Source organism: Heloderma suspectum, chromosome 2, assembly GCF_057233095.1.
Source record: "Heloderma suspectum isolate Gila_16-S chromosome 2, 16-S_ref, whole genome shotgun sequence".
Lineage (NCBI taxonomy): Eukaryota > Metazoa > Chordata > Lepidosauria > Squamata > Helodermatidae > Heloderma > Heloderma suspectum.
Window position 1 is genome coordinate 322386976 of NC_139459.1, and position 101647 is coordinate 322488622.

General features: G+C 45.5%; 1 long non-coding RNA gene across 1 annotated transcript; it reads left to right on the forward strand.

Moving 5' to 3' along the window:
- Positions 1 to 770: 770 nt before the first annotated feature.
- LOC146355010 (uncharacterized) lies at positions 771 to 79859 on the forward strand. Its single transcript, XR_014788563.1, has 5 exons — positions 771 to 872; positions 72191 to 72317; positions 76450 to 76570; positions 77741 to 77827; positions 79029 to 79859. It is a non-coding gene; the product is annotated as an uncharacterized LOC146355010 (long non-coding RNA).
- The last annotated feature ends 21788 nt before the right edge of the window (positions 79860 to 101647 follow it).

Genomic DNA, 101647 nt, shown 5'->3' on the forward strand with positions numbered 1-101647 from the left:
CCATGCTTCTGCACTTAATCAGAAATTAAGGAGTGCAGGGAATGTTATTATTCCCCCACCCCACCCCCCAGCATGGTAAAGCAATGTGTAACTTCATTTGTCTTGCAGTCCGAACTTGCCCCTATGTGGTAACAAATGCAGAAAAGCAGGTTACCAAGTAATTATACATACAATATGCCAAGTTTCCATTTGATAAATAGCCATCTGTACTCCTCCACTGTGACTCCTCCAAGTATCAAGGTGTAAGTTGGCATCACTCCTACGAGTGACCATCATAGTAGTTAAGGGAGATGTACCTCAAAAGGGGAGGGAAATAAGATGAGACTCTTGTACAGTCAGCTTCGCTCATCATTTAAATTAATGATAACCTTGCATTGGCTTGACATGTGATGCTGCCATTCCTAATGTCAGCATCAAGAGATTGGCGCAAAATTGCATGTCACGGGAGAAAGGAGCATCTCTTCCCTTTGCCATGTATCTCAGCTACAGCATAATTTGTATGCAAGTATGGGTGTGCTCTTACTATCATATCTTGACCCACCAAGGTCAACCCCTGGATCTGCTAGGCTCTCTGCCCCAAAGGCCCCATCCAGGAACTTGATGTTTACATTTTTCTTTAATGAGTTGGCAACAGGATGGTCAGGTGTCCTACTTTACAGAGGACAGTATTTGGAGAGCTGGCAGAGGACAGTCCTCTATTAGAAGGTGTCCTTGATTTGAAGGATTGTCCAGTCCAAGTCAGGTTTAGAGAGAAACAACCATATGGAACTATCACAAGGAAGAGCTGGGCCTTGAAGTGTCCATCAGCAGAACCTGGGCAGCAGACTGAACAGGCAGGCACGCAGGTGACCTGATCACAGTCGCATCATATGGTGAGATATATTTTATTTCTATTTAAATTATAGTAATTATTTCTACATTTTCATTTATGCATATGAATTAGCATATCCTTTTGGGGTGGGCCCCCCCTCTTTCTTGGCAATGTGTAACTGGCCACCCAAGCTGGCAACTCCGTATACGTGTTATCTCAGAAATAATGCATAGACATTCCTTCTTTATGAATTAGTCTCTGAAGCTTGGGATAATGATAGATTATGACCAGTGCTCTGGGCCTTGAAAAAGCCTTGCTTGGCACCTGTGCAACGTGAACCCCACACTCTCCCATCCCCCAAAGAGGCCATTCTCATATTACTTTCTCACCCCTCTTGTCCGTGAGTGTGAGCGTGCAGGTGTGGCACCTAGAGGCTTTATAGAATGGGGTGGGAATGGGGCTACCTTGCTGGGCAAAAGCCGAAGCAGCTGCTCTTTCTTTCCTTTTTTGCTTGCAGTAACAGATCAAGAAACTCGAGAAAGACGCAGATGCTTTGCTCATTTGTTTTAGCTCTGAGAGTGAAATTGTCTAACAATTGGAAAGGGCCAAGCAGAGGTTAGGAGAAATGGCACAGAGGGGACAGGATGATTTATCCACCAAGTCAGCGCCGGGCAAAGGGATAGCTTTATCTCTGCAAGGCCCCACAGCTGGCTTGATCCAGAGTTGCTCTTGTTCTCCTGATAAGCATGCACAGTGCCTGCATAATTCTTTTTGGAGGGTTCCTTTGTGGCTGAGCAGCCTGATTTCTGCAAACTTTCTGCAGTGGTAAGATAAAAGATAATGAGACCCCATACATTTCCTGGCAGGGTTTCTTTCCCAAATGGCCCCCTGTAACCTCCACATTGGAAACAGATTAGAGGTCTTAATTTCCCCTTATCACAAGCAGCACTCTGGGGAAAAGAGCCATGTCTTTCTCCTCCCACTACCATCCTTAGAGATTTGCTTCTAAGTGTGCTGAGCTGCTTTAGAGAGATGCAAACTTTTATGGCTTATATCTAGAGGGCCATGCAGAAAAGTAAACATTTTCCCTGTCAATATTAAGGATGCTGGTCGTGCCATCAGAGAACTGAAAGAACTTGAAGATCTATTTGCAACACAGGGACTTATCTCACAATAAGGAATTTTTCAAGGAAGATGACATCAGCTAAGAATCTGGACTTCACACGTCAGCATCACGCAGATATCAACCAGCACAGACATTAATTTCAAATCTGTTTTTGAAGGATTCAGGGGGCATTAGCTGCAAGGACTGCCCAACCTGGGACCAACCAAGACAAATGCGACACACCCAATTACATTTTGCCCTTGCAGTTGATTGACAAATCTCCTAGTTTAGGCAGTTCTGGGAAAGTTACGAAAATATGAAATTTATGAAGCTGATATCTTATATGCTGGATTTGGCGTGAGTAGGTCACAAATGTTGTGGGTTTACATTAGCCCAACATATTGCAGGAACCCAAGCCAACCTAATTTCTCAGCTTGCCCAAGATGTGACTGTGCAGGCCAAAACAGACATGACCTTAAATCTGTGTCTAGCAGTTAAGTCCTCTGTTCATTTTTACTCAAGAGTAGGTGCACGGGCCTGATTCCAATTCATAAAAGCCCCCTATCCCTCCCCACACTAGGGCCCCAATCCGAATGGGGGGCCCTTGCCTACTCTAGAGTAAAAATGAACAAAAGACTTAGCTGCTAGACACAGATTTAAAGCAGTATCTGTTTTGGCCTGTGGGGGTAGCAACTTCAAGTTTTGAGGGACCTTTGGCTGTCTTACAAGGACCAAGAAGAGGAAGACGAAAATAGATAATTGGACCAGAATTGGACCATTTCTTGAAGACTCCCCATGACTGGAAATGCAGGCTTGGACATGTAGGCTTGGATCCAGATTTATTAGTCATACTTAGAATAGACCCATTCACATCCATGGGACCTAAGTTTTTCTTTTAAATAATTGTTTAAAATGCATTTATAACAGAAATAAAAAAAAAGAAAGGGGGGAAACAAGCAAACTGACATAAGTCCCATTGATTTCAGTGGGTCTGCTCTAAATATGATTAAATCTGGATCCAACCCTAAAGTTGCTGTTGTTTTTTTTAAATAAAATGTGTTTGTTTGATCTTTTGATTTGGAACTAAAAGCTGCTTTTTTAGAGACGTCGCAATATGGCTGGTTCGCTGCCAGGATACTGCCAAACGACTATTGATTTTCTAGCAGGGACTCTGAGTTGCAGACAAGGAGAATTGCTCTTTAGTCCAACTGCCTGCAGTGAGTAAGAGAAAGTCAGCGCTGTGTAATTTAAGGACACCAACTTGCCTTGCCAAATGAGTATATGCTACACGCTTGGAGGATGCTTTCAGTCCCAAGCATGCAGGTAGGAGGACTGAATTGTTTCCCTGTAGTGATGATTCACTACTTTTGGGCATGAATGCGCTTGGGAGACAGACAGGGAAGTTTGTCTTCAGAGAGAAAGAAGCCAGAATCTTGAAACAAATGAATAAAGAAAGAAGGAAGCCGGGAAAATGATTGCCGGGACCAATTCAAGCAGAGGCAGGCAGTCTCAACAGGACTCTTTCGCTGCCGGCAGCAATCTTTCCCTTGCCCATGGTCAGCATATTTCATCATCTTTTCTGACCACAGCCTTTCTTCAGCACATTCCCCCTTTTCTTCATGCAGCACTGGCTGTTGTATAACTACCTCATGGAGCTCTCTTGCATAAACTAAAGTGCCTGTTGCTATAACTACAATGCTTGAAAATGCAGCCTCGGCCTCATGCAATTCTTTTTTTAGGGAGCTCTCACAAGGAGAAGATGCAGACAGCTTTATTTTGCTCTGTATTAATACAGAGGGGATGCAGAGTTCTAATTTAGCTGTGCACGTTGGATGCTGATGCTTAATTTGCATTCCTCTCTGCCTCTCTGTTCTTCCTTTATTCTTTTTAAACCCTGAAGGCGCAAAAGGTGGGCAGGCGCTTGTCCTGTGCTATCACACAAGGTCGAATGTAGACAACCCACTATGTAGTGAGTTAAACAATTGCTCTACAACGAGACCAACAGAGAACTGATGGTCTGAAAAGATCCATGATGCCCTGCACAACCACAAATGTTCAGCAAGCCACAGGAGACAAGAGCATCTTCAGGAATGTCAGACATGTTACTGCTACAGACATGCTGTGTGAGAGCCAGAACTTGAGTGGCTAGAGTGCTGTAGATATGAGAAACCCAGATTCAGGGGGCTCACGTGAGCCACAAAGTTCACTGAGTAGCCTTGGACAAGTTACTTTCCTTCAAACTGTGAAGATACAATAGGGTTATTCCATGGGTACAAAATCTGACAGATAAATGTTAGGACCTTCAGATGATCCAGCACATGGAATGCGTTTTCTGAGCCCATTCAGCCATCACATGTTATTGAATGTGTGAGCCAAGTCGTCACAGTTACTGACTTGCAGCAATATTTATGGTTGGTGTGTGTGTCTGGTGTGTCTGTGCGTGAGAGGACATCTTTCAAGACATTAAGATCTTGGAGGCTGCTTGTGCTCCAGTAAGTATAATGTATGGCTCACCTATTAGTTCAGTGAACAAAAAACCTGCCAGTTTAAGACCGAAGTTAAGGCTATCTCATGTTTGCTCAAGCTCTATAAAGCCAGGAATTTGGAAGCTAAGGCTGCTGCTGTAACAGACATGCCCCTTGGTCAGTGATGTTGTGCAGTGCCACAAATTGTGCTTGCTTACGACTTACCTTCCATTCACCTGCACTTACACACCCAGGCAACCTTTAAGATCATCAGAGGAGGATTTGCTGGTTATTCCGAAACTAATGGAATGTTGCCATGCAATACCCCAATGGTGGGCCTTCTCAATAGTGGCACCCACCTGTTGGGAAACTCTCCCTTGTGCAGTTCAGGAAGCAGAAAATGTGGCACCTTTTAAACGCCTCCTGAAAACACACTTGTTCACCCAGGCTTTCCTTGGGCTGAAATTAAATTAATCATGCCACTCCATCTTAAAGGTAAAGGTGTCCCCAACCAGTCATGTCCGACTCTAGGGTGCGGTGCTCATCCCCGTTTCTAAGCCGAAGAGCCAGCGCTGTCCGAAGACGCTTCCGTGGTCATGTGGCTGGCATGACTGAACACCGAGGTGCACGGAACGCTGTTACCTTTCCCGCCGAGGCGGTACCTATATATCTACTTGCAATTTCTTGCTTTCGAATTGCTAGGTTGGCAGGAGCTGGGACTGAAGACGGGAGCTCACTCCGTCACGCAGCACTCGGGCCTCGAACTGCTGTCCTGCCGACCTTCCGGACTGCAGTTCAGCGTCTTAACCACTAAGCCACCGCGGCCCACTAGTGGGCCCACCGTGGCCCACTCCATCTTACTGCTCCATATATTGCTTTTATTGTATTTGGAATAGTTTTTAATGTTGTTTTTAATATTGTATTTTAAATGTGATTTTAATATTTATATGTGAACCACTGAGGAATTTTATTATATTTAGCAGCATATAAATATCACAAACAAACAAATTTTCCTGGGTCTTTCAGGCCCAAATCCAAGTGAGAAGGATGGAGTGCCTGGAACCAGCAAAGTGCCCCACATTGTCCTGGTCCTGAATTGCCTTATGAAGCATCTGAGCCTGTGTTGCTCAAAGAATCCTCCTGAGAGTTGAGCCATGTCTCCATCAACTCCCTCCACATGTCTTGCCATATCCTGTCTGAGTTGGCATATTTGCTCCAATACAGTCAAAGAAAAGTGTGGATGCTGACATCCTACATGTATTGGAGGAAAGCTGCTGTTTGGGAGTGGAAAGAGCTGTACAGGCGAACGACTGTAGAGACATGTTAACACTGAAGTTTGTGAAGTTGTTCTGTGGAACTCTGTAGGATCTCGTAGAGCAGAGGTGGGCAGAAAAGTTTGGGCAGATGTTTTAGACTTCAGCTCTCAGTATTCCTGTCCACCGACATTTTTCCTGCTTTCCTCTTTGAATTTCTTCAGAGCTTGCTTTCCATTTCGCCAGATTACAGCTTTTCAGCATAGATGTAGAGGGCAAAGAGCTTAGGTGCAGGTTGTTGCTGCATCATTTCCCTGATACTTAGGGTGTTTCCAATGAGGCTTTTATTGCACCATTGCCTTGCCTCATTCATAGGATTTTATGGGGGTCCAGACATCATCTTCCGCTAATAGCTCTCTTGTGTCCCCCCTCCCTACTTTTTTCATCTTGTTTCTTAACAGAGAAAATCAGTTAAGGAGAAAAAGATAGAATTGCCACACAAGGCCTTCTAATTCATAGCACTAGGAGCTCTCCCTATCTGAAAGCACCCTTATACTCTGTTCTTATTTTAAGTTTCCTCGTGTGTGCATATGTGATGGAGAAATCCTCCATTTATTACATTTTGTGATACAGCTATCTGTATATTAACAACTGGCCCCTACTTTGGTGGAAAAATAGCCATCTGTGGGTCTGGTGACAGCAAATACATTCTGGGGTAAATCCCAGAGGAGGAACTTTTAGTCAGAACCCATAAGAGAGCCAGTGTGGTGTAGTGGCTAGAGCATCGGACTGGGAGCCGGGAGATCCAGGTTCTAGTCCCCACTCGGCCATGGAAGCTAACTGGGTGACTTCGGGCCAGTCACAGAATCTCAGCCCAACCCACCTCACAGGGTTGTTGTTGTGAGGATAAAATACAGAGGAGGAGGATAATGTACGCGGCCTTGGGTTCCTTGCAAGAGGAAAAAAGGCGGGATATAAATGCAGTAAATAAGTAAATAAATAAGACCGTCTGTGGGAAGTAGGTAATCAAACCTTCTCAGATGAGTATGTTTATGACTTTGGTGGGAACGGAGGGAACTGAAAATGGAACTTTGCAGAATCCATTTGGAGTTGGTTGTATCAGAGAGAAACAGCATCAACACAGCACAAAAGGTTTTTCATTTTGTTCTGTTAGATAGAACAGAGTTGCATTTTGCAGTCTAAAGATATACCGTGCGTGACTTTGATTTCTAAAAGAATAAAGAAAATGGCATCCAGCATATTGGAAAAGTATGCTGCTGAATTTATAAGATCATTCAGAAGGCACTTGAGAGCAAGTGAAGAGAGAAAGATTCAGGTCTTCAAATCTTTTGGAATGGAACTCAGCTGAATTACTTGGTGTAGCCTGAGGAGATGATGGTCCTGCAGAGAGGACAACAAGGAACCCAGCAGAAGACCACTAAATAACAGGGAACAGCAATGCTCCTTTGCCAGGTGGAAGAGAGCCAGAATGGTGGGCACATGAGAATGCAGAAGGCGGCTTACTGCAACCCACAGCTTCTACACACTGCAGATCACTGAAATGATCCTTGTGCCCACTGTTAAGACAGAGAAAACATGGGGAGAGTGTGTGAGAGAAACAGCAGCAAAGAACATACGAACTGGAGCTCCACCAACTGAAAGTGGAGGAGCTAACAGTGGCACAGCATCCGGATCCACATTGCATGCCTGCTGAGAGCACTCAGGTTCCCTGCGATGAGGAGATATCTAGCGAACCAAGAGCACTAAGGAGCCCCGCTTCATAGGCGGAATAGACACCGGAGTGGCAACTAACTCTCTGGTACATCTCAGAACAGGGGGTTAGAGTCAGCAACTGCAAGGCACTGTGTAAAGGGGAGGGGATCAGCACACATCTCCTCAGGATCAGGTTCTTGAGAGCATGTACGTACATAGAAATGGCGACAGCAACCGTGGCCACAGGAGGTGGCGATGGACAGCAGACAGGTCCAGGCCTCCTTTCTACCTTCACAGCTCTAACTGTACTGGTTCACATGTGCCATTATCTCAGTGCTTTCTACCCCCATAGTCCTGACAGGGGGGACATGGGTGGGCAATCTGCAGTCCTGCAGATGTTGCTGGACTCCAAGTCCTATCTGTCCCAGCTAGCATGGTCAGGGATAATGGGGGTTATAGTCCAACAGCTGGTCTACAAGGGGCCTACAGTGGGACTACCACAGACTGTGCAGTCAACATTACTGGGTTTCTATGGTGAGAGCAGTGGGATGGTCCCGGAACAACAGGGGTTGCCTTCACCCCAGGAGGCTTCCTGCGCTTCTGGTTGCTCCCACATTACCCTTTGATGTGTCCTGGGTGTGGCTCTGAAATAGTATTTGTCCAAAGGCGCAAGCACAGCCTAGGGCAGGGGTTGGCAAACTTTTGGGGCCCATGAGCACATTTGGCAATTTGAGGACCTGTCCTAGACACCACCATAAAATGGCTGCCATGGTCAACCACCATCTTCATGTCTCTGAGCTCCACCATGTAGCCCAGGGGCATTCAAAGGAATGGAAGATGGCAGCGGCTGGAGGCCCTCACTTTGCTTTCAAATAATCCCAGGTGCCAGTAAGAAAATGTGTTAGGTTAAGGGTGCAATCCTAGGCAATAAATGTTAGGTTTTATTTTTATTTCTCTAGCCCCTTAGTAAACCTCTACAGTAGATGTCCCTTGATCAAGGGCACCTCTCTGATTTAGGACAGTAAGTGCAACAAAAGGCCTCTTTTGGAACAGTAAGTACAGGGCTAATTGCAGCCTGTTTACTCAGCAAGGATAAACTGGCATAACTTTGCTGAAATCACTGCTATCAATTTACACTACAAAAAGGATCCATGTCTTTTATTGATTCTCAGACTGTTCTGTTGCACCAAAATCCATTTAGTTCAATGGGCCTTGCACTGAGGCATTTTGGGGTGGTGGCAGCGTATTCTTTCAAAGTGGAACTAAAAGTCCTTGCACCCTTAATTTGGCTATATAGACTAACTATACATAATCACCCCCACCCCACCCCCAAAGCCTTGCTCCTACTTAGCATGCAATCCCATGCATGTTTAGACAGAGAAAAGGCCTACAACTCCCTGCATTCCCCAGCCAGCCTTGTTGTAGGCCTTTTCTCTGTCTAAAGATGCATAGGATTGCACACATAATCTTTTAGTGATTCCCTTGGAGGAGGCTATACTCATTTTAAATGCTAAGCTTGTAAACCTCTAAGGGGATCTCTACACCTCAAGTTTATTGCAAATTCTTGGTTGCTCACTCACTGAATTGTGTGGGTCCATTACACATCGTTGTCGTTGTTGTCCAGTCATTATTCCAGTATTTCCTCCCACTATTTTCCCTCAAACGGAAAAAATGTGGTATTTTTTCCAGCCCACGGAGCAGGAGCGGCATGACTTCCACGTGGAATTCTCCCATAGCAGAAGAAACCGCTCTGTCTGCCTGCTGTGGGCATTTCTTTTCGGTTGTTGGGGGCGCGGTCAGGATGAGGAGGGCATTGAGGATGGGAGCAGGGTTGCACGGAAGTAGACCGAGAAGATGTGACAGGCGCGAGGGCAAGAATCGCCTGCAGATTGCATCCCCTGCCTCTGCATTTCTCAGTCAGAGGGAGAAGAGGGTAAAATGCCTCCCTGCAGCAAAGGGAGACACATCTGATCCCCCATCCCATCAAGCTCAGAAGCAACGTCCTCTGTTGTTTCAGAGCACCCTATTAAGTTCAGTGGGGCTTACTCGAGGGTTGCAGACTTATGTCTACTCAAAAGTAAGTCCCATTGAGTTCAATGTGGCGTACTCCCAAGTGAGTGCCCAGGATTGAGGCCGTGAGAAAACAGTACAGCAGAAGTTCAGCTACAGAGAGAAGGAGGGGGGAAGGGAGCGCATGTAAAGGCAGTCAGTGGTGATCCTGCATTTAAAACGGAAGCAGAAAGCCCTGTTTTAAATGCAGGATTTTAGGCTCATGTAGAAATACCCTAAGAGTCATTTAACGGCCGCCTGTCCAGTGTGGGGTGCCAATAAATAACACTGTGACAAATGTGTTTACAGTCCCTCTTCCCTGTAACCAGAGGGCAAACGTTTGGGGTATTGAATGATGTGCTTTCGATGATTTGCTTCACTTTGGTTGGCATCTGTTTTGTGACATGGAGGAGGAAAGAGCTGAACACACACTGAACTAAGCAATACAATTGCACTGTGTATGTGTGTGGGGAGGGGGAGGGGGTTAATCAGTTTTGCATTAGAGCAGTGGTGATGAATATGTATATGTTAATGCAAATGATTATTAGAGTTATTATGTGACCTGGAACAAAACTTTGCTTTGCGAAGTGCTCTTCTCCAATACTTCATTCCTTTCCTCCCTCCCACCTGGTCTTCAGCCTGTCCCTGCCCACAACAGTCCGCTAACGTTCTTTGGCCACTGAGCACACTCAGTCCTCATTGGGGTGTTTTGATTCCCCCCCCCAAGATTCTTTGAACTTCTACAAACCTTGGGGATCCCCCAAGCCTGCGGATTCCTCCGTCTTGTGCACAGATTGTGCCATTTTGGCTGCATGAGAGCTGGCATTCATGTCCAAACTTCAGAATTAGAGGGGACCATCATCATCTTCATTGCTGTTACCAATTATTTCTAAAATGCCAGGTTTAGGTAGCACATCTGTGTTCTCTCTCTCTCTCTTTCTCACACACACACACACACACACACTAAAATGGGAAATTAAAGTTCTGCTCAGGCCATTCTACCATGTAAAAGAGACTGACAAGCTTTGCGCTCCTCAGGATCTCGCTGCTGACCGACGTGTTCCTGTGGGTTCTTGGAACCTGTCCTAGCCTGTAGCCACTTCGCCTCTCCATAAGTATTGAACCCGATTCATTGGGATGAGGGGTTCATATTCTATTATAAACACATGGAGCTGCCTTATACTGAGTTAGGGATGGTGGAGAATTCCACCATGGACTCTAATGAGGCCGAATTCTTTAGAATCTGCCCCCCCCGGAGTCCATGGCGGAATGGAACACTTACCTCCGCCTCTCCGCGGAATCCTCTTTGGCTGGATCCTCCAGCTCCAGCTGCATTTACCCTAAACTAAGGTGTTTACGGCCGCAAATGGCGCCGTGGATGCCATTTGCGTCCGCAGTCAAGTCAAGTCCCCTTCAGCCAGCGATACAGCATGGTGGCCGTATCACTGGCGCTTCGGAGCTGGCCGGCAGCTCTACGGAATCGCTGCAGAGCGGAGCTGGCTGAAGAGGATTCCGGGGGGAGGAATGGATTGCCTCCCCTCTGTGGGCGGATTCCCCACGGACCGGAAGGTAGGGAATCTGCCCATCTCTATTAACTGAGTCGGAGTGCTGGTCCATCTTGCCCAGTATTGTAACACCGACTGGTGACGGCTCTCCAGGGCTTTCAGGCAGATTCTCTTCAGCTCTACCTGGAGATGCTGGGGATCAAACCTGGGACCTTTTGCATGCAAAGTAGCAGCTCTGCCAGTGAACGTACAGCCCTTCCTCAATGTCCATTCTCGATTCCCTCCATTCCCTATTTCCTCTTAAGATGAAGCATCTATATGGTAGCACTGCTGCACAGGTGATGGGTCTTTCCTAGCCCTGCTACCTCAGATTGCTTAACTAAAGATGACAGAGGTTGAAACTGGTACCCTGTGCATGCAGGAATAAGGATGTCTGTGGCCTCTTCCATGTAGTGTGTGTGTGTGTGTGTGTGTGAGTGAGAGAGAGAGAGAGAGAGAGAGAGAGAGAGAGAGCTTCCAGACAGACAGTGCCACTGTTTGACAGAGGTGCCACCAATCAAGAGGCATCATGCAGCTATTCCATCTTTCCCTCCTTAACATATTTTTTGTGGTAAGAGAAAAGATGGAGGAAGCAGTGAGAAAACACAGGAGGGTTACAAAAGGAAGAGGACGACTTTCATAGCAAATTCTGTGTTTAAGGAGGGCAATTACACAATAAAGGCCTCATCTGGAAGCAGAGAGAGCAAGAGACAGCAGTATGTGACTAGTCCAACACTTATGGGAAATGGAGTTCTATGAAGACTGCTGAATGGCTTCACCAATACCCTCTGTAAACCTGGCATTGCAGGTGCCAGCTTGGTCAAGGCAATGCAAAATAAATTGTAGCTAATAAAGCAGCCGTGCCTATGAATGGATTCTTACAGTAACCATTATGGGTTGAACTGTTAGTTGTCTGCTGACATGCTTATCACTGGGTAAGCTTTGATTGCGTTCATGTGACCTGAAACCAGCATCAGTCAAGATGTGCAGATAAGGGCAACTAAAATGATCAAGGAGCTGGAGCAATTCCCCTATTAGAGAAGGTTACAACATTTGGGACTGTTTAGCTTAGAAAAAAGGGTGACTAAGGGGAGACATGATAGAGGTGTACACAATTATGCATGGTGTGGAAAATGTGGATAGGGAGAGGTGGGATATAAATGTAATAAATAAATAAATAAATAATCCTAGAACCCAGGGTCATCCCATGAAGCTGATTGGTGGGAGATTCAGGACATATCAAAGGAAGTACTTCTTCCCATGGCACATAGCTAAGCTATTTGCTACCACATGATGTAGTGATGTCCACCAATTTGAATGGCTTTAAATGGGATTTGACAAATTCATGGAGAATAAGGCTATCAATGGCTACCAGTCCCAATGGCTATATGCTACCTCCAGTATCAGAGGAGTATGCCTATGTACATCACTTGCTGGGCTTGTGGCCAAGGGGATGCAATTGCACTCAGGTCCTTCTTGTGGGATTCCCACAGGCAGCTGGTTGGCCACTGTGTGAACTGAATGCTGGACAAAATGGACCCTTGGTCTGATCCAGCATGGCTCTTCTTATGTTCTTATGTTCCACAACCTGGACTGGGAGGATGCACCATCACTGCCTCTCCCTCTCCCCATTCCTACACTTTTATCACATCACATCTGTGGTGGCAGCACAGCAAATCTCACCCATCTCCGCCTCACACTGAGGGGTCCTTCTTCAGAGGAAAGCGCTGTGGGTGAGGTGGCTGTGGACAATGCCTGTGCTGCCACCCCAGTGCCTTGCTCTGAAGGGTCCTTCACACCTCAGAGTGATGCGTTGAGCCTGGCTGGTGGTGGCTGCTTTCTGCAATGGGCAGGTGGCAGCAGCAGCCAGCCAGAAAAAAGCAGCTCGTGTGACAGGCGGCCCTCCTGGCTGTGGGGGGGGGCATTGTCCATTACTCCCCCTGATCCACAGCTTGAGTCAAGGCCTCACCCTGCCTCATGGGAGGGCTGGCACTGCTTGAAACCTTGTAATGTAATATTTTCTAGCTTCCATCAAAGGACAGACACTGCCTTCTTAAGAAGGAGAACAAAACTGCATATTTTTTGGATGTAACACACAACTGAAGTTCAGAGCCTCTAACTGCATAGCAGCCATCTTAACAGACATTAAGGGCTTCTTCTACTCACAATGCCCTTGAGAGGCAGAGGGCTCCTCCTCCAAGCATTAACTCTCAATTCACTGACAGTCTGTTTGCATATTTTTTTACTGAACTTCCATCTGACATGGCTGATCTGTGACAACCCTTTTGGCATTATTGTGCTGCTATCATGTGGTGGCTACCGCCTGTCATTAACATCAGTCAAGATGCTTCACGTTAAGGATGCTTCACAGTTTAAGCCTTCTCTCTCTCTCTCTCTCTCTCTCTAGTTTTGGATGTGATCTTGGGCATGTTGCTTTTACCCTCTTTCTCTGTACCTTCATGGACTCTCACAACTCAAGACAGGATGTGGGATGGAGTGAAGAAGTTACACACTAGTAAAATTTCCTTTGTGAGAATGTGGCGACTAGATTCTCTTAACTTGCAGCAGGATGTGGAATTTTGAATCTTCCAGCCCTTTGTTCTCGCCACCCAGGCAGCCTGTTAAAATATATTTATTTATAGTTCCGGCTCGAGGCATTTTGCTGCCTGAAGTGGAACCCAAACAGTTGTCCCCCCTGGTATGGCCAACACTTTACAAAGTCTTGCTGTATCATTCAGATGCCAACTCTTGCCTTCATCTCTCCTGCCTCCCCCTGCCCCCCACCTCACCATGGTGCTGTCTGAAGCAGATTGCTTCACAATGCTGTATGGCAGGGCCAGCCCTGTTTATTTATTATATTGTCCAGCCTTAGCATTAGAGAATGAGCATTTTTAACATTGGCAAGAATTTTAATAATTTGTGGAAATGAGCAAGGCCAAGAGAGGTTGCCCTCTGAAGGCAGGGGAAACCCCAGCTGGGATGCGCTTCTGCTGGGTCTGACACATCTTGCCTGATGCTTAATTAAATTAATGTCCCTAATGTTTAATTAATATGCTTTGACTAATGTCCTTGGTGTTAACTAACATAATTGATTGTACTGGGATTGCTTGGGATGTTACTTTGTTCTTTTTAAACTCAAACATTGAAAAATTATGCTTAAAAGCTTAGGCTGCTTTTCTCCATAGGGTTTGAGTTCTGCTTTGGACTCGGTCCAGTCCAGGGTGCAGAACCTCACTTCTAGGGACCCAAATCCAGCCCTCAGGGGTTTCCCAGAAGGCCACGCCCTTCCCTTGGCCCATCCCCTTTCCCTGACCACCAGTCATTTGGTGGTTTCCTGGCTTTTGTGCAGTTTTTTTCCCCATTCTAAAAGGTTGAAATGTTTCTCCTAAGGCTTAGTTCCTAAGAGCTTTAAGATAAAATATACCGGTATTCTGGGATGGTTTTTTTGCCCCACCCCTTTTGCCTTTGGCCCCACCCACCACTGGAATGTGGGCCCCAAGAGCTTCTCCCAAATGGAATTTGGCCCTCGGGCTGCAACATGTTTAGCAGCCCTGGTTTAATACCTTAAAATGTATTTCAGGCTTCAGGGCGGACCTAATTTGGGATGAGCTTGTAAATACATGCCATTGCAGTGTTTTTGAAATTAGGAAGGTCAGAGCATCATGAGCTACTACTTAGGGTGGGGATGGGGAGACTTCAGGCTTTCCGAATCGACTTTGTTTTCACTAGAACCCCAAGATCAGACAGCGTGGGCTGGCTGGGCAACTGCTGGGGTCCATGCTGTTAGTGATATGTGTGGGAGGCCAACTGCTGCCTGAGACCCTTGCCCCATTCCAGTGCTTGTTGGTGGCAGCAGACATGTTTTTTTGGTTGGTTTGTTTTTTACCCACAATGCACCTGAACAGGAACTTCCAGTGCATTGCATTTTGGGGAAATAAAGGTGGCAGCCATAACAGCGGATGCTGAAGGGACCTGCACCTAACCAGATCTCCAGGTAAGAAGTGTCCCAGGACAGCCCCCTGCCAAGAGCCTCCATAACTCTGGAGCTGGCTCTGCCTAAGGTCTATCAACCAGGCACAAAATAATGGCTGTAAGGGCAGAAATACACTTAAAATTAATGAGCAAGTTACTTCTGAACATATATGCTTAGTCCAGGGATTTGTTTTCAGCTCAAGAGCGGAGCTCACAGACTGTTTTCCTTTTCCCACCCCATCACTTTTTCTGTGTGTGTCATGTCCTTTTTAGACAGTAAACTTGCAGGCTGGGACTATCTTGTTTTACTGATTGTGCATAAGCCACACTGGGAAACGTTTTGACTGAGCAGCAGGATAAAAATACAATCAATCAATCAATCGTGGGTGATGTGTTATGTTTTACATGCAGAAGTTAGAAGGCAAAGCTTGCCGTGAGATGGGGCTAAATGGTAACCTTATTCAGGCTTCCTCCAGGCATCCAAACTTCTTGTGGAGAAGGGGGTCAGTGGGGTTGTAGCGCTGCCCTCTCCCCCTAAACTTCCACATATTGGCAAGGTCGTCTAGCATAGGGAAAGCCTAAATGTGACCAGCTACTCACACATAGGCTTCCACGCAGTTAGAGCCTTGGGGCTTCAATCGCATGGAAGTCCATGCATGTGAGCAACTGCTCACTCATAGAATTTCCCTATGCAGATGTCCACACTAAAGTGTGGATGTGCAGGGAACATGGCCACTGCCATGCAGGATGCCAGGAATGAGGCCAGCATCACGGTGCTGCTGCCTAACCACCCCCCTTTTGACATGTAGATTCAGCCCATGGAAAATGCCTGAATAGGGCTAATGTTTTGCTCCAGCCATGACAAGTTTTGCCTGCTGATTTCTGCATGTCAGATGTCAGTTAAGTGGATAGGAACATGCTGGGTTTCCCCCCCTTTTTCTGGCCAGTTGGCATGCCTACACCTCAAGGGTTTGCTGTAGTTTGGGTGTTGCCCACACCGTGCACATTTTAAAATGTGACACATGAAACATCCCTCTGAAATGATGAATGCAAAGCAGTCATTCCAACAAACATGTGTGAACCGGAGGCAAGTTGCTGTTAAATATAGCAGCTGTTCGTTTTATTCCTTTATGTCTGCTTGCACTTTAGAGATCATCTCCTCAATCAGAGGCACTTAAAGTAATCTTTGACAATTCATTCATATTCTGCCCTTAGCTTGAGGGAAAATAGAATTACTAATAAAAAGCCTTTGCATGATTGCATTTGTAATAGGATACATTTGGATCCCACTTTCTTAAAAGAGAGAGAGAGAGAGAGACTGAGAGACTAAGAAAAGTACATAGGATATAAAGTTGTGTTTTATGCAGAGAAATGCATATCAGCAATGTGTCCATAAAGTTTTTGGTTTTGTGATTCGTTAAATCTTTATTCCTTGTCTCTAAAAACACTCTTTGAATCCATAATTGCAGAAAGCCTTGAAGTGGTAATTGGGGTCCCTTTCTTTTGCTGTGCCAGGGATCAGAGCCCACTCTAGCAAAGACGCTGACTGGCTCTGGGAAGCAGATCTCTGTGCCAGTAGTGCGTATGCACATAAATGGATGGCAGTGGCAAGGATGCCTTAGTTTGTGTGTTTTCCCTAACATCTGTAAGAGAGGTTGCCTTATTTGAAGGACACACAAAACCAATTGTAGAGAGGGAAACCCCACAATTTACTTAGAGAGCATGATCAAATACTCATCAGGAGGGGAGGGATTTCCAACTTCATATTTGCCTGGCAGAGCGAACCTATGGGAGAGGGAGAAACCAAGGTGGAGGAACTGCCTTTTCCTATGTTCCGCTGGCAGGGCAGAAGGTGGGATGAGGATTTTCCTCTTTTTTATTTGGCCTTCTACCGCTGTTTGTTTCTTTAAAAACTTTCCCCTTCCATTGCTCCCAGAAGGAAGGGAATAAACTACACCAGGTCTGGGACTGGCATGGTTTCCCCCATTCCATTCTAGAGGAGTGTTGGGGAAATGGGAGGGTTGGGATCATGTGAATCCACAGCTTCTCCCAGGACTCAGCCCCATGCCTCCCCTTTGTCCTCTCTGGCATCGGAGAAGCACCAGCTTCAGAACTTCCTGCAGCCACAATTAGAAGGCTGGTGAAATCACTTGCCTCTCTTGGAGGGAAGGCCTCTCAGCCCTAGGAAAGAGAGATCCAAAAAGCTCTGTGGCTCTGGAGACGCCCTCCCAGTACCCATAGAATTACACCCTCGATTTACCACGCCGCAATTTAGGACTCTCTCATGAATTATATTTGGTCTTCATGGTGAAACTTGTGAGAAATTTGTATTCATTCACAAAGGAATTTCTTACAAGATTTCTCTCCTGAGGGTTTGTTTTCCTAAAAAGACATCAAAGGGAGATAACACAAATTAAATTTGAAACAAATATGCAATATTCAAAATATTCAAAATTAAAATTGCCTATGTCTGCCCCATTCTCACAATGGGAACCCATTAGGGACTCATACTTTAAGTTTACTAAATCCTAATTTTCAGATGAGATGTGTCTCAGTGGCAAGGGCTGGTCTCCATGGGTCTATGCAGCTAATAAGAACATAGAAAGCTGTCTTATATCAGGTCAGGCCATTTGTTCACTTAACCTAGTATTGCTTACTCTGGCTGTCAGCAGCTTCTCTGCAAAGGCCTTTGACATTGCTAGTTATCTGACCCTTTCAATTGGGGATGCTAGGAACTGAACCTGCGGCTTCCTACATGCAAAGCATTCCTCCACCACTTAAGCTTCCCCCTAGTAAGGGTTGGCCTGGTCTTGGCTGGCTTTCTGCACTGAGCATAGAGGGTCCCACACGGCCAGGTTTGTTCTACACTTTACAACCAGGGACGGGGAATGTACTGTAAGATGTGCTATGAGATCTATGGACCATTACCCAGTGAGCCACAGTGGCAGAAATGTACACTCATGGGCATGCCATACAAGTTCTCACAGGAAACTGCCTTACCCTGAGTCAGACCACTTGTTCAGCTAGCCCGGTATCGTCAACACCACCTGGCAGCAGCTCTCCAGGGTTTCAGGCAGGATTTTTTCCAGCTCCACCTGGAGATGCTGGGGGTTGAACCTGGGACCTTCTGCATGCAAAACCGGTGCTCCGCCACTGAGCCATGGCCCTCCCCTTGCATCCTCTCCAGTCTTCAGTAAACTAGATGTAAAAACGTCAGATCAAACCTTGAACATCTGCTGTTTCTCTACTCTCTACCAGGACAAGTGTAGAAAGCCAGATAATTGGATTTTAAAAAACTTCACATTTATGTAGCAATTTATTAAGTGAAAAATTATAGATGAGAGCAAGGAAGTTCGTAGCGAAGAACTCAGTTTGCTCAGATGTTTTCCCAAGGTAAATTGGATACATGAATATGCCCTGTGCCACTGCACTAGATGCATTTGTGAGGTTGCTTCCACTTCTCCCAAATGGTGAAAGCCGTCTCCTCTAGCCAAATCAGCCTAGGCACCCTGCTAGATGAAAGCATATGGATTGTCATGCAGGCAGTGAAAAGATTTTTTTTTTTTTAAAATGCAACTCCAGTTGCTTACCAAGGCTTTGCCATGTGTTTGCACCCTTTGTACGCCTTCCTTGGTGCCTGACAAAACACCGCTGGCAATAGCTTTGCTCTGGAGCACTTTCTACCAGCTGGCCTGTGTACAAGGCCTGATCCTGTTCCCACTGAACTCAGTGAGTGGCCTCTTCCAGGATTCAGTGGTGCCAGAGTTAGGCTCTTTGTTCACCACTTGGATTTATGAGGGCGCAGGTCAAGTGAAAAGGCTGCAGTTCAAAGATCAAGAGGACGACTAAGAGCTACATTGTGTACTCATTTCACAAACAGAATGGGCCCTTTCAACGATCAGCGGTGAAATGACTCCCGCCAATGTGCCTTGTTCCTAAGTAAATGCAGCAAAGTAATGGTTCCCCTCATCCCTGCTCCAACATTTCTGTGAGTAAGAGTTGCCACTTAGGGATTTATTGTTGTTGCTAATATTTAGATTAAAATATGCAAAAGAACAATAGCATTGTGTCCTCTCCTCCCAAGAGAAAAGTGGCAACCTTAATATTCAGACTAGTTTATATCACGTTTGTTTGTTTGTTTGTTTATCTATCCCCTTTGCAAATGTGTGTGCTGCTCTTCGGTAAAAGCTCTCAGAGCAGTGTTTCATTACATGATAAAACACTACAAAAATAAGAGGGCAGAAGCTGCAAGTAGAACTTGCTTGTGATGCATTTCTTGAAATTGCAACCTGTATCAGCTCCAGGGTCAGCAGTGGCCTTTTGCCCACATATTGGGTAAAGCTTTTCATACATCATCCTTGCCATAGTCTGAGAGCACATGATGCAGCCGCCTTCTCAAAGCTAAGAAGGTCAGTGCCTCTATGGGAGGCTGCCTTTGAGCTCCATATATGGATGATTCATGATGGAAGAAAGGCTACATTTGGGGTTATTTTTCACTGACATAGAGCATGGCTGCCCTGAGATCTTAATGATATAGGGCGGGATACAAATGTTTTAAAGGAATAAATAAAATAAATATATCTGAGATTTTGGAGAAGAGCTTCCAAGTTGAGAACTGTGACAGCCATGCTTGAATCAGGAACATGTAGGAACTTGTTGGCAAACCATCCCTGAAACAGGCCCGCTGGGCGGCCATGCAGTTGTGCAAAGCAAGCTGTAATCAGTGCCCCCACTTGAGTAATGTTGCTAAGATTTCAGGTATAGGGTGGCCAGTTGTGAATAGTCAAAAAAAGAGGACAAGAGAGGATGCCTATTTGCATAAAATGTGCACATTTAGAAATTATTATAATTTAAATAGAAACGCAGTACATCTCACCATAGTGTGGAAGACTGTGACCAGGGGACCTGTGTGCCTTGCCCAGTCTGTTGTCCAGGTGCTCCTGATGGGCATTGTCAAGGCCCAGCTGTCCTTTCTGATGGTCCTTTATCTTTTATACCAGACTTTGACAGAACAGCCCCTCAAGTAGAGCACATCTTAAAGAAGAGGATGGTCCTCAGGCAGCCCTTCAAATAAAAGACTGCCCTGTCCTCTGTAAGAGGACATATGGCCATGCTAGGTACACATGGCTGCTTCGTGATAGGCAGGCCAGGAACCACGGTGTGCAGCAATGTCATACTACAGCATTGCAACCACAAATCTGAATGGTCATATGAACTAGGTCTTACACCACGATCCTATGCTTTTCAACTTTTTCATAAATTACCTGGAATTAGGAGTGAGCAGTGATGTGAACAAGTTTGCCAATGACACCAAATTATTTTAGGGTGGTTTAAACAAAAAGGGATTGCAAAGAGCTCCAAAAGGATCTCTCCAAACTGGGGGAACGGGCATCTAAATGGCAAATGAAGTTCAATGTCAGCAAGTGCAAAGTGATGCACGTTGGGGCAAAAAATCCCAGCTTCACGTATACACTGATGGGATCTGAGCTAGTGGTGACTGACCAAGAAAGAGATCCTGGGGTTGTGGTGGAGAGCTCAATGAAAATGTCAACCCAGTGTGTGGCTGCTGTGAAAAAGGCAAATTCCATGTCAGGCATAACTAGGAAAGGAATAAAAAATAAAACTGCCAATGTATGGTTCTGGTCATCGCACCTTTAAAAGGATATCGCAGTTGCAAAAAGTGTAGAAAAGGGCAACTTAGGGTGCAATCCTAACTAGATAGGTGGCCACCCCTGAACTCGGAGGGGACCATCTATCCAAAGCAGGGCAGGAGAAGCACGGAGGGGATCATTCCCTCTGCGCTTCTCCTGCCCTGCTTTTTGGGCTAGACAGCTGATTGTGGCTGTCTAGCCGTGGGAGCACGGAGCGGGGAAGGAGGCTGCTGTACGACACATTGGATGTGTCGTACAGGCAGCTATGCTACTGAGACAGTGTGATTTTATTTTTCCTATTTTTCTTCAAGTTGTCTTTTAATGTCTCCTCATATCCACTTATATTTCCCTTAAATATTTACTATTAATTCCTCTCATTTCTTAAATCTACCCTTACTTGATTTTTGTCAATGAAGATTGCTTCCTTCTATAACTCCCCCCCCCGCCTGCTCATACTGGATAATCTTGTAGACTCCTGGCGCCTGATGTACTCTTATTTTCCTCTGCAATGTAACAAATGTGATGTGAAAAGAAACAGAATGCAGAGTTTGACTCTGATTACAAGCTTTGGCTATTGGGTGGTATAGAAATGAAATAAATAAATAAATTAAATAAAGCTTGAATTGTAAACATCCTGAGATGTAATTTATATCTGAGTGTGAATTAGAACACTATGAAATGTGAAAAGGTTAACATTTCCAAACCAGTCCATGTCATGTGAATAGCCCAGACCAGGAAGGGGAGGTGTGAATGGAGAATGAATGGTTTTATTGCAAGAAGACCAAAACGGAGGTGCTCTAGTATGTGCTGAAGATTGCCAAAGTATCAGTTACAGAAGATGGACATGGGCCAATAAAGAGGGGTATCTGCAGATGTTCTGATAACAAGGATGGCACTTTATGACCATAGAGATGTCGGGGACTCAGAAGGAGATGCCTGGCTGTCTACAGCAAATGTCAATCTTATCAGCAAGGAACATACAGGGAACATACTGAACCCCTTTTTGATCTCATGAGCCCCAAACAGGCTCATGACAAACAGGGGCTAACTGTATATTTAGTCATTTAATGCGCCACATTTGGGTAACTAAGTTTCTACCTTAAGAGGCGTGTAACCTCTTAACCCCAGAAAAAGCGTGCGACTTCTAGAGGATTGTTGGTTTTGAGCTCTAATCTAAGAGGTGTGTAACCTCGAGATTCAGGGGGCTTGAAGCTCTTTGAGATTTCTTTGTAATTAAGTTTGTACCTAAGAGGCGTGTAACCTCTTCAGTCCTGAGCTTCAGAGAGCCTGAAACTCTCTGAGATTTGTTTGTAATCAAGTTTGTGCTTGAGAGGTGTGTGACTTCTTCAGCCTCAGAGAGCATGCAACTCTCTGGGGAGGTTCTACTTTTTCCTTATTTCTTGTATTTCAATAAAATAAATCTCCTTTTCTTTCATCTACATTGGTTGTGTGCATGTTCTTCTCTTCCTCATAAGATCCCAAACCTCTCAGCCTGATCAACTGAGTGGTCCTGGGAAATTAAATCCATGTTTCACAGTTGGTGGAGAATGCGGGCAGGCATGGCTCAAATAAAATATTGAGGCACTAAACCCGAGTAGCTCTGGTAAAATCAATACCTCAAGTTCTTCCTCTGTTCTTTGCATGTTACATGTTTGTATGTTCTGTGTTGCTCGTCGTCTCATGTCTCTATGTGCATTAGAAATAGTTCTGGTCGGGAGCTGTTGAAATGTTGGGAAACTGTTTAAAATGTTGCTCAAAATTGTTGCTAATGCTTGGTTAGCTTTGGTTATCAAGCTGAAAGTCCCCCCCCCCACTTTCTCTGCCTTTCTCCATGATCAGACACACACAGAGAATTTCCCATGCATCCCAGGGTATCTTGCTTCCCTAGCGAGTTTAAATGCTTACCTTTAATGTTCTGCATGTTAATATATGATTCCAATTCCCCAAATGTATGTATAGTTCTGATTCCCCCAATGAGTGATTTTAATTCATTTTAAATTCTTCTTTAATAAATCAAAGAACTGCTTTCAAAGACCTTGTTGTGGTCTCTGACTCTCTCAACTTTAGGGGATATCAGGTTTTCCTAATGTCAGGAGCGCCCTAGCGGCCTCTTTCAGTCTACTCCAATAGCTAACTCAAGACACAGACAAAAGGATTCTGTGAGAGAGGAGCGTGCTCCTCTCCCACGGATTGCTGTTCCTCCTCAGAATCAAAACTGCTCTGGGGTTCTATCGGCTCAGTTTCCACCCTGACACCTAAGTGCCCAGAGTTCAACGCCAAAAGATCCCTCAGGTATGTGTTTGGTTTACATGTATGTGATATGCATGTCCATGTAAATTAAAGCATACTTTGTAACAAATTGGTGGAGAATGTTGCAGGCAGCCAGGAACTCTCCCAGTGCCAGAATGCCCCCAGCCACACCCCTTTCTGGTTGCTCCACGCTCCTCTTGCAAGGCAGTGTGGAAATGGGGGGAGGTCAGTTCTCCAGGAACTGACCTCGGAGCACACCATATCCTATGGCTGTCTAGCTGCTGTCTAGCAGCCATAGGATTGCTCCCTAAAATTATCAAGGGGCTGGAGCCACTCCCTTAAGAGGAAATGTTAAAACATCTGGGATTTGGCTTGGAGAAAAGGTGAGTATGGGGAGACAAAATAGAGGTGTACAAAACTATGCATGGTTTAGAGAAAGTGGTTAGGGAGACATTTTACTCCCTCTCTCATAATGCTAGAACCCAGGGTCATCTCATGAAGCTGATTGGTGGGAAAGTCAGGACAGATAAAATGAAGTACGTCTTCACACAGCGCATAGTTATGCTATGGAATTCACTTCCACATGATGTAGTGATGGCCACCAATTTGAATTGCTTTAAAGGGTGATTAGACAAATTCATGTAGGACAAGGCTGTCTATGACTACTAGTCTTGATGGCTCTATGCTACCTCCAGTATCAGACGCAGTATGCCTATGTTCACCAGTTCCCGGGGAATACAACTGAGAGGGTGTTATTGCATTCATGTCTTACTTGGAGGTGTCTCACAGGTAGCTGGTTGGCCACTGTGTGAACAGAATGCTGGACTAGATGGACCTTGGTCTGATCCAGCATGGCTCTTCTTATGTTCTATACATACTTACCTGGGAGTAAACTCCACTGAACACACAGTGGAACTGTTGTCTGAGTAAACATGTATAAAATTGCATTGTTAGAATGCTGTGTTTCTGATATTAGTCAAAAAGAAACTGATAGTGGTTTAGTGCATCTTTACTCACATTCCTGGTATGATGCAATATGGAATGAAAGTTGATGTTGTTGAGGTGCTAGCAGTATTTTCCTGGTATCTGGGATTAAGGGAGAATTAAACACTCCATTAGGACCAAAATGAACTTTCGTTCAGTTGTATTTTGAGCCAGTTATGGGGCTTCAGAGTAAAATATAGTTTTAGCAGAATACTTTGGGCTCCGTCAAGTCCACCATTAAGTACAAGCAAAACTTTAAACGTTTTAACATTTTCCTTTTTTGGTACTGTAGGTTTCTACTGATAGTTTTTAGACCTACATTGTATGGTTGTCCTATTGTCTTAGTTGTTTTGTAATATGTATATTTAAAAAAAAAATTTTGTAAGCTGCTCTGGGAATGCCAACTGGCTACTCAGTATAAATTTCATAAACAAATGAATAAATAAATAGCGCAGCCCTGCTGCCCTTTAGCACGCAGGCACAATTTTACTCATCATTGCTGTCACCACCAGTGCCCTTGGCCCACAGCATGCGCTACACCTGCAGTGGCTGTTGGCACCATTGCTGGTGCTCCCCCTCCATGCCTGCCCCTTCTGCAGAAGGCACTAGCCCCATTGCTCATCAGTCCATCATGCTTTCTCTACATATCACTGCATTCCCTTATCAACCAATCACATCCTTTGGAATGTGGTCATCTCTCTTAAGCATCATGTGGAACATGTAGTGGGGACCTCATAGTTCAAGCAGTGCATGACCTATTTTAAGAAGCCTTCCCTTTCCTGTAAAAGAAAGACCTGCATATATTCCACAGCGCTTTTCATTTTCAAGTGTTTTTTCACCCTTCCGCACAAGAAACTTAAGAATGTGGGAGGAAGTGAGGAGAATTCCTGAAGCCTACCTAGCCATGGTTTCAGGCTGTGGGAAGAGGTAGAGGGATACACATGACTATTTCTAGGCCTGTGTGGACTACACACCCCATGATACAGACATAAACCTCTGATAAAAATGAAGAACACATTTCCTGTAATGTCGAGAACCCACACAATATTATTGGTTTGAATGTGAACATCTGAAACATCATAGCAACTTCACATGGAAGCATGCTGGATTCATTGTGGGACACAGAGCTACTGTGCTATTAATAGAAGGAAGAACTTGCACAAGCACAGCATCTTCTGCCATGGCAAGGAGCATCAACAGACTCCTGTTGTTGCACAAAGTCTTAACGAGACAATTCCAGTTCCCACTTGATTTTGTGCAACTTGCCCTCTTTGCATAGCCAAATATGTAAAAGAAGAAACATACGTTTATAGAGTTCATTTTGTCCAGTGGTTTCCATTAGCTATTTTCCCGTTAGAAGTGAAATTCAGTGATTTTCTCAAACACATACTAATATTGTTTCAGGAGATTACCCAAAGGATGTTTGTTGCTTCTTGCCACATTAGCTTCTTCGGCTGTTTGTCTTTTGTTGCTGCAGGTATGTGAACAACTGCACGTGCATAGAGCATATATGATGTCTGACTGTGCATGTGCCTGACCTTTATCTTCGAGAGAGTAAGGAGATCATGATTCACTACCAACATAGTCATAAATGACTTACTGGGTCTCTCCTCCTGAGTAAACGAAAGGTCAATTCACAGCTCAGATCAGCCACAAATAGGTTGGATCATAATGAACACAGCCTTGTGAAAATCCCTCCTGTGCACTGGCACATTGAAAGGAATCGGGAATTGCAGATGTTCTGGTCTTGCACAACTCCCATTCATTTCAAGGAGTTCAGCACAGAAGGAATTCCCAAAGACTGAGCTGAATCAGTCTGATGTCACATTAGAGTCCTGGTTTAATTCAGCATTGTAAATGCAACATGGTATGTACACTGGGATAGATTAATTACCTGCAAGGTGCAGCTTTGCACCTATACTTACTTAGGGTGGTATATTCAGTGATTCCGCTAGCACAGGGGTGCAGAACCTCTTTCATCCTGAGGGCAGAATTCCGTTTTGGAGACGCTTTCAGAGGCCACAGTTCAGTGGTGGGCAGGGCCAAAGGCAACAGGGACAGGCCTGAAAATACCAAAAGTCCCAGCATGTTTTAGCTTAAAGCTTTTGCTGCAAGTAACTGAACCTTAGAAGAGGTATTTCAACCTTTTAGAATAGGGGAAAACTGCACAAAAGCCAGGAAACTACCAAATGATTGGTAGTCAGGAGAAAGGGGGTGGGACCATCTGGGGAACCCCAAAGGTCTGGACTGGGACCCCAGGAGGGCCAGATTTGACTACACTCCTGTGCTAGCGCTTGTGATGTTGTGCTAGCAGAAACAGACCCTAGCCAAGTGGAAGGTAGTGCTTGCTAGGGAAGCATGGACATTCAGTAGGGTGGAGAAAGCAGTGGTGCCACCAAGGACCTAGCCAGCAAGAGCTTCTTTCTCCGAGTCCCAGCTAAACAGAGAGCAGCACAGAACACAGCACCAAAAAGCATTGTCTGAGGCCAGAAAATCAGTGCTTCTCACCAGGAGTAGGACTCGCCTGCTCTGTCTCCCTCTGAGAGTGGGGAAGGCTCCGCCACCCACCCCACACTCAGGGGCTGTGGCTCTTGCTGGCAAGAGCCTGTGGTGCACCACTGCATCCACCCCACTCCTCTGTGTGTGTTCCCCTAGCAAGCTCTAGTTTCCACTTGACTAGCGCAACATCACTAGCGCTAGTGGAATGACATGACTGGATACCATCCTTTGACAGATACATTTTCTGCCTGGGCTCCTATGCTCTTTGCAGCTGCACGACCAGCATAAATGAAGCACGTGAAGCTTTTCGTGTCACTGTATCTACATGCCAGCACAGGTCCTGCTGCTTGTATGCCTGTGATGGCGTTGCTAAAGGCAGCGGGGGGCGGCGGGAGGTGGCAGATAAAAAGATGGTGGCTCCACTCAGAAGTAGTGCCATAGCAGCATCTACCAATATCTGAATGTTGCATTGCCCGGCTGGTTTGGGTTTCTTTTTACTCCACCGTTTCTGTTACTGGAAATTAGTAGTCTTGCAGGATTGATTTCTAAGGTAGGGAAAGAGTGAGCTTGGCATGGGGTGGACAGGGGCACAGACTGCCAGAATCTGGGAAGGAGAAGGCCAAAGCTATCGTTAAGTGAGTGAGTGTCAGTAAATGTTGGTAAAATGCAGAATGTGTGAGAAATAGCCAGAAGTCACTTACTGCAGCTGCATACAACTCCGTATTGGCATAGCCTCTGCTGGACTATATGTATAATAATTTCAGAGTAAATATTGCCTTTCAGCACATCAAACAGTGCTATCAGCAGGGCTTGATTTGGAGTTGGGGCCTGTCGGGGTTGAGTCCTGGAAGCTGCTTGGGATTCTAGGGTCCAGTCCACAGAACATGCGGCTTAATAACAACAAACAAAATGCTAATGGGCATGTTGAAAGCTCCTTTCTTTCCCCACTACATATCCTGCTGAGTGTAAGACCGGTCACTGTGTGGAGCGTTCACAGCAGGGATGGGCAACGTGCTGCCAATGACCTGCATTCGGCTCCTCCCGCCCCCAGTGTGGCCCCCACCGCCCCATTGCCAAAATCACCCCATTTTGTTTTTAAAGGAGAAAAGGTTGTGGTTTGCTGCTGAAGTTTGATAGGAAACTGCTACGGAGGCTTAGAAAGGGCAAATTTAGTCTGTTCCCCCCCCCCCTTCCTTGCAGCGGTAGGCAGCGTGCGGCCCACAATGGGTCAGGCAGCGTGCGGCCCACAATGGGTCAGGCTGGGGGTAGAATTGGCCCCCAGACTGCCTGAAGTTGCCCACCCTGTCTTAGGGCTCCTTTACACCAGGCTTTTATCTTGCAATTGAGATTGCTCCTTCACAGAAGATTGCGGGCCTTTTAGATGACACCATGACCCTCCAAGGCGTCTCCTGCACTAAATGCCCTTTGTTCCATTTTTAAATAGTTCGCAGATAATGAGCTATGAAATTACACCGTTGAGTTCCGCTTCAGTTTCCTCTGTGAAAAGACTTAAAGCGGCAAGAAGAGGCGTGAGATCAATGAAAGATAATGGAAGACTCAGACACAGGCAGGCGGGCAGGGGAGGAAGCACAGGTAAAGGGAGTCAGTGGTGATCCTGCATTTAAAAAGGAAGCAGAAAGCCCCGTTTTAAATGCAGGATTTGGGGCTGGTGTAGAGATGCCCTTAGAGCAACAGATTAGAGCACCAGCATACTGCTCAAGTGTAGCCCTGTGCAGGCATTTGCAAAGCGTGTCAGCTCTACATGCAAGGAGGGGGAGCGGGCAGGAGTGTGCTATCTTTGCTCCTCCACAGCTGCAACATTAAGAGTCACCCTAGGATAATGTGCTATGATGCCCAGAAGAACTGAACGGTCAATTAGAACTCAGAAGGTGGCCTCAGATGAATAATTCCAAGGGCAAATTCATGTGGTGATTTTTTTTTTTATTTTATTTTGCTAGTGTGTCGTGGGCTAAAAGGATACGTTCTAATATTTTCTGTCTTGCCCTGGGTGCCTAGTTAAATATTCAAGGTTTTACCTGAGCACACTTCCAGATCCTGCTGTTTGTTTGTTTTTTAAACAAGCCCACATTTTGAACAAGCCCATCCTTCAATTCAGTTTTGAAGGGTTTGTGGTAAGCATGTAAAACTAGGATCTGGGCATGTTGTGACTGCTTTGCTTTAATTGACTATGCAGTCAGTGTTATACACTCAGCCCCGATCTTGCCAGCTAAAAACAGACAAGTGAATCAGTTCTAGGTTTATCAGGGTTCCAAGAGTAGGCACTACTGAAGTGTGCTCCATGTGGAAAGAGGCCATTTCCTATCACAAGGCCTCCAAAGGAAGCACTCATTATATTTAGGGCTGCAACATTTTAACTGATTAATCAGTTTAAGGCGCAATCCTATGCATGTTAAGACAGAAAAAAGGCCTACAATTCCCAGCATGCCCCAGCCAACATGACTGGAACAGGCATTCTGGGAGTTGTAGACCTTTTTCTGTTTCAATATGCAAAGGATTGCACCCTTAATTAATCAGTTAAAACATCTGGACTGTCTAACAGAGCAATCCTAACTCCCAAATCCACTGGCTGGAAGGGGTTAGGATGGAACAGAAGTGTCCCTCCGCCATAAGTGTAGAGCTCTTCAAGTGTGGGGGTGGGGGAGCAGACATATCTCCTTGGCAGCCCCCCATGATAAGTTCCACAGGCATAGGTTTATCTGATTTCTTTTAATTTTATTTTATTTAGATCCTACCTTTTTGCCAAAAAATGGCACTTAAGGTGACTAACAATAAAATACAGATTAAAAAACAAAAGTTTCAGAGAATCATTCCATTCTCTGTAAGGGAGAGTGGAGAATGATTGCCTCTTTTAAGGTGGATCATGCAGATACATATTTATTATTCTATTTGTTTTTAAGATTTATCCTCCACCTTTCAACTGAAATATTCTCAAGGTGGCTTTCAACAACACCCCCCTTACACACACATGCACACACAGACACAACCTTCAGAACCCTACACCCAGTAAAACAGGCATTATTTTAAGTTTGTGTCTAGCAGCTATGAGTTTTTTCAGTTTTTACTCTAGAGTAGGTGCAGGGTCCCCAATCTGGATTGGGACTCTAGCATGGAGATTAAGGTGGGTTTAAGATCCAGATCCTACTGTAGAGTAAAAATGAACGAAAGACATAGCTGCTAGATATGGATTTAAAGTCTGTTTTGGCCCTTTGTTGTTGTTTATTCATTCAGTTGCTTCCGACTCTTCGTGACTTCATGGACCAGCCCATGCCAGAGCTTCCTGTCGGCCGTCGCCACCCCCAGCTCCCCCAAGGTCGAGTCCGTCACCTCCAGAATATCATCCATCCATCTTGCCCTTGGTCGGCCCCTCTTCCTTTTGCCTTCCAGTTTCCTAGCATCAAAAAGTATGCTTTTTCATATGCAAGTGTCTGCAGATTTAATCCATTAATTAACTATGCTTTAGGTGTCAGCCATAATGTGTGTTTTGTTTTTTATAAAGAACTGCTAGGAGTCTCCCAGTTGGATACTAATCGGGTCCACACCTGCTTAGTGTCAACACTGCTACAGCACCAGCTCGTCCAACTGGGCTACTTGGTCCTTCCATCTCCTCTCCTACCCAGTGGAGCAAGTAGAGTTACAATTTCTACTGAGTGAAATGTGTGAGCACCTAATCCACACTCCACTGAAAAGGGTTTACAGTGCAACCCTATGCATGTTTCCTCAGAAGTAAGCCCCATTGAGTTTAATAGGGCTTACTCCCAGGTAAGTGGGTATAGGATTGCAGCCTTGGAGAGGTAATGGAAAGGCAAAGAAAAGGGCAAGCCAAGAAAGCAAGACTCTGTTTCTCCCTTAGCCAAAGGAATTGTCCAGTGAAGTCAAAGAAGATGTACGCAAGCAGAGAGAAACACTGCTGTGAATGTCTCTTATGCTAGAGTCGTTACCATGGTAAAATTTGCTTGTTGACTGAACACCAAATGGTGAAAGAAATCATATGAAGCCTGCATTCGCAGAGCAACCATCGCAGCATTTAAGAGGTAGCTCACAGTCCTTCCCCACGCCTGAGACTAACGGCAACTTTGTCAATAAGTGAAGTTAAATTCAATAAACGAACAAATAAATGAATAAAGTGGCTAATACTGCCTTTTTAGCTCTGGTTGGATTGTTCATCTAGGAACATTATGACCAATTTGGTAGCAGTTGTTTGAATAAGGAAAAAATAATAATTTTGTGAATAAGCTCAAAATTGGTTTCCTTATCAACACAACCACCATCATATTTTTAGCATTTACCCAGTCAAATTCTATGATTTCACCTCAAGGTAAATTAGGCAAGTGCTGAACCCTAGATGTACGATGGTGTGATAACATAGCAGTTGCTGCAGTCGAAGACCCACAGAATCCAAGCCAAGGTCCCCAACAGAAGAATAGAGGGTGCTTTCCCCTCATTAGTACTTAAACACTTAAGACCTAACTGTGAACCTACAACAATTACAGGATACTCTAACAATTACTTTGAAATGGGGAAACTGTGTAAGTGTACCAGGTTAGCAGCCAGACAGTAACTCCTAGTGGTGACTCATCCCATATGCCAAGGTACTAAATGCAAGAATGTGGGGTTATGAGGGTTGTAATTATTTTTTTTTAAATACCTATATCCTACCTTTCCATTTATGAGACATCCTCACAGCACCTTACAATACAAATGATACAATACTACCATAAAACAAGACTAAAATAGCAGCCTAGAGTAAACTCAGCAAAGCCCATAGTGCAACATAAAAGTTTTGATTTATTTGATTTATTAAATTTATATCACTGCCCATCAATAAATATTTCCTGGGTGACTTATAGGATAAGAGACTGAAAGAACTGGGCATGTTTAGCCTTGAGAAGACTGAGGGGAGATATGATAGCACTCTTCAAGTACTTGAAAGGTTGTCACAGAGAGTTAGGCCAGGATCTCTTCTCGATCATACCAGAGTGGAGGACACGGAATAATGGGCTCAAGTTACAGGAAACCAGATTCCGGATGAACATCAGGAAAAACTTCCTGACTGTTAGAGCAATACGACAATGGAACCAATGAGTGGGCTCTCCCACACTGGAGGAGTTCAAGACGAGGCTGGACAGCCATCTGTCAGGGATGCTCTGACTTGGATTCCTGCATTGAGCAGGGGGTTGGACTCGATGGCCTTGTAGGCCCCTTCCAACCCTACTATTCTATAATTCTATGATTCTATAAACAATAAAGAACATTGTTCTTAAATAAAAGCTAGGGAAATAGGATGGTACCTCAGGGCCAAACTACATGTGACCTTAAATACATGGTTCTGCCCTGGAAGGCAGGTTTCCCCCCACTCAACAAATTGTAGCGTGGGGCCCAGAACTGGACTGGGACTCAAGTATGAGGCATGGGGTGGGGGCTGTCTTTAACTATTTGCCTCCCACTGGAGTCTCAGTCTAGGTTAGGAGCCCTGTGCTCTCAATCAGCACTGGAAAAAAAATCTCATTGAAATGAATAGGAGATAGATAGATGATAGATAAAAATTGCAGGCACTGGGGCCAGTGAGAGGCAACGGTTTAAAGTTTTCCTACATCCCATCCTAGGGTCCTGATCCAGATTGCCCCCCTTGCGCTGGCAATGTGTGAAAATAAACTCTGCATTAAAGGTCAGAACTATGCAGTTAAGGTCATGTGAAGTTTAGCCCTAAATGATAATGATGGTACCAGATGAACTTCCATTGGAAGGGCATTCCAAAGCCAGGGTGCCACCACAGAAAAGGCCCTATCTCCACGAATAAGGGACTTTTTTGGTGGTGGTAAAGCCCCTGCCTTGTAGCAATTGGCGTATCAGCAATTCCTTGTCAGCAATTGGCTGAACTTTGAGGGTGTTACAACACACCATATCTCCAAAGGAATTTGATACAGTAGGGCTCTTCTTACATTCCCTCTTTTTATACAAGGTATTTTTATACTTCACCAATTTTTCATGATTACTATTTTATGATTACCATTTTAGTAGCGGTCAACAAAGCAGGAATTGTTAATAGGTGGTGCCCGTGTATTGATTTTTGGATGTATAATTGTAACAAGCAGGCCAAGGGGAGCAGCCATGGAAGAAAGAGGGGTCCAGTATTGAGAGGAAAACCAGTAGGAGGCATTTTAGAGAGGGTTCTTATGACTGGATCACAAATTCATGCTTCTTAACACTGAATTGTGGCAACTTGCCTAGCTGTTCCCCAGAATGTCATTCCTCTATAAGGCTATAATCCTATGCATGTTTAGACAGAAAAAAGTCCTACAACTCCCAGCAGTCCCCAGCCAGCATGTAGGACTTTTTTCTATCTAGACATGCATAGGATTGTGTCTTAAGGCTATAGTCCTATGCATGCTTATCTGGGAGTAAGCCTCCTTGAATAAAGTGGGACTTGATTCTAAGTTAAGGATTGCACTGTTAGTTCAGCACCTCACGTTTCAGAATAGACATGTTTAATTTAACTTTGTGCTGGTAAGCATCATGCTGTCCAGCATATACAGCTTTAACTCATCAGCTTAGCCTGTGCAAGAGAAAGCCTCACTTAACAGGAGGCATCCACTCAAAGTTCAGCTTCAAAGCAAAATGCTGCTGCTGAGTAGTTCTTTGAGTACATCAAATACCTAAACCTATCACAAGCAACTCTGGGACTTCCAATCTGAGTGCTCGTTCATTTTACCTTTGTAGGGCCAGGATGGCTCCTTGAAATGGCTACACATCTTGGCCCAGTGCCTGTGCCCATGGCCAGCTGGATGTGCTCAGCCAAAAGATATAAATCATGCAGGGTTTATACCTTTTTCCATGCTTCCACAAATCTTCATGGTGGCCAGTGCACATAATCACCTGGCCATGGGTCGGCAGCCAATGTTTGGAGGAATTTTGAATGGTTCACACAAGCCCCCAAATGATCAGACTTGACCCTCACAGCCCTCAGTCAGCCCTGTAGGACCTTAGCCTATGTCTCTAGTCCTGAAATGATATTTTGAGGAGGTGCTTATAGAAACATGTAGAAATTTTACTGTATGAAAATATGTGGGTTTCCCAAGGCCATGGCCATTCGGGGGTGGGCAGTGCCAGCTCCAGGCTTTTGAAGGCCCTCAGGCAAGGCACCCTCAATGGGCCCCCTTCCTCAGTGAGTCGACCTTCTCACTGCCTTGTCACCAGCTGCGATTGCTCCTCATCTTATTTCTCATCATTGCTACCTCTTCCTTGCTTAACAGGCAGTCAATGAGCAAACAGGCAGTGGCCTCTATTGCTCTTCCTGCTCCTCCTCCTCCTCGCCACCACCGCTGCTGCTTGGGGTGAGAGGCAGGTGAACAAGCAGGCTGTAATGGTGAAGAGGAGGAGAAGGTCCAGGGAGCTCTTGTCAGTCGGCATCTGTTGGGGTGTGGGCCCTCGGCAAGGGCCCAAGCACACCTACCTTTGACGGCGGCCCAGGGAGGGCAAGGGCTGTGAGGATCTAGCCCCATGAGGGATATACCAGGACAACTTTCTGAATTAAATATAAAAAGGACTTTAACCATATCAGGCTAATAGATTTTTGCAATTTCACACTGATTTATATGATACAGCACCATCACCCCGGTGTATATTTAGCCCTCCTCACTATTACTGGTTTTAAAATTTTGCCCCTTTTATACAGCTCATTCAGTTTATAATACGTATATACACTACAGATCTCTGATTTTATTATTTATTTATTATTAAATTTATTAATCGCCCATCTGGCTGGTCACCCAGCCACTCTGGGCGATGTACAACATACAATAAAAACAGTTTAAAACAATAAAATTCTACAATAAAAACTTTTTCTAAAATACCCTAACCCACCCCAAATGCCTGCCTGAACACCGTTTTTAATGCATGACGGAAGCTCATTAAAGAGGGGGCATGACGGAGTTCCCTAGGGAGGGAGTTCCACAGAGCGGGGGCCACCACAGAAAAGGCCCTCTCCCTCGTCTCCACCAGTCTAGCTGTCCTGGCTGATGGGACAGAGAGAAGGCCATCCGAGGCTGATCTTGTTAAGCGGCCTGTCTGGTGCTGCTGGAGGCGCTCCTTAAGATAGGCAGGGCCGGAACCATATAGGGTTTTAAAGGTCAAAACCAACACCTTGAATTTGGCCCAGAAAACAACTGGTAACCAGTGCAACTCCTTCAGCACTGGAGTGATGTCATCTCGCCGGCGGCTGCCTTTAATCAGGTGAGCTGCTGTGTTCTGTACCAGCTGCAGTTTCCAAAACGTCTTCAAGGGTAACCCCACGTACAGCGCATTACAGTAGTCTAAACGAGAGGAGACCAGGGCATGTACTACCTATGGGGAGCAGATGGTCGGGAAGGAAGGGGCGCAGCCTCCGTATCAGATGGAGTTGATACAGCGCTGTCCGGCTCACAGCTGACACCTGAGCCTCCATGGACAGCTGGGAGTCCAAAATGACCCCCAGGCTGCAGACCTGGTCTTTCAAGGGTAGCCGTACCCCATTCAACACCAGGTCAACATCCCCCAGCCTCCTCTTGTCTCCTACCAAAAGTACCTCAGTCTTGTCAGGGTTCAGCTTCAGCCTATTCCTCCCCATCCAGCCACTCACTGTCTCCAGACATTTGGACAGGGATTCTATGGCCAACCTTGGTGAAGATTTAAACGAGAGGTAGAGCTGCGTGTCATCCGCATATTGATGACACTGCACCCCAAACCTCCTGATGATAGCCCCCAGTGGCTTCACATAGATGTTAAATAGCATCGGGGAGAGGATGGAACCCTGTGGCACCCCACAAGTAAGTGGCCACGGGTCCGAAACCTCCTCTCCCAGTGCTACCCTCTGGTAACTGCCGGAGAGGAAGGACCGGAACCACCACAATATGGTGTCCCCAATGCCCAACCCCTCCAGGCGGTCCAGGAGGATACCGTGGTCAATGGTATCGAAAGCCGCTGAGAGGTCGAGGAGAACAAGGAAGGAGCATTCGCCCCTATCCAGAGCCCTCCTACTATCATCTACCAAGGCGACCAAGGCCGTTTCTGTCCCATGCCCAGGCCTGAAGCCCGACTGAAATGGGTCTAGATAATCAGTTTCTTCCAAGTGTGCCTTCAACTGCACCGCCACCACCCGCTCAATCACCTTGCCCAAAAATGGCAGATTTGAGACTGGGCGAACGTTGTTCAGAACTTGGGGATCCAAGGAGGGCTTCTTTAAGAGCGGTCTTATCACTGCCTCCTTGAGGGCTGATGGCATCACTCCCTCCTCAAGGGAGGCGTTCACCACCGCCTTGATCCCCTCACCCAGTCTCTCTCTGCAGCTCATAATGAGCCAAGATGGGCAAGGATCAAGTAAGCAGGTGGTCGGCCGTACCGATGAAAGCACCTTGTCCACTTCATCAGGAGGAAGAAGCTGGAACCGATCCCACAAAACCGGTTTGCCATAGGCCGCCTCTTGCTCACTAACTGTATCCACAGCATGCAGAGTAACACACCTAATCTGATCAATTTTATCTGCAAAGTGCCTTGCCAAGGCCTCACAGGAGGCCTTAAAATGCTCCAGTGGTTCCGGAGCCACAGGACCGACCAGGCTCCGGACCACTTGGAACAGCCTCCTGGGGCAGCACTCTGCAGACGCGATGGAGGCAGCATAATATTCCTTTTTTGCTGCCTTCACCGCCACGTGATAGGCTGAAGATATAGCTCTAGCCCGTGTCTGATCGTCCTTGGAGCGAGACTTCCGCCACCGGCGCTCTAGCCGTCTCACCTCTTTTTTCAGAGCTCGTAACCGTGGATTGAACCATGGTGCAGTCCGAGCCCTGTTCAGGGGGAGAGGGCGTTTCGGAGCCACCTGATCTAATGCCCCAGTGATTGCAGCATTCCAGCCACCCACCAGGGTCTCGACCGAGTGGCCGTTGGCATGCCCCAGAGAATCCCCAAGCGCGTTCAGGAATCCATTTGGATCCATAAGACGCCTGGGGCGGACCATTTTAATAGGTCCTCCACCCCTGCGGAGGGGTTGTGGAACCGAGAAGTCCAATGTCACCAGATAGTGATCTGACCATGACAAGGGGGTGGTGGATATACCCCCGACTTCCAGATCACTCCCCACTTCTCCAGAAACAAACACAAGGTCTAGTGCATGACCGGCTACATGGGTGGGCCCAGTTAGAATATGGTGCAGTTCCCAGGAGGCCATGGTCTCCATGAAGTCCCGAGGTGCTCCTGTGAGGATGGCCTCCGAATGTACGTTGAAGTCCCCCAACACCAGTAAGTTAGGGGACTGTACACGCACATCAGAGACCACCTCAAGCACCTCGGCCAGGGAGTCAGTCGTGCAGCGGGGTGGACGGTACACGAGCAGAATCCCCAGACTGCCCTTTGGGCCCAGCCTCCAGTACATGCACTCAGCAACCTTGGTCTCCTGAACAGGGGGTCTGGTGAAGACCAAGGACTCTTGGTAGATAACAGCCACTCCCCCTCCCCGATCCCCAGCCCTCGGCTGCTGTGCATACGAAAATCCAGCTGGACACATGGCTGCAAGGGTTGGAGCAGCAGCCTCGGCCAGCCAGGTCTCCGTAATACATGCCAGGTCTGCACCCTCATCCAGGATCATGTCATGGATGAGGGAGGTTTTCTGGGTAACAGACCTGGCATTGCAGAGCAGCAAACGAAGGCCAGAAGATGGGGTCACGCCTCCCCCAGCCATCCTTTGGCTCTGGACAGGCCCGGAGCAGGGGACAGATACTACACATCTCTCCCTTGTTCCTCTCACCTGGCATGGCCTGCCCCTAGCGCTCCGCCAGCGCCTGCCGCCCAGCCTCGGTATCTTCTGGCCCCCAACACTCCCCCCACTGCCTCCATCAGGTGGACACATGCCCCCTCGCTCCCGCCTATCAGGCAGGCTACCCACCCCTAAAACCACAACAAAATCCCCCAGGAAAAAGAAAACACACACACACACACACACACACACACACACAACAATTAAAAATCCCCTTAAAAATAATGCCAGGCCGGAGTCCACAAGGAAGGCAGGTGGTGGCGGCGGCGGAGGCCCAGCAGGAGGCACGCCTCTCCCCCAGTGGTGGCAGCTTCTCCTGCAGGCCCTGGCTCTCCCAGGCCACCTCAGCCAGCCAGCTTATGTAGCCCCTCCAGGGAGGGCAGGTGGAGCAGCACAGCTGGCTCGGTACCTGGGGGCCTGGTCCTGCAGGGACTGGCGGTCTGCCAGGCAGAAGTCCACAGGGGAGGCCTGGTGGTGGTGGCAGCGGCGGTGGCGGCAGCAGCAGGCCTGCTGCTGATCATCATTTCCCCCAGAAGGTTGGTCACTGCTATACACCTCTCATATTTTATACTTGCAAATACAGGTTTCACAAGCATACCTTAGATATGAACAATTGCTCTGCAATATTACTTTTTTAATAAAAGAAGTCCATAAAAGTCTAATTCTCCTCTGTCTGCACTTGTAAATATATGCCATGGAGCAGGGTGCATAATTTCATATTGTCCTTGGAAAATATTACATTGCGTAATATAGGTATCAAAATGTCAACACTGTGGATATTTTTTCAGTCCTCGTAGATTTTTTTCCCCCTGGACTCTTGGAGATGGAGCCTAAAGGCATGCTTTAAATATATAATATATAATCAGAATTATTGCAAAAAAATAAAATGTAACCATACAAAGATTCCAATCCAAACACAGAGAGAATATAACTATACAATACATCCTGCCACTATATATTATAAAGTTGATACTATTATAAATACATATTTAGAGCAAAAACCATTGCCTTAGGCTGCAGCCCTATGACCATTTTTTACCTGGGCTTGTAAGCCTCACTGAACATATGAGGCTTTTTTGAGTAGACATGCATAGGGCTGCACTGTCAGAAGACTAAGGGCACAATCCTAGGCAGGTTTACACAGAAAAAGACCTACAACTCCCAGCGTTCCCCAGACAGCCATGCTGCTAACATGCATAGGATTGCACCCTGAATCGATACTCACAAAAATTAAAACATATTAAACACTGATAAGACATAAATAAATACTGCATAGCAATTAACATTAAAACATTAACAGCAAAATCCTGGAAGCTCAATGGGACTTGCTGCCCCATAAGTGTGTAAAGAATGGTGCTGTTTTATGTTATTTTATGATGTTTTTATTGCACCAGCAAATGCTATTGGTGTTGCTCTACAGGTCACTTACGCTCGGGCAACCTAATTTATGTTCGTAGTAGTGTCAAATTTGATGCTGTCCAATATTTCCATAGCAGTTAATTTTGAAAAATGTTTTCTAACAACCCCATGAAGGAGCGCACTCTCATTGCCATTTTACAAATGGCATCCTGAGCCTGGGAGACAGTGACTTATCCAAAGCCACCACACAATTAGCCTATGGCAGAGGGGCCAAGCATTTTGCCCACCATTCCTTTATCACTCTTTTCTACTTTTGATTTAGCAGAACATTTTATACTAGCTGCACAATATGCTGTTTTGCTACTAAATGCCCTTCTTCATATGTTCAATACTAATAAATGCTATTTAATTACTATCATTATGTTCAATACTATCATATGTTCAATATTTATAAATGTTATTTAATTATGATCATGAATATTATATATATGAAAGACAGACTAACTACAGAGTAGTTTCAAAATATATTTAGAGATATATGTTTCAGTTTCTGTCCTCATCACTAGCTGTGATATTAAATGGATACCAATAGTGGCAGTTTGGAATGCTGGGAGATTAAAATTCCTAAGGAATATTTAGCGTTAAATGTATTTTGAAATTACTCTGTTGTTAGTCTTTCTGTCTTTCTTATATATTTTAACTTAAGACTGAGAGCCTCGTTGCTTTGCTCTTGTGCCGCTTTACACCACTCTCTCTCTCTCTCTCTCTCTCTCTCTCCCTCTCCCTCCTGTAATATATTATGTCCTAATATACGTAATAATATCTGAAGTCCTACTGTGGCTCTGGAATGTGCTCTCTACTTTCTATTGTATCCCTTTTCCTCCCCCCAAACAAAAACATTTCTGAAAGTCAGGGGATGAAAGACAGCACCATGAAGACAAAATTGTGGTAGTCCCTTGTGCATGCACATAAATCCTTAGGACATATGGATGTCCTAAGGCTTTATGCACATAAATCCTTGTGTAAATATAACACAAGAAATCTGGGGATTTCTCTCTCTCTCTGCTATTTACCTTGCTCAGTTATAAAACTGACCATCTTATATCTTTTCTGTTTCCTGGATCTTCCATGTAATCCATGAAAATACATTTGCAGTGCAATCTTATGCATATCTACTCAGAAGTACGGCCTAATGAATTCAATGGGGTTTACTCTCAGGTAGGTGGATATAGGATTTCCACGTAAAGAGCCTTTATTACTGTTTGGCTCCAGCTTACGTGAAGGAACACCTCCTCCCATATACACCTACCCAGACTTTAAAAACATCTTTTGAGGTCATTTTCTGGGTGTCCCTGCCAAATGAGGGGAGGCAGGTAGTTACTAGGAGAGGCTGGTTGCTCAATGCCCTCCCGGGCATTGAGGTGTACCTGACACCTAGGGGAGAGGTCATAACTCTGAGCACATGCTTGGCATGCAAAAGGTCCCAGGTTCGATCCCGGTATCTCCAGGTAGGGTGAAACCCTAGAGACCTGCTGCCAGTCAGTATTGACAATACTGGCCCTCGAGGGACCAAGGGCCTGACTCAGTATAAGGCAACTTCCTAGGTTGCTATCTAGCTGTGGTTTCAATGCCAGGTGAAGCCTTTTTTTTAATTTTTTAATTTTTCCAGGATTGAAAATCTTTTACTACTGTTTAGATCAGGGGTCCCCAATCCCCGGGCTGCGGACTGGTATCGGTCCGTGGCCTGTCAGCAACTGGGCTGCAGGGGTGTGCGAAACCCCCTCACCTTGGGTCTGCAGGGGTCCGTGGGGGGGGAGGCGATCTGTCCCTCCCCCCCTGGAATCCTCGCTGGCCCCGGCTGGCTCTGCTCCGCAGCAAGTCCGCAGAGCTGCTGGCCGGCTCCAGCTGCGGGCGGACTTCCAGCTATGCGGACGCCATTTGCGTTTCTGTTCTACAAGTAATAGGCTACGTAAATCTTTATGTAGCCAATTACTGCAAAGAATAGGGATGCAAATGGCGTCCGCGTAGTGGATGCCATTTGCGTCCCAGCGGCCAGAAGTCCGCCAGTGGAAAAACTCCCTTGGTCCGTGGAAAAATTGGACCGGTCCCTGGTGCCAAAAAGGTTGGGGACGGCGGGTTTAGATCTTACACAAATGCTACCTGTTGCTGTTGTTTTTATTCTGTTTTTATTCTGTTGTTTGTTTTAAGCTTTTACTTCTTTTTATGGTCTTAATTGCTACTATAAACTGTGAGACGTTTGGATTTTGGGCAGTATAGAAACAGTGAGAATGAATGAATGAATGAATGAATATTGTGACTGTTGTCCATTTATATCAAACTGGGTGGCTCCCATGCTGACTTGGTTTGAAAACAAAATAGTGGCACCCACAAAAAGTAGGGAGGCTTCTTCCTCCTCCAGATCATTCTGTCAATCACTCTAATTCATAAACAGGCAATTGCAGTGTTACTTCAATATTATTATTCAAAGTAAATATTAGCTACACAGTATGCTACGGACAGGCAACTGTGTGAAGTCTAGGGACCATTTTTGCCCCCAGGCCCCCTGCCACAGTCTGCACTGCACTGGGTGCCAAGCAAATAATTTTTAAAAATAAAAAATGGTGTCCTTAGCATTACGGAGCACCCAAAGGGTCAAAAATAGCTTGAATGCAAGCTAAATGTGATCATTTTGGTGCTCTGCAGTGCTACAGATGCCATATTTTGTCAATTTGTTCTTCAAATTTGGTAGGAAGTGCGGTAGCAGGGCTGCATGTGGCCCACCTGCAATGTTTTGCCCACCCTGCACTACACATTTAGCACAGTGTGTATTTTAGCCCTCAGCTCTCTGATAAAGAGATGCCGCATCATCAGGTTAGGCTGTGTTTTGTTTTATTTCGCTGGCCAGTTGGCTCCTCAGTGGAATGGAGTAGGGATAGCTAGTTCTAGGATACTCTTCCAGAAGCCAGATTTAGTCCCACCAGCTTGTTAGGATAGGGGAAGCTGCGACCTAATGGAAGGCGGCCCCTCTCCCTCACCTCTTGGTGTTGGGTGGGGCTGTGTGACCATGCTTACAGATTGCATTTCCAGAACTGGTCAAAGAGGGAGAAGGCAGTCCAGACCAAAGAAGTAGGCCTCTAAGCTGGCGGATGGTGTGGGGGGGAACAGCGACCTTTGCTCATTCTCTCACAGAAGCTCTCCCCCTGTGGGCTTGTGTGGACCCAATAGGCTAGCACAGCCTTCCCCAACCTGGTGCCGCCTCAGATGTTTTGGTCTACAGCTCTCAGAATCCCCGTCGATTGGCCATGCTGGCTAGGGATCAGAAGTCCAACACATCTGAAGGGCACCAGGCTGGGGAAGGCTGGGCAGCTGTGGTTCACTGGTAGTGAACCTGCTGGCATGCAGAAGGTCCCAGGTTCGGACTCTGGCAACTCCAGGTAGGCTGGAAGAATTTCTGTGTGAAACCTTAGAGAGCTGCTGCCAATCAGTGTCAACAGTGCTGGGCTAGATGGGCCAATGGTCTGACGCAGTATAAGGCAGCTTCCTATGCTCTACAACTGATGGCATGTCCCAGGGATAATACTGGATCTAGTCTTGGTCCTGTCCTGGCTGTGGCCCTCCCCCTTGTAGATTCAGCATTTTGTGTTTTTGCTAATGTCTGAGGCTGGAATGTACTCGCCATTCTCCCTGGCCCCCACCCCTGCTGCCGCCCTTCCCCCAGTTGTCACTTTGAATCTCGATGCATTTGGAATTCTTTCAGGCTGCTTTGGCACAGGCATGAGTGGCAGGTGTATTGCCACCTGGGTCACATTGGCGCTGCTGCAAACAAAGAAGACAATAGACATATATATATAAGTCAGCTGCTTAGCAACTCCTGCTTGCACATTTTTTCCCCTTCTTCGTCTTCTCCAAGCAAAGAAGCAGACAAGAGCAATGGAAGAAAGGGAATGACAGGGAAAGCAAGGGGTTGGCTCCTGCAAATAGTGCTCTCTCTCTCTTGCTCGCTCTAGCTCTCTCTGAGGGAAAGAGGGACAGGGAAGAGAAGAGACAGGAGAGGATTAAAGTTGGTGACACATTATAACAGAACTGTCCTAGGCAAAACAGTCCTTTATTGACCAGTGCCTTTGTTCATAAAGCAAGAGTATGAGAAGAGGCATTGTAAGTAAAAAGTGGGGGTGGGGGTGGGGGTGGGGAGGCAGTGCATAAGCGGCAAAGTGCATTTCTGGGGGAGTTTCTCCTTTCAGAAAAGAGAAATAACAGTATATTTCACTTTATCACTCCCATCCTAAACGTAATTTCTCTGCAGTAAGTCCTATTGCTTGTGTTCGTTAACTTTCAAATAGGCATGCTTAGGATTCCAGCCTGATGTTAATTTCCAGTTTATGATTCAGTTTTAATTTGCATTTGAAAAGTGCCTTTCCTTCAAGCAAGCTCAGGGGTCCAGAATGGGGTGTGCCCCCCTCCCCCTCTGGCGCTGCCTGTGTCGGAGGCCCCGAGAAGAGCTGGAGAGTCCATGGAGAGTCACCAGAACACCATTTTCAACCCTTTTATACCCATGCTGTTCAAGCTGCCGTGGGGAGTGGATGCATACCTGATTTTATGAAGACGAGTGAAGAGAAGCAAAATTCCTGTAAAATTTAAGCAATGTCTGGAAAAATGCTGTTTTAGGCAGGAAAGTAGTCTCTTAGTAGGAGGCACCATTACAATTACAGTAGCGTCTCACTTCATATGACCTGGTACAAAGCCCTCTCATGGAGAGCAAACTCTGGGATTGTGCCCAGGTTCTTTAATCATCCTGGCTAACTGTTGTTGATGGCTCTATTTTGAATGAGTGTGTCTAAGTGAAGAATTATTCCTGCCCAGTGACCACTAGCACAGTGCTGTGGCTAGCCATGTGCTTGGTATGGAAATCCATTTTTAGACCCCTGGTTGGCTACAGGGCGTAGTGGATGCATCGGGTTTGATACTTCGATGCTTTGTTTGAGGTTTAAACGTCACTCTGACCTAATTAAACAAACAAAAAAATATATTTACATCCCGCCTTTTTTCCTCTTGCAAGGAACCCAAAGCAGCTTACGCGGACCTCCTCTCAATATTATCCTCACAACAACCCTGAGGTTAGGCTGCGAGTCAATGACTGGCCCAAAGTCACCCAGTGAGCTTCATACCTGGATCTCCTGAGTCCCAGTCCAGTCCTCTAACCACTATACCACACTGGCTCTCTACTTGGAGAAAGGGGCGGATGCAAATGTAATTAACATCAACAGAAAAATGACAGACCTGTGACTGGAGACAAGAGATCTACCAGGCTGCCCATTATGCTCAGCACACTCCTTTGTATATCCTGGTATCGTTGCTGTGGTGTTGCGAAGCAACATGCTGGCCTCCCAGTTCATTTTTTAAATTAACAAAATCTTGAAAAGTTTTTTTTTTTAATCAAGAGGGCCAAGGAGCCTGGCAAGTGTCAGGGGAAGTGTCTGCGGGCACATTGGTGCCCATGGGCACCACATTGGGAACCCCAGTTGTATGCAGTGCCTAGCTTGCTAACACATAATGTTGTGTTCTGTCTCTTTAAGGGACAAGACAGATGGCCCAGCATGACCAGGCCATGTGAAAGATGTGGAAGAAACAGTTTCACTTTTCTAGCAGAAGCCTGAAGGAGTGGCTGGGCCTGCACAATCTCTTCAGAGGCTGAACGCTCCTGGGCCTAGATTGATGTGTAAGCAGGGATGGTTCTCAGTTAAGTTGCACTTGTTTCTTTTCCTCCAATCCCAAGTTTTCCTGCGCTGGGTTTTTTCAGTCAGTTGTAATCATACAGTTAAGTTTTTGGAAGAGGTCTGTTTCATGGGTGCTGTTTTCACATATACAAGACAAAATAAATTCCGTAATAATAACGGAGTAGGGTGGAAAACCTAGGTTTATCAAGGCTTTTTCTTCATGGTATTTATTTCTTTACAAATCCATCTCTTCCGCCAAATGTAAAAGTGTGTCACTAGCAAAGGGAACAGCTTGCAACAGGTAGCTGGGTGTTGAGCTATTAGCAGCAATTACATTCCAGCTTCCTCAAAGCCCTCAATTAAACCCCTTGGTTCTACATGAAGTATTTACCTCATTAAAATATTTGCCTCATTAAAATTAGAATACCATTTGCAATGCACATTGGAGTTCGCTGTGCATTAACCAAATCACAGTATGTCTTTCCTTCATGCAACGCAACCTTTCTACTTCTGAATGAGAGGGAGCAGCAAGGTAGCCACATGCTAGAAATTTATTTAAGAGTGGTTTTGGTTAACCTGCAGATGATTTAGAACGTAGTACAGCCTTCCCTTTGCTGGCTGGGCGATGCTGGGAAGTTTAGTCCAAAGACATCCGGAGGGCACCAGGTTGTGAAGACTTGGGGCACAATCCTATGACTGAGTTGGGGCACAATCCTATGCATGTTTAGACAGAAAAAAGGCCTACAATTCTCAGCATTTTTTCTGTCTAAACATGCGTATAATTGTGCCTTTAACGGCACAATCCTAAGTAGATAGGTGGCTGCCTCCGGACTCGGGGGCGACCACCTATCCAAAGCAAGGCAGGAGAGGCGCAGGGGGAATCGTTCCCTCTGCGCCTCTCCTACCTTGCTGTTTTTTGCTAGACAGCTGTTTTTGGCTGTCTAGCAGAGGGGCACCTGACTGGGAGAGGAAGCTGCTGTATGACACACTGGATGTGTCGTATGTGCAGCTCCGCTCTCCCCGCCCCAGAACGCTCCCCAGCCCTACCCCTTTTCAGTTGCTCTGCGCTCCTCTTGTGAGTACAGAGGATTGGGTTTCTCCTCTGACGCAGCGTGGATGAGAGGGGCAGTCGGTTTTCTGTGAACTGACCTCGGAGCGCGGGCTCCAAGGTCGGTTCCTGGAAATGAGCATATCCTATGGCCTGCTAGACAGTGTCTAGCAGGCCATAGGATTGCTCTCTAATAGAAGTATGGGCATTAAGGTACAAACCTCCATAAATATAGGATGGAGAAGACCTGGCGTGGTGGCAATACATGTGAAAAGGACCTAGGAGTCTTAGTGGATCACCAGGGCCTTGTTTCCACAACAATGGGAGGGTGAAGCAAACAAAGGAATAGTGGATTTTTCATGGAATCGTCATGACTCTGCGCAGGGCTCCATGAAGGACTGCACCGCACCATTATAAGTCGCTGACAGAAATATACTTCAGGGTGGAGTGGGGGGATTGGAAGTGAACATCATCACACTGGCAGGGGATGCTCAACCAACAAGAGAGGCTCCCACCTCCAGGCTTTACTCCCCTTTCTCCTGCTCCCACTGGTTAGGCGATGATGCAAAGGATTGAAGCTGGCATTAATTACTCTCGAAAAGCCTTGAAGCAAACAGCAGAGACATGCAGCTTGGGAAATAGTGCTTCACAGCCATTAGGGGAGTTACTATGTCTTTCACCAGATGATGAATACATGATGTACCCTGGGTGTACTTAGTGTTTTTGGCTTAATGGCAATCTCAGTAAATTTGGTAACAAGCTTCATTGACTGCAACAGGAGTTACTTCTGAGTAGACTTCCTGGACCTATGCCTGATTCCACTATCCCCCCCCCCTTTCCCTCTAAATACTGGGCTTCTGCATTAGCAGGCACCCCTGAATTTGCGATAGCACAAATGCATGTTAGTGTTATTTCATGATTGAGTGATACAGTGATAGAGTGATAGCAAGATACTGACATAGGGGGTATGTGTATTGACGGAAGAAATGCGCAATGGTGTTATAATGAAATAGTGAGAGAGCGTGTAGAGGTGCTGCTGGAGAACTGGGGCTTTTTTCGCTGTGGAGTGGTAGTGATGCCTTCTAAATGTGCAACTGAGGATTCTGCAGTAACTACCTCTAGAGCTGCGATCTGGCTGGGAACTTATATATGTACACCTCACCCCACAGCATTTTTAATAGTGTTAGCGCCCTTGATAGAGTAACGGCTTTAAATGTCCAACACTGGTATAGCTGGTGGCTGGTGAATGGGGAGTACTTACTTCTGGTTTGCAACATAGTGTGAAAGTGCTGTTTTGGTTTAATCCTTTACTTTAAAAAAAAACTCTGGTGGCCAGTGGGGAAATGGCGTAAACATCAGGGAAATGCAGGTGGAGAAAACATTGGGGAAACACCCCTTGACCGGCGTCATGGTGAAAGGCACACCTCTGGGCAGGGCTAATACAGTGGAGTAAATGTGAAGGGTTGGTGTACACCACAACAGAAGTGCAGACAAGCCGAATTAAGGAAAAGAATCAGACTATGAGCAGTTTCAGGGAATCTGTTTTTTTTGCGATAAGCTCCGTGGAGGCTGCTGGATGGCCACGACATCATGTATCCCTAACGACCTCCACACGCAGCCAATTTGGAGCAAATCACTCGTGGAAACAGGCCCCAGGTCAATATGAGCCAGCAGTGTGATGCGGCAGCTAAGAAAGCTAATACTATCTTGGGCTGCATTAACAGAAGCATAGGGTAGTATCCAATGTTAGTCCTACATAAAATAGATCCATTGAAATGAATGAGACGTAAGTTCAACGGGTCTACTGTATGTAGGACTAACATGGGATACTACCCATAACGTCCAGATCACAGGAAGTAAGAGTTCTGCTCTATTCTGCGTTAGTCAGGTCACGTTTAGACTACTGTGTCCAGTTCTGGACACCCCCTTTTAAGAAAGACATTGACAAGTTGGAACATATCCAGAAGAGCAACCAGGATGGTGTAGAGTCTGGAAAACGAGTCCTATTATTTATTTATTTATTTATTATTGCATTTATATCCCGCCTTTTTTCCTCTTGCAAGGAACCCAAGGCGGCTTACATTATCCTCCTCCTCTCCATTTTATCCTCACAACAACAACCCTGTGAGGTAGGTTGGGCTGAGAGTGTGTGACTGGCCCAAAGTCACCCAGTGAGCTTCCATGGCTGAGTGGGGACCAGAACCTGGATCTCCCAGCCCCCAGTCCAACACTCTTGCCACTACACCATACTAGCTCTATAAGGAATGCTTGAAAGAGCTGGGTACGTTTAGCCTGGAGAAAAGATTAAGGAGAGACATGATATCTGAAAGGTTGTCATGCAGAAGATGGAGCACACTTGTTCCCTGTTGGTCCAGAGAGCAGGGTTAGAACCAACAGATGGAAATTTCAGGGAAGCAGATTTTGGCTGAAGATTAGGAGAAACTTCCTAACAGTGAGAGCTGTTCAGCAGTGGAACAGATTGCCTCCGGAGGTGGTGGGTTCTCCTTCGCTGAAGGTATTTAAGCAGAGGCTGGACAGCCATCTGTCAGGGATGCTGTAGGTGCACCCTGCAGTGCAGAGCCTACATTGAGCAAGGGGTTGGACTAGATAATCTCCAAGGCCTTGTCCATCACTATGATTGTATGATATTGTAGTGGAGGAAGTGACAGGTGCATGGATTCCCTATGTTACAGGAATGTATATTTCATTGCACCTGAGTTTGCTCAGGTGCTGGGAAATTCTAATGAGCGAATAGGCTTTGAATGCAAAGTGCTCTGTCCTACAAACCTGGGTGTATGGGGACCTGAGTGAGGTGGACTTAAATCATTAGAAATCTGCAGGACTAAGAAAAGGGTGCGGTATCAATAAACAGTACAAACACAAGGAGAGCCTTGCTGGATCGAACAGAAGGTGAAGGCCTGTCTAGTCCAGTATCCTCTTTCCCACAGTGGCTAACCACATGCCTCTGGGAAGCCCACAAGCAGGGCTCTATTGCTACTAGCACTCATAGACATACTGACCTGGTTAGCACCTAACAGCTAACTTTGGATTAAACAACCCATAGTTAGCCATTACCATGCTGGCTCGCCTCTTCTGCTTACTTTCCAGATCTCTGTGATGTATGAAGTTGGCACTCAGGGTTGCTGAGGGAGAAAGAAGAACCCAGAGTTTTCACCCAACAACAAACCACGGATACAAACTCTGGGTTGTTTCTCCCTCAACAATCCAGAGTGCCGGGTTTATAGGTTTTGCGATCCAGAAAGAAAGTGGAAGTGGTGAGTGGGTGGGAGGCAGTGTGCTCACTCACTGTCGTGCGACCTGGACTAACTATAGGTTGTTTAACCCATAGCTAATCATCACATGTGAACCAGGTCAGTGTGTCTTTGAACCTGGAGGATTTCACAGAGCCTTCATGACTAGCAGCTATTGATAGAACTATCCATGGTGAATGTGTCTAGTTCCCCTTAAAACCATCTAAACTTGTAGCCACGTAAGCCCAAGTATTTATGGGATCTTGTGGCAACTAATCTCATAAATTAACTGTGTGCTATGTGAAGAAGTACTTTATTTTATTTGTCCTGCTTGAACTTCCTGCAAGCCAGTTTCATTGGATGATCCCAAGTTCTAGTAGTGTGTGTGTGTGTGTGTGTGTGTGTGTAAGGGAGAGAGGGAGGGAGCGAGGGAGAGAAAACTGTCTCTCTATCCACTTAAAATAAACACAAGACTGTGCTCAAGTTAAATCTGCTTCTTGAGTGATGTTTTTACAACTCAGTCCAGGCTTGATATGAGCAGTGAGTCTCTAGACCTGAGCCTCAGAAGCTGTCTGAATGCCAGGGGCTCAGACATAAAAGATGTGGAAGTAATGTTAATGAAACAGCCTCTGAGCATTTGCAAAGTTCCTTTCCTGTATCATGAATTAATTCTGCCCACTCCCCATCTGGGATTAGGGAGAAATACTTTCATGTCAGACTGGGCTTCAGGCAGCCTTGAACCTAGATACTTGTCTTTAAATCAGCCATTAATTCAACTGTCTTAAATTTGCAGCATGCCTCCTCTCCCCACTCCCCTCCACCCCGACCCCAGTTGAGGAAATGGTTGAGTAATTAGAACTGACTCTTGCATATCTGGAACTAGAGGGCAAAACCAGACCGGAGGTCTCAGCAGCTCTCTTTTTACAAATTAAGCTTTGTGCACCAACAACCCTGCTCTTTCCCAAGCTTACGGCTTAGTATGAAGGGTGGCCAGGGCAGATCCCTCTTGCTTGCTCTCTCCAGGCTCTGCACAGCCAATACGATGATGGAGGGGAAGAAGCGATGTACTGAATGGTCCTGCTGTATTTTCTCTCTCTCTTAGCTTAAGGATTTGTAGAAAAAAGATCGAGGGGCATATTAGTAATAATTCCATTTTTATCAGACCTGTACTCCAAGGAGGTTAAAGCAGCATATATGGTTCTCTCCCTGCCATTTTTCTCCTCCCAAGAACCCTGTGAGATGCACCCTGTGTGGCTAAGAGATGGTGAATGGTCCAAAGTCACTCAGGGGATTTGAATCTAGCCCTTCTTTGTCCTGGTCTGACACAGTCTAAGCATACCACGCTGGCTTCCCTCCCATCTCTGGATGTTTCTGTGAGAGGCCTCGATTACCCTCAGAGCTAAAGAACCATCCTTTTCATCTTCCCAAATCAATTTGATAAATATTGACAGGTTTGTAGAAGAGATGGAGGTGGGGGTGAGCAAGAGGGCAGAGGCACTGTGTCTTGTGATGCTGACCCCAACAACGGGATGAGGGTTTCCTGCCTTTTCAGGATTCTGAAATGGTAAGGAACTTCACTCCTAACACCAGACTTCCCCAACCTGGGGCCTTCCAGATGTTTTGGACTGCAACTCCATGCAGTGGAGGCTGGTGGCTCCAATGTTAGTGGGGCGGTAGATCTGCTCTGGGTTTCAGTCAGAACCAGTCAGAACTTTAAAGGAGCTATCCAAGGTGCTGAGTGAGAGGCATTCTGCATATGCTGAAAGACACTCCATGATCATGTCACACATTCTAGAGCTGAACTGTGGCAGTGCAAAAATCCAGAGCTCAGCTGTGAAGGAACAAGGCTCCCTGGTATCCAGATAAGGGGGGGGGGGGGACACCAAACCATATTCACTTAGCCAGCATTTTGCCATCTAAAAATGGGTGTGTGAGTTGTGACCCTTAGACGCATGCAAAGCACAAAATCCTGCCCATTAACCAAGAGCTGAGTCACTGACCCTTTTGGCACAGCAATATGTAGGTTAATGGTTGGGTGGTAATCACAGAATCCATGGTTAAACAATTACCTGATGGCTCTGCCATATGCCCATATGGAAATTCCCTACTTCAGTCCTAATCCCAGTTTTGGAACTTTTGCAGTCAGCAGCAATCTGGGTGCATAGTACAGAAATTAAATACCTACTTTACTGCAGATTCAGTTGGCTTGGTTTGTGTGCATTTTGTGCTTCTCCAGGCATGATAACCTGCAGTAGAGAATCCCTTATTTATTTATATGTGACATTTATATACCACTAAATATAAAATCCCTCTATGGATGTTGTTATATTGAGGTGCACAAATAAGTTTGGAAGTGCATCAAGTAAAATGGTGCCTCTTGAATTATGGGGGAATGTTAGGGCGCCCTGTGTGAAATACAAAACCCACACCCCTAGCTTCCACCAATCACAGCCAAATCATGCTCCCACCCCGCAGCCTTCTATAAACCGTAGCTAAGGGAGGATATCACAAGAGGTTGAGAGCCCCTCCCTTCCCCTATAATTTGAGTGCTGGATTAATGCTGGCTCTGGGGCTCAGCCTGATAGATGACCATAAGGTCCAGAGAAGTGCATGACCTTGCTGGGTTCTGGCATGAGCCTGGCCTGTAGGCACCCTGTGACTCAGATGTAGCCACAGTAGAAGGGAGCGTGACCAATGTGTACAAAATATGGACTGCACTGATCCAGAAACAAAACCTCTGTAATTCTCCATGGCTCCTCCCATCTGGTTTATCATTTTATTGGACAGTCTCATACTTCTTCCTCTGTTCCCTCAAGCGCCTTTCTTATCTGAACATAACATGAAGACTAACGTACACTTACATCATTCAAAAGTGTGTAATTGTAGCCTGATGGTTCTCCCTTCTTTTCCTGTTGTTTTTCTGCTCCTGATTGCCCCCCTCTGGAAGTGTTTTTTGGCTTCAGTAGGGACGATTGGGCTACAGTTAGGTGAATTTGCTTACTCTGACCTGTTTCAGACATAATGGTAACCCATCGTTTATTTATCTGATGGATTGTTGAATTCTGGGTCATTGTGATATGTTTCTTAACTATGAACAAGCCAGAAAGAGAGCCCATGGTTTGTTGATGGGTTGTAAACTCTGGGTTGTTTAAGCCATGGATTGTTGTTATCTGTGAACTACTGAGTTCACATGGGTTGTTTTGCCAGGCTACAGAGGTGGCGGGCAAGAGTGGAAATAAACCTACATGCCAGTACTACAATGATGCGATCGCATTTGGGATACAGGGAGTGAGCAGTTGAAGGAGTAGGGAAACAACCCAGGGATTGACAAAGCAACACAGTCTGTTTGCTTCTCTGCCAGACAAACCCTGGCTAGGTCAACAAACCATGAAATAACCATGGGTTAAATGAATCATGGGTTAGCGTTATAAGTGAACCAGGTCAGAGTGTAGTTTGGCCCTGAGGACAAGCCTGATGATCTGAGATTTCCATCAACGTTTAGGTTTAGTAGTTGTGATTCTGCATTGTACTGAGAGAGCTGGAATAAAGATATTAATGGCTGTTTTTATAAACTACACTACACATATCTTTATTCTTTTATTCTTCAACAAGAGACAGTGGCGCTCTGTGTGTGTGTGTGAATGTTTGCAATAAATCCACAGGCTTTGGTAAGGTTTCTATGGACACAAGGCATTTTAGAAAAATTTGTTACACTCAAGTAATTATGTTTTATATCACATTATCCATTAGCTGTAACCTGGCAGTTGCATCCATCATAATATGCTGTTTCAGAAAAATGGATGAGTGACTTTTCCGCCTTTCAGAGCCCTGGCAAAATTTCTAGCTATTCTGCTGGGGAGGAAGAAGAAGAAGAAGAAGAAGAAGAAGAAGAAGAAGAAAGCTTATACAGGACAAGTACAAAATTGTACTTTTGGTCACATTTACACTATAGATTGAAACTGATTCAAAACCAGTTTCACAGTCCTGGTTGCCTCCAAAGAACCTTGGGAGTAATTTCACAAGGGTGCTGAAGATTCTTCAGAAAATCGCAGTACCAAGTTGCTTGACAGGGAAATGTGCCGAAAACCAGTTTGAATCTGGTTTAAATTGATAGAACGGAGTAAACAGAAAGTCCAGTTGGGATAGCTGCCTTATGCCTGTTTCCCATTTTCTGGTTCAGCCCTGAAGTAAATACATCCAAGAGGCCAGGATGTCTCTTTCCTTGGAAGTGTTTTCCCTTGGAACTCTCTGCACTGAAAAAAAGAAGCACAGCTCATACTGATCTGTGTTTACTGTGCGGAGTGGATGTACTGAAATACATTTCCAGTCCACTAGATCAGAATAATCTGGTTTTCATTCTGCTGGAATGGCCTACAGTTTCCATCATGCCTCACTACTGACAATGCTGGCTAAGTCTGATGGGAGCTGTAGGCCAAGACAACTGGAGAGCCACAGGTTGACCACCCCTGGTTTACAGCGTGGGTGGACTTCAGGCTTTCCAAGATCTGCTCAGTTTTTTTACTAGAACCTTAAAGTCCATGAGTCAGGTGCAAAACAGTGACTCAGGACAGACATACGCTGAGTATAATTAAGGAAAAGGGGGCTTCTGGGCCCAGGGCTCAGACAAAACCCCCCAGCTGTTTTCAGTATCAAAACTGAGCTTGCAGTCCTTTCACACAAAAATCCACTCCTGGTTTTCCTTCCAAGGTTTCTTCATTTTAGCAGCCTGATTCAGAGGGGGAGAAAACATTTTTGTCAAAACAGCAAGAGGTAGCCATGTGGGTCTTAAGAAAAATGCCAAAATCCATATTAGGGAAATATCTTTATTAGGGCAGCCAAGATGTCCCAAAACAGTGTCCAAGCTTTCAAGTTCCAGAGCCCTTTGGGTTGGATCTATAATTGTCGTTCCACCAGCAGAAGGCTACTGCTGGCAGAATGGGACTTTTGCATCCTCTTCTCCCTCTTACAGCCAAATCTCCTCCAGAGGGTTTCCATTTTAGCCAATACTGAACTAGCCAGTGGTCCAACTCAGTTTCATATGTACCGATTGCATGGGTTGTTCTGTGGGATGTGTCTGGTGGTAGATGGGCCTGCCTGGCAGCAGAAGATTGGCTTACATGGCCTTTCCCCCCCTTCCAGCGCTGCAATTCTGTTTCTGTAGCTGGGTTATTGCCGCCAAAGGTGCCTTGGGCATGCTTGCAGATGCACCTTCAGTAACACCACTGACCCCAGTCTGTAGCCTGACATGATGAGCACTGGAAGAAAAAAAATATTTATACAGCTCCCTGAAGCTCCTTATCCTTATGGCCTCAGCTGATGTAGGTCAGAGAGGTGGGTGGAGCTGCTGCTGCTTCTTTTTTTAACAGATATGACAGTGAACCCATAAGCAAATCTGCATGGCAGCTTCCCATCAATTCAACACTATAGGACAAAATTGGAAGCACATCAAGCGCATAGGGGGAAAAGATGCTTCTTTCTATTCTTTGACAGCAAAGAGCTGGTTGTGCAGACTACATGGTCTAAGCCAGGGATGGGGAACCTGTGGCTCTCCTGATGTTGTTGGGGTGCAACTCCCTCACCATTGGCTACGCTGGCTAAGGCTGATGGGCGTTGCAGTCCAGCAACATCTGGAGGGCCACACATTCCCATCCCTTGGTCTATGCTGATATAGTGGTCTGTGGTGTGGGATAAGAGATCCATGAAGCACTACACATCTGCTTAGGTGCACAAATAAGTTTGGAGGTGCATCAGTTGCATTGTTCAGCCTTTTCAAAACCTAGACGCAGATTTGCCTTTAGAGTTACAGCAGGCAGCAATTTTATTTATTTATTGCATTCACATAGGTGGCTGCACTTAATTATTGCCTTTTTGTTAATGAAAAGAAATCACAAGGTAGCATTATTTATCCACTTTTTCTGTGACACTTTTACTGTGCAAAGTACTTCACCGCCCTTATTCGCAGAGCATTGAGCTGCAACGAGATGAATTAAAAAAGATTTATAAGCATGATGCTGCCTGGCTGTGATAATAACAATCTAAGAAGCACGAGAGATGGAATAATGAAAGGAGAAGGAAATCTGAGCAAAGAAACCATATGAAATGGGGAAACAAAGAGAATGCAAAATTCATCCTCATGTATGCCACATGTATAAATTTGAGAACCAGGAAAGACTGAGCCTGCAAAACTCTCATAGAGAGTAGAGGTGACAGAATTTGGCTCATCATCTGTCCTGTAGGGATATATCAAGTATAGCTTGCCGATCACAGCTGCGATTTCGTTTAATGAGAGCAACGCCTAGTGCAATGCACTAATGAATGGATGGGCTCTATGTGTAATCCTTTCTTAGGTGTCAATAGCGATTATCCTGGTGGTGAGGCACCACCACTCAGCTCTGGATTGTCAATCAACCCACAGCCTGAGTATTAAGCATTCACTGTTGCCAAGTCTATTATACGGGTGCAGGGTGAAGCGCTGTTAGAATAGGCAGCTGCCTGCCATGGATTCTTGGGTGAGCTTGAAAAGCAATTGAGTAAGGATCTGTTCCATATGCGGTGGCTGCGCGGGACAGGGCATCGAGCGTATCTCCCTCACCAGCTGAGCCACCTCACCATCACCTGATGTGACCCTGTCAGTTTGCTGCTCTGGAGCGACGCAACAAGGTTATTAAGCAAATATGATTAATGAAGAAAAAGAACCTCTGGCGTGCTAGAAATTAGGTTTCAAGGCCAGCAGGGAACTAGATAAATTCTCCACCATGTACTTTTGGGGGTTGTGGCAGGCTTCTGCGGTAATAGGATTTGTCTGTGCTGTCGAATGGGTCAAATTCATTCCAGACACTCTTGCTTAGAAATCAGCAGGATGAATCTGACCCATTAAAATTGATTGATTGCATTTATACCCCGCCTTTTTTCCTCTTGCAAGGAGCCCAAGGCAGCTTACGTTATCCTCCTCCTCTCCATTTTATCCTCACAACAACAACCCTGTGAGGTGGGTTGGGCTGAGAGTCTGTGACTGGCCCAAAGCCACCCAGTGAGCTTCCATGGCCGAGTGGGGACTAGAACCCAGATCTCCCAGCTCCTAGTCCAGCACATGCAATTTAAAAACAAAAACAACTACTACTGAATTTATTCCTGTTGTAAATGTTAAGTCTACACTGCTTTGCTTCTGTCTTACCTACATGTCCTGCTCCTGTTACAATCAATTTATTGTGATCTGCATGCACATGGAATTTGTGCTGAGTAAAATGTTCTAGAGGCCTCATATTCTCTTCCATTCTTTAGGTCCCTTTATTTCCTTTGAAATTAAAAACATTGTCCTAGCTTAATTTTACTAAGATTCTGAATGAGAATATGTGTCAAGGATTCTAGATTCTGAATGGGATTCTATGCCCCAAATTCCATTTCCAGCATTTAAAAGCCATATGTCAATCACACACTTTCTATCTAGAGAACCTACACATTCTACAGAAGGGATGGGTAACTTGTGCCCCTCCAGATGTTTTGGTCTACAACTCCCATCAGCCCTAGTCAGCATAACCGGTGGTGAAGGGAGTTGTAGGCCAAAATCTCTGGAGGGCCACACAATGTCCACTCCTGTTCTAGAGGCTGGTTCACATATCATGTGAACTCTGTTCAGGTGTTTTATGAATACACAGGCAAGGAAGTAGAATGAATCCTGGCAGACCTCCACATGTTCATTATAAGCTATGGATCCCTGTGCATATAACTGTACACACAGAGAGAGGCAGTGCTGGGTTCATGTTTTGAGGGGTCCTTGGACAAAGTGTCTTCGATAGGCTCCTTCCCTGCATGGGCTCACCTCTTCCTTACTGCTGTCCCACTGCCCATTTGCTTGTCCTCTCTCTTTGGGCCTCATACACCCATAGCAAGGCTGTTGCTCCTTCTCCTTGCTTCTGTCATTGCTCACAGCCTATAGAGGTGATGGGTAGATAAGCCTCTCCTGGAGAGGGATAGCTTGGCTACAGTGGTCCAGATTGGATTACTGCAATGCGCTCGATGTGGGGCTGCCCTTAAGGCTGCTCCGGAAGTTGGAGCTAGTGCAAAATGAAACAGCTCGGCTGTTGTCGGGAGCTGCCCCTTTTCTGCATGTAACTCCTTTGCTGAGGGGACCACACTGTCTGCCTATTCGCTACTGGGCCAGGTTTAAGGTTTTAGTACTAGTGTACAAAGCCCTAGACAACTTGGGACCAGGATACCTCAGAGAGCGCCTTCTCCCTTACCAACCTGCCCGGTCACTGAGGTCATTGGAGGGCATGTTTCTGGTGGTTCCACATGGACCTATGGCCCAATTGGAGTCCACCAGGAGAAAAGCCTTCAGCGTGGCGGCCCCCTTTCTTTGAAATTTCCTGACCCTGGAGGTCAGGCAGGCACCGACACTGTGCTGTTTCTGGTGCCTCCTGAAAACAGCACTCTTCCAGGCGGCATTCCTTAATTGACCAGACATGGTTTCTATTGGTATTGGGGTTTTTTTTAAGCATAATTTTAATCTGGTGTTTAATCTTGTTACCCTTTTACTGTTTTATCTCTTGTGTTTTCTGCTCCAAAACCTGTTCTAGATATGTTTTTGTGATTTTTTGGTAATTTTTGTGAACCGCCCAGATAGCTTTGGCTATGAGGCGGTATAGAAATATATTAAATGAAATGAAAATGAATGGAGCAGTATACAAATATAATAAATAAATAAATAAATAAATAAGCAGTGACAACCAGGAAGACGAGCAGCAGGGTTAGTTGGCAGTGCCCTCCCTGCTGGGTTGTGGGCTTTGGCAAGTGCCCAAAGATGCTCCTGAAACCACTCCTGCAGAGGAGAAACGATGAGGAACCCCTTGTGCTCCCCTTAGAAAGAAGCCTCCACTACATTGTTAACATGTAGGGACTCTTTCAAATGTGTAATAAATGCATGGAGGTCAGGTGCATGTCATTCCATTCTTTTCCCCCTGCTCTTCTTATAACACAGGAAAATGGCTTCATTTTCTCTGCATCACTAGATAATTATACACTTGATGAGCAGCAGCTGAATGTGTGAACTGAATTCACTAAAAGACATTAGCCCTATGCAGGTGTTTGCCTGCTCATGTGCAGGGCTGAAGTGTGGAGGCAGGGTTTGCGATCACAGGAACTCTCTAACTGCATGCAGTTGAACGTGCTTACAGACCTCTTCAGACCTGCGCACTCAGGTGCACGAAGATCTTCATGGAAGCTGGGCATGCAGGGATGCTGGAGGCAGGGCTTATGTGCATGTCAACATCCTCCGCCACACTTTAGCCCTCCATGCAAGATGGCAAATGCCTGCATAGGGCTATGACTCTAAGGCAATATGGAAATTCCATCTGTGCTGTATCTGTGATGATCCATTCACACACACAAGTCATGACTTGTAGACATCGAAAGATGATCAGGGATCTAGCTTTTAGGTCCAAATGCAATTATTTGGTTTGCAGCTATGGAATGTGTGGGTTTTCATGTGGCTTTCAGACCCCGCAAAAAGAGAAGCTGAAGGACAGGATAGAGTCTCCTACATATCCCACAGTATTATGCAGGGTTGTTAAACGTATAGTATCTTTATATCTGTTTGAAATAAGCAGTATGGTAGATTGCTGTTAAAAGCTTAATGTTCAAAGGCTTCTGAGAATACTTTACATGTATCTTCCATCTTGTAAGGGCCTGCCTGAGACAGTGAATTTAGGATATGTCATGAGCTCCCTTTGGGGCCTTAACTAGCTGCTGGCACTGCCCTGTCCTCTTAGGCAACTGTCCCATCTTGAAGATGCTTTCTTCCCTCCTGCTGCAAGAGGAGAAAGTTGTCAGCAACTGTATAGCAGGGTAGAGGAAATGGAAGAGGAGATTAACCAAGGAACAGAGGAGAAGGCAGACAATAGGAGGCCACTGACAAAACTAAGATACAATGGGTTGTATCTAATGGTGTCCTTCCACTAGTGGAATGGACACTGCTGGCTGAACAACACCCCCCCCCCACTGTGTAACCCACAGATCTGCTCCAGAGGGTTGGCCAACTGCCCAGAGCAGATTTGGGAGGCTGCAATAGGGAGGGGGGGAAGTTAAACTCCCACTGCATGAACAGAAGTCTGCTCTCGTAACTTTGGATTTAACCCAATGTTTATAAGGTCAGTCTTTCTGAAAAGAATGAAAAACATTTTAAAGTTGTTGCTAAGTATTTTGGTGAACTATTGACTGTCATTCATCTCTTCACTTCTGCCAAATGTAGAAGCTTTGGGACAAATAGCTGTGGGGAGAGAATGTTTAAGATGTAAGTGAATTTTTAAGAAGTGAATGTTTAAGGTGGAAGTTCTGTAGTGCCCTTTTCCTGTTTGTTCTGTCTCAAATAGGCAAACATTTTTACAAACCTTCAAGGACAATCTTGTATTTCATGTCTTAGTGCATGATCCAGAAATGTTGCTGCACTGCATAGATGTGTCTCCCATCCCCTCCACACAATACACCAGCACAGGCAGCCAAGCCTCAGTCACTGAGATTGCTGTGACGGGTTCAAGTGTTGCCAGGCCTTCATTCAGCTGTGAGAAGAATAGGACACCACAGGCTTCTGGCTGGAAGCTATTGCAACTGCTCCAGACAATCACTCCTGGCATCGCTGCTGGTTTACATGATAGTCCTGGATCCCTGGTAAGCTTTAGTTTTTCTGGGACCTGGCAACCTGTGTTAACTTTGGATTTGAGGATCACACAGTTGGCACCTGAGCATTCCATGTTACTGCAACTTTTCTCCTCTGAGCCTATGGGCTTTTCTACATGAGGCATTTATCATGTGCTCATTATTCCTCACTCACAATTGTTTACGGGTTCCTTAGACAACATTGTGAGCCTCCAGTTTCATTTCTATGTCCAACCAGCATATCCAGTGAGGGTTTTTTTAGAGCAGGGAAAATGCAGCACTTAACTATGAAAGTGAAAGAAAGCACAATTTCCTCTCATGTATTTGTGCTATTCCACTAAACCACAGTGCCACCTAGAGATTATGTAGCAGAACAGCAGGAAAGGAAATGCTCCTCATGTAGTGCTCGGATCTCAATTCTGCGTCAAAACCAAAAGTAGATTGTTGTGTTGTTGTGAGGATAAAATGGAGAGGAGGAGGATAATGTAAGCCGCCTTGGGTTCCTTGCAAGAGGGAAAAAGGTGGGGTATAAATGCAATAAATAAATAAATAAATAAAAGATACAGTGGATTAACAGCTGATTAATAGCCTTGTGTAAAAGCTCTATGTGATTAGTAAAATCGGTACAGTCACTCTCTTATCTGGAAAATAGCATGCTTATCAAATCACTCAACAGACACACAGGAAGCTTTCCTGGCATGCTGTCCTGTAAACTGATGGACAACCTCTGTATTACTGGGGGTCATTCTGTTCTCCACATGCTGGTCTGGGAGCCAGAAGTCTTTGTTGATGTACAGACAAACACTCTCTGGATGTTCAGTTTCCACTATAATATGTATGCTATAATTTATTTCCTTTATGACCCACCTATCTTTCATGACACAACACAAGGTGGCATACATTCCTAGGTGGCATCCCATCTGGCACTGACCAGATCCAGACCTGCTTAGCTTCAGTGTGGTTGCTGCAACAAGTGCCTTCAGACCGCTGCTGTAGGCATCATCTGGCAATAAGTGCTGGGCAGGTATGGAGCACATACACTGACTCAGGTGCTGCGAAGTTGTTGATGGAGAGGCTGAGGATGTAAGAACTCCTTCAAGGCAGACAGAAAGTGAGCCCTTCCAGACTGCACATGAAATAGCAATAGGAAATGTATGAAGTACTGTGAGTAAGGTACTTTGATCTAATTGAGCAAAGCTGTCTGGGGCCAAATAAAGATCCTCTGAGGTGGGGAGAGGGCATTGCTAGCCCATGGGCTGCCTGCTGGCTATTCCTGTTCTAAACACAAGCTGAAAGGATTGGTAGAAGATCAAGAGGTTTCAACAGAAAATATGTTGCACATGCCCATGCCCATGCCCCCCTATACAAGAGTATACATGCTGGCTATGTCTACCCAGAGACTTGGTTTGCATGTCACACTGCAGTTCCTGGGTTGTTTAAGTCAGGAATTGCCAGGGATAAACGAAGCTATGAGTGTGCTGGCTCCCATGTGCTTGTCATTTCTGGGCTGTTTCATGACTTGCGAACCCCTAAATTTTGGGTTGTTTTGGGTTGAACAACCCAGAATTAAACCAACAACAAACCATGGGCAATTTTCTCTGGGTTGTTAATTGAAAGCAGAAACAACGAGCATGTGGGATGCAGCACGCTTGTTGCTTTGCTCATCCTTGCCAATTCCTGGATTAAACAACTCAGGAATTGCCGTGTGATGTGTGAACTGGGTCAGAATGGTAAACCATGATCCCAAGGAATCTTGGCTTATGACAGATGAGCCACATGCTCTTGCTTGGCACCTGTCGTTTAGCATATCGTCCAAACCTAGGATCTTGGCTTGTTGCGCCTTTCACAAGCATTTGTTCTTGGTTACAAATCCTGACTTGCTTGGGAGCAACAAACCAGAATCCTGGGTTTGGATGATATGCTAAACCATTTGTGGCTTGTTTAGCAGTTTGTGCTATGGGAGGAGCCAAGTGGGCATGAGTTGGACTACAGCTCCCATCATCTCCACAGGTTGCCTGCTGGATATTCTAAACACAAGCTAAAGGAACTGATAGAAGATTGAGAGGTTTCATCAGGAAAATTGTAGTGCATGCCCCCACAAATATTTCAAGATGAGGCTGGACAGCCATCTGTCAGGGATGCTTCAAGATGAGGCTGCACAAGCTGTCTATCTGTCAAGCATAGAACCCTACTATTCTATGATTCTATACCCAATATTATACATGCTAGCTGGCAGTGATGGGAGTTGTAGTCCAACACATCTGAATGGCACCAGGGTGGGGACAGCTGCCTAGTAATGAGTTCAAGCACCCCCCCTCCTCTTGTGCACCCCGCTGCAGAGGAGACATCTTGACTTGTTAACCACAGATTCCCATGACATCCAGAACAGGAAACTGTGGTTGAAGTGCTCCCTACAAACCAGGATCAAACTGTGGTTTACCATCATGGTTTGTAGGGAGTGTTAAAGCAGTTTCTTGGTTTGGATGTAACAGGAAACTGTGGTGTAATAAAGCAGGAAGCCTCTTCTGAAGCTGGGCATGCTAGAGGAGAAGGTAAGAGGAGCTGGGGCGGCGGAGGGGGCACTGGTGCTTATAATTTGTTTCCAGACTGGGTAAGTTACATCTCAACCACCCTGGTGCATTGGTTATGGCAGCCTTCCCCATATTGGGGACCCCCATATGTTTTGGACAGCAACCCCATTACTCCTGACAATTGGCCATACTGGCTAGAGATGATGGGAGTTGTAATATAATACATTGAGAGGGCACTAGGTTGAGGAAGGCTGGATTATGGATAGAGGTGATGTGTCTTTAGCAGCTTCTTGACAGGTAGAAATTCAGCAGGGGCAGATTTTCCCTTCATTGTATCTCTGTGCCAGGAAAAGCTCCACTTATTGAACTGAGACATTTTTCTCCCTCCCTCATAATACTAGAGCCCGGGGTCATCCCAGGAAGCTGATTTGTGAGAGATTCAGGACTGATAAAAGGAAGTCCTTCACTCAGCGCATAGTTAAACTACAGAGTTCACTTCCACAAGACGTAGTGATGGCCACCAATTCGGATGGCTTTAAAGGAGGTTTGGACAAATTCATGGAGGAGAAGGCTCTCAATGGCTACTAGTCATGGCTATCTACTACCTCCAGTATCAGAGGCAGTATGCCTATGTTGCTGGGGAACATGGGCAGGAGGGTGTTATTGCACTCATGTTCTGCATGTGGGTCTCCCATGAGCAGCTGGTTGGCCACTGTGTGAACAGAATGCTGGACTAGATGGACCCTTGGTCGGATCCAACAGGGCTCTTATGTTCTTAAAAGCTCCACCTATTGAAATTCTGGCAGCTGTGAATCTGTTAAACGCACAGAACTTCTGTTGATTTAAAAAAATGGCAATCCAGTTTCCAGATAATTTTTCAGGGCTTTTCTGACTGCTGCTGTTGTTGTTTTTCAGTCGTTCAGTCGTGTCCGACTCTTCGTGACCCCATGGACCATAGCATGCCAGGCCTTCCTGTCCTGCGCTCTCTCCCGGAGTGTGCTCAAGTCCATATTCATTGCATCGGTGATGCTATCTAGCCATCTCATCCTCTGCCGTCCCCTTCTCCTTTTGCCTTCAATCTTTCCCAGCATCAGGGTCTTTTCCAGTGACCTTTCTCTTCGCATTAGGTGGCCAAAATATTTGAGCTTCAGCTCCAGTATCTGTCCTTCCAATGAGCAATCAGGGTTGATTTCCTTTAGAATTGACTGATTTGACCTCCTTGCAGTCCAGGGGACTCGTAAGAGTCTTCTCCAGCACCACAGTTCAAAAGCATCAATTCTTCGGCGCTCAGCCTTCCTTATAGTCCAGCACTCACAGCCATACATTTTTACTGGGAAAACCATAGCTTTGATTATATGAACCTTTGTCGGCAAGGTAATGTCTCTGTTTTTTACTATGCTGTCTAGGTTTGCCATAGCTTTCCTCCCAAGGAGCAAGCGTCTTTTAATTTCATGGCTACAGTCACCGTCTGCAGTGATCTTGGAGCCCAAGAAAGTAAAATCTCTCACTGCTTCCATTTCTTCCCCTTCTACATGCCAGGAAGTGATGGGGCCAGATGCCATGATCTGAGTTTTTTTAATGTTGAGTTTCAAACCAGCTTTTGCACTCTCACTTTCACCCTCAACAAGAGGCTCTTGAGATCCTCTTCGCTTTCTGCCATTAGGGTGGTATCGTCTGCATATCTGAGGTTGTTGATAATTCTCCCGGCAATCTTAATTCCGACCTGTGATTCATCCAACCTAGCATTTCTCATGATGTACTCTGCATATAAGTTAAACAAGCAGGGTGACAATATGCAGCCTTGTCGTACTCCTTTCCCAATTCTGAACCAATCGGTTGATCCATGTGTGGTTCTTACTGTTGCTTCTTGACCCTCGTACAGGTTTCTCAGGAGACAGGTAAGGTGGTCTGGTACTCTCATCTCTTTAAGAATTTGCCAGTCTGTTGTGATCCACGCAATCAAAGGCTTTAACGTAGTCAATGAAGCAGAAATAGACGTTTTTCTGGATTTCTCTTGCTTTCTCCATGATCCAGCGAATGTTGGCGATTTGATCTCTAGTTCCTCTGCCTTTTCGATACCCAGCTTGTACTTCCGGTAGTTCTCGGTTCACATACTGCTGAAGCCTAGCTTGTAGGATTTTGAGCATAACCTTGCTGGCATGTGAAATGAGTGCAATTGTAGTTTGAACACTCTTTGGCATTGCCCTTCTTTGGAATTGGAATGTAAATGGACCTTTTCCAATCTTGTGGCCATTGTTGATTGTTCCAAATTTGTTGGCATACTGAGTGCAGCACTTTAACAGCATAATCTTCTGACTAACTAGAAGATGCTAAAGTCCTTATTATGCTAAAAATGCTTTGAAATGGTAAAGGGCGGGAGGTACAGGAAGAGGGTCCTGAATAGTGCTTTCTTAACTTATGAAGGTCTTCAGGGCTTCTTCCAGGGGACAGCTCCTAGCACTATCAATCAAAAGGTACAGTGCAGCCATTCCACAGCTTTCCCTCCATAATTGACCTGTTTTTGTAAGAAAAAAAGATGGAAGCAGCAGTGGGAAGACATGGGAGAGTTACAAATGCAAGAGGATATCATCTGAACCCCCTCAAAAATTCTACGTTTGAGGCAGCAAATTTAGTAAAAAGTTCCTCTGAGAGCACTGCTGGTTGACTAACAGCTGCACATCTGAACAGCCTCCATAGAAAAGTACCATTTTTAAGGTGATGACAAGCACCTTTGTGCGGGTGGGGGTGAGGTTGTGCATGCATTAGAGAGAAAGAGAAAAGCTTCCACCAGAAAAAGAAAGAGTTATGCTTTCCGAGTTTGCAGTATCCATTTTTTGAGTGTGTGTGTGTGTGTGTGTGTGTGTGTGGTGGGGTGGGGGTACTAGTGGTTATTTTAAAGGGAAAATCCAGAAATGTCAGGAGAGCCAATTATATAACTCCCATAGCCTGTCTAGTTTGGCCTTTGTCATTAATGTGTCTGATACTGGGATGCACAGAGGAGACAGCTTGCAGCTTCACGGCAGACCACATGTGTGTGTACATAAGGTCCCATGTCAGTCCCTATCATCTTAATTTAAAAGGATCTCAGGCAACAGGCAGTGTGTGTGTGTGTGTGTGTGTGCGCGCGCGTGTACACACATGCACATACTATTCAAAGCAAATGCTCATTGAGGTTTGGATGGGGGCTCCACTATGCTGACATTACCATCTGCAATCCACCAAGCACTATTGGTGTGCAGACCCTGTTCATTTAAATGGGACTTGCGTGAGAGTCCTACTTAAACACAGTTCTTTTTTAAAAGGAGGGGGGAGCTGTGCATCAGCTGTGTTTGGTGCTTTGTACCCGAAAGCCTGCATTAAGCACCACTGACAATGTGCTGCACAATATTCTCCCCACACCCCACACTCTGCAATCCTGCCACCCCCCCATTCCACCCCACCAAGAAGTCAGCTCAATCTGTAGGTATGAAATTTATTGCCCTTTAACAGGCATGCATGTCCCAATCAATCTTGCCCTAGCTCTTGTAAGAGAGCTATGGAAATGAAAATGATAAAAAGCTATTTCCTTAAAGATTCTCTTAAAATGAACTATGAATAATGCTCCATATGACAAATTCATCCGCCATCCCTTTCTTGTGAGGAAGTGTGTGGTAGTAGGAGGGTGTCTCTTTCCAAGCTATGAAAATCCTTTATGCTCATTCTCAGGGCTAGGAGAGTCGGACAGCCTGACTCCTCAGCGCCTCACCCAGCCCCAAATGGGTGCAATGTGTTCTCAGATAAGTTTAATAGACACACACTCTTTTTTTCTTCCCGCTGGAGCAGTTTCAGAACTACATTTGGAGCTCTGGTCTGAAACTGGAGCTCTGATCTTAAGAAAGGCGCCCTCTGAATGTAGCCATTTTGTCCAGGACCAGCTGGAACACCTTTCTTTCTTTCTTTCTTTCTTTCTTTCTTTCTTTCTTTCTTTCTTTCTCTTTCCTTCTTTCCTTCCTTCCTTCCTTCCTTCCCTTTCTTCCTCTGTATTTATTTTGCAGCACTTGTCAGCTGTGCCCAGTCCACATTAGCTATCAACATGCACAATAGCGTGCTGGTGTTTGTATCATTATTTTGTCTATATTGGCCACAATCCAACACAGTTAGGCATGATTAAGCCCATGGGGTTTAAGGTAACTGCTGGCTTGTGGCCATTAACTTCTTTGGCATGTGGTGTGTGTGTGCTAGAGAGAGGAGAGGAAGAGGGAGGACTATCTTTGAAAAGTGCCAAATTACAGCATACAAAAGGCAGCCTCTGAATGTAGCCACTACAGCTTATGAAAATCAGTGGATTCAATGCAACTTGGAGCACTGTTGGAGAAGACGAGAAAACTAAAGTAGAAAAAATAGATTTGGGAGTCATCAGCACAAAGCTGATATTCAAGTCACAAAAACTAAAGAAGAGATCTTTGTGCCCCTACTTTTCTCCTACTGAATTCTAGACTGGAGTTCAGTAGGAGAAAAGTAAAGGCACAAAGACGGAGGGCTTCATCACATGGAGCTTTTATCCTGTGATTGAGATTGCTCCTTCACAGAAGTTTGCGGGCTCTTTACATGACGCCGTGACCCTCCAGGGCATCTCCTGCACTAAATGCCCTTTGTTCCATTTTTAAATAGATCGCAGATAATGAGCTATCAAATTACCCCGTTGTGTTCCGCTTCAGTTTCCTCTGTGAAAAGACTTAAAGCGGCAAGAAGAGGAGCCAGATCAATGAAAGATAATGGAAGACTCAGATACGGGGAGAGGAGGGGGAGGAAGCACACGTAAAGGGAGTCGGTAATCCTGCATTTAAAACGGAAGCAGAAAGCCCTGTTTTAAATGCAGGATTTTAGGCTGGTGTAGAAATGCCCAGAGAATCGAAGAGGATGAGATGACTGACAGCATCTAAGATGGCAGGCAAGTTATGGACAATGTGGATTGAGTCGAGGGCTTAGAATGGGTCAGGAAAAAAGTAATCAGAAACTTAACAGTGCGATATGGCTACTCAGAAATAGCTCCTACTGTTGTCAACAGAACTTACTCCCAGGTAAGCATGTACAGGATTGCAGCCTATGAGTAGTTTGAGTAGAGAGGAACAAGCAAATGCTTGTTTGAAAGGTATAGGAGGGAGAAGGACAAGAAGAAACAGGAAGAACACATGCAAGAATTTTGGATGTAAAGGGAAGACATGAGATAGGTGAATGATAGTAAGTGATAGGAGACAAGGGTCAAATTAAGGATGGAAATATATCAATAAATATATCAAAATATATCAGTCCTTATATCAAAATAGCACAGGTACACAATACATTGTATGGATCTGTAGTTTCTCCTAACATTCTTCAACCACCATTTTGTACTGACGGTCAGGGTTGTTACATGATGGATTGTTCTTGAAGGTGCTTGTAGGTGGATAGTTACTGACTGTGGGTACAAGCACAGAAAGCAATGAATGTCTGGTGCGAATTAAGCTGGAATTAACAGGAATAATCTTGAGGGTGTGCCCTAAGTGCCTTGCTAGGATTTATCCCTGAACACTTCACTAGTATGTGAGATTTCAAATGGTGGAACACTGTCTTCTCCCATTTCTACTTGAAGAAGGCCCCAAGACTGTATGCCAACTCCTACATTCTCTTCTCTTCCCACATCTAAGCTGTGCCATTTTGCCATTTCTCACTGACTTTCCTCTCTGCATCTGTGGCTTAAAGCAGTCTCCCCCAACCTGGTGCCCCCCAGATGTGTTCAATTACAACTCCCATCACTCCTGCTGGTTGGGATGATGGGAAGGCACCAGGTTGGGAGAGGCTGGCTTAAAGTCTTGCCAATGTTCAGGCTTGCTTTCCTCATGACATTACTATTTCCTCCCTGCTGATCTTCCTAGCTGCCTGGCAGTGGAGGCTGGTGGCTCCAATGTCAGTAGGACTGTGAATCTGCTCTGGGCTTCAGTCAGAACTCTAAAAGAACTAGCGAAGGTGCTGAACCTGTTTTGGGGGCTAGGGTTCAGGACCTTGGATAGCTCCTTTAGAGTTCTGACAGAAGCCCAGAGCAGATTCACAGCCCCTCTGACATTGGAGCCACCAGCCTCCACCGCTACTTGGGGTTGTCAGACTGCAACCCAGAGATCCTGTTTGTCCTTTTAAATGTTAGGAGGCCATGGCAGAAGATTTCTCTCCACTAGCCCCCTCACTCATTCTCCTTGACTTTCTGTAAAGTAAAAATGGAGCCCTGCACATTCCAGGATGGACGGGCCAATGGGTCAGCAGATCAGGAACTGCAGAAACTGCATCCACATCCACATTCTCAGTATCTCTCTCTCTTCTCTCTCTCTCTTTCTGCCTCAGCATATTTAAGAGAACTGACATGATCTTTGGGTTACAGTCTTATAACCTTGGTCCTGCAATTTCTACTCCCTCTTCAGTCAATCCAGTATGTGTTTGATGGAGTCATCTTTATCTCTTTCTTCTTGTTATGGCCACGTCACTCAGCTTCTGCATTGCCTGCCTGTCAGACGCACACAGCATCTGATAAGCTTCAGGTTCTAATATCTAAGTATCTTGGCTATGACTGTATATCTTTGGACTCATCTACCCTATTTACTTATTTACAAGCTCATTAACTTTACTGACACTTCTGCCAGCATAGTCAAGGCAGCTATCAATCTAAGAGACATGATACAAAAGGGGAAAGGGTCAGCAAGGAAAGAGGGAAATAATCAAATTCAGGTGCCAAGTCTTACGTAATAGATATGTAAGACAGTTACATAGACCGCAGGTGACCGTTTTGGAAGAGGACCCAATTGGGAAAGGAGTTCAGTTGGTTCCAGCTGAGCTCATGGTGGGAGGGGAGTCTTTGCTGTCCTACCTCAGTCTCACTCTGATGCAGCCAGGTGGAAAGGCCACTCTTGTCCCAGGCCTGATGTCAGCATGTAGCATCCTTGAGCAGTTGCTGCGGACCCATGAGTGCTGCCATGTGCTCTGGATTGGACCCACCTGTCTGTCCAATCTTCCCAGTTATAACCTGCCTGCCATTTTAAATTTCCCATAATGCCTCAGACCAACACTGTGTTGAGGCATTGTGGGGAATGCAAGATAGTGGGTGCCTTGCTGCTCCTTGCTACAGATCACAGCACCACTGCCTGCCACCACCACCAGCTCCAGTAAGCTCACTAGTGGGGTCCACAGACATTCAGGGGCCTCATCAAATGGCATGGGGCCCCCTCAGAGTTGGAGCCATCCATGCCTGGGCCTTACCCCCCTTCTTTATCTATTATTATTTATTATTTATTAAATGTATTAATCACCCATCTGGCTGGTCACCCAGCCACTCTGGGCGATGTACAACATACAATAAAAACAGTTTAAAACAATAACATTCTACAATAAAAACATTTTCTAAAATACCCTAACCCACCCCAAATGCCTGCCTGAACAACCATGTTTTTAATGCATGGCGGAAGCTCATTAAAGAGGGCATGGCGGAGTTCCCTAGGGAGGGAGTTCCACAGAGTGGGGCCCACCACAGAAAAGGCCCTCTCCCTCATCCCCACCAGTCTAGCAGTCCTGGCTGATGGGACAGAGAGAAGGCCACCCGAGACTGATCTTGTTAAGCGGCCTGTCTGGTGTTGCTGGATGCGCTCCTTAAGATAGGCTGGGCCGGAACCATATAAGGTTTTAAAGGTCAAAACCAACACCTTAAATTTGGCTCGGAAAACAACTGGTAACCAGTACAACTCCTTAAGCACTGGAGTGATGTGATCTCGCCGGCGGCTGCCTTTAATCAGGTGAGCTGCTGTGTTCTGTACCAGCTGAAGCTTCCGAACCATCTTCAAGGGTAACCCCACATAGAGTGCATTACAGTAGTCTAAACAAGAAGAGACCAGAACATGTACTACTGATGGGAGCAGATGGTCGGGAAGGAAGGGGTGCAGCTGCCGTATCAGATGGAGTTGGTACAGCGCTGTCCGGCTCACAGCTGACACCTGAGCCTCCATGGACAGCTGGGAATCCAAAATGACCCCCAGGCTGCAGACCTGGTCTTTCAAGGGTAGCCGTACCCCATTCAACACCAGGTCAACATCCTCCAGCCTCCTCTTGTCTCCCACCAAAAGTACCTCGGTCTTGTCAGGGTTCAGCTTCAGCTTATTCCTCCCCATCCAGCCACTCACCGTCTCCAGACATTTGGACCGGGATTCTACGGCCAACCTCGGTGAAGATTTGAAGGAGAGGTAGAGCTGCATGTCATCCGCATATTGATGACACCGCACCCCAAACCTCCTGATGATAGCCCCCAGCGGCTTCACATAGATGTTAAATAGCATCGGGGAGAAGATGGAACCCTGTGGCACCCCACAAGTGAGCAGCCACAGGTCCGAAACCTCCTCTCCCAGTGCTACCCTCTGGTAACTGCCGGAGAGGAAGGACCGGAACCACTGCAATACAGTGTCTCCAGTGCCCAACCCCTCCAGGCGGTCCAGGAGGATACTGTGATCAATGGTATCAAAAGCTGCTCAGAGGTCGAGGAGAACAAGGAAGGAGTATTCACCCCTATCCAGAGCCCTCCTCATATCATCCACCAAGGCGACCAAGGCCGTTTCTGCCCCATGCCCAAGCCTGAAGCCCGACTGAAATGGGTCTAGATAATCGGTTTCTTCCAAGTGTGCCTTCAACTGCATTGCCACCACCCGCTCAATCACCTTGTCCAAAAATGGCAGATTTGAGACTGGGCGAAAGTTGTTCAGAACTTGGGGATCCAAGGAGGGCTTCTTTAAGAGCGGTCTTATCACTGCCTCCTTGAGGGCTGATGGCATCACTCCCTCCTCAAGGGAAGCGCTCACCACCGCCCTGATCCCCTTACCCAGTCTCTCTCTGCAGCTTATAATGAGCCAAGATGGGCAAGGATCAAGTAAGCAGGTGGTTGGCCTTACAGATGAAAGCACCTTGTCCACATCATCAGAAGGAAGAAGCCGGAACCGATCCCACAAAACCCGTTTGCCACAGGCCGCCTCTTGCTCACTAACTGTATCCACAGAGTGCAGAGTAACACTCCTAATCCAATCAATTTTATCTGCAAAGTGCCTTGCCAAGGCCTCATAGGAGGCCTTAGAATGCTCCAGTGGTTCCAGAGCCACAGGACCGACCAGGCTCCGGACCACTTGGAACAGCCTCCTGGAACAGCACTCTGTGGACACGATAGAGGCAGCATAATATTCCTATTTTAAACTTCCGCCACCGGCGCTCTAGCCGTCTCACCTCCTGTTTCAGAGCTCATAACTGCGGATTGAACCATGGTGCAGTCCGAGCCCTGTTCAGGAGGAGAGGGCGTTTCGGTGCCACCCGATCTAATGTCCCAGTGATTGCGGCATTCCAGCCACCTACCAGGGTCTCAACCGAGTGGCCATTGGCATGCTCCAGAGAATCCCCAAGCATGTTCAGGAATACATTTGGATCCATAAGACGCCTGGGGCGGACCATTTTAATGGGTCCTCCACCCCTGCGGAGGGGTTGTGGAACCGAGAAGTCTAACATCACCAGATAGTGATCTGACCATGACAAGGGGGTGGTGGATATACCCCCGACTTCCAGATCACTCCCCGTTTCTCCAGAAACAAACACAAGGTCTAGCGCATGACTGGCTACATGGGTGGGCCCTGTTAGATTATGGTGCAGCTCCCAGGAAGCCATGGTCTCCATGAAGTCCTGAGGTGCTCCTGTGAGGATGGCCTCTGAATGTACGTTGAAGTCCCCCAACACCAATAAGTTAGGGGACTGTACACGCACATCAGAGACCATCTCAAGCACCTCGGCCAGGGAATCAGTCGTGCAGCGGGGTGGACGGTACAGGAGCAGAATCCCCAGACTGCCCTTTGGGCCCAACCTCCAGTACATGCACTCAGCAACGTTGGTCTCCCGGACAGGGGGTCTGGTGAAGACCAAGGACTCTCGGTAGATAACAGCCACTCCCCCTCCCCAATCCCCAGCCCTCGGCTGCTGTGCATACGAAAATCCGGCTGAATACATGGCTGCAAGAGTTGGAGCAGCGGCCTCGGCCAGCCAGGTCTCCGTAATACATGCCAGGTCTGCACCCTCATCCAGGATCATGCCATGCTCTAGACATCCTGTGAGAGCCTGCCTGCTAATGCCTATCCTTCTCCTCCTCTGCCACCCTGCATTTTATGTATTTTTCTATACAGAACCCTATTCTTGGAACTCCTTAGGGAAACTACAGTGACAAGCCATTATTTAAAAGAAGAATAACAATGAAATGCACATCAAAACCTACAAAATCAGTATCAAAGCTCTCAGTGAAACAAGGGAATGTGGTAAGGACCATTAAGGTAGAGTATGGCAAGGACATTATGTAACCAAAAGGAACTATGGAGGTGATCACAAGACCTCTGTCACATGGTATCCAGGCCAGCATGGATAGGCACCTGCTGAAACCTTTGCCTCAGCAGATTGCATGCTATCAAGAGCCCCCTGGATTGGCTCCTTTTTGTCATTAACACCTTTCTCTTTCTGACATCAGAAGTGTGAACGAGCGACCAACAGTGGCAGGGAAGAAGAGGATTGCCCCTCTCCATCGGGGAAGTGAGTAGGTGGTAGCAACAGTGAGGAGGTGGAGGAGCAGCAGCAAAAGTGGCAGTGAAGAGGAGGTGGGCCCACTGCGGGTTTGGGACCTATCCTGGGGGTGGGGGGTCTCTAAGCATGTCTTGCTCAAGTGCCCCCCAAACCTAGAACTGGCACTGATCAATATACCTTGCATAATTCTGTGTTTTACAGGTTGTGATGCTGATCTATCAGAATCTATGACTTGCGCAAAATATGGCCTCCAGCTGAGAAAAAACATTCTGCTCACGCTAACTTGAAATGTGATTTTTCTCAGCAATGAGAAAATCCCACATTGATGGGATGCAAGTGTACAAATAGGCTTGACTGTTTCCTTCCTTCCTTTCTTTTCTTCTTCTGGCAGTACTCCTGTGCTTTTATAATAGCTGCATTTCATACTGAAGTTTTTATTGGTACAGTTTCCCCATCCCTGCATCTTCTAGCCAGGAAGAATTTCACCAGTTGCCTTTTTTTTTTTTGTCATGCAGCTGTGAGGAGTCTGCTAGACATAAAAGTTGGTGATATTTCTGCGCTTTCTAGATATTGGTTTTACAAATATTCTCACCCCTCCTATTTCTTCTTCCCACTCTCCTCTTGCCTAATCCTTATTGTTGAGAAATTCCCATTCTGAGATATTTGAGACTGGAGTTCTTTACTTAGATAGATAAAAAATAATATTCTATCTATAAAATAATCCTTAAGGCTTAAGGACATACATTAATAGAGAAAACCCTGGGCCTTCTGTAGTGTTAAAATAAAGAGTAAAGGAGTAACAGGGTATATTTCCCATCACCTTCAAGCTTCCACCTGCCTTTGTCTAACAACAATCTCTGTTAATTGGGTAGTTAATCTAATTATCTAATTAGGCAGAATTGCTATTAGCAATTAGTGTTCAGCACTGCATCTGAACATGGATGGTTCCTTCCCTATTGGGCCTTCAAAACAGAAACAAGACAGCAATATAATCTCATTCCTCTTCATTACTTCTGGATCTGTAACTGAAAGCACCTGGAAATGCATATGCACCATAGTCTGCTTGAATGAAAAGCAAGTGGCCAACGGAAAAAAGAGAGAGAGATTTCCTTCAGATTATTAGCATGACATGAACATGAGCTCTGAGCTAGGGACGGTGTCAAGGATAAGCACCTGCCAAGGGCCCACACCAAAACAAGGGCCCGCTGACAAGAGCCCCCTGGATTTGTGCCTCCTCTTCAATTATGTGTTCATCTGCTGTTTGTTCTGACCCAGACAACTGTGGTGGTGAGAAGGAGGAGCAGTAGATGCCACTGCCTGTTTGCTCACTAGTTCTCTGCCTGTCTAGCAAGCAAGTGGTAGCAATGAAGAGGAAGAGGATGAGGAGCAATCGCAGCTGGTGACAAGGCAGTGAGAAGGTCGACTCACCGAGGAAGAGGGCCCATTGAGGGTGCCTTGACCAAGGGCCCTGAAAAACCTGGAGCTGGCATTGTTCTCAGTGCAGCAGCTTTGTATACCCTTATTCATCCTAAAGGCTTTCCAGTGCCATCAGGTAAAGTGTGCCCTTAATGCATTGCAGCCTTTTCATAATACTCACAGGAGGGGTGGGCAGAAGGTAGATCTCAGATGTTTGGGACTTCGACTCCAAGAAGTCCCTGCCAGCATGGCCAATGGTCAGGTATGGTGGGAGCTGACATCCAACACATCTGGAGATCTATTTTGTGCCCACCCCTGCCTCACAGCACTGTATCTTGACTGGTGATGCCATCGAACGCTGTATTTCCTGGCTCAGAAACACAAATCTTAGTGGCTCGTAAGGCTTGCCTCAAATATGGTGTGAGCATTTACAGCCCTGAAAGTTGTTCTGTTACTCAGATTTTAATCCAAGCCAGAGAAGAAGTCTTGTCCTTCCTGTCTGCCTCCTTTTCTCTCTGCCATGCCCACCCCTGCCTGTCTGCCTCCAAAGCTCCTCCTACCTACCTGCTTACTTGCCTTACTGCTTTGCCAGTGGTGACTGGACAGAGGCCTCCGAGCAACCAGGAGCACTGAGAAATGGAGGGGTGGGGGCTGTAGGATGTGGCTCCATTCCCCTCCCAGGATATCAAATTTGAACTCCTGAACAAGGCTCATTTCTGAGGGACTTGCTGGCGTGCTCTGCTGCTGCCACCACACATGCTGTTCCCCTCTGCATGTTTGGCCTAGGTGCATGCAGAACTCCTGCATGTGAGGGGAAAGTCCCCTCACATAAACTTTTGTAGGGTCAAAGAGTAGGCCATCAAGTCCACACCCCTGCTTGATGAAGGACATCCAGAGCTAGAACATCGCCAACAGCCTCTGCTTGAAGATTTTCGGTGAGGGAGAGCCCACCATTCTTCTAGGTCAGAGGCTTGAACCTCAGGCCCAGAGCCTAAATCCAGCCTGCCCAGATGGCCATGCCCCTTCTCTTTCAGCTAAAATATGCTGCTGTTTTTGGTGTTGTGGTCCCTCCCCTTTTGCCCTTCCCACCACTAGAATGTGGCCTCCGAGAGCTTCTCTGAAACTGAATCTGGCCCTCTGGCTGAAAGAGGTTCAACATCCCTGTTCTAGGTAATTGGTTCCATTGCTGAACTTCTCTTAATGTTCAGATAGAATCAGAAAAATTGAGGATGGCCCATTGCCCTGATTCCTTTATGTTATGGGTGGCATAGAAATGTAAATTAATAAATACATTTAGAGTGTTCTGAGCTAGCCATGGTGTCAGGATTGGAGATGTTGTGGTAAGTTTTGAAGTGCAGGTACTCATCATGACAGATCGCATAGCCATGCTCCCAAGGATAATCCAGAAATGCAAGCAGCTGTGTTGATCCTTCTCTCTCCCTCTCCCTCATACAAACAAGCACTCCCCCCCCCCCAAACAGCAGCAGTACGTTGCATAATGCCCAATTGATTAGGATCAGCTGACAGTCATAGAACAGTGAGCTGGCAAAAGGCAGTGATTAGCATGTTGAACTTTGGCTGGAGGGACCTGAGATGGCAGAAGAAGGGGAAAGAGAAAGACACAACAGGCGAAAGAACATCACAGAGTCTGCAGGAGTTTCTTTTCCCAGCACCAGGAGGGAAATCTCAACAAACCAGTTCTAGCAGTTTTCATTTCCATCAGGAGCAAGTCTTTTTGTGAAGCTAATGGGTCTTAATTGCCCATTCAAAAGCAAGCCACCCCAAAATGCTTTGCATTACAACAGGGATTGCTCCCAACAATATATTATTGCTGGAAAAATGCATCCCCCACCCCCAGCAATTGTGAGGATTGCAGCTCATCTCAGAGGGAAATGGCATGTGCGTGAGTGGTGTGTGTGTGTGTGTCCGCACGCGCATATGCATGCATATGCACACACATGTGCTGTCCCCACCATCCCAGCAGAAACCTCATGCAGTTCCTGGGGCCAAAAAGGTTGTGCATCCCAGTTATATGTCATAACCAGGACTTTGAATTGTGCCTGGATGCAGACCAGTAGCCAGCGAAGCAAAGGAGTCACATGCTCCCTATAACTGATCCCAGTCAATAGCCTAGCCTGGCCACAACATTCTGGACCAGCAGAAGTTTCCACCACTTTTCAAAGGCAGCTCCACATACACCATGTTACAGTAATCCAAGATCATTTTAAACATCAATGGAACACTTACATATCTTTCAAGGTTATGTTAATATTTGAATCCAACAAAATGGGCAACCCCACAAAGGATGCCCCAAAGCAAAAGGCAATACCTATTTTTGTGGAATAAAACACCTCTTTTGCTTGCCACATTGCTTTTTGCCAGATTTTAATATTTGCACAGATTGATGCTAGTGCTATTCAGGCACAATCCTCAGAAAAAGACTTTTCTCTGTCTAAACATGCAGAAGATTTCACCCTTAGTCTCTGCTGTTTGACAGCCGTCAGTTGGTTTTAGATTTTAGCTCTTCTCTTGTATGAATTGATTTGTTTGTTTTGGTTTGTATGGCATTTCTTGTTGTTGTGCTCATTTTAGGATTGTTAGTGTTGAATTAGAATCTTATTTTATCATTATACTTTTTAACCTTGTTTTGCATTTAATTGTATGTCACCTAGAGAATTTATTTTGTGACAAACAAATATAATAAATCAATAAATCGGGATTGAGAGTGAAGTGCCATCCATATGCTGATGAAATCTAGCTCTATTTCTCTTTGTCATCTGCACACGCCAGAAGCCCTCTCACCTATACAAGACCGGAAGGGACAATTATGCCAAATATTCCTCCCGCTCCGCCAGCTTCTCTGGGAGTAGTTAGGATCTTGTGTAAGTGCCACTGGCATACGTACATGGCGGTAAGTCTCACTCGACTCTGCAAGACTTGCGTTCACGTAAACATGCATAGGATTGGGGCTGCAAAGAATGATTTTCAAAAATCACATTCTCCAACCTTTGAGGATTGATTCAGATTATTTGATCTGGAAGGAATGTGTCACCTTCTCTGCTTCTGTACACAGTCACTTGCGCAAAACAGAACCATAGCCAAATCTACATGGAGACGGTTTTTGAGGTGATTCCGTTTAAATAGGGATTTCCATGAAATTGGGTTAGCTCCTCCCAGGGCAAATGATAGCCAGTAATGCAGTATATTCATTAAAAACAACAACAACACCCTACATGAGGCAAACAGCACCTGAAACTTCATTAATTTGGGGGTTGGGTGGGCGGAGCAAAGGAGCAGAGGCTTGGTCTCTGCCCCCTCCCCGCCCCCCCACACTCAGTGAAGCATTTAAAATCAGTACAGCTCTGTATATCGTCACACTTCCTCTGCTCTACAACTGTGCAATTTCAAAGCCTCAGGGCTGGCTCTTCTCCCCAGTCCAGCACACAAACAACAGGAAAAGGAATTCTCCTGATCCCTCTCCTCCTGTACACGGCAAAGTGCAATTGGAAGCAATGAGTTGCTTCTGGGTCGACATGTTTAGCCCTCTGCTCTCCCCACATCCCCTCCCCACGCAACTTTCCCTTCCACCAATCAGCATCACTTCCCCCAGCCTGCACTGAAGCCAGCTGAGGCCACACGGACTCCCAAACTGCACTGAAGCTGCTGTGATGGGAAAATCCGCCACAAAATTAGTTGGGGGGGGGAACATTTTAAGGGAAGAAACTCCATGCTAGCTATGGGGAGGGGCGTGCGTCATCTGACATGATTGCCTTGGGGGTGGAATAGAAATGGGATAAAAGCCCCATGTAGATTGGCCCCAATACTACTCAGGGTGCACTAAAAAGCAGATGGAGTGGGATCCAGACCCTATGATTCTTCAACTACCCCACATTAGTGGCCAAAGAAATTTGACATGTGATGCAATCCTCCTGTGTTAATTAGAAGCAAATCTGACTCTTCAGAGGGGTTTACGTTTAGGTAAGATGAATTAGCTTGCCTAGCTTAGATTGTACTGCAGTCTAAACCATATTAGTTAGTCTCTTGACTGCATTCTGGCTGTTTTTTTTTTTTTTAAATTCAGATTAACAACCATGGATGTTGTCAGCACAATCCTCTGAATGTTTACTCAGAAGTCCTTCCTACTACATTCAGTGGGGCTTACTCCCAGGTACGTTTGCATAGGATAGCAGGTGGAGTCTTTTAAGGGCGTTTGTTGGCATTACTTTTTAAATGCCTCAGAACATAAGTATAACAATGTTATCCACACAGAGCAGCCCCTCTCTTTTCCTATAAGCAAAAGGATTTGTTCCTTGGGGCGTCTATGCCTACTGCTTTGACCCATTTGATGGTTATAACAATAGTTACTTGCTGTAATGTAGAAAACCACTGGTCTTAAGAAATCATCATACATGTGGCAACTGCCTCTCTGAGTCTGAAATGAAGCCCCTAAATACCTTGAGTCCGATCCATGGCCTAGTTAACCTGAAGTGCTAGTGTTGATTGCTTACTTCTGTCCTATCTAAAATGGGAATGATTTGCTTCAGGATGATGGACAGCTAAGCTGCTTGATCTTGAATTGCTAATGCAGTCGGGGAGGGGGGGAAATCACACAAGTGCAGCTTGGTCTCTTTTGAATGTCAAGATCACAGTGCTCCCCTCTATGGTGAGATGTGAATTTAGAAATCAAAACTATTGGTTTAAATAGATCTATTCATATAAATCAGCATATACAGATGTGTCTCTTGTGGTTGGCCTATGGGCCCATCCCCTGAATTTTTTTTTTATGTACCCACAATGGCCCTGGTTGTAGTGTTAAAGAAATTAACATTACTTTAATTTCTTTAAGTTCAGGAAATTAAAAATAGAGGAAATCAATATCCCGGGAAACCCATTGCATTTCCCCCACCTCCACCATTATGCTGTTCAGGAACTAACAGTGGTTGCTTGCGTGTGTGTGTGTGGGGTGGGGTGGGTCCCTTTCTTCCAAAGGAAGAAAGCAACCTCGCCCATGGCACCAAAATACATCAAGCTGGCCCTACCCAGAAGCATCTAATTGGAAAGAGGTTGCTGGACTAAACCTCTGGTCTGATCCAGCAGGGTTCTTCTCATGTTCAGATTCTTCTCTGTGATTTGTGGGCTCAGAGGCCACGCACGTACTGTTAAAGTGACTTTCCATGCTAATCAACATGGGTGTCCAAAACACGTTTGTTAGATTCAGATCTGCATTCATACACTAGTTACTACTGTGCTGCAGACCACTGCTGTGGGGACAAAGACTTCAGTAAATGCCACTTAGTGGTAAGGGAACCCCCACTCCCATATTGGTTCTGCAAACTCTAACAGAATACGTCTGTTTTGCTCCCACGTAGGATTATAGTTTGGTGTTGAAACAATAGCCCTGTTCAGGGTCACATGTGCTGCCTCCAACATCCTCACCGAGCGGCTTCTCTTCACGTCAGCTCGACTGCAAGTAGACCTGTCAGGGTTCCTGATTGCACAGAGGGTTCTACTCACAAACCAGAGTGCCCGCTTTTCTATCCGTCAGAGCAAACAGACTTACATCAGGTTGCCTTTGGCATCCAATGGAATTTCTTGTGCTGGTCAAAGATGGATGAAGAGAAGACGACATGATTGACAGCAGTGAAGCAACTGACCAATGGGCAGAGGTCCATGTGCACAGGGCTGCCCAAGGGAAAGGACAGTCAGCGCTGGAGTTGACCTCAGGAAGGTGAGAATTGACAATGAAGCGGCTAATCCTTTCCTGCCAAACCGCCTTGTGTATCTAAAGGGGATGCTGGACAGGTGGTGACTGGGAGGCTGCTATTCCAGTCACTACATGGAAGATTGAAAAATGTCAGCCTTCTCAGGTTCAGTCTTCTTGACACCATCATCCGCTGCCTATGGCCATGCTGGCTGATGGGAGTTGCAGTCATAGAATCATAAAATCATAGACTAGTAGGGTTGGAAGGGGCCTAGAAGGCCATCGAGTCCAACCCCCTGCTCAGTCGAACACATCTGAAGGGCACTAGATTGGGGAAGGCTGCTTTAGGAAGGCAGTGATGGTGCCAAAACTCATAATTAGCCAGTAATGTGAGTCTAACCTGTTTGTGATTCTTGTATGTATAATGAGCCCTGACTCTGCGCCAAAACTGTAATATATTTGCAATTAAAAATGAGATTTATGACAAGTTAATTTCTGCAACTCAGTGTTGATCTGGTGAGTTTGTCAACAGTGCAGATGTGACAATAGCCAAGCAGAGATTGCTGTACAGTGACGCATGACATAGTAGTGCACAAGGGCAAAAAAGGAATTTTGCCCTAAATATGCCATGTATCCAAGCAGAACTTCAGAAACATGCCTGTACTAAAAGCCTGGTTTATAGGAGAGCTTTCTTCCACATTTTCATTCAGATGGGTTTGTAAATCACACCACATTCCAAATAGCAATGGGGTCAGTTCATCCATCGCTACTTTAGAGTCACTTAATAATAATCAATTCCTTCTCTTTCCAAAGTTCAACGGAGGTGTGTGGATCCTTATGTAGCCAAAATGGCACCACCCATGCACAGGTAGGAGATACCAACATGCTTGGGAGACCTCAAAGTTCACAGAAGTACAAAAAAATCTTATGGCGAAAACAATACTTAAGTGGGAGGGACTCATAAACAGGCCAATGAGGATTGAGTGTGCTCAGTGGCCGCATAATGTTGACTGACTGTTGGGAGAAAAATTGAAATACGGGTGGGAAAGGAAATGGAACGGAGCATTTGAGAGGAGAGCATGGCTGGCTGGAACAGGAGCGCTCCACACTGCAATATTTTGTTGCAGGTCTCACTTGTACTGAGTATTTGCAGAGTGCGCTTCCCAAGTCCTCAAACCACTTCACATGTTTTACCTCAGATATTCTTATAATGGCTCTTGAAAGTAGGGCAGTCCACATATTGCATATAGAAAGGAGAGAAGCTGAATATGTAATGGAAGAGACTTCCCAGCTCACCATTCACTCTCTTATCCATTAACACTACAACTGCTCTAGCGTTATATTTTTAGCATGTATTGCTATCCTCTAGAAAGGTACCATTTCATATTTTAAAACATGAATCTGATAAGAGGTTGAGAAGGGCACATGCTGCAGTGAATCTCCATGGCACAAACTTTTATGAAGAAATCATGTGTTTCTCCTTGGAACATGTAAAGCAGTCCCTTGGCTGTAACTGCCAAAAGTTTTTGCTTGCTTACTTACACTCACACGCTGTTCCTTGTTATCCATGTGCAGCATGCTTTGTGAGTTTTAAGTCTGTAACTTTGCTTACAGTATATACAGCCTGCCTTCTGATTACTGTGCCATTCTTTCAGATGTGAAGGTGACCGGTCCAGAATTCAGAGCTGTAGTAATATAACTGACCTAGGGGAAAGAAGGCATGCTATAGAAAACAGTGATATTTGAATGGGTGAATAAGGGGATACTGCAGAAATTGGCTTTTAGCCATAGCTTGAACAAATGGGCCCCCATCCTGAACAGAGGCCGAATTGAAATCATGGGCCCATGGACAATATAAAACTCTGCATTTTCTTTTTCTCTCTCCTGGCTTACTCGGTGACATTTCCTGTGTAAAAAAAATATTTTTGCAATATTATATTTGGGTATATAGGTTTATTTGGGTCTATGTTTTCATCTCAAGCCTAATGTTAAGGTGTTTATTACCCTGTCATGAATATTCCTGTCTGGCTGAAAGTTGCCAAGTGTCTACAGGCTTGGCACTGCACTTGTTAATATTAAAATTCCGTTAGAAAAGTTGGAATGGGATCTAGAAACAGTGTGCCAAATTCTGAACTCCTGTAGCTTCTTCAGTCAACTGTACAAATATAAAATAAGAGGCTCTGGAAATTTTCCTATGAGGAATAGCAGGGGATAACATGGAAGAGGAGGAAATGGGATTAGGGAAATTAAAACTTGTTTCAGCCAAGTTATGTGTATTTTAAAGTATATCTTGATGAAGAACATTCTAACAAGGTCCTATTATTTATTCAATCATGGTATACAGCCTTTTTGCCCTAACAAGGGCTCTCAAAGCAGTTTACATTTGAAGAAGAAACTGAAAGTAACAAAAATTAAAATGTAAAATGTAAAGTCAAAAGGAACAGAGTTGAGTCATGTATTAAAAATAATTAAAACCCATGCAGAAGAAAAATGGCTTCATGGCCTGTGGTGGTACTAGTCTCACCTCCTTTGGGAGGGAATTCCATAATCAGAATATGGCAACAGAAAAGGCCCAGTCGAGCATTTCCACCAGTCAAATCTCTTTTGGTGGTGGAACATATAACAGGACTTCCAAAGGTTATCACAACCCCTGGGGCGGCGGCAGGGGGTGGTGGTGGTGGCAGCAGCAAAGGAACAACATTTTCCTGCCTCCATTCAATCTTCCATATGCTGCCCAGGGGAGCTTTTTAGGGTGGTTTGTGGCCTATTACATGCTGGCCCTAAGGAGACTGTAGACCCATCTGAGGCCTGCTGTAGGCACTTCCAGGATAAAAACTCTTGCATCTGCTGGGACTTAGACTCCAGTCTTACAGCAGGTGAATCTGGTGAGGTGTCCAGAGCACAGCCTTGTCCAGTTTTCTTGGATGAATTTCAGTTGCTACAGCTTGAGGATGTTGACAAGGTGCTAGGACAGGTTCGTGCGACCACTTCCATATTGGATTCTTGCCCCTCTTGGCTTTTAAAAACTGGCAGGGAAGAAACAGCTGGCTGGACCAGGGAGGTGATAAATGTTTCCTTGCAAGAGGGAGTGGTCCCGGGCCACCTCAAAGAGGTGGAAAAGTTTCTTCAGGAGTGAAACCACTCCTGAAGAAACCCTAGAAACTCTTAATAATTTTAGGCCAATAGCAAATGTTCCTTTCCTGGGCAAGGTTCCTGAGCAGCTGGTTGGCAACCAGCTCCAGACACTCTTGGATGAGGCTGATTATCTAGATCCATTTCAGTTGGGGCTCAGGCTAGGTTTTGGCACAGAAATAGCCTCGGTCACCCTGTACAATCACCTGTGTTGGGAGAGAGATGGGAGAGTGTGACCTTGTTGATTCTCCTTGATCTCTCAGTGACTTTTGACACCATGGTATCCTGGGATGATTGTCTGAGGTGGGGGTGGGAGGCACTGCATTGCAGTGATTTCGCTCCTACTTGGATGGCCAGCTCCAGAAGGTGGTGCTTGGGGAATATTGCTTGACCCCATGGATTCTTTAGTATGGGGTTCCACAGGGGTTGGTTTTGTCCCCCATGCTATTCAACATCTATATGAAACCATTGAGTGGGGTCATCTGGAGTTTTGGAGTGCGCTGTCATCAGTATGCTGATGGCACGCAGCTCTATTTCTCCTTTTCATCTTCTTCAGGTGAGGCTGTGGATGTGCTAAATTGGTGCCCAGCTGCAACAACGGACTGGATGAGGGCTACTAAACTGAAACTCAATCCAGACAAGACTGAGATGCTGTTAGTGGGTGGTTCTCCTGACTGGGTGGAGAGTGCTCAACCTGTTCTGGATGGGGTTGCACTCCCCCTGAAGGAGCAGGCTTGTAGCTTGGGGGTTCTCCTTGAGCTATCTTTGCCACTTGAGACTCAGGTGTCCTCAGTGTCACGGAGTGCCTTCTACCAACTTCAGCTGGTGGCACAGCTATGCCCCTATTTGGACAGGGATAACCTGGCTTCCATTGTCTATGCTCTGTTAATCTCCAAGTTAGATTACTGCAATGCACTCTAAGTAGGGCTGCCTTTGAAGATGGTTCAGAAGCTGCAACTCATGCAAAATGTGGTGGCCAGACTGATAACACGGACAAGATGGCCTGACTACATAACACCGATTCTGGTCCACTTGCACTGGCTGCCTGAATGTTTTCAAGGCCCAATTCAAGGTGCTGGTTTTGAGCTATAGAGCCTTACACAGCTCGGGACTGCAGTAACTGATGGAACACCTCCCCTGGCATGAACCTACCTGTACACTACGCTCTGTGTCCAAGGCCCTCCTCTGGGAGCCTCCTCTGAGGGAGGCTTGGAGGGCGGCAACAAAGGAGAGGGCCTTCTCAGTGGTGGCCCCTCATTTATGGAATGATCTCCCTGACAAGGCCCACCTGGCACCAGAGTGTCCAAAGTGACAGAGTGCTAGGACAGGTCAACTCTCTTCACTCTGTACTCTTTCTGATGTTAAAATGAGACTGAACCACATCCTGCTTTATATGTAGACAGGATAGGTATCTGAACAAAAAATGGGCTGACATGTGAACACCAAGTGATGTGTTTGGCCCAGAGCTTGTAAGACAAAGCAAGAATTTGATTCTTACTCCCCACCCCCTCCCCATGCCATAATGTTGCTATTGCGAGGTTCTGCTGGAAAAGTGTCACAACTGCTGCCTGAATTACATGGTTCATACAAATAAGCTGAAGCTGAATACTATGGGCTGCTGCAAGTGTTCTCACTGAAGCTTCTAAGTGCAAGTTTGGACCTAGATGCTAACATTTTCCAAGCCCTTTTTGGAGAATGCATTGTTGAGGAACATTTTGCATTGTCAGTAGCATCAAGGTTTCGTTGGAGCGACCCAGATAGAACAGCCTCTGTGACTGCACAATTGCTGTCAGTCGGTTCTGTCGTGCCTCTTTTTGCTCAACTGGCTGAACAGGACTCTGGAGTCTCACTGGGCTCTACCTTGCTCCCCTGTATTACACCACTTTGTACGATATTTATTCTGTTTTAGCGTTTTTGCTCCCAGGTATCATTGCTATGGAGATGTTTCTCAGACCCATTTATCATTTTCCACTTACCCTGTTGCAGCAATCTATATGCTGTCTTGGTGTCGATCCACACTGAGAGCTTGACTGTCCTACAAATTGTTCAGGGCTCAAAGGCCAAAGTAGTTTTTCTCGGTTGCCAGCATCTGGTAGGAGAGGGAGGAGTTAGAACTCTTTGTTGTTTCTATGGATAATAATCAATAAGACCCATTAGTGAGACAACTACATACATCACTAAACTTTGACCTATGATCCCCAGAGCAGTCCCAAGGTGCCTATTCATACACTGGCGACATCCAGCCTGCACGATTGCAAACCCAATAGGAAAGAGATCGCAAATTTACATTACAGCGCCTCTCCCATCTGCAGGCTGTCGTAATCCAAATAGTGTGCCGAGCTTTGTCTTGTATGCTCGGCGTCTGGAAGATTCAAAATTTTAAGACAAGGGAGTATACCATAGGAGTATATGTTAGGCCAAGTCTAAAAGCAAGTCATAAAAAGGCAAGAATTACCTTCCTCGATCAGACCAAGGGCCACCCAGTCCAATGTTCTGTTTCCAGCAATCGCTAGCCCAGGGGTGGGGAATGTGAGACTTTCTAGATGTCGTTGGCCTGCAACTCCATCAGTCCTAGCCAGCTTTGCCAAGAGCGAGGAAGGATCAGAACTGCTGGCTTTCCTCCCGCTGGTCTTTAGGTGCTGAGGTATACTGCCTTTGAACATAAATCCCTTGGAGCCCATGACCTTATCTAATCATTCCTTACAACAAAAGCTTGGGTGGATTGTGCAAATGGGTTGCAAGGGGAAGGGGTGGAACAAAGGGGCTGCTGCTCCATGCAGTGATCCTCCTGGCCAGTTCAGGTATGCCTGCATGCATGTCAGCCCTTTCCAACTTTCCTAATATGGAGTGTACCCTGGATTTGATCCTGGGACCTCCTGCTTGTAAAACATGAACTCATGCAGGCCTTGTACTCCTGGTATTTATGACTGATTGGGGGAGGGGGGAGAGAGAGCGAGAGCCCCATGATGTGTCTGATTCCCGTCTTCTGCTGTTGCTGACTGGGTAGGAAACGGCTCTGTCAGGGCTGGTGCAAGCTGTCCTGCCACCTGAGGCTGGAATGTACACACGTGCCTCCCCCCCTCCGCCTGTGAATTTCTTGCGGCAGGAGAGTGGGGTCGTCGGGGCTTTCTGCAGTGCTGCTGGGCTGTTGTGCTGAGCAGCAGTTCCAGAAAGCTGTGCTCTCCTGTTATGGCAAATGCCACAGGGGAGAGTGGCCAGCGGGGCTCTCTGGAGCACCTACCCACCCAGCAGCACTTGTCCAGTGCTACCCACAAGGGGGGGGGGGCTGGTAGTTGGAGGGAGTGCATAATTTGCTTTTGCTCCTGCTCCATCGCTTTAGTCAGAGGCTTCACCTCACTTCATGGGAGGGCTGCCCATGTCCTCTGTGGAGTCTTGGAAGCTCCCTCTCTTTTGTCCTTGCCATGACTGTTTTTGGCCAGACATATGAAAGGGGTTATGCCCGCCCCTGCCCCCACTGGGGGGGGGGGCTCAAACTTCCATCTCTTGCTTCCCAACCGCATGCCCTGTTTGGTGTGTGCATGCCTGTGACCCCAGCCTTTGACTACTTGGGAAAAGGGCCTTTTCCTCCCTGGCTTGGTCTTAAACTCTTTCCCCAAGAGGGTCCTGTGCTCTCTGCAGGCCTCCTGCTTATGGAGCTATCTGGGTGCCATGTCATATGGGCTTTGCTTCCTTCTCATTGTATGTTGTGCTCCAAAATGGTTGTTATATGAGCTGCATAAGGGGATTAAAACCCCTGCCTAGAGGGATGCCTGGGGACTTGTGCTAGTGGGGTTGTTGCTGGCTGTGCCGGCTGGGGCTGATGGACCGAGGGTGCCATGCTGTCATTTTGGGTGTTGTAATGCAGGGGTGTTTGCAGTGAGATAGAGATGTAGGTACAGTCATTTAGGCTGAGAATGGGTGTGGCATAGTATATAAGAACCAGGAATTTCCTGGTTGAGATCTCTCCTCAGGCATGAATTCATCAGGAAGCCATTTTAGGTAAGCTACCACTGCCTCTCCCTTCATGGATCACTGCCTTGTTGTGGCGAAGGGGCTTGAGTAACTCAGTGAAGCCATAAGCTATGCCGTGCAGGGCCACCCAAGACAAACAGGTCATGGCAGAGGGTTCTGACAAAATGTGGTCCACTGGAGAAGGAAATGGCAACCCACTCCAGTATTCTTGCCAAGAAAACCCCATGGAACATATCACAAGGCTAAAAGATATGACGCCGGAAGATGAGCCCCTCAGGTCGGAAGGTGTCCAGTATACTACTGGGGAAGAGCAGAGGGAATTTCCAAGTAGCACCACAAAGAGTGAAGCGGCTGGGCCAAAGACGAAAGGACACTCAGCTGTGGATGTGTCTGGTGGTGAAAAGAAAATCCGATGCTGTAAAGAACAATATTGTTTAGGAACCTGGAATGGAAGAACAACAAATCAAGGGAAGCTGGAGGTGGTCAAATATGAGATGGCAAGATTGAACATCGACATCTTGGGAATCAGCGAACTAAAATGGACAAGCATGGGCGAATTTAATTCAGATGACCATTATATCTACTACTGTGGGCTAGAATCCCTTAGAAGAAATGGAGTAGCACTCATAGTCAATAAAAGGGTGGGAAAAGCAGTACTGGGGTACAATCTTAAAAACGATAGAATGATCTCAGTACGAATCCAAGGCAAATCATTCAACATCACAGTAATTCAAGTCTATGCCCCAACCACTGAGGCCGAAGAAGCTGAGGTTGATCGGTTCTATGAAGACCTACAACACCTTCTAGAACTAACACCAAAAAAAGATGTCCTCTTCATCCTAGGGGATTGGAATGCTAAAGTAGGAAGTCAAGAAATCACTGGGATAACAGGCAAGCATGGCCTTAATGTACAAAAAGAAGCAGGACAAAGGCTAATAGAGTTTTCCCAAGAGAACACGCTGATCATAGCAAACACTCTTTTCCAACAGCACAAGAGGCGACTGTACACATGGACATCACCAGATGGTCAATAATGAAATCAGATTGATTATGTATTTTGCAGCCAAAGATGGAGAAGCTCTATACAGTCAGTAAAAACAAGACCTGGAACCGACTGTGGCTCAGATCATGAGCTTCTTATTGCAAAATTTCGGCTTAAATTGAAGAATGTAGGGAAAACCACTAAACCATTCAGGTATGACCTCAGTCATATCCCTTATGAATATACAGTGGAGGTGAGAAATAAATTTAAGGGATTAGACCTGATAGACAGAGTGCCTGAGGAACTATGGACGGAAGTCCGTAACATTGATCAGGAGGCAGCAACTCAATCCATCGCAAAGAAAAGAAATGCAAGAAAGCCAAGTGGCTGTCTGATGAGGCTTTACAAGTAGCTGAGGAAAGAAGGGAAGCGAAAAGCAAGGGAGAAAGGGGAAGATATATCCAACTGAATGCAGAGTTCCAGAGAATAGCAAGGAGAGACAAAAAGGCCTTCTTAAATGAACAATGCAAAGAAACTGAGGAAAACAATAGAATGGGGAAGACTAGAGATCTCTTCAAGAAAATTGGAGATCTCAAGGGAACGTTTTGTGCAAAGACGGGCATGATAAAGGACACAGAAGGCAGGGACCTAACAGAAGCAGATGAGATTAAGAAGACGTGGAAAGAATACACAGAAGAACTATACAGGAAAGATCTTAATCTGCCTGATAGCCATGATGGTGTGGTCACTGAACTTGAGCCAGACATCCTAGAGAGTGAAGTCAAGTAGGCCTTAGGAAGCATTACTAACAACAAAGCTAGCAGAGATGACAGTATTCCAGCTGAGCTATTTAAAATCCTAAAGATGATACTGTTAAAGTGCTGCACTCAATATGCCAACACATTTGGAACACTCAACAGTGGCCGCAAGACTGGAAAAGGTCAGTTTATATTCCAGTTCCAAAGAAGGGCAATGCCAAAGAATGTTCAAACTACCATACAATTGCGGTCATTTCACATGCCAGCAAGGTGATGCTCAAAATCCTACAAGCTAGGCTTCAGCAGTATGTGAACCGAGAACGACCGGAAGTACAAGCTGGGTTTCGAAGAGGCAGAGGAACTAGAGATCAAATTGCCAACATTCGCTGTATCATGGAGAAAGCAAGAGAATTCCAGAAAAACGTCTATTTCTGCTTCATTGACTACGCTAAAGCCTTTGATTGTGTGGATCACAACAAACTGTGGCAAATTCTTAAAGAGATGGGAGTACCAGACCACCTTACCTGTCCCCTGAGAAACCTGTACGAGGGTCAAGAAGCAAAGCATTTGGGGTGGGTTAGGGTATTTTAGAAAATGTTTTTACTGTAGAATTTTATTGTTTTAAACTGTTTTATTGTATGCTATACATCGCCCAGAGTGGCTGGGTGACCAGCCAGATGGGCGATTAATAAATTTAATAATAAATAAATAAATAAATAAACAGTAAGACCCGGACATGGAACAACTATTGGTTCAAAATTGGGAAAGGAGTACAACAAGGCTGTATATTGTCACCCTGCTTATTTAACTTATATACAGAGTGCATCATGAGAAACGTCGGGTTGGATGAATCACAGGTCGGAATTAAGATTGCCGGGAGAATTATCAACAACCTCAGATATGCAGACAATACCACCCTAATGGCAGAAAGTGAAGAGGATCTAAAGAGCCTCTTTTTGAGGGTGAAAGTGGAGAGTGCAAAAGCTGGTTTGAAACTCAACATTAAAAAAACTAAGATCATGGCATCTGGCCCCATCACTTCCTGGCATATCGAAGGGGAAGAAATGGAAGCAGTGAGAGATTTTACTTTCTTGGGCTCCAGGATCACTGCAGATGGTGACTGTAGCCATGAAATTAAAAGACGCTTGCTCCTTGGGAGGAAAGCTATGGCAAACCTAGTCAGCATAGTAAGAAGCAGAGACATCACCTTGCCGACAAAGGTCCGCATAATCAAAGCTATGGTTTTCCCAGTAGTAACGTATGGCTGTGAGAGCTGGACTATAAGGAGGGCTGAGCGCCGAAGAATTGATGCTTTCGAACTGTGGTGCTGGAGAAGACTTTTACGAGTCCCCTGGACTGCAAGGAGGTCAAATCAGTCAATCCTAAAGGAAATCAACCCTGACTGCTCACTGGAAGGACAGATACTGAAGCTGAAGCTCAAATATTCTGGCCACCTAATGTGAAGAGAAAAGTCACTGGAAAAGACCCTGTGCTGGGAAAGATCGAAGGCAAAAGGAGAAGGGGATGGCAGAGGATTAGATGGCTAGATAGCATCACCGATGCAATGAATATGAATTTGAGCACACTCTGGGAGAAAGCGGAGGACAGGAAGGCCTGACGTGCTATGGTCCATGGGGTCTGGAAGAGTCGGACACGACTTAATGACTGAACAACAACAAACCACTGCCTCAGGTTCCCCACCTTGGTGGGGATGGTGATAAGGCCCTGCCTTATCATTTAGAAATTCTTCCAAAATAGTATTAGGCTTGCCTGTCCCAATTTCCCTGAGAGGTGAGATATTCTAGGGGCACAATGTCTACCTGGGTTTGGTATCATTTGGAAGGACATCGCTGGAGGCTCATGGTGTTTTGTAATATTTGAGTTTATTTACAAATATACGAGATTAGCATAGGTGGAGGTGCAGCTTAATTACTCAACAGCCAAATCCATTGCCCCATGTCCGATCTCCAGAGAGAGACAGCTCCCCAAAAGGCACTTTCTAGAGCTTGTTTTCTCCAGCTGTCTGTATTTAATTCAAAAACTGCAGTCTGTCTCCCAAAATGCTTCTGTGGCTTTTGACTCACACCTAGCTGGTCCCCTACCTGTGTTTGGAGGGTAGGAAATAAGGATGTCATTTCCTTCAACCATCACCTGTAATTTCTATAACAGATTATCTTTGCGATCATCTGAGGGAGCAGTCCTGAGGGTGCTGCATGCTCGTGAGGTTTGCCACAGGAGCACTTTCAGCTCAGTGTTTAGTGTCGCAGCACCCGCCCTCTGGGATGCCTTACCAACAGGTCCCCACAGTTCAGACATCTCCACAAGACCCATCTGTTCACACAGGTTTTCCCTGAAGTGTGACTCAGCCAGCTAGGGTCTATAGCAAACCATAGAGTGTGGAGTTTTACTGCTGATCAGCATTTATTTATTATTCTTTAGTTTTAGTGTTACATTTTATTGTTGTTTTGATAGTAATGCCATTGTATGTTCACCAATTTGATAACTCTGTATTATAGGGCATAGAAATCCGATTAATAAATCAAATAAAAAATAGAAGATGTGCCTGACAATTTTGCCATTTACTATTAAAGAACATATGCAGCATTAACACACTCTTCTCCAACCCCCTTCACACTCACAACAATAGGTTTTCATGTTACCAGATGTAGTGTAGTGGATTGTGTGTGCTGGTCTTGAACTGGGGAGACCTGGGATCAAATTGCCTGCTATTAAACCTTAGGCTAGTTAACAGTCTCTCAGGCTAGTCTACTTTGCAGGGTTGTTGTGAAGATAAAAATGAGATAACTCTATGTGCAACTGCCCTGAGCTCTTTGGTGAAAAGGGGGGAGGGGTAATAAATATCTTAGATAAAAAAAACTGTACTAGTTTTAAAATTATACTCCCCCCACCCCGCTACACACACACGCACATGCACGCACACACATATAAAAAGAGAGGTTAGGTTTATAACCAAATCAGTGTGACTCCGATCCAGCTAAAGGTAAGGCTTATAGGAAGTCTAATAGAAACTAGTGGAACAGTTTAGTTCTGAGTAATGAGCAGTGCAATTCTATGCATATTTACTTAGAAGTAAGTCCCACTGTGTTTGATGGAACTTACTCTCAGGTAAGTGTGTGTAGGATTGCAACCTTAAGTTGCTGCTAATGAGACATACAGCCTGATCCTACCCATGTTTGCTCAAATGTAAATCCCATTTAATTCAATTATATTTATTTCCTCTCTGCTAAGCATGGATAGGATTGTGGCTTTAGGCTGCAATCCTCTGCACTTTTACATGAGAGTATATCCCATTGGACACAGTGGGGCGTATTGCTGAGTACGCATTTATAGGATCGCACTGTTAGTTACAATTAATTTTTGTTGGATTAGGGCTTGCAATATAAAAAACATATTGGTACTGATCATCTCCCTCCCTCTAACATGCATATGGTTGGTTACATCATTTCCATGCCATTTTTATAACTGTGCAATCTTGTATTCCCATTTTACACCCGGGAAACTGAGGCTGAGATATCCTAGTTGCCCAAGGTCAGCCTGTGAGGCCAGGCTATGAAGGAACTGGCAAGCCTGACCTTCCTTGCCTGAACTTCCAGTTTCCAGAGACTTGATGATTTAGCAGCATGCTCTCTGATATGCAGGCCCAGATTCTGAAGGTAGGATCAAACTAACTCTGAATTCCTAAAAGGAAAGGAGGGTTCCTGAATGTAAAATTCAAGCGCTCCAGAGGTAGAAGCTGATTAATTTTTGTGATCCTTCCCCACAAGCAAGTAGTATTATTAAGTAGTATTATGCTGATTATTATATTACATTTATATCCCACCTTTCCTCCAAGGAGCTCAAGATAGTGTTCATGATTCTCTGCTTGTTCTATCCTCACAACAGCCTGGTGAGGTAGATTAGGCTGAGAGATTGTGACTGGCTTAAGGTCAAGAGGGAGCTTCATAAAACTAAGTGGGGATTTAAACCCAGGTCTTTCTGGGCCAAGCCCAGCATGCTAACCACAACTTAGCACTTACTGTCCAGTCATAAGAAAAACCCAGATCCTGGACATATCCTCAAATTTCATTTAAACAAGCATTCAGTGAGAATACTCACCTGTCAAATCTCTCATTAGCCAGTTACAAAGATGGTGTTTCTAAGAATGCATACCAGTCTGAGGCAAATGTTGGGGCATGGGGAGTACATTGACCACATTTGGTCAATGAAGCAAAGAGGCTCAAGTTAACATTTACAGTTGGCATCAAGCTCTGGGCACAGATACTGGCATTGATTCCTTATATTTCATAGGAGTTAAAATCGTCTGTGCAGGCAGCCCAGGTGCAGGTAAATAATCTTGGGATCTCAGTGCAGCCCTGTGCTGGTGAGAATCCAGACACAACACAGAAGCAATTAGCTTGGTGTTTGCTTTAAGGAAAGCATGTTTTGAAGGCAAAGGGAAGCCCCCAGCCAGCTGCATTTTCCAGAGCCACAGACATTGTACTTGGGTCGTATCCCATCTACTTAGCAAAAGTAGAGAAGCCGTAGCAACTGTGGTTGTTAAATGAGGGAACATGAAAACCATGTCCATGTGTGGAATTGCAGGGGGCTGGGGGGAGTCTTAATGCTCCCTATTCCCACAAGCTTCAAGGGATACCTGAATAGCACAGCCACATGGATTATATGTCTGTTCACATGGCAACATTGCTACCTGTAAATGAATTGTAAATGTGTCCAATTTTGCCTTCCCAGTTTGCTTGGAAGGTTGCTAGAGTATAAGTAAGAAAAGCACTCTGTCTGTCTGTCTATCTCACTCACATGGATATCCAATTATTCAAAGAGAACTTGGATTTATTGCAAACTGTTAAACTCTTAAACTCAGAAGATTAAGAATCTAGCAACTATGCTCTTGCCAGAAAAAAATTGACCAATAAAAGTAACACCTGCTGTCTCATTTTCTGGGACTAATATGGCAACACTCTTAAACTGATAAAATATGTAAATTATGGTGTGTGTGTGTGTGTGTGTGTGTGTGTCTGTGCGTGCGCGCGTGCGCTTGTGTGTGTAATGTTCCTGTATTGTCTTTGCACCAGACATGCAGAATACTTCTAACCAGAGACTGCATTCACTAATTCATTTATTTAAATGTATCGATAGCCCACTTCATTCCACCTTCAATTACAACCTTCAATTATAATTAAAATCTTCAATTACATTGATTACATCATTTATTTATTTAAAATTAATTTTAGGCTGCCTATCCTGATTAGTCAGTTTCCATGCACACAGTATATCCGTCTTGTCTGTATTAAGTCTCAAGTTGTTTGCTCTCATCCATCCAAGCTTTTCCTATCCCACCATATCCCTGGCTGCCAAAAGCCAGTTTAAATAAAAAGATTTCACACTGTTTCCAGAATAAGAGTCTTGTGGCACCTTAGGGACTAACCATTTTATTCTGGCATAAACTTTCTTGGACTGTAGTCCATTTCATGAGATACATGGAGTGTTATGGAGAGTTTCAGGTTTATATACAGTACCTGTAGTGCTGGAGGTGGTGTAGGGTGGTAGGAAGAATTGTAAACAGTGAGGTGGGAAATTAAATTCAGAAAGCACTTGACAGTGACAATAACATTATTTGCAGTGGTCATGCACAGGCAGTTGTTGCTGATAACAGAAACATTCCTGGCACTGGATAAGCCAATTAACACATGTAGTGGGATAAGAATCCTTTATCACGATTCAACCTTCTGGCATTTTATTTATTTGCTTGTTTGTTTGTTACATTTCTATACCTCTGAATAGCCGAAGCTCTCTGGGCAGTTAACAAAAATTAAAATTAAATTAAACCTATTGATGAATTCAAACTCAGCAGTCTCTCTCTCTCTCATCTTCCGTTGACATTTCTTTGCTCCACAGTGGCCACTTTAAGGTCAGTGACAATGTGACCTTGGAGGGCATCTGATGAAGTGGACTATAGTCCACGAACGCTTATGCCAGAATAAACTGGTTAGTCTTTAATGTGCCACAAGACTCTTTGTTATTTTTGCTGCAATAGACTAACATGGCAGCCTCTGGAAATAATACCAGAATAAAGGGTTGATGGGCAGTCACTAAGAATGCCACCCTGAATGCCCTTGTTTGCCTGACTTTGTACAAAAATACTAAACTTAAAGAGAGTGTTTTATGTTGATCTTCTGGACAAGAAAGAACATAGGGAGGATGGAGGTCGTCTATTAGATATGTTGCCCTGTGCCATTTGGAGTTTTGTAAATTATCGCCAGTGCCTTGGATTGAACAATGGGACAGTAGATGTTGAAAGCTTCAGCTATTGGCCAGTATAAACATTGATATATATATATATATATATATATATATATATATATACCTTGTGTATTAAAAGAAACAAATACATAGTGCACTAAGACCAACAGGTTTTTTGTCTCTTTAAAGCCATGAAAGGATGAGCAGGATGGTTAATTTAAAAGAAAAAAAAATGTTGACAAAGGTGCCTGTATCAGAACCTATACATCAGTGAGGATTGGACTCAATGATTCCTGTGTCAGTCAACAACATTGGAATGGCACATTGAGCTGACCGAAGAGAACATCTGCCTGTGCCTGGTCAGCACTGATCATGGGCAACACTCACCATTTCCAAACATAAGATTACACAAAGCTCTTGCACAGCTTAGAATGAGGTAGACCAAAAAATGCACATCCTGTGGAAGTATGATGAGAAAGGACTGGAGATGGCTCACTTCTGTGGCATTCTGGAAGCATTTGGTTACTGCTCAGAATTTGCTATGAATATGAACTTGAGCACGCTCCGGGAGAGAGCGCAGGACAGGAAGGCCTGGCGTGCTATGGTCCATGGGGTCACGAAGAGTCGGACACGACTGAACGACTGAACAACAACAACAACAACAACAAGAATTTGCTAAGATGCGACAATCCATGTCCCTGATATTGCAACTTGTGGCATCATAGGATAATGGACTTTCTCCACACGCCAAGCATAGTATCTATGTCAACGCATACTATTCCATTTGCTAATTATACATATCTATAGGATTGAGATCTTGCCAATGTTATCCATGTCCTTACCTTTCTTCACACACTGACCTGGTTTGCACAATCATTGCAGCTTAAATAAGCCACTGTGGCTTGCTTAAGCCATGGCACCATTTCCCTAATTACTCATCTGGACTTGTTATGTTGTCTGAACCCAGGCAGCATAGTTTGAGAGGGAAACAACCCCCAAATAACCCAACAAAAGGCCAACGTCTGAAGGTAGGTATTGGCATTGATAACATTGTCAAGATCTTGGTTTGGCATCTCAGTCAGACTATGGGTTATGCGGGGGTTGTTTAACTCTCAGATAATTCCCACTGCCCGGATTCAGACTACACGACAAGCCACAGTAAACCCTGGCTGGGGCTTGCATATTAGTTGTGGCAGATGGCATGTGCTGCCATGCCCTGAGACATAATTAATCCGTAGTAGGCTGTCGTGTTGTCCAAACCAGGTCAATGAGATTATGCTCAGCAGGTAAGGAAAAGCACTTGCATGAACTTTGGCCAAATAGGGAGAAGAGTTTAAAAGGTCAGCATAAATCAACAAGAATGACAGCACTTCAGAGTATCCTGTAGTAACTGAAAATCACTGATGCAAAAATATGACCTTTGATAATAGCCACATAAGATCACACAGCCATTCCCACATTATACCAGTCTAAGGTTTGTTCAGTGATCATTGGTGTCTAAAGTCAAAACTCGTGGTGGATCCAAAGATGCATGTTCAAGCTTATTAGATATGAAAAGAGCATTTCATAAACGGAATAATTACCTTGTATTGTGTGTGTTCTAACATCATACAAAATCCCTGTGTGGTGGGCTGGGCTGGCAAGCATTCAGTGTTTGACATTACATTTACTAAGAAACAAAGAAATCCAGGGAAACTACATAATTCATCTTGCAGATTCAGGGGAGGAAAGAGAAAACTATGAGTTTTGCTGAAAAAAAATCAACTTTTTGAGGGAATAAATTGTTCTTCTCATAGTCTGCCTAGGCATTCGAGTGGTTCTTAGTGATGCTGTATTTGTACAGACTGTAATTTAATATAAAGGAGACTGTGAATTACATTTTTAGCTAACTTCTACCCCCCTCAAATGAATCAACAACTTGGAATTTTTATTCTTAGAGTTATTCTGCGCAAATCAATTATTGGATGCAAGTTCTCATTAGTGTTTCCGCTATCGGGGTTTACTCTCTCTTCACGGAGCGGTGGGAAATTAAGAAGACACCCAGTTCGCATGGAACAGCACCCCAGGGTTCCTAGTGAATGTTGTCTGGTTGCTTCTGCTGCAAGTGGGTTTAACTCTGGGATCCAACTCTGGCTTCTCTCCCCCAACAAACCAGAGTTCCTGGTTTGCATGCCACGCTAAACAACCCCAAACAACACAGGGACATTTAGCCATTCCTACTTGCAGCTTGAGCGATTAGGCAGCATATCCTGGGTTGTTGGGATATGTGAACTGGGCCTTTATCAGAGCCAGTATTCTCTAAAGGACAGACCTGTGGTATCTTTTCATTGACACCTTTACATGCTGCTGAAAATAAAGGTTAGGCTAGCAGCCAAATCAGTACTATCTCCAAAGAACAATCAAGATGTGCCTCAAAATCCTAAGAACATGAGTTCTATCTTCCTGAGTGTCAGAGCAATACGACAATGGAACCAATTACCTGGGGAGGTGGTAGGCTCTCCCACACTGGAGGCCTTCAAGACGAGGCTGGACAGCCATTTGTCAGGGATGCTCTGACTTGGATTCCTGCATTGAGCAGGGGGTTGGACTCAATGGCCTTGTAGGCCCCTTCCAACCCTACTATTCTATGATTCTATCTAGTTCAGCATTCTATTTCCCACAGTGGCTACTTGGCCACCCAGAGCTCTCTTGTAAAACTCACAAGCAGGGAGGACATGATCAACCATCCTGTTGGAAGATTGGTTGCAAGCAAAGGGACGATCTACATTGCGCCTGCCATCGCAATGAATTCGGTGTCCCGTCGGGTTAAACGTTATCACATTAAAACGTGATTATTCACACTCACCCATTTTCCCCGTTGCAGTGCTTCATCGAATGCGCAAGGTCGGTTCACACTCAATCACTGTGCTGTTTTCCTGCTGTTTTCCTGCACGTGCTTGTCTGATCTCGGATGCTAAGCCGGGTCGGCCCCGGTCAGTAGTTGGATGGGCGACCGCCTGGGAATCAGGCTTCCTGCATTGAGCAGGGGGTTGTTCTATCCCTTCAAATGAGACTAAGTTTTACCCTCTCCTAACCCCCGTTCTGGATGTTTTTTTTTTAATTAAGGCGTTATCCTCGCAGAATCGGGGCTTCTCCATGATGTTTTTTTTTTTCTAATTGAGGCATGATCTTTGAAGCTTGGAAGATCATGCCTGAATTAGAAAAAAAATCTCATGGAGAAGCCCCAATTCTGCGAGGATAACACCTTAATTTTTTAAAAAAACATCCAGAGCGGGGGATAGGAGGGGGTAAAACTTAGTCTCATTTGAAGGGATACAACAACCCCCTGCTCAGTGCAGGAAGCCTGATTCCCAGGCAGTCTCCCATTCAAGCACTGACCAGAACCGACCCCATTTAGCTCCCGAGATCAGACAAGCGCACACACATCCAGCCCTTTGCTTGTTGCTGAGGAAACAGGGGCTGCTGAGGAAGCTATGCGATCAGTAGCCGGAAGAAGACATGGGGCCATGAAGAGCTGTGATTGGACAGGAGGGAAATACAAACACCGCCGCATATGAACGGGCGGGGGAGGGGACTACAACTGGATATGGTAGCAAAGGCAGAAAATCAGAGCACATTAAGGGGAAATACCAGGATATTAGGGTATTGAAAGTGGGAGCACGGAAGTGGGAAATTCCGGTTCCAATTCGAGGCAGCTACTGCGTAGTGTGAAAGGCGGGCAGTGAAACCTCATTGGAAGTGAAAAAAGGCAGTTAGTGTAGATCCAGCCAAAGTGCTCCTGTTTCTGAATGTGGTCTGAATAATTTAGTACAAATTCAGCACATTTAGCTAACTCACTATTCACCCTGACTCCAGAATTCATATGAATAAATTTAGGAAAACTAGTTCCAATGCAGATCCTTGGAGGACTCCACTGTTTACTTCCTGCAATTGTCAAAACTGTCCATTAATTCCTAAGTTTCCTGTTTTTTAATCAGTTACTGATCCATAAGAAGACCTATCCTACTGGTTTACTTCCATTGGTGTCTATGGCAAGGGACTCTGTTTAAAACTGTTTGAAACCCATCCATACATATACACACACACACACACACACACACACACACACACAATGTCCATCAAATCATCTTTATCTGTTGTTACTGAAGCCTTCAGTTTGAGCCTTTAGGGCAGGGATGAGGAAAGTGTGGCCTTCCAGATGTTGTTGGACTGCAACTCCCATCAGCCCTAGCCAGCGTAGCCAGTGGTGAGGGATGATGGGAGTTGAGGTTCAGCAACGTCTGGAGGGCCACACATTCCCCATTCCTGCTTTAGGGCAAATACTGCATTTACACCTTCCAGGTCCAGCTATTCTCCTCCAAAGTTCAACACCCTCCATCTCCCCCACCTCTCTTTTGCCTCTAGCACTGTCTCTGCCTTTCCCCCGCTCCTGCTGTCTTTTCCCACCTCTCTTTGACCTCCCCTGCCCTGTCTTCCACTCTCCTTCCCCCTTAGCTCCTTTCCCCCCTCTGCATGTCCTTCACCTCAATATATTTTTCCCCTTTACTCCTTGCTCACCTCCTTAATGTTTGCATACATGGCTCTGGTGGGCCATGTGGCCTATAAGACTTTGCATGCCTGCACACACCTACAGTACAAGTAAGCAGCTAGGCCAGAGACTGCTGGAGTGTTCTCTTGAGCAGGTGCAGCAGTGAGGGAGGAACCAGGTACTGCTGCTCCTCATCCTCATTTTCTCTGTACCCATCTCCCTCTGCCTCTCTTCCTCCTCCTGTACTCCCTACGATGGAGAAGATAGTTGGGTTACAGCATAAAGGACTCTGGCAGGCTAGGCAGCCTCCAGAATTTTGCTACAAACTGAAGAACATTTTCTTATAGGAGGCTCAGAGGATGGGTTTTGCTTCATGATCCAAGTTTGATTCTCATATTTGTGGGTAGAAATAAAATTTTCCACAGATCAGATAGATTAGTATGTGGTTTGGTTCACTTGTTCGAGTCATCTGGACTACAGTCTTACTCAACTTGAATCAAGAAGGCACTTCTAACATGGGGTATAATTGTTTACTCTTACTTTGTCCAAGGATAATGCATTCTGCTTTTGAGAAACATAATAGCCCAAACGGAGTCATTTTAGATTCAGATATAAAACTACAAACCTGCTTTTGAGGCAGGTATAGAACTAGTTAGGCAGCTACTGTCCCATAGTTGCTTAATAAATGTATGAGTCGCATTTTCCAAAATTACTCCAAGAGTGCTCAAAGCAATCTAAATTAATAGCAGCCCTGGTCATCTTAGGATGGAAAAGCGGGCTATAAATACAATAAAGTGAGCTGCATTATTTCTTCCATGCTTTCCTTGTAATAAGGGTGGCAGATGAAGATGTAATAAGATAAAAGGGCAGAGGGAGATGGGTAGAAAAGCAAGACAGCAAAGTTGTCAAATTTGACTTTGGGTCCACCCCTTCTTGACTGGTTTCGTTAACTACTGCAAGAGATTCAGGTGGGAGAAGAAAGGGTTCAAGTTCCTTAAAGAAATCCTTGAAGCATATTTTCCCTTATTCCAGCCTTGTTAAGAGGCTCTTAGCCTAGGGTTCTTATGTTGTAATCCTATGCACAAGAATTTGGGAGAAAGCCCCACTGAACTCAGTGATTTACTTCTAAGTAAACATAGATAGGATTGGGCAGCATCAATATCTTCTTGGAATTTTGTTGCATTTTTGTGTTTGTTTTGCTTTGGGGAGGTATGAGTTTATAAAGATAATCAAATGATTATCTCTTTCTTGGTGAGCCAAGTAACAAATTTTGTTTTTCTTTCATAAACATGGGAAGGAGGAAGACACATTTGCCTGCATATGTCTGCTACTGAATTCCCCTTAAAGTTTGGCTGTGTATTTGCGGTCCCAGCCACAGCGGAAGCAGACTGAAACCTGGATTAACTACTGAAACAGAGGCTTAACAAAACATAACCAGAGCCCTAAGGCTTCCATGATGTAGGCCACAACCAATATGCACAGTAGCCATCTCTACTGGCATGATATGATAATGTAATTGAGTCTCATTGGCACAGGAGGCTACAGCATTGGATATCATATTGGGGAATGTCCAGATCTGGAACACATATTGGAATCTGCTAGTTTCTGTTCAGCTTGCTGATGCAACTAGGACAGCCTTCCCCATCAAAGTGTTATCTGGATGTGTTAGAATACAATCCCATCATCCCCAGCCAGCATGGCCATGATGGGGGCTGGAGCCCAACACATCTGGAGCCTGCCAGGATGGAGAGGGCTGAACTTGAAAGTTTGATCAAAACCTGCCAACTGGAGATCCACCAATCAAACACTTTTGATATGAAATGTGGGGTTCCTCCCATGCCTGTTTCTCTGATTTGGGGTGGAGAGTATTTTCTTATTCACCGAGAATTGTTCATATGTCTTTAGAGTGCTTCATCCCTGCAGGGCCTGTACATTTCTTTTGGAGGGGATTTAATAAGACTTATCTTGACATTTGGGAAGGGAAGCACGTTCTTCAGTCACTGTGTCTGAGGATTCACGCACATGACTGCCTGCCTGTGGTGGCCATTTTCTCCCTCTGCTTCTGATGATTCCATTTTTGTGGTGAGTGACACCTCTAAATAGTTTGTTTTCAACATGTGGGATGAGCAATGGTGTGGCTTCTGCTTGTGGTGATTGATTCAACCTACATATCTGTCATGGACATGGGGAAAAAGAAACCTTCACTAGCAGAGCAATCATGTGTGGTAGCCCTCACTGGTTCTTTTGCTAAAGGAAAAAACAAAGCTAGTTAGTGGGTTTGTTTCTTTTTATTTTAGGATATAAAGAGGAAGGGGAGACCTGCATATTGGGTGAGGGAGTGCAGACATTGGTGTCTAGGAGAGCACTTTCTTTTTCTGGGGATGTGTAGCCCACCAAGAGGACAGGGGACTTGCTGGCAATGCCTCTCTTCCTTTGGATATGGGGTAAATCACATTCCTCACTTGAGTGCATAAGCAGAAAGGCAGTATATAATAGCAGTAAAAAAAAAGTGTATATGAATGGCTCAATTGTTGCGGGAAACTGAGGGGAAGCATTCTGTTCCTCTGTGATGCTAGCTTGATGGTACTGTATGGGTTTATTCTGTATGGGTTTATGTGGGTTAATCAAGAATACATTTATTTACTTACGTACTTTAT